This window comes from Papilio polytes, unplaced genomic scaffold, assembly GCF_000836215.1.
Source record: "Papilio polytes unplaced genomic scaffold, Ppol_1.0 DF821388.1, whole genome shotgun sequence".
NCBI classification, from domain to species: Eukaryota; Metazoa; Arthropoda; class Insecta; order Lepidoptera; family Papilionidae; genus Papilio; species Papilio polytes.
The window spans coordinates 186,344-323,704 of NW_013527816.1; the positions used below are offsets into that span (position 1 = coordinate 186,344).

At 32.9% G+C, this 137,361-nt stretch overlaps 13 protein-coding genes and 2 long non-coding RNA genes across 29 annotated transcripts in view; 7 read left to right on the forward strand and 8 right to left on the reverse strand.

The window, feature by feature from the left end:
- The window catches only part of LOC106109008 (ubiquitin carboxyl-terminal hydrolase isozyme L5), an 8,221-nt gene extending 1,960 nt beyond the window's left edge, over positions 1-6,261 (reverse strand). For 2 of the 4 annotated variants that reach the window (XM_013290397.1, XM_013290398.1), the window contains exons 1-7: positions 6,049-6,235; positions 3,858-3,960; positions 3,351-3,414; positions 2,642-2,747; positions 2,045-2,272; positions 453-610; positions 167-368 (exon numbers count right to left, since the gene is read on the reverse strand). In XM_013290397.1, the coding sequence (XP_013145851.1) occupies positions 167-368; positions 453-610; positions 2,045-2,272; positions 2,642-2,747; positions 3,351-3,414; positions 3,858-3,930 (831 nt within the window). In that variant the 5' untranslated portion in view covers positions 3,931-3,960; positions 6,049-6,235. Of the gene's footprint in view, positions 1-6; positions 369-452; positions 611-2,044; positions 2,273-2,641; positions 2,748-3,350; positions 3,415-3,857; positions 3,961-6,048 lie in introns of those variants that run through there. The other 2 variants (XM_013290396.1, XM_013290395.1) reach the window with 2 other exon arrangements.
- A 3,455-nt stretch (positions 6,262-9,716) lies between these two features.
- On the reverse strand, positions 9,717-10,927 carry LOC106109017. Its single transcript, XR_001225985.1, has 2 exons — positions 10,837-10,927; positions 9,717-10,491 (listed from the first exon to the last, which is right to left on the reverse strand). It is a non-coding gene; the product is annotated as an uncharacterized LOC106109017 (long non-coding RNA).
- Positions 10,174-18,079, forward strand: LOC106109014 (inverted formin-2-like). 2 transcript variants are annotated; one of them, XM_013290408.1, is made up of 10 exons: positions 10,174-10,266; positions 10,410-11,073; positions 11,507-11,585; positions 11,687-11,778; positions 12,384-12,465; positions 13,215-13,374; positions 13,621-13,683; positions 13,763-13,843; positions 14,006-14,138; positions 14,721-18,079. In XM_013290408.1, exons 2-10 carry the CDS (start codon positions 10,422-10,424, stop codon positions 15,026-15,028), a joined length of 1,650 nt encoding a protein of 549 aa, XP_013145862.1. In that variant the 5' UTR covers positions 10,174-10,266; positions 10,410-10,421; the 3' UTR covers positions 15,029-18,079. The 2 variants fall into 2 exon arrangements, with proteins under 2 accessions (XP_013145862.1, XP_013145863.1); XM_013290409.1 differs by having other exon boundaries at positions 10,193-10,285.
- LOC106109016 lies at positions 10,984-19,215 on the reverse strand. Its single transcript, XR_001225984.1, has 3 exons — positions 18,595-19,215; positions 18,183-18,277; positions 10,984-11,061 (listed from the first exon to the last, which is right to left on the reverse strand). It is a non-coding gene; the product is annotated as an uncharacterized LOC106109016 (long non-coding RNA).
- A 2,857-nt stretch (positions 19,216-22,072) lies between these two features.
- LOC106109000 (lysosomal acid phosphatase-like) lies at positions 22,073-25,416 on the reverse strand. 2 transcript variants are annotated; one of them, XM_013290385.1, is made up of 8 exons: positions 25,101-25,416; positions 24,914-25,004; positions 24,638-24,839; positions 24,117-24,272; positions 23,597-23,826; positions 22,817-22,986; positions 22,619-22,737; positions 22,073-22,329 (listed from the first exon to the last, which is right to left on the reverse strand). In XM_013290385.1, the coding sequence occupies exons 1-8, from the start codon at positions 25,326-25,328 to the stop codon at positions 22,248-22,250; spliced, it is 1,278 nt and encodes a 425-aa protein (XP_013145839.1). In that variant the 5' UTR covers positions 25,329-25,416; the 3' UTR covers positions 22,073-22,247. The 2 variants fall into 2 exon arrangements, with proteins under 2 accessions (XP_013145839.1, XP_013145838.1); XM_013290384.1 differs by having other exon boundaries at positions 24,914-25,007.
- A 2,938-nt stretch (positions 25,417-28,354) lies between these two features.
- Positions 28,355-31,968, forward strand: LOC106109019 (lysophospholipid acyltransferase 5). Its single transcript, XM_013290413.1, has 4 exons — positions 28,355-28,521; positions 28,940-29,667; positions 30,044-30,178; positions 30,938-31,968. Exons 2-4 carry the CDS (start codon positions 28,947-28,949, stop codon positions 31,534-31,536), a joined length of 1,455 nt encoding a protein of 484 aa, XP_013145867.1. The 5' UTR covers positions 28,355-28,521; positions 28,940-28,946; the 3' UTR covers positions 31,537-31,968.
- Positions 31,969-34,251: 2,283 nt separating this feature from the next.
- LOC106108994 (pancreas transcription factor 1 subunit alpha) lies at positions 34,252-41,600 on the reverse strand. Its single transcript, XM_013290376.1, has 4 exons — positions 41,425-41,600; positions 40,187-40,409; positions 39,858-39,948; positions 34,252-34,400 (listed from the first exon to the last, which is right to left on the reverse strand). The coding sequence occupies exons 1-4, from the start codon at positions 41,598-41,600 to the stop codon at positions 34,252-34,254; spliced, it is 639 nt and encodes a 212-aa protein (XP_013145830.1).
- LOC106108999 (enolase-like) lies at positions 35,478-37,115 on the reverse strand. Its single transcript, XM_013290383.1, has one exon. The coding sequence runs from the start codon at positions 37,057-37,059 to the stop codon at positions 35,758-35,760; it is 1,302 nt and encodes a 433-aa protein (XP_013145837.1). The 5' UTR covers positions 37,060-37,115; the 3' UTR covers positions 35,478-35,757.
- A 1,350-nt stretch (positions 41,601-42,950) lies between the features above and the next one.
- On the forward strand, positions 42,951-44,675 carry LOC106108997 (dephospho-CoA kinase). Its single transcript, XM_013290378.1, has 4 exons — positions 42,951-43,161; positions 43,305-43,596; positions 43,692-43,895; positions 44,160-44,675. The coding sequence occupies exons 1-4, from the start codon at positions 43,050-43,052 to the stop codon at positions 44,248-44,250; spliced, it is 699 nt and encodes a 232-aa protein (XP_013145832.1). The 5' UTR covers positions 42,951-43,049; the 3' UTR covers positions 44,251-44,675.
- A 3,748-nt stretch (positions 44,676-48,423) lies between these two features.
- Positions 48,424-62,605, forward strand: LOC106109010 (autophagy-related protein 9A). Its single transcript, XM_013290400.1, has 15 exons — positions 48,424-48,899; positions 49,646-49,916; positions 50,049-50,169; positions 50,763-50,887; positions 51,317-51,444; positions 51,535-51,719; positions 51,989-52,167; positions 52,829-52,960; positions 53,299-53,473; positions 54,059-54,205; positions 54,554-54,620; positions 55,471-55,637; positions 56,122-56,232; positions 57,136-57,351; positions 58,239-62,605. The coding sequence occupies exons 1-15, from the start codon at positions 48,731-48,733 to the stop codon at positions 58,344-58,346; spliced, it is 2,301 nt and encodes a 766-aa protein (XP_013145854.1). The 5' UTR covers positions 48,424-48,730; the 3' UTR covers positions 58,347-62,605.
- Positions 62,606-68,307: 5,702 nt separating this feature from the next.
- On the forward strand, positions 68,308-93,747 carry LOC106109013 (mucin-5AC-like). 3 transcript variants are annotated; one of them, XM_013290405.1, is made up of 11 exons: positions 68,308-68,417; positions 68,662-68,765; positions 84,865-85,827; positions 85,937-86,116; positions 86,200-86,861; positions 87,519-87,628; positions 89,323-89,429; positions 89,982-90,146; positions 90,444-90,630; positions 91,617-91,772; positions 92,155-93,747. In XM_013290405.1, exons 2-11 carry the CDS (start codon positions 68,746-68,748, stop codon positions 92,362-92,364), a joined length of 2,760 nt encoding a protein of 919 aa, XP_013145859.1. In that variant the 5' UTR covers positions 68,308-68,417; positions 68,662-68,745; the 3' UTR covers positions 92,365-93,747. The 3 variants fall into 3 exon arrangements, with proteins under 3 accessions (XP_013145859.1, XP_013145861.1, XP_013145860.1); XM_013290407.1 differs by having other exon boundaries at positions 85,949-86,116; XM_013290406.1 differs by lacking the exon at positions 68,308-68,417 and adding an exon at positions 68,424-68,515.
- A 1,366-nt stretch (positions 93,748-95,113) lies between these two features.
- On the forward strand, positions 95,114-100,501 carry LOC106109020 (D-3-phosphoglycerate dehydrogenase). The gene is made up of 8 exons (XM_013290414.1): positions 95,114-95,238; positions 95,898-96,038; positions 96,563-96,714; positions 97,963-98,182; positions 98,506-98,638; positions 99,342-99,457; positions 99,881-99,983; positions 100,193-100,501. Exons 2-8 carry the CDS (start codon positions 95,904-95,906, stop codon positions 100,315-100,317), a joined length of 984 nt encoding a protein of 327 aa, XP_013145868.1. The 5' UTR covers positions 95,114-95,238; positions 95,898-95,903; the 3' UTR covers positions 100,318-100,501.
- A 1,256-nt stretch (positions 100,502-101,757) lies between these two features.
- Positions 101,758-106,084, reverse strand: LOC106108998 (D-3-phosphoglycerate dehydrogenase-like). 4 transcript variants are annotated; one of them, XM_013290380.1, is made up of 9 exons: positions 106,016-106,084; positions 104,564-104,705; positions 104,309-104,460; positions 103,537-103,756; positions 103,054-103,182; positions 102,838-102,970; positions 102,635-102,750; positions 102,421-102,520; positions 101,758-101,950 (listed from the first exon to the last, which is right to left on the reverse strand). In XM_013290380.1, exons 1-9 carry the CDS (start codon positions 106,033-106,035, stop codon positions 101,829-101,831), a joined length of 1,134 nt encoding a protein of 377 aa, XP_013145834.1. In that variant the 5' UTR covers positions 106,036-106,084; the 3' UTR covers positions 101,758-101,828. The 4 variants fall into 4 exon arrangements, with proteins under 4 accessions (XP_013145834.1, XP_013145835.1, XP_013145833.1 ...); XM_013290381.1 differs by lacking the exon at positions 106,016-106,084 and adding an exon at positions 105,077-105,861; XM_013290379.1 differs by lacking the exon at positions 106,016-106,084 and adding an exon at positions 105,077-105,861 and having other exon boundaries at positions 104,564-104,718.
- A 3,503-nt stretch (positions 106,085-109,587) lies between these two features.
- Positions 109,588-119,825, reverse strand: LOC106109022. 2 transcript variants are annotated; one of them, XM_013290418.1, is made up of 6 exons: positions 119,664-119,825; positions 115,943-116,090; positions 111,503-111,683; positions 111,106-111,168; positions 110,268-110,369; positions 109,588-109,883 (listed from the first exon to the last, which is right to left on the reverse strand). In XM_013290418.1, exons 1-6 carry the CDS (start codon positions 119,678-119,680, stop codon positions 109,783-109,785), a joined length of 612 nt encoding a protein of 203 aa, XP_013145872.1. In that variant the 5' UTR covers positions 119,681-119,825; the 3' UTR covers positions 109,588-109,782. The 2 variants fall into 2 exon arrangements, with proteins under 2 accessions (XP_013145872.1, XP_013145873.1); XM_013290419.1 differs by lacking the exon at positions 111,106-111,168 and having other exon boundaries at positions 119,664-119,823.
- Positions 119,826-123,179: 3,354 nt separating this feature from the next.
- LOC106109011 overlaps positions 123,180-137,361 on the forward strand; it is a 40,772-nt gene continuing 26,590 nt past the window's right edge. The window contains exons 1-8 of one of the 4 annotated variants that reach the window (XM_013290404.1): positions 123,180-123,255; positions 125,997-127,029; positions 127,438-127,642; positions 130,497-130,610; positions 130,908-131,020; positions 131,364-131,474; positions 131,809-131,910; positions 132,016-132,144. In XM_013290404.1, coding sequence (XP_013145858.1) covers positions 126,208-127,029; positions 127,438-127,642; positions 130,497-130,610; positions 130,908-131,020; positions 131,364-131,474; positions 131,809-131,910; positions 132,016-132,144 — 1,596 coding nt within the window. In that variant the 5' untranslated portion in view covers positions 123,180-123,255; positions 125,997-126,207. Of the gene's footprint in view, positions 123,411-125,996; positions 127,030-127,437; positions 127,643-130,496; positions 130,611-130,907; positions 131,021-131,363; positions 131,475-131,808; positions 131,911-132,015; positions 132,145-137,361 lie in introns of all 4 variants that reach the window. The other 3 variants (XM_013290401.1, XM_013290402.1, XM_013290403.1) reach the window with 3 other exon arrangements.

Below are 137,361 nucleotides of genomic sequence, written 5' to 3' on the forward strand. Positions count from 1 at the left end.
CTACGCGCGTGCCCCCCCACTCGTCCTGTTATACTTTCATTTTCTTCGCACCCTTCTTCGAAGCGCGCTCCTTAGCCTTCTGGTAAACGCGCATCAACTTCTTCTCTTCAGCTAAAATCTTTAAAAGAGTAATTATAAACGGTAAATAATTATGTCTCCTTCTAACCATATCATCTTGATATTTAGCCATTTTCTCATCTTCGAGCTCAATCAACATCTTGAGATTCCGAATTTCATTTTCTACGTAATCGTTGTCCATCGGGATCAGCTGACTCGCTTCCAATAAATCATCTATCTGCCGTTCATATATCATCTTCCTGTCTGACACTACAGCCATCAAACTAAAGTGTATTTCACCTTCAGTATACCTACAAGAAATTACAATAAAGTTTTAGGGGACAAGTGACTTACAACATAGTATAGTTGATATGATAAGCATAAAAGAAACTAACGCATTGATCCGTTCCATTATCACTGGTCGCACCGCATCAAGCCAATCCTCATGGGTAGTTACCTCTCCATGGTCAATGGGACCCTCGCGTAAACCATCTAGCTCGTAAACTCTACCATCTATTGCCATATATCCAATAAAATGATAAGCATCCTCATCCTGAAAAAAAAAATACTTAACAATCTATTTACGACGAAAGATAAAATTTATAAAGACGCTACTTTGTGACGAATGATATCGAAAATCACAACATATTTTTGAATAAATCTCTCTTTAAAAAGCCCTACACTTACGATACTCCTTAGGCTATATATTTTCACGCTATTAAACTTAGGGGGTAAATGAATTGGAAAAAAGCTTCATGTGGGAAAGGGAGCATAAACTACAAGCTGACTGAAGGAAGTAAGGTTTCCATGATAACTATTATCCAATGTCAAAGGCCCACATTATCATATGGCATTTGCAATTGAAAGGACTTTTGTATGGGAGGTGGTTTTGACAAACTAACAGAACAGGTACCAAGGTTATTAGTAAATAAAATTATAAAGACAATTAAAACATAAAAAATCTAATTTTAGACACCGCCGTTGTTTTTTAATTGACACTCAAAGTTTTTTGATTCTGGTATCATTGTTTACTTGTGGGAAACACTGAAGAACTTGTTTTCATTGTCATAGGTATTTCGCTGTATTCTTCAATCAGATGTTGCTGCCTCTGTTCAACCTATTTGATAATTCAAACAATAATGGAGTAATTTTCGACCATATAACTGAGGTTGATAGCATATATTTACTCACCGCACCACAAAATAAATTGGTTGCGTTAAAAATGAGTAGCTTTAAATAAAATAATAAATATTAATATTCAAATGTTTACTACAATACAAACAAAATCTCGTCTAGGCATGACAGCTAATGTCGCTTTTTGACAGATAGCTCTAAATGACGGCTTCTGAAAAAATATATATGGCAGCAGCACAGTTCACAACTAGAATAAAAATAATCTTTTGCGAATTTCTTTATTATACAGGGTTATTGGTAACTAGATGTATCCCCATTAGGGAGTGATAGAGGGAATCATAGAAGGATGGATTGGTGCCTGGATCAATGGATGGATGTTTGAGAGTTTGTAGCGTGAATGGCTGAAGGGATCTTGATGAAATTTAGCATAGATATTGGCGACATAAATGCCTACTCGCTGTTACAAGTGCCGCCGTTGATGCGCCTCGCGGCAAGTGTAACCTTGGATCGCCGCGACCGCGCTGTCGCCGCGCGTCACCGATCGGCGGCAGCCTATAATGTTCCTTTGCAAGCGCGTCGCTAAGGACGCGGTCTTTCATTTAACAACCACTAAGAAAATCATGGCACGAGGCAGATTTATTGAGGTCGCGGCGAAATACTATAAATAGTCATCATTAAATACATTTAGGTCCAGTCTAATAAGAACAATAAGGGCGGTAATATCTTCGATCGAGAAAAACTATCTAATTTTACATAGAGCTTCTCACTACAGATGTAGAGGATAGTCTGGAAGAACACAGTCTTGCTGAGTCGTCATGGAGTCGCGGCCGAAAGCTAGTAATGTTATAAATACCTTGGAAAATGCATCTGGGTCAGCTTCAAAGAGTGGTAGTTGCACCATTGAATTGTGTGCAGTTCGTATAGTGTTGGAGTTACTTAATGTCAAGCCTCGCATTTGTGGATCAAAGCACATACTGAAATCCTTCAGCTGGGTCAATTCAGGCCCCAGGTCTACATCTGGATGGGTGCAATTTAGTAGAATACTGATGATAGCTTGAGTAGCACAGGCATTGTTTATAACCTAACAAAAGATAATTTTAAAATATAATGAAATTATAACAAAACATGTCAAGGAATAATTATGATTTTCATTCCATCAATAAAATGCACATCTCACTAATATTATAAATTAGAAAGTTTAGATGTATGGATGGATAGATGTATGTTTGTTAGAGTTTGTAGCCTAAATGGCTGAATGGATCTCGATAAAATTTGGCATAGACATAGAGGATAGTGGATGAACACATAGGCTTCTCACTTTTTTTCTAAGTCGCGGGCGAAAGCTAATATCTAAATAAAAATCCAATGTTATTTGTATTTGTCACCTTTATATTCCCAAAAAATTCTTAAACTATGAAGTATGAATTATTTACAAAAAACAAGAAAATACCTGTTTGGCGAAGTATATCTTATTAATCCTATCATCGGTGACAACTGGTTTAGGTGGAGCATTGTCTTGGACATATTTAAATAAGAAAATTAAGCCATGCACAGGTCTGAAAATAACATACACATAATTATAACAAGAACATTTCAAAATTGATAACAACAGTAATTAAAAACACATTGAGATAATAAGATTTATTAAGTTAATAAGTTAATACATTGAGACTTGAATGCCAACTAAAGAAGTTGAAAACTCTAGTTACGAGTGGTAAGTTGTAAATAAAAAATGAATATCTTAAACTTTCTTTTTTTTTATAATACAAGCTGGCAAACGAGCAAGCGGCCACCTGAATCCACAGAAATGGAAAACAACTGTTGCCTATAAACATCCGCAATTGCAGATGCGTTGCCTACCTTTGATCGACGGAGGAGAAGACGCAAATAAAGAGGATATTTTCCTTTCCTATGCATATACTCCACCGTCAAATCCACTTTTCCTTCCCATCCTTTCCTCTCAAGAAAGGGTGGAAAGGGAAAGGGACTAAAATTAGGCCTCCGGCACCACACTCATCAGACGAAACTCCAAATTGCTTCCACTTCACGCCTGTTTTCTGTGTGGTCATGGTATTACACTGGGCGAACCGGCCCATTCGTGTGAAGATGTTAAAGCTCTACTATTCTATACTATTAAAATAAAAGATTTTGACACTTACTTCAAATTTTCAAATATACCTCCATCAATAGTCCACAATTCTTCAACTTGGACTCCCTTTGTCCCTAAAAATATAAAGGTAATCACAATAATTTAAGTTTCAGATTCACAACTAGTTTTTAATTACTGTTTTTAAATATTCTTTTTCTATTATAAATCAGGAGTAAATGGCAACCTAAATTTGCCATAATAGCTAAACAACCGCTGCCAAGACATCTGCAAAAATAGATTCTTTGCCTTAAGCAACAGAAAAGGGGATGCTCAGGAGGAGATTCCCACTTCTATGCACCCCCACCTCCATCAACCTTTGCCTTTTCATCCCTTCCCTATAAAGTGAACTAAAATAACTCCTGAGTCGCACATGCAACAGATGAAACACAAAATTGCTTTCTCTTCATGCCGTTTTTGTGTGGTTGGGGCATTGCATCAAGCAAGAGAGCATTTTCCATTATTAAATATATTTTTGGTTTTATCTATTTATGATATATTATAAAAAATGGAAAGTTACCAAATGCTTTTATCAACTGTGTGAACACTCCTGGATCACTTTCAATCTGGCACCAATTACCAGCTTCCGGCATTTTCGCTGCTTTTGAATTACCCTAGTCAAACTGAAACAAGACAATAAATCATAATGTTATTGGTTGTTGCATATAAATCATCACTATATAAGGTGATTTTTAATAGACAGGATCAATGGGTTTGTGTAGTTAGAGGACTTCAATAGCTTTTTAAGTGCAAAGCATGTTTCCCGATTTTCTACACTTTTAAAGTTATTTAATTATTTGTACAAAATCGGAAATATCACATTTCCAACTGAAATTAGCTTGATTCCTAAATAATTTGTAAATAAGATAATGTGTAGTACTTTTTTTTAACAAGCCTAATAATTGGGCTTCATACCATTATCCCTTTTTTTGGTTATAATAGGGAATATGCATGTATTTTTTTTCTTTTTTTAAACGATTCTACTTGTTATAAAATAACCATAAAAAATTTTGACTCAAAAATATTCAACCATTGAGCTAAAAATCATATATCATATATAAATATAATATATGTATACTATAAATGCGAAAGTTATGATGACTGGATGGATGTTTGTTAGCGTTTGTAGCCTAAATAGCTGAACGGATCTCCATGAAATTTGGCACAAGTTTAGAGCATAGTCTGGAAGAACACACAGGCTACTTTTTATCCTGGGAATAGTTACGGTTCCCATGGGATTCATTAATTTAGTTTCTTAATGTTTACTCGATCATTCTGCAACGGTTCAACATATTTTATTGAAATTTGGCACAGATATAAAACAAAGTCTGGAGTAGTACACATGGGACAGGGTTCAACCCCGAGAAATGTCCGGTTCCCGAGGAATACATAGCTTTTTGTTATTTATCGAGTTCGTATGTTTTCTAATAGCACGCGGACGAAGTCGCGGGCAACAGCTAGTAATAAAATAAAATTACGATCATTTTCGTGCGACTAAAACGCGACTAGAGTTGGCATGAGACACGTGAGACGTCACGATCATATTTTATACATTTCATCTATCACATTCGCTCAGATGTCACTTCGACGTAAAAAACAACAAAGTATCTTATTGGTTCTCAGACATATGAAAAGTCAAAAATCTATTAATTTTTATTATTCCTGGTAGCAATAAGTGGTAATTAATATCTCTTTTCATTATTTTTTTATTTTAAAGTTAGTTTTGATATCGTGTTTACAGTAAACAAAACTCCAAGATTGAATTTCTATATAAACTAACTTAAAGGAGCTATGTATTGACAACATAACGACGCCATAGTAGATACGCTACTTGCTTCGACCAATAGCGTTGCGTCTTAGAACTAACGGAGGGATTTTAAAAAAAAACACTTTTTAATGATTAAATTTTGCCACTGAATCGCAATTCATTAAAAAAATCTATACAGGTATGTTTTTATAGTAATAACGAATGCTAAAAAAATAGTTTGATTCAATTTGGCGTCACATGCATATTGCCTATTCACACAAGAACAAATGTAAAAAAAAGACATTAATAATCTTCTTAAAAAAAAACCTTCTTTAACTTTGGGAAACTGTAATTTTTAACACATTTTTTCATACAAGTTTTCCAAAAGCCACGCCCATGTCTGTAAAACAAAACCAGAAAAACAATTCGTTTGTTGTTGGTTTGTTTTTCATGTAAAAAGAACGATTTGAAATAGTCGAGGGCAACTATCTCTTGTAATAAAAAACATATGAATGTAAACTACCGAATTTATATTTGGTTTGGTTTTAGCCGCCAACCGGTGTCTCCGACGCCAGCTAGGAACACGATATAAAACCTAAGATGCTATGCACATAAAATCCACTATTACTATACCAAGGTATATTAAAAAAGGACAATGCAAAATAAATACAATTTCCTTTCCTGGCAAAATAAAGAAAACTTGTAAATGTACTGGGAAATTTTTAATTTTTCTCTAAACGAAAAAAACATGGCGCCATTTTTTGGCGGTTTCTATTCTTCACAAAGAAAACTATTTTCAAGATAATTTGCTGATATCTTAATCGTTTACAAATTATCATAAATATGATCAGTTTTCATATAAAATACAACTGCGGCATTTATAGCCATAGCCAACAGTAAAATTCTCTTCAGTTAGCATGACGAGGCATTAAGAAATGAGAATTAGTATGCAAAGTTGACTTACTTGGTCAGAAGCTGTTCTCCGGAACGGAATACCGAAAATCTAATTCAGAAAGGTATACGTTAATAAATAGGAACTTATTAACAAAACATACTAAGATTTAGAACAATACCTTAAGATACTCAATTTCACTTTGTCTAATTTAGAATGATAATTTCGACAATTCTCAACTCCGAACACAGCAGTGTTGCCAATGAAAATTTTTACCTAGCCGTGTACCTCATGTAAAAAGCCGTGTGTGTATCAGTGTCTATGGTCAAAGATCATCGGTGGGCTGAGCACCAGTGAAAATAGAAAAACTTTTCAACATCAGCTACATGTCGCTATTTTACCGTTTTCAAAGTAAAAAAATGTGTTATCTTCCTTCTTTTGTCTTATGATAAATCATTTGTTTTTATTCCATTTTTCCCGATATAAATCATTGTAAATCACAATTTTGCATTTTTTAATTTATCATTCAAAAGAAAAAAAAAAATTAAAGAAAAACAAAGAACTGTCGTAGATCGTCAAAAGCCGTAGAATCGGCTGCGGCCCTTAGGGTTGCCGAGATTTTGTAATTTGATGGCTTGAACAACGAGAGTAGGGAATATGCGTATTTTTTTTAAATTTAACTTTTTTTTAAACGGTTCTAGTTATATTATATATACATAGTAATATTATAATTGCGAAAGTTTAGAAGGATGGATGGGTGTTTTTTTAGCGTTTGTAGCCTAAACGGCTGAATGGATCTCCATGATATTTGGCACAGGTTTAGAGCATAGTCTGGATAATAGTCTGGTTACGGTTCCCGTATCGTGTTACGTGTTACGATGTCACTTCGATGTAAAAAAAAACAACAAAGTATCTCTGGTTCTCATAAGTCAAAAATCGATTCATTTTTATTATTACTGGTACAAATAAGTGGTAGTTAATGACTATTTTCATTTATTTTTTACTTTAAAGTTAGTTTTGATAACGTGTTAACAGTAAAATACTTCAAGAGCGATTTTTTATATAAGCTAACGTAAATAAACATTGCATTGACAACACAGCGACGCCATATTAGATAATTTACTTGCTTCCACCAATAACGTTGCTTTTGAGAACTTAGCGAGGGAATTTAAAAAAAACTTTTTAATCTTTAATTTTCGCCACTAAATCACATTTTCTTAAAAAATCTTTACAGGTATGAGTAATAAAGAATGCTTTCAAAAAGTTTGCTCCAATTTGGCGTCATATGAATATTGCCTATTGCCGTAGCATTGGCAAACCTCTAGTGCTCTAACACAGTGTAGTATGTATTTGGGATTGGGATGTAGGTTTTTATCGGTTACGAATTAAACAAATTTATCAAGCATTGAGTGTTTCTCTTGGTTTTCTAAAGATAAATACTAATAAAAATATATTTAAAAGAACATTGAGATTGAGAAAATAAGGAGAAAAAGGTTAAAGTGGTATGGGCATATTATGAGAAGGAATCGCATGTAACAAGACGTTAGTTATGAATGTAGAGAGGGGTGTACTGGTAGAGGAAGACCTAGAAAGGATGGTCTTGTCACTTAATGCACTTACGTGCTCCTAACAAAATTGGCCACAAGAGCCGTACATAAAAAGCCATTAAATAGATTTTGAACAATTTGATAACTCCGACAACACAGAACAATGATTGTAACTCCATATTACCCAATGTAAATTTTTGTTGCTCATTAATAGATTCCAGCTGTGAAATGAATCTGGGAAAAAATTAACACTTGTAACGCGCCCGTACTGCGTTTCTCGTATCTCATCCTTTCTACCCGGAGATCATGCCACGTATTTGCTCCCTCCTCGGGACATCACGCCACCCGCGCTGCCGCGTTCCCGCTCCTCACCTCTTGCACCTCGCGCCCTGCTCGGGACATTCCCGCGTCGCGCCTCCCGTGGCCCTCGCGCCACATCGGCGCCACGGTCGGCGCAGCCGCACCCGATCCCGATAGTCAGTCGCACGCACCCCTTATGCTCTCGCGCTAGTCTTGGGCTTAATCGGACATCTGCAAGTGCGCACCGTACCAGTACAATTGGGAAAACGTACTAGTACACACTTTTAGTACCTTTAGTACTTCAGATTTGTGAGAACATGAATAGAATATAACGAGGGTTATAGATTACTGCACATCAAATTTTATACACTTTTGATTCTTATTACCGAAGGTTAATGCTTTAATTTAGCAAATATACAATCAAATCAAACAACGAAGAAGCGAACACCGATATCGTGTAGTACTGTCCTAAAAGTGCCAAATATCCGATTAACAGATGCCGTTCAGTAACGTTACTTTTAGTACAGTGCCGAATGTAAATATATAATAACATTACTTTTTAGTACATAGTTCGTGTACTACCCAAGACTATCTCGCGCATACACATATGCCCTCATAAAAACTTCCGGTGGCTCGTTTTACGCATTTTTGTAACTTTTTTGTGGATGTTATGTTAACATTAGTATTAAACACTGTAATAATGTAAACTAGGCATAGATGTAGAATTAATTTAGGCTTTTGGTTCAAGATTCTTATGCGGCGCCTTGGGTCACAGCGCACGTTTCGCCCTCCCCCATTCCCCCCACATTCAGGGTGTCCGGTAAAGACATGTACTGTACAATGGACAACTTTCAACGTTCGAAAACTCGAACATTAAAACGACTGTTACTCATATTGTTGTAACCGCCTGAACAATTGATTACTGTCAAGCTTTTTTTCTCAGATAGCGTAGTTTAAAAGATTTTTGGTCTCTGTTTAAATTTTAATCTGGCGAATCGTTTTAGCACAAAACGGTTTTTTTGAATAGATTTTTGAGTTCAATTGCGAGACTATGACAACGTGTAATTTTATTTTCAAAGGAGTTGTACCAAAGTGGGCCTTTTTTCGAAAGTCAATAAACAGGAAAATTTAATATAAATACAAAAGATGAGGAACGAAAATAGAAACAAGAAACGTTTTATATATTTTATTCTGAACCGCCATTTTGTTTTTTACTTAAAACTAGCTGTTCCCGTGCGACTTCATCCGCATGAAATTATGAAAGTTTTATTTTATTGTTTACATTTGTCAAATTATCAATTATAAATGTCAAAGTGACATGACATGATGACAACCTTGCTTCCTTGATGTTGGCAGCAACTTATGGTCTCTTTTCTACATTAGGATTTTTATCCAAAATATTTACCCCCTAAGTTTAATGGCGTTAAAATATAAAGCCTTAAGCGTGAACCAAGTGTATGGCATTTTATTAAACAAGGAATTATTCAAAAATATGCTGTAATTGCTGAGATCTTGGCAACAAAGTAGTGTGTGTTTACGTTTATTATAATAGTATAGATATAGATTGAAAGTGGACTTTTTGTTACAACAAAGAAATAACGATTTTAAAATTAAAACATAAGTTTGGATTGCTACTAATAATTTATAATGTATATGATAAGAAAATTCGAAAAACATTATTGTTATTTTCTAACAGAATAAAACAAGTAATGCTGTCATAAATTTTCTCTCCAGAAGTCGTCATTTAAAGCTGTCAAACAACAACATTAGCTGTCATGCCTTGAGATTTCGTTTTCGTTGATTTGAATATTTTTATTATATTATACAAAGCTACCCATTTTTAACGCAAACCAATTTATTTTTTATATCTTATGTTTTAATTATCTATACAATTTTATCTACCAATAAATTTGATACGAGTTCTGTTAGTTTACAAAACCACCTATCATACAAAATGTAGACACGTCCTTTATAAATGTGTATATTACATTGCTGGTAACCCTAAATGCTCAGAGGCGAAAGAGACAATGTTCTTGCGGGACTATATAATTAATCGCCTGATACATTTTTACTTAATTTTATTGATATAATTTTAAACACGTAAAACGCTTTACACATCCATGGTAATGTAGTGAACCAATTTCACTATGGGTGTTTAGTATATTATTACACAAAAATAGATCAATTTAACACGTGCATAAAATAACGTGCATTTTATTGTAATTGTATTATTCGCATGGCAACATTGAGGTGGAGTATTCGCCATCTTATTGTTTATTTCTATTTTTCTTAATCTCGGTGCATTTAGCAATAATCTAGTAGTAGAGACTGTTCTTGAACAAAGATGTTTTTGCGTACACTTATAATATTTAATTAGTTTGGATGGATTTACTGTTTCAGTGTGGTGTCAAGTGCTCTTATTCGTGACGAAGTAAAAGTCCAGGTTAAATCTTCTAAATAAAGTAACTAGTATTTTAAGTTGATATTTAGCGCGAAGTAATCATCTTAAATATAACATGAATTAGAATTTTGTTTACAGTGGGCGTTACTATCTTTCACCTCAAGTGTACCATTCTTTGTTTCCAGACATTTTGTTCCATGAACAACCGTAGTGATCAAAATGGCCGTCAGCCCCCGCTGCCCCCGCAGCCACGGCCTCCTACTCGAACTGAAACAGAAATTGTATCAAATGATGAACCAAAGCAAATATGTCGAAATTATGTATGGGGGACATGCAAGAAAAATACGAAATGCAAATTTCGTCACGAACTGGATTTTGAGGAAATGAAGAAAATTCTTAAATTCTGCCACGACTATCAAAACAAAACCGGCTGCACGAGGGGAGATTGTACATATCTTCATACGACTAGAGAAGAAGAAAACCTTTTTCTTGCAACAGGGGAAATACCTCGTGTGCTCGCACAACGTCATGCCGCAATGCACAAAGCTACGGCGGCAAACAATGGGGAGACAATACGACAGATAGCCGTGTTTATTAGTGAGTCTTTCGTACCGTCCCAACCAAGTGGCGTACCGGGGTCTATGTCTCCGATGCCCCATGGCGTGGCAGCCTGTGCAGCGATGCCGCCGCCGCCTCCGCCTCCTCCACCAGGTCGCGCGATGCCGGTGATGCCGGCTTTGCCGTTGGCAATCCAACGACCGCCGCCACCGCCGCCGCCTCCTCCGCCACCGCCACCACCTACTACAGCTTCCCCAAGTGAATCACGCCCAGCAGCCCCTGTTTACACAGGTAACATTTTATATAAGAGTTTTCCAACTATTTTTACCATGAATTAAAAAAAACATATAAATCTCGAAACTACCTAAGCAGAGACTTTTTATTTTAACACTTTCTTTTTATGTAAATGTTTAGAGTCTGTAAATTAAACAACATAGAAATTTCAGCTTTTTAAAATCATTTATCTTATACTAGATGCAGACAAATTATGTAAACTATAGTCAGCAAATAAATGTGAGGTAGAACTAATCTGTTGCCTAGTTTTTTCTAGTGATATATAGGGATTGTTACTTTCTATTGCACTGAAACTCTGTATTATTAGTAATTTAAGTTTGATGTATTAAATTTTTTGATCTTTACAATGAGTTTGCAACATCTTGAAATGTATGAGATTTTTTTTGTTATTTTACAATTATCTGTAGATCATATTTTAATAACTTTTTAGCAACACTCGGTCAACCTCCAGAAAGTACAACAGTGGTTTTTCCAATCAATCAACCACCTCCTCCTCTGCCTGTCGTCATGTATGTATGAATTTAAACATGTTTTTATAAGTAAAATAAACAAAAGATGTATACATTAATTTACTGTTGATAGTAAATACTAATACTAAATTTAATTAAAGGTTTGATGCAAGTAGACCTCCGCCACCATTACCGAACCAATTGAAGGCAAGTAGTGGTGCTGTAAAACATAAAGCATCAAATTTACCTGAAGGTGAGTTATGTAATATTGATAATAATTTAAAACAAATTAACAATTAAACTAAATGCTTAGCGTTACATAAAATCTATGTTTTGAGTGCAAAAACCAGAAAAAGAGATTTCAGCTTCAGCGAATAATAAAAAACAAAAAAATGACCATCCTGCCAGTCAAGTAACAAACAAATCAAGTATCCTCAAAGTTATCTCTTTAATTCTTCAAGCTTTTGTAAAAAAAATGTACTTTTTACATGTGTTTTTTGGTTGGCTTTGCAAGTCTTATGCGAAACTATCCCCCTCGTTATTATGCCAGCCATGCTATTTACATTAAAATCTAACCTTGCCAACAATATTAAAAAATATTGTCTGACTTAGTCGCTGAAGTTAATTCACATAATATTATAGAGGTTATTCCTTGACTTCTGGGTGAAATTATGAAATAGATCTAAATATAGATAGTTTTGATTTTACCATTTAAAAGAAATCTCTTTACCTACTTTTATGTTAAATTTGAAGTTTTGAAAAATCAAGCACTTATGTTTTGTTTGGATGTTTGCTTATATAATAATGTTATTTTACACCAATTTCTATCTGGCTCGGCGCTTGTTGATTTGTTCTCAGCTGGACCAAGCAAAATAAGGAAGCCAGGGGACAACATTGTAGCAGACGCGCATTGCGAAAACTGTGTTCAACGCGAGATCAGGTTTGGAAATACTGCAATTTGTCTTTCATATTGTCTGCATGAATTTTAATCTGAAAATATATATTAATTACAATCTTTAATTACAATGATTATTAAACATTATTATCAGTCGTGGCTTTTTACCAGTGGTTTCCATCCATTACAAATAATTGATTTATTTAGCGAGTAATGCAAAGCGCATTTTTATTTATTTAGAAAATACATCTAGCGAATTTTTAGTCTTCAATGTCTTCCACGTCTGTCTCTTAGGTTGCCTTAGCTTCACATTATGGCCAGCAATTTGGATAAAAAAAAAGTTTTCATTTCAAGATCCCCTGAGCGTGCATTTTAGGAAAATTCCATATAACATGCTGTGCGAAAAAATTAAACATTTACTTAATGTTTTCTCCATAAACATTTTAGTATTTCCGTTTCAACCTGTTCTTCATATATTGGGTTTCTACCCATATCATGATTAAGACTAAACATTTAAACTATATACTAAAGACATGGAAAGCTCTTATTTCCATATAGGGGATAGATTACATTTTATAAAATAATTGCGTAATTGCGTATTAAATTAATTAATTATTAACGTTTGCGCGGCGATTACGAATGTCTAAACTTTAACACACTTTTTGAAGTAATATACCCTGGATAGGGAAGCGATAACACGAATCAATACGGAATTTAAGTTTTTTGTCAATATTAAAAAAACACCAGCATGTTACCTGTAGCACAGTATATTTATGCTTTTTTTTATTTTGTAGGATTAAATTATATCTACAACAATGTGATAAGCTACAGTGTGAACAGGAATATCAAAAATTGATTTATGAAAAGACCCTGGAAGAGTACAAAACTGCAAAAGAGCTTCTGAGATCGGTAGTCAGCTCTGACATGTTTAGGATTTTGGAAGAGCATATTGAGGTTATTTCTGTTATCATAAATTTTAAATAATAATGACTATTTACTTATTTGTCTTTTAAAATTGATCTGAGTTTTTATTTTATTTATATCAATATAAAATGTTAATGCTTATTGATGACTTGTATATTAGAAACTATGGAAGGCCTATGTGCTACAGTGGGCAGATGATGATATTAGAAAAGCAATTTGATATTAATTTCCGGCTCCACACTGGGAGTAACTGATTAATATTTCTTTTGGTTGCAGGGTGTACCACAAATACAGTTACATGATATAATGTCTCAGTTAAACCCAACATCATTTGGTTCGGTAAATATGGATTTTAATTTATTAAAATCTGCTGAAAATACTGAAATTTTGATTTTTTTAATTTGTTACATTTTTTTAGAGTATGTCAACAGTACCGAAACAATTTTTGTTACAACTTATGGATTGTGTTTTAAGTAATCCGAGAAATGTACTAGATATGGTGAGTTTTTTATATAAATGTAATTATGCATAAGACTATTAAAAACTTAATCAGTAGTACAGATAATATATTTTGATTATGTATTTGTTTATCATACAATATAATATATGTAAATAGTTAATATAATATTTAAATAATTGTTAATCAATTCTAATATTTAAGGGTGCCAGTACATCAAGCAGTTTGGATGAAAGTTTTCTGCAAACTTTATCAGCATTGCCAAGAAGAACAAATACAATTGTAAATCATTCACCTACAGATGTTATACAAGCCTTTTTTGATCTGTTACAGAATTGTAAGTTATCAATTATTCAGGGTACAAACTTTAAGAGTTTTAATCATTAAATGACTAAAGAGAAACAGTAATTTGTTAGAGAGAGAAGTCAAATATTTATCAAGAAAGCAATTTGAAATACTATGAACCATTATAGTGTCATGTCCTAAGTAGCTTTAATGATAGTTGAAAGGATTCCTTTAAAGTTATAATAATGCATCTTATTAATGAGCTGGTGTACTAGTAATATAGTATACATTTCAGATGAAATTGGGTTTGGGATGATTAACACTGTTATAAATAAGACAAAAAGCATCAATAACTATTTAAATAAATTAAGATATATTATATTTATATGAAAATAAAATCTACCAAACGTAACATTTAGTAACTTGACACGAAAACATTATCAAATATATGGTAGTGACGTCACAATTTGCATGCTATTTTCGTTATTTATATAAAAAAGGATTTAATAGCAACATAAAGGATACAATTTTACTCCATAGCAAAGTGTGACGTCAATAACTCCAGATTAATATAAATCAGGTAATGTGAAATGTTAATACTAAGTATGTAATTAAAAGTAATATTTGATTGCAGCTAAAATAAGTCCGGATAAATCCGACTTGACAAATGAAATTAACAGATTGGCTGGAACGAACAGTACTGGTTTGAATGGTATCAACGGTTGCAATACTAGTCAAAAAGTGGAGAGTTCAAGTGCAACATCGATGACAGGATCTGTAACTTACAGTAGCTCTGGAATACTACCGAGAGGTTACCCTCCTGTTAGTGTTTCCATGTCCCCTTTAACTGGGACACAAATATCTGTCCCCCCACCACCTTTCCCTTCTTATCAACCTACCATCCCCCCTCCACCACCACCAACTGGGCCATACTATAACTAGATTTTTCCAGTCTCATCTAGTTAGTAGTTATGTGTGTATATATATGGTATATATGATGTTATGGGTGTGTTTCATTCATCATATATACACGGTGATTTTTAACGGACGGATCAACGGTTTTGTGGAGGTAGAGGACCTCAATAGCTATCATTTAAACGCAAAGTTTGTTGCACGATTTTCTGTAGTTTGAAAGTTATTCAATTTTGTGTAAAAAAAATCTAGTAGGATAAAAGTTGGTGTAAAAAAAATTTGTTACAGCTTCTCAAAGTTCAAGAAAGAAATTTTTTTTTAGGAAAATTTTTAATACTTTTTTTTTAATTAGTTCTCGTATGATTTTTCCAAAAAAGGAATAACGGTACGCAAGCCTAATTATTAGGGTTGTTAAATAAAAAAATGACCACTGTAAACACATTATTTTGGACGTACGTTCAAGTTTAAGGCAGAAATCTGATTATTCCGTTTTTTTTTCCAAAAAATTAAATATCTTTAAAACTATAGAAAATCGGGCAACACACTTTGCGTTTAAATGATAGCTATTGAGGTCCTCTACCTCCACAAAACGGTTGATCCACCGGTTAAGAATCACCCTGTATATATGATATGTAACTTAATTTAGGCAGTTAACTGTTTAAAATGAACACACTGGAATAGTTTACGTTGGAATAAGGGATTGTATCTAGATATAGGTGAAGTCAGTCATAAATCCCTCAAACTATATTAATTCCAACAAAGTACAGAATGAGTAAAATATATTTTTATTTAAGATATAACAAAGACTAGATCTTATATTTAAATGCAGATTGAGAATGTAACATACACCAAATAGAAGAAATAACATTGAAGCAATATTAAGGTGAATAATGAAGATTAAAATTTTGCTAATGCAAAAGGGAACTTGAAAGCGCTACATTATAATATTAAATAAAGACTTTGGTGAGTCGAAATGCAATGAGGGACTTTATATAGTTTGTAGTAATTTAGTAATGTAAGGTATTACAGTATGTGTGTGGTTAGTGGAAGGTGCATGTAGAAAGAAGTGATGTAATTATATTATTTTCTTGCTTAGCGATGAGAAGGTTGTGTGACGTATAGTTTCAGGTTTAAGAGTATTTTGCCTTTTTAGATTAATTTACTTAGAGTACGAAACTAGACTTTAAGATTACATGTGCTATGCCGGTGAGATAAGCGAATTATTTAACTTTGATTCATTACGTAACATGTGTTTTGTCATAATTTGTTTGTCAATGCAGCTGTTTTCGCTCATTTTGTAATATTAGAGTTTTAAAATATACGAAATAGTAAAGCTAGATCATTCCATAATAGTTTTTAAAGAAAAAGTTGTTAATAATATATCAGGTTAACTTTTTTACATGTATATGCTGCTATTGAAATCAAGTTAAATGTCTCATAGTGTTAGCTAGTTCATATTAGTGATACTGACAATGAATCAACATGCCTTTTTAACATAATGCAGTGATATTGATCAACTAATACATAAGCAATACTATCAGATGAAATTGGAACAGTAATGAAATTTTATTATTATTGATCAGTTATTTGACCTATTTTTTTGTTAAATCAACTCAGTAATAATTATCATACTTATTTATCATACTTTTTAAAATGTTATTAAAAAGCAATAAATTTTATTGAGCATGAGATATAGTTATTGAATGGTCTGTGCAAGGTAAAGCCAATTTAAAGTTGAGATTGGCTAATGATAAATAAGATAAGCAAATATATATGTATATTAGCAGCAATATATTACAGTTTATAGAGATCATTTACTAAATTGTCAAAATAGTGATAAGAAAGTCTTATTTATGGATGTTCATAAATTTTATTAAAATGTTCATTATTAATAGTTCAAAGTTTTTTTTTGGACTGTACACAAAACAATTTTAATGCAGTTGCAACGAAAAAAAATGTCCATGCTTAGTATCTCTGTCACTGAAGTACACGAAAATCCATAAATAAAAGAGGGTCTATCACGAATATTTGCGTGACAGTTGCGAGAATGTATTCTTTACATCATCAACAATGTATATATGAGTCTTGTTGGTATACTTTACGCCCAGTAGGAGCGCTGCTGAATCTAATACAAATTTTGTCAATCAAAATGCGAAATGTTCTCACAAATATTTGTAATAGACCTTGGGGCAACTGATATCTGTAGCAATAAGCAGAACTAAATTGCTACTGCTGAGCTAATAATAAATTATTTCAGTCCTCAATCTGTAGCGCTAAGATGTACTGCTAACTAACTTAGAAACTGCACATGCTATTATAATAAACATTTTTAGAAACTTTATGTGTCTTTTTAAACATTTGGCATCTGTAATTTGACTTTACAAAACACATGTTATTTTGTCTATTGTAATGTATTTTAAGAATTCAATACAACATTGTAAAGTGTACAACATATTCTAGAATTCTCTATACTTAATTATGTCACATGTAGTTAAAAAACTGAAAACAAATATTTGTTTAATATGAAATTATTTTTAATAGAATTGTAATAGTTATAAGGCCACTTTTACAGTTGAAATTTTTATAAAATATGCATTAGGTACATTTTTGATCATAAAATATTGCAATATTTATATTTTAGTAATGAAATATACCTAATACTAAATTTTAATATTTCTAGATATGTCCATAGTACCTGCTTAAGTATTTTATTTTAGATTTTGCCGTATTCATGTTGCGTATCATGTTTACAAACTGCAAGAAAAATTGATTTAACCCGAGTAGCTGCTGTTAATGAACTGATTTATTGTAATTATTCTGAGCTGCATATATTGCTATTGTTTTTTTTTTAATGTTTGTTATTAATTTTCTATAGTATGTTTATATTAATTTTTTTCCAAAATGTACTGCGATGGAGTATAACTCATTGAGTCTAACTTGTTGATGCCTTTTTACTCTCCATACTAGTTTTATACATTGTACCACTATCCTTTAACTCAGTATAAACTGTTTAAGATTTTACATGAAGAAATGTTCTTTTAAATTTGATATCAATAAATGGTAGTGAATTTTAGTATTTCAGTGCGTTTTTTTTTTTCAATACACCAGTTTTTCATACCTTTTGATGTGTTATGTGCTGGGTTTTGTATGTTATAAATATGAAAAAAAGAATAGTTCACATTACCTGAGTACAAAAGCTTAGCAAATTTGCAGCCGTGCCATTTGCTTCTTCCTCGGTGTGTGCTTAGCAAAATGTCAAGCTGTCAGCATCTGCAGCCGCTGTAAGATAATTGAATATCAATAACTAATATGAGATACCATAAAACAATTGATAAAATTACAGTACTCCCACATATATTAAAAAATTACACACATAATAAATTAAAGATTTCATAGAATTTTAACTGTTAAGAATATTGTACGGTACTTAAAGTTCCATTCCAAGTTTTATGTACTAAAGATCAATGACTCTCTAATATAAACAGTTTCTCAAAACAATATGAGATTTAATAGACCTATATTAGGCAGTTTTTACTGTTGCAAATAAAGCGTTTCTCTTGAGAAAGCAAAGTTTATGATTAACAAATAAGACTTACCTCATTCACTTCATTCATATTGAATATCCAATAGCATTTTCTCTCCCTACTTGCTGGCGTCCATATTTCTGTCTTCCTGCGATCAAGGCATCCTTCCAACTCCATGTTTTCCTTTTCGATATTACAAATGTGAACTTTTTACGGCGAATTTCAGTTGCGCGACTAATATGAAAGGTGTGTAATATTTCTAATTGGACTGATGTTAGTCTTTTTCCATTGATAATTTAATATCTTCTACGCCTAACGTTTTAGGCTATGCACATCTTTTGCTTTCAATCAAAACTTGCGGGCGTGCGTGGTAATGTTAACTCACTTAAACATCACAAATTATATTGGAATGGAGATATATCAATTATTTAAATAAGTTTTTAACAGGAACAACTCCTTAATAATATAATATTCAAATAATTAATTTTCGTTTAACGTTAGTAAAATATATATAATATACTCGTATGTATATGCGCGTTTGTTACATAGATTATTTATGTTCAAAGATGGCAGTCAGAATTTCAGTTTCAGAATGGTATATAAAACTAGTACATAAAATTTTGCTTAAGGAAATCCGATTTCAATGGGAATTTGTTCACAATTTTTTCCAAGAATTGTCTTTTGTTTTTGTTAAATATTTAATGCCACATAAGTCTTAGGTAATTAAGGAAATATGTATTTTCTTATATAACAATGTTGCAACTTATTTACAAAACATTTGTGGATAAGATGTTTTTGTTAAGAAATAAAAGTTTTTTTTGACTGAAATAATTTATGATATAAATAGGATTTGTTGCTTTTTAGTATTAGGAAAGTTTGGTATATATCCAAGTTATTACTTTTGGAGGTCATTACATTTCAATGGCAACTTTGACGTCACTTTCCTGATATCCAGGATAAAAAAATATCAGCGGTTTCAAAGCGGTGCGCACAGAGTATATAATGACGAAAATGCGAAGCTAAAGTATATTTGGAATAAGATAGATGTTACATAATAATTTCATGAAAATATACATAATATACAGGGCTTGTATTTATTATTAACCATGTTAGGTACTGTGCGTATTTGTTTTAGGTTAATTCTAAAAAGTAAAAATTATCGATTGTACAAAGAAGATATTTTGTGTAATAAAGCACCAAGTGTTTGTGTTCAGAATTAGGGATAATCCTAAAACCTCATTATAACATGTTTATTCAAGTTTACTCTAAGTTTAATATAAATGTTTGTCTTAATAATACAAGGTTTTCTAAAGTATCTATAAAATTATCGAGGCAAACGGTATCTATGTTTCTTTGAAAGTGTATGAAGTTGGCCCTTTTTTGTGTTTACTCAAGGATCGCGGACGCATCCTACTCCTAATTCATGGATGCGTGTGGCATGAATATTGATAGAATTCAGGATTAAGTAGGTCTGTCATTCTGCTATGGGCGGGAAAGATGAAATTGCGTTACTGAATCTTCAAACGTATTGCTCAGAATCTTACTTCGAGCAAATGCGGGATGTTATACACACCGCTATAAGGGATAATTGACGTCTCTTGTATAATTCTTTGAGTTGCAAGAGTAAAGCTGCGGTCCTTAGACAGATTTCGATGATGAAAAAATATCATAGTAATACTTCATTTGCTTCACGTATATTAAGATAATTCATCATCATATCATCGACTGTATGTATGTACATGTACTCTTTTTTAAGGAACGGTAGGAACGATAAGCGTTAAATTAGACAAGAAGATAAGAAGTCCATAAAGCTATTTGTAATCAAATAATGAAAAAAACCTTTGATCAAAAATCATGGTCGGAATTCTTATAACAGGCGAACACTGTTATTTAAATGTAAGCAATTTCATTAGGCTTCCGTATAGATATATTCTTCTAAATGCCATTTATGCTTGCCATATTATTTAGACTTCTAGTCATTGTCAAGGTCATTAAAAATCGTTAGGTGATGGACCGAAAAGATGTTATTGTAAATTAAAACATATTTGATTTTCTACTTTTTAATTTTATCAACCTAACATTAGAATATTGCCAGCTTTAATGATGGTTGTCAGCGGGACGTTGTCAATGTCATGCATACGCCTGCCTAAGACGTCACCCTCTTAGATAACTATAGTGGTGCATGCCAGTTACTGGCGCATTCTGCATACATATACCAGTAACAGGGAACAGTAACTTCTACGCCAGTTAACCAAACCGTATGGAATTTGTCCATTTCACGATTTGCACGATTTCGTGCCTGTCATATCCCCACTCCTTACGCCGTCCCTCAACTTCCACGCTCATACATGTCAAAATCAAATATCATCTTAACCACGTCAAGCCCGGCGACGACATCCAATCCAGCGTTTACAGGTGCCTTTAGCTGTCATGTGCAAGTTTATGATAATGTCATGGTAATGATGATCATAGATATTTACAATATAATTACTTTATTTCACACTAAAAATGATCACGGACTACGACCACGCTTTTTTTCATTAAGCATAAATGTTTCCAATCTACACAAAGGAAATGCTAGCATTTTGTTTATCGACGGTACTTACCCGCTACCTAGCGTACCTGCTCTTCGGCGTGATGTTCTTTATTTTTAAAAACATTTAACAGGTAATGTTTTAAGTTAATTATCTTATACCGTGAAGTAATATAAGATTATTAGCAAGTTTAAATGATATAAATGCATTTAATAAATTGAAAAAGCTTAGATTTCTTGCCTTTCTTTTAATTTCTTTGTCTATAGGCAGCGGTCGCTTCGTTATTTTGATGGATTAAGGTGGCAGCTTGCTCGTTTGCCGACTTCTGTTATAAAAAAAAATTGCAATGTTTCTTATAGTGGGTTTCAACTGATGTGACAGTTGTATATTGTAGTCTTTTTATCGAAGAGAATGAAAGGGATGACGATAATGTAATAAAACAATTGTTATGCTGTAGGACACCCTCTGCAGGGCGTATTTGTTTCTTATAGTCGATAGTTTTCGACCGCAACTGCGTCCGTGCGGAATTGAAAGTAACTTAGTGAGTAGCATTTGTGTTGTAAACTACGAGTATGTTCTACATGTGTACCAAATTTCATCGAGTTCCGTTCAGCAGTTTAGGTAACAAACTCTAACAAATATCCATTCACCCGTTAAGGTGAATGGATGTTTGTTAAGTTATTTCGCATGTGTAGTACTAGAGCCTGCCCACGACACCCTGTTCTGTCCCCACGTGGAGACAGATAAGAATAAAAAGTTTCTTCCGTCCCACCTTTTGCGACGAGGAGACGGGTGGAACTTATTTTATTTCGTAACTGTTCCATCTATCACCTTATTTGTGTTAGTGGGACTAAAAGGTGGAGTGGATGAAACTTCTTATTTTCACGTGGGGACAGAGCGGGGTGACGGTTGGAAATAATCCCCACATTTAAACTCCACTTGGATGAAGTTGCCGGACATATCTAGCTTATCATAATATTCATTTCTTAAAAATTTTACGAAATGAAACGATAGAACAAGTTTTAGTTATAGTTTAATAAAATTATGCAAAACTAAACACTACATACAGTTTAAATGTGACAAAGCAATCTATTAAAAAAGCAATCTATTGAGCACTTTAATAAAACAATGTAATCTTAGCCACTACTATAATAAAAGTTGATTACAAAATAAATTAAAACCCAAGACACTTCATTCGGGCGGTGATCCTGGCATAATAGGTGGATGAACAAACATTTCCACCATCATTACAACTCCTGTGAAATCTTCGTCACTGAAAGAAAAATGAAAAAATCAATGAACTATTTCAACAAAAAGTAACTAAAACAGGCATTGCTTGTTATGTTGTCTTCTTTAAGTCAACTGCCACTAGAAAAAGATAAATATATCTGTTTGTTTGTATTTCTAAAAATTTAATAGATCATAATCATTAGTTTGTCCATATAAGGGTGATGTAGTCCGCGTCAAAGTACATCATACAGATTTATCTCATGACGTTTGCTGAGTATGTAACTTGTTCCCTGTTGCAATAATTGCATTAATAATAATTTCCTAGAACTCACCTTACAAAATTACGACGAGAGTAGTAAATTAGACCATAAGCGCAATGAAAGCCCAGAGCCAATAAGAAGAGGCACAGTAATAATAAAAAGATTTGTAAATCAGTCAAAAAGTCTTCATCCTGAAACAACAAAAGATGGTTTTATTATAGATGCAATGATCACGATAAAGTGTTATTAAATAGAACATTTTTTACAAACCTCTTTGCAGTCGGCTTCCCAATCAACAGATATAAGATGACCATATATTTCAGTAAAAGTTGTAAAGTCACATAGGGTACCACAATTGGGTATGGCCATAGCATAGGGTTCAGTCATATCACTGGTGTTCTGATACAAAATTCTTACATAAAAGTTATTTGCATAGTTATCTGTAAAAATATAACATATAACAGACAATATTTCTTCAATGTCACTTAGTTTATATTTTCAGATGTAATTTTGTTAAAGAGAGATTAAAGTTTGTAATAAGGATATTTTAACGGAAAAGTATGTAATCCGTAGTTGAACATAATTCATGGGCATTGTAAATGATTATTAAAATCGCCTAGATATGTATGAAATAAATGATTTTAGATCAGTTTCCTAAGAAATATATACATTTACTAAATATCAAGTGGTACATTCAAGATGCCAATGGGTACGCGGTGATGGCATAAACGTTTTCGCGATTGTTATAGCGATACAAAGATGCAATTGAGTGTATCTTTAAAGGTTTTTTAAACTTTCAGTCGTCCGAATTTAAGTCTGGATTCCAAATGGGTCCGAAAGATATTCAGTGCCAGCAGTAAAGCCGGTGACTGTGATAAATCATTGAAACGATGGCGTAGCCAGCTGATGATCAAAGGGCTCGGAGGTAACGCGGAATAGCGGAGTGTCGTAGCAAATTAAATTTGGTGTGGGCGAGTTTTCTTTTTGTAGAACCCCTTTAAATCAGTTGTACGCGATGTACAATAATTTGCACAAATAATTTTTACTTGCCATATAAAAGTTCCATTAAAATTGTTGCAATAAATGGTGGACATTTTCCATCGAACAAATCCAAAGCAGTGAGAACATTTCCGATTGTATTATCACTGCCACTGTATACTGACAGAATAACGTCACTGGGCATGATCGTAATTGCACGTGACATGTTATTCACAATTTCTTTAATCAATGGGCCCACCAATAAACGGGCCATAGATGGGGTAGCCGATGGCAAAGCATAACTGGAAAATATGAAGTAATTGTTATCATTACTAAATAGAAATTCATTAATCTTTTGTTATTGCAAGTTGTTACAATCTGGATGAACAATTTAATATTTTTGGGCGAATAATAGAGGATTATGTAAATTTCAATATAAATAAATGAGGTTACAGTAAGTATGTCTATAAACGTTCAAAAAGGGAACTAACCATTATTTGGTAATCAAGGTAGACCTCTAATATGTATAGTTTGAATTCAATATGCAACGTTTTTATTTAATTACTAACATTAACACTAAAAAGCAGCTAACCTATGACATGCCGGTTCTTTAAGCTTTTGTGGAAATACTGCTTGGGTCCAGTTTGGCAAAGCCAAATTGTATAAATCCTCAATCAACAAAATGTTATAAATTTCATTGATATCGTAATAATTTTCAACAGTCCAATTTGTATGTTCTGACAAGTAACTGAAATTTATAAGTAACATTTATTAAATTGACTGACATTCGTTAAATTGAAATAAATCATTAATTTAATTAGTTAACTTAACAACTGGGTTTGGGTTCACTTAGTAGCTTATTATATTTTAACACAAGCTTGCTTTAAAAAGTGCATTGTAGTCAGACTAAGCGTGTACCAAATTTCAGAGAAATTGACTACGGGAAGTGGGTCTATGTTTGGTTACACGAATCTGTACAAAATGTATAAACAAAAAAATATAGTCGATTAGGAAGCTAACTATGGGAATTGAAAAATAACTAATAATCTAATAACTATACTGTGAAATTAAAAGTGTGCAAAGTCGATAAAGACTGGTTAAAAAAATACTTACTTCAGAAGTTCTTTATAGGAATTGAGTCCATCTTTATATGGCTCTGTATTTAAATATTCCTGCCTGAGTTTACCATATTTTGGACATACTCTTTTCATAGCCAAAATTTCATCTTCCTTTACTGGTATGGTTGTTATAAATATGGGTTGCTGGGAGAAATATGCGTTCGTAAAATTGTTGCTCACGTTTGGGAGACACATACCTGAAAGAATAAAACAGACAATATTAAAAAAGTGAAGAAACAAGGAAGAGCAAAGAATGATTTATTCATCTTACCAGCTAAGCTAGCTTGGGCCGACTTTATAAAAGCATCCTCGTCGATAGAGCGTGCGAAAATCGTTACAGGGGTACATCCATTTAAAGACTCCTTCTGAAAACAGAGAACATGTTAAAAGATAACAATTTATATTCAGGACGCAATAGAATACCGTTTAATTTCATCATTTCAAATGACCAGGCTTACAAGGTATCGTTCCCCAAACCATTGTCCTAAAGCGTGATGTTGTCTTTTGCCAATTTCAAAGAGTTCGCTGTATTTATACGGCCATGCTTCTTCATAACGTAATGGATCTGTAGGATACGGTTTAATCGAAGGGTTAAAGCCGGAGCTATATAGCACCGCTGAATACTTAATTGAAACTTGAGCTAAACTGCTGCTCACGTGTATGAAAAGATAAAATAGAAAATGCATTTTAACAAAATGACGATTTTAAGAATTTATTGCACAAGGACCACACACCTAAAGTGTCAATCTACAACTGGCGAAATCATCGATACGCTGCCTTGAATTGTAACCGCCCGCCTTCTAGAATTTTCCAATGCAGGCATAAATACAGGAAAGACTGACGCAGATAGAACACGTGATAAGTAAACAACTTTCAGGAATATAAAATGGAATTATTGAAATAGGTATTCCAGTCTGGCCAGGGGCGTATTTATCTTACGGACAAAAGCGCCATTGTTTGGCGCTAGCCGCACTTCGTCTGCCTATTTTTATTTTCTATGCCTGAAGTCCTTAATTAAATATCTGAATACCTAAATAGCTTAAATTACAGTCGCGTGGAATTAAAAAAACAAACAAAAGAAAGTAGCCTATATGTCCAGACTCCAGACTATGCTTTCTGTTTAGCCGTTTAGGCGGAAAACTCTAACAATTATCCACCGATCCATCCAAACTTCCGCGTTTATAATAAAAATAAAATTGTCATGTTAGTAAAGTCGACTTAAATTAACATAACTTTTACTAGTTATGAAACATACATTAAACTTACACTTTTCAGTTTTCACACACAGTGGTGTTCAGGTCAATGTTATCAATTTTCAGCCAGAGAAAATGTATATTAATGTAATTTACTATGTAAGCTTTGTATTCCTTTTACATTTTATATTGTCATAAAAAGAAATATTTTTTAAGTAACTATTGAGGCGACCTACATGGATAAGACGGCCCTGGACCGGCAGAGGTCACGATGACAGACATGAAATCAGATGTAAATATATACGCAGGGGATAAGCGGGGCCGCCGCCGAGTTGCTAGTACCTACGCAGTTCTGTCGTTATGATATTTGTCGCCAGTTTTAAATCTGAATCCTAAAAACTTGAGATTCTAGAAAATACCTGGCTTTTTGGCGCCTTCAGTCTGCTTGGCCAAGGTCTTTAGTCGTAGTCTTGTTTGAAAGGTGCGCGTTCACCAATTAGGTATTAAGAGTAACATCATCGACATACTAAATTTGTCAAATAAGCATTAATTTGACTGTCACTAAAGTTTACATTGTCTTCGTAAGGTGGACTGAATATTCGAAAATCTTTCAGTATCGAATCATTCAAAGAGCGTGCGCACACCTGAAACTAAACTATCGCATATCCGTTTAGTTTCGCTTTGATTCCTATGAGTGTATATGGAGATGCGCAGACTACTCGATTTTTAACTGTGCAACTAAACAGTTAAATTGGCTGTGAAACAATCGACAATCGCGCGACAGTTGTGCGATAGTTTAGTTTCAGGAGTTCGCACGCTCTAATGCTGGAAAGAATTTTGCTAAACCTGACTCCAGGCACAAAATATAAGTATACATCGTATTATTACTCTTATGGAGATATAAAATAATATGTGTTCAAACGAATTTATTTGTTTAAATTCAGGATACTCCTTACAACTTGAAATTCGGGTCGACACCAATTCACGTATTTTCTATTCATCATGCATGGATGACACAATTATATAATGTAACTCTAAAAGGCTGACTTCACTGATATCTTCGAACTTCTTCGCCGATATGTCCAGATAGCATCACGATGTTTTCTTTCACCGTAAGAACGTCGAGTAAATTATGTACATATAAAAGTTGAAAACCGAAAATCATATTGGTGCATGACGGGATTCGAACTCAGGACGTGTAGATTAAAAGTCAAGCTTATACCCCTGAGCCACCGATTCTCTTGTCTCCAAAAAATATACGACTTATGTCAAACGACAATTACCAAATATTTTATATTAAATAAAACTTCTTATTTATAGTATTTAAGTATGGTACAGTCGCCGAAATCCGCGGTGTTCCAATTACACAAAAAAGCCTTGTTCCTTACAACTAGACAACTCAAATAGTGAGTTGCGCAAACGACGCGACGGGATAAAATTAGAAAATGTTCAAACGATTATAGCTTATAAGTTAGACCACCACACGACTCCCCGATTGTATATATGTATGTATATTCAATAAGAAAATAATGTTTAGGTATAGGTATCTATGTACATAAATAAGCGATTATTACTCGTGCGCAGAGACTTTTCCGGTGCAAAAGAGCCAGCGGTCACCCGAATTCGTCGAAATAGCGAAGCTACCGATTCCCTAATCTGGGCAGGAAGCGACGCATATAAAGAGGATATTTTCTCTTCTTATGTGTCCTCTGCACCGTGAAATTCATTTCTCCTTCCCATTCTAAATAATGTAATGCCATACCGATGCCTATATAATAAAAGCTAAAAAAAGTCTTTGTTTTTTTTTTTCATGTAAAAACAAATAGTCGAGGGCAATAATTTTTCGTGAAAATTATATTTTTATAAAAACTATAGTCTAAAAAGAAAGATTTAGAACTTTTTTATTACAGTAACTATAACATGTTACATAAATAAAACAAAATTAAAATTGTTTTTTAAAGTAAATTGAATATGTACGATAGATCATATTTTCAGCATTTTTAAAGAAAAAATTAAAACGATACTTTATTTTTGAAACATTTATTGAATCCAATTGGTATATTGCAAATATTGATTGAATTCCAAATTCTATTATGAATTCCAAATGGTGAATATCAAATAGGCACATAATATCACGTGTCGTGTTGTATCGCTTGTCTATATATTTATGTCAGTATCAATGTCAATGAATAATATTGACAGTTGACATTAACATTCTGACTGACATCTCTTAAATTTGCCAGTTCTCAAGCATTCAAAAATAATTCACTATTCAAGTCAAAAAAAATCAAACCACGACCACGATAAATTCTTTAACATATTTAACTCTAACATGTATGGCCATACTGATAAAGAACGTAAGAAATTCCATACTGTTAAATAACAACAATAATGAAAAGCGTAAAACTGGTAAATAACTACTAGTTGGACATCAAAAAGTGACTAAATAAAAAATACATGAGGACATTGTCTTTTTTTGAATTGTGGTAATACTAGCAACACTGAAGAAGAAACTCGGTTCGAATCGGGTGTCGGCCATTGTCGGGAATCGGCCATTGCTATTGCTTTTACGAGCGGTTTCATATTTAGCATATTTCTTTGTTAACGCTATAGTAAGCAACAATGCTTGAGAATTGAGTATTAAAAATCGTAAATTGCTTGAATCAAATTGTTATTGATATTAGAGGTAAGTAGTGATTATCATAAATTTTAATTTAGAGTAATGAAACAATTATAAGTAGTTTATATGAATATAATACATTATTTAAGTATTTTTAAATAAGAATTTTAGATATCTTAGAATTCATTTCAGGATGTTACATTTAGAAATAGCTTTTATCTGCATTTTTGTTAATTGCTGATAAAAAGATTAGTGATGCCACGTTGTTATGTAAAATTGTCGTTCTAACAATTCTTTCTGCAACAATTTTACTGTTATTTTTAAGAAAGTTATGAGTGTACAAACAATAACGTGCTTATTGTTTCTCCGTTCTAGAAAAAAATGTTATCTTACCTATTTATAAATGTAGACATTCTAATCAATAATTGTACAGTATCATTTGACTCTATTGTCTAAATATTTATGTGCTGTTATTTTTTTCCAGGAACAAAATGTTTGGGCTTTGTCTCTCTATTTTAAGCTGGGTAGGGCTCAGCCCTGTCCCTTTTCTTGCTAATATCCTGAATACCACTGAGCCAGCTCTGAGACTATTGATATCAATTTTATTGGGTTATCCTTTGGGTATTATTTACCATAAGTATGTACGAAAATACCCTGAATATAGAAACTTGTATTTTGTTATTACTGGAGTAGACATTGCTTTGTACAATTTTGGAAAAGCTATAATACACAACACAGTACCAGCTCTGATGATGTACTTTACTACAAGTATGTTTGGACCGGATAAATTGAATGTGATTATCACATTTGTTTTCAACATGACATATCTTGTTGTTGGTTACATGATGACTGAATCAGAAAACTATGATATCACATGGACAATGCCTCACTGTGTGTTAACATTGAAGCTCATTGCCTTATCTTTCGATCTATGGGACGGACAAAAGCTTTTGAAAAGTGTAGAAATATCAGAAAATAGTAAAAAAACAGCACTCCGAGACAATCCTACATTAATGGAACTAATTGGGTTTGTGTACTTCCCAGCTTGCTTTCTTGTTGGACCTATATTCTCATTTAAGAGATATTCTGACTTTTTGTCGGAGAGATTCCCATTAGATAAGGAAATAGTGAATACAAAGCATATATATGAGAGCAAAGCTATGAAGAGGCTGTTACAAGGCATAGCATACTTAGCAGCATTTCAAGTTGGAGGTAAGTTTTTATTAAAGCTGTTAATTAAAACTAATTACCCAATAATTATTAATTTGCATATTATAAAAAAATTAAGAAGCTACGATCTACACGATAAAAAAGGTACCTTGGCTGTATTGAGTTTTTATTACACTATTAATACAGAAATAAACAAGAAACTAAAACTATGTAAATAGTGATAACATTACCATGTTATCCATGTATATGTGATTGTATGTGTGTGGTTGTCTTTGTGTGCAAACATGAAGTTCCACAGTACAAATAAATGTTAATACCTTTTGTGATCTCTATTTATAAAGAAAATGAAAAGAATATCTTTATACTAAAGCTTAGAAAGTTGACTTGGAATTAATACAATCTGATTGATTTCTTTCAGGGTCCGTCTTTAATGTGAAATACATGCTATCAGATGAGTTTTGGGAGACATCAATATTTTACAGACACTTTTACTGTGGATTGTGGGCCCACTTTGCACTGTACAAATATATCTCCTGTTGGCTGCTAACTGAAGGTAACTACATTTGTATTTAACAAATTACCTATACAAAGTATTTCCTAAATTAATTTGAATACAATGCAGTATTAACTATTACTACATGTGACTTGAGTGGACTACATTGTGTATCTTGTACTTGTTAGTCTAAATGACCAATTGACCTTTCGACCTGAGATAAACTTAGAATAGTTATATATGGAATAGAAAATGGGAATAATAAGACAAAATTGTATTCAAACTTCAGTTTTATAAGAAGTTAATTCGTTTGTGACATCTAATAGCATATAAAAGATTACTGTGCATTGTGAAGCAACTTTTGTAGGAAAAAAGGCTAAGGAAAAGATGAAGACATCTTTTAAATATGGGCAATGTTTTCGACTAATAAATAGAAACAAATAATATATTAAAGTTAACATGCTTCGGCCTATTTTCTTTAATACACTTAAATTTAGTATTGCTAGTTCAAAAACTAAGAAATTATAAAAATACATTCATCCTTCTAATATTCTTACTAGTGAACATTTCACAACAAATATTCATAAAGAAATAGTTATCTTATTGAAAAAATATTAATGTTCAAATTATCATTGTCATTATTGGTAATCAAGAATCGAATTATTGAATTTGTTACACAATGCAAGATTATTGAAACTTATCAATGATGTTTACACAATGTCTTTAGTTATATACAAACATGTGCTAGTTCTGTATTCATAGAAAAATAAGCATTAGTGGGAACAATTTATCTAATATTTTTTTATGTGACTTTGACAGCATCCTGCATCAGAATTGGTATTTCATATAATCGTGCGGATGAAACACCTGGCAAGTTATCAAATTGGGACGGCTGTAGTAACATCAAATTACTCTGCTTTGAAGGTGCAACGAAATTCCAGCATTACATTGACAGCTTCAATTGTAATACAAACCATTTTGCTGCAGAGTACATATATAAACGTCTCAAGTTCTTGGGCAACCGTAATCTGAGTCAACTGTTCACTCTGTTCTTCTTAGCTCTGTGGCATGGCACTCGATCAGGTTACTATGTTACCTTTTTCAATGAATTCATTATCATTTATATGGAAAAGGAATTTGAAAGTATTATAAGCAAAACTGCGATTTACCAAGAAATGTGGCAGAATAAATTTGCCAGTTATGTTTTATACATTATTCTGAAAACATATACAATTGTTTTTATGGGATGGAGCTTGGTTCCTTTCGATGTTAAAGTAATATCGAAATGGTGGTCTATATATTCCAGTCTCTATTTTTCTGGTTTCCTTATTTTCTTGCCGTGGGGTTTTGCTTATAAACCCCTACTGATATGGTCTCTAAAATATTTTAATGTTAGAAAAGTTACAAAAACTGAATAAACAATTATGTTAATGAAATACCAAAAATTAAATAAAATGTATAAATTATCTATATAATGTACAAGAGTTATTTTGCTCTATTTAATGTAATGTGATAATATTCAATGAATTTACTTTGAACTTGAAAAAATTATGGCTACTGAATATCTTTATTATTTGTTATATATTTTTTGTATTATTAAGACATTAGGCACGTTCGTATGTATGAGTTTCCTTTTTGGTAATAGTAGAAATTGTACCACATTTTATTAGAACATTTTTGTCTAATAATTAATGTGCTATATTAAATAATGTTGTTACTTATATTATCGTACAATTAAATGCAAGTTAATGAAGTCATTTTTGTAGTATTGCATAGTGTTTTAATAGTTAATTGTTTTTTTATTTTAATGTCATATTTATGAAAAAAAATATACGCGTGAAATTATACACACAATTAAATAAAATTCTTTAGCATAATAATCCTATCAGTCATTTTTAATGTATGTTTGAAAATTATAATTCATTTGATTATATAACATGAAAGTAAATTTTTAGCTTAGCACCAATGTGTACATAGTAATATGGTTTTAAAACGCTGAGGTAATTAATTGCCGTAAATGCAACCGTAAAATGTTAAAGTGCTGATCTATGTTATGTAATAAATAGTTGTTTGTAGATAAAAAATAGACACTTTTGTCTACTTTCATTATTGCTTTCAAACCATTTTACATGTATTAATAGCTTGTGGGTTTATGCATAGACACATTAATTGTATAATGTATATGATGTGTTGTTTCCAGCAAATTTTCTCTAATATTAAGATTATAGTTGTTAGTGAGGTGTATTTCACATTTACAGTAGTATTAGTAATAATTTTAAGTGACACTGTTGTTTTTAAAATAGTAAGTTTTATTCTATATTTTGCCTGTTCCCATAGATGAATTGAATATAAAATTTAATTACTTTCAAATCGGTTTTCGATTATGATTTTTTGTGAATTATTCGACTGATTACATAATAATGATGTTTGTAGGTATTTTGTTATGCCAAATAAAGCTGTATAAATCAAAAGTATTTATTATACTCGTTTTTTTTAATACCCGTTGGATAAAAGCATCTTTTTCCAAATACGAGGAAGAATCCAATTGTATAGATCTTTTTGTGTAGAAAAATGTTTTGATCTTTTCAAAACAAATTAATAACTTGAAAAAGTAACATCAAGTTCACTTTTTTATCACTCTTATAAATTCTTGAGTATATTGTGTAGATTGAAATCTTTTCAGTTAACAGAAAGCGACAGGAGAATGTGTATCACCAGGTTACATAACGTGTTTTTTTTTATTATATTAAGTAGTTTTCCATGCAAGGGCAGATGCAGGGCAGACCTTGTATTCAATAACTTTTTGTAGTCGTAGTTGTTATATAGACGTAAATATGTACAGTCGGGGAAACCGGCGGTGTTCTACTTTAAAAGCTATAATCGTTTGAACATTTTTAAACGAGACGCGGAACAAAAACCAATACAATGCAGATTATGAATGTATCTGTATGAAAAGTGTCGGTTAGTGATATACGGTCAGATTTTTTTTTATTATTTTCACTTTGTTTCAACCACTTACTGCTATTTAATTAGTTATTTGTAGCAAGAGGCGGAGTTTGTCTCGTTGCAATGATCGATACAATTTTTCTTAAAGTGGAACACCGCGGTTGTCCGCGACTGTACCTAGGAGTTTTATTGAACACGAACACTTAGATAACGTTTTTTTATGACACCTTAACTAAGTAAAACGGAAAAAGATTCAATTATTTTTATCAAATATGTTCCTATGTCGTTGTAGAAAACAGAGAGTTTGTCGCTGGTAACCTCTACGTTTAATAAGAGAATAATGTTTTTCGGTAGGTAATACCAATTACGATTAGGTAATATTAATGTCGCGGATGATAAATAAGAACTAAGCGTACATGTTATGTGTTTCAACCCACTGTTTGATTTCAAGTACCTGATATTCTAGACTTTTTTTTTCTAAAATATCATGACCGTACTGAAATATTTTATCAAAGTATAAAATCTGAAGCTTCAGACATTGTTCGGGGCGTAGCTCGATCAATATCCAGCGTTGTTGGATTGGCTGCAGATGTTAGTTCACACGCCAACCCCGCCTCTCGGCTCAAACACAAAAGTGCTTTGCTTCCACGAATAGTGTAACCTTGGATTTCCACTGCCGAAGCACTTGTACAAATTTAAATTTTACAGGAAGGATTACGATATGTTAATGCGTAAGGAATTACAGTACAGAATTACACTTATGTAATTTTGAAAACTGTCTAACCTAAAGAAGGCAGCGACGAAATACATGTTTTTATTGTATATATGTATTTTATTTTAATTATCGGATAAATCATTCGAATGATCTACCGAATACTGGTCATGTTTATGGTAATCTCATTATGGGTGTTTTTATATGGAAACGTTAACTTAAAAAATATTCTGGCAGTATTGCATTAATTAAATTGAATGAAGCAAAACTAATTGATATGATTATAATAATTTAAATATATTATAATTAGCTACATTGCATACACTGAATAATATATAATAATTTAACATAAAATCTACTTTTATATACAAGTAATGTTGTAGAGAAGTAATTAGGCTTGTTACACAATAACTTTAACAATTGAACAAAGACCCGAACCACAGATTTAGGTTTTAAAATTTGTTATGACTAAGATTTAATTCGATTCTTTCTTCTCAATAATGTTGTTCGACTTGCAGAACATCTTAGGATCTTCGGGCACCCAAATTTTAGCGTGCAGTGTTCCAGCCGTTGGTCTCTCTCCACGACGAGACCAAGACAATGAATGGGCTTGAAAATTGCTGCCTGTAAACAATCAAATCATATCAGTTTTGTCATCAATTTTGAATTATTTACTGATGACAATCCGAAGGGAAATGTAATTAAAAATAATTACATCTTTAAACCTAGTTCGGAGTAGATAATAGATTTTAATATGTTTATATATCTTATCTACGGATTAACTTATCAAGAACCTATTTATACTTAGTAGCAGATTGATCAAATACATCATAATTACGCATAATTTTATTTTCACTATTGTGGTAAATTGATTATAGGGAACCTGTAAATAATGTATAATTTCGTAGTTCAATTTATTGTTAGATTGCTTTAAAAAATTTAGAAAACAAACATCGATTTACGCCATTACGTTTTTCAGAAAAAAATAATGTTAGCAAAAGTAAATTAGTAGTAAGCATCCTGATATTTATAGTAAAATTAAATGGCTAATCCGTGATCGGTGAACTATCAATTAGAGACATACAATAGTCGACGTACGGCCCTCGCTGAGCACAAACACAATTCTTATTTATCTGCAATTATGCTGAAGAGAGCTTAAACAATTCTTTGTGGGGGCTCTTCTAACTAAACATTTCGCGATGTGGTACAATATCGGGGTGTTGTAGTGGGGAAAAAGCGGGGGACGAGCGCACGTGCGGTCCGTTATGTCCCCTTTCTATTATTTTTCAGGGCTGTCAAACATTTATCGATACTATAAAAGATTTTTAAATGCTGCTTAATTTTAGTAATGAACGTTACATATATTACTTTATTTTATGATAATGAAAAGTACATTCTTTAACAGACCTTACTGATCGAATGATGTGGTTTAAACATTCCCTGCTGTTATGCCGGGTATATGGAATTTTGTACATAAATGATTTTTCATCCTGATTATTTTGAATTAAAAATTAAAGATTTCTTTAAAAATCCAAGCACTCCTATGAAGTATGACAAAACGCAACGGGCGATAACTACTACATATACATTTATATGTTAAAATCGCTTATATCTCTTTTCGTCGAGCTTATGAAAAATTATACAACTTTTAATAAGACTGCTAACTGCAACACTTAGATAACAATATTAAAACAAACAATGTAAACAAAAAGTCATGCTTTAACGTATAATTTTTTATTTCTTGAAAAAACATATATCGATATTTTAAGTAGCCCACCCCTGCAGTATGACGAACATTAATACAAGTGCATTAATAACAGTTTAGAACTATATTCACAATGGACATATTGAACATTTCCGGTAATTACACCGCTTGTCATGCATTTAAGTGTAGCACAAATCATGAATATCTAAATACACCGTGAATACTCCATCGACTAATTTTTCCTTTAGTTTGTAAGAAAATAAAAGGAAAATCAAATTAAGGTGGACCGCGGTAATTCTTTCCAGCGTATTTCGCTAATGCACCTAGTTCCTCCTCAATCCTTAAAATCTGGTTGTATTTACCCATTCGTTCAGATCGGGCAGGAGCGCCACATTTTACCTGGCCAGCGGATAGCCCAACCACTAAATCAGCGAGGAATAGATCGTCCGTATCCCCCCATCTGTCACACACTACAGCACCGAATCCACTTGTTTTTATCAACTTAAATACCTCTATCAATTCCGTGAGTGTCGCTGATTGGTTGATTCGGATACCCAAGGTATTACCAGCACGTTTTTCAACGGCTAATCCTACTCTTCTAAGATTAGTCTGAGTTAAATCATTTCCAAATAATTGTGCTGGAGTGCGAGAAGTCAATGTCGACCAGGCAGCCCAATCATCGAAATCAAAAGCATCTTCAAAAGAGCAAACGGGAAACTCCTTCATACTCTCAAGATATAACTCGGCAAGCTTGTCAGAGGACATATAATCCTGGGGATTGGTATTCGGATTTTTAAACTCCAAGTCATAAGCGCCATCTTTAAATAGATCAGTAGCGGAGGCATTCAAAGCTATCTCTACTTTGCCAATGTAACCGCACTGTTTAATGGCATCCGTTAGAAAAATTAAAGCATCCCTGTTACTTCGCAATGGAATAGAAAAACCGCCATTCTCGCTAACGTATGATGCTTCCATTTTAAATTTTGATATTACAGTTTTTTTGACGTATTGATAAATCTCAGTACCGAGGCGCAACGCTTCGGAAAATGAAGAAGCACCTGTGGGCATGATGGAATATTCTTGAAAAGGCAGTTCATTAGAGGTTAGTACCCCACCAGTTAGTATCGTGAAATGCGGGACTGGCATTATTATGGAGGTTACTTCAGCCATGTCAGAAATATGCCTGTAAAGCGGCATTCCTTTTTTCGCTGCTCCAGCTTTGGCAACAACCATTGATACACACATAATAGCGTTGGCTCCGAGTCTTGATCTAGTTTCAGTACCATCAAGAGCGAGCATGAACTGGTCTATTTCTTTTTGCATTGTAACTTCATAGTTTTGCTTTATAAGTTCCGGTGCGATTATCGTATTAATATTTTTAACAGCATTGGTAACACCCATTCCGTGGTATTCAGCAGGGTTATTATCACGCAATTGTACCGCCTCAGCCAACTTTTTCACATCAGTATTTGGTACACCAACTCTGAAGAGACCAAGTTCGGTAACCATATCTACTTCTACAGTAGGAACTCCTGTTGAATCGAAGATTTGCCGAGCAAGTAGTATTTTAATCGGCATTTTGGAAAAAGGTAATAAAACCCAGGAAGCCCAAAACTAAATTAAACAATTGTCAATAAAATGTCATAGAGTTTTTTTTAATACAGCCAATGTATATTTTAGTAGCCAGTTTATAAAAAAAAATAACAAGTGTATTTATATTCGTCCTGGGTCGAATGTTTTAGGAGTGGGACATTGAATCCTATGCAACGGTAGAGTCAATAGTAGTGGGGTCCAATGGTACACGTGCGCGATAATCTTTATGTAAATCCCATATTATGTTTCGATAAGGTGTTTTTATTAATTGAAAAAGAGATTATGTGGCATTCACTGAGAGATGTGTTTTTTAACGCTCTTATTATAACTATTGTGATCATATTATTAGAAAAATATTAAAGTCTTGTTATTAAAGGTTGCCAATTTAGTTTTGTACTAACTAACCTGATTTGTGAACATTGCCTGTTTATAATCGGACATTATAAAATTATAAAACTCATAGCCAATTGTGGAGCTAACGATTTGGATTAGCAACTACATAAAATATGTAAAGAGTGAGTTAAAGATTTTTCTTAAAATGTAATTGCAAATTTGCATTTATGTCTTCATTCGTATAAAAAATTTCTATCGTCATATAACAGGGTGTGAAGCACTTAATAGTTTTCGAATTCACTCCTCCCTTCTGTTTACAAAGGGTGAGCACTTAATTTGCTACAGCGTGATTCGCAAACGCAAAGCTTAACAAATACACTTTGTTAATGCATTCCCGTAACGAAAAAAATCGCGCCCCGTATTAAATATCCACAAATGTGTAGGCTAGGTCTATATATTGTAAATGTAATAATTATGTTTTTACACAACTTACAAAAAAAAACATTTTTACTAAGATAACGGTTATATCATTTTATATTTTGATTGTCGATCGATTATATTGCAGTTATGGCTGATGTAGAAGAATAGAGATGTATGAATTTGCCAAATGTTTGTGTGCCAAATGCTTTACTAACCAATAGCTCATTAGAAGAATTTGATCTCTTTTTTTTTTTAAAGGTTTTAATACACATATTTTAACAGACGCTACAAAGGAAGAGGAAGACCAAAGAAAGTATGGATGGATTGTGTGAAAGAGGATATGCTTAAGAAAGGAGTGGATTCAGATATGACGGCTGATAGAGATGTATGGAAGAGCAGCACATACTGTGCCGACCGTCCATAAGGGATAAGGGCAAGTGGATGATGAGGGAGGTGTTCCAAGACTGCGCTAAAGGAAAGTCCTTAATCTCTACCTATAGTTTCACCTAGTCGAGGTTACGGGCGTGATTTAGTATAGAAAAATATTCTAAAGTCATCTAGTTATGTGAAACTAGTTAATTATTATATTAACAATTTTCAATACTATGTCATCTGTATTTTTTTTAATAATTAAGAGAGGGTTGGTATTGAAATTTAATGAGACGATTGTTTCGATTAGTGTGGATCCCACGGGACGAGGTGCGTCACGCGACGCGCCGTGGGAAAGGCGCAGGACCAACACCTGGACCAATCGATCGCAGATATCCGCACGTTAACGTTTTATCATACTATACCTATTGTGGGGCGGAGCGATGTTTCCAAGTTTGATGGTGATAAGAGAGAATTGTTTATTAATGTTTATATCCTTTTTAAAATAAAAGGAGCATGGGAGTAGTATAAGGAGGAAAATGATGATGATGATATATAATGTGAAATGTGGGTAGCTACAAAGGTAGAAGAAGGCCAGGGAAAGTAAGGATGGATTGTGTGTAAGAGAATATGCGAATGAAGAGGAAGTGAATTCAGATATAATGGCTGAGAGATATAATTCTTGCGAAATAGTGTGACATCCTGCATGCATGTAGTCAATACTAAATTTAAAACAGAAGAGTTTATAACGCGCTCATAATAATTATTATCATCTATACTATTATAATAACGCGTAAACACACACTTCTTTGTCAGCAATTACAGCATATTTTTGAATAATTCTTTTTTTAATGAAAAGCCCTATACTTACGTCATGCTTTAGGCTATATATAAAAACCCAAATGTGGGAAAGAGACCATAAGTTGTTGCCAACATCAAGAAAGAAAGATTACTCATGTCATTTTGACATTTGCTATTGATAATTTGACAAATGTGAACAAAAATAGATTTATAAATTCATACGGATGAATCCGCACGCGAACAGCTAGTGTTTTATAAAAAAACATCTTCGCATTTTATCAACTAAATTCGCATTTTACATGATCTTCTAAAACAATTGCTTATTGTATACTGTAACACTAGCAGAATAAATAGTATTTTTTTTAAGTGAAAATTAAAAACGGGAGTTGACCCGTTTTCAATTTTCGCTTAAAGTCTCACGATAGCTTAAACAATTTATTATTGTTTTTTGTAAAAAGATGATTCATTTAATTTTTTAATGTTATTGCAATTTGGGTAACATCGCGACAATATCGATCATCAAAAGGTGCACAAACAATTTGGGGGCGGCGGGTCGCGCCCTGGTACCAATTGACCCGGCGACCCCTGATGCACTGTATGAACTATGAACCGATGCTACCCAATTGAGAACACAAACAAGCCCGCAACCTAGTAGTACAGCCAGAAACCAGATTACTATTAGGAACGGTCCTGGCACTTGGTTTGGTTTAATCAGAGACAATTATGTTTTGTCGGTTAAATTATAGGTTGGATTCAGCAAACACTTTGTGAATTACTTTTGTAAAAAAGACGTAGCCTACTTTTTGTGTAGAAAGTTTAACTACGTTTGTATTTAAAACTGTATATGTTATGTAGCTCACCTCTGATGATCACCTTTTTCTGTTCTTCCTTATTCTGAACATTGCCGACCCCACACAGCATGGTGTCTGAAATACTGCGATCAGTTCGTACCTGCCAAAAGATACACATTAGTTTTCAACTGTGCATGTAAGGTTGACTTGATTTAAAAAAAAATAATACTAGGAAGAATATTATCAAGACCAAAAGATTCGTTCGTTCCTCCATCTCTATGATTAAACTTACAAATTTTATTAATGCATATTTTAAGTGTATAGGTAAAATAGGTAATTAACAGTTTAAAATTATACGACAGGTCAAAAAAGAAGGAAATAAACCTAAAATGTCTTACCAATTCTCCCAAGAAACTTATGTAGCCGATAGCAAGCTTTAGAGTGTCAACTTTGGAGAGGCGTTTCTCGTATGGTAGAGTGGGAATGTGAGCTCGGAGACCCTCGAAGGCGTCGTTTATAGACTGCATTCGTCTGCGCTCGCGGAGGTTAGCTGCCTGTCGCTGTTGTATTTGCTGCTGAGGACAGCGCGACCGACGCTTGTGGAGACGTCGACAGTCCAACCTACAAGCATCTCTATCGTTACCATCAAACATAAATATATTCCTGCGAATATAAACGCTATAGTTTTAGTAAATCGTCCTATGATCTACTACGATTCACGAGTATTTATAGTGCAGTTGTAATCATGATTACACCATGGTGTTTTTTTTTGCTCCTATTTAGTTCGTGAGTAAATATAATACAGGGTAACTACTTCATGCATAATTGCGATCCAATCCTTATATTAATCTATGCTCCAAGACAGAATAATTCACTTTTTTCGGGATTTTCAAGAAATAATGTTTCGCAAGCATTCATAGGCAGGTAGGTATGTAAATTCACAAGGTATTGTCCTAATGATCTGAAGAATTATCATCCTGTCATAGTCATATCAAGAGGACAGTCGAAGTAATTGTTAAATTTTAGTGCCAGATGGAGTTTTTATAGACATTTCGTCATTTAAAGACCTAACTCATTTGTTTTTTTTATATGAAGGCGTAAGAGAATTTATAATTTTTGTATTTGTTGCGTTAAAAATACCCTGATTTGTGAACCACAATTGACCGGTAAAAAGGTATTGCGATTTATCTATTACAATCTACTTTTTGGCACTAAGGAAACAATAATGCTTGGCAAAAAATATACACCAACATCACTTTAAAGAATAGAGTGTACTGTGTGGATTATAATTTAAAATAGAAGATGCGGTTAGATACTTAAGTAAGATGGAACAATCGGTAGAACTAAAATACACATTCGCTAAACATATACAATCTTAGTAAACACACTAATATTATTATATAACCGCGAAAGTTTAGATGGATGGATGTTTTTTAAAGTCTGTAGCCTAGACTGCTGAAGAGTTATCAATGTAATTTGGCACAGATGTTAATGATAGTCTGGAAGAACATATAAGCTAGTTACTTTTGATTTTTTAAATTCTACGCAGATGGAGTCATGGGGAGAAGTTAAATATAAAAACACGCATAAGCAAATAACCAAAAAAATATTCGATGTTGTAATAAATTTCACCAACCTTTTCCGTGGCGTGGATAGATTTTCCTGATCACTTGCGTAGAGGCTGCCATCGGACATCGAAGAGTCATCGTAAAGATAAATATCAGAGCTATTAGCTGATGCTGGCGAGCCTCCTAATGGCACAGGTACGCCCGTGTCCAGACCTGGGCACAAACCTATGTTGATACCATCCATGTTGAACATCCTGACAGCTCTCCGAAAGTGCTGAACTTGTTTACATATTACTATACGAATTTACAAGATAATGAGCTTTCCCAACCACAGTCTAACACGTAATGATGAAGAGGGTTGTTAGATAGCCGGCCCTCGCTACAGGGTGACCCCGCCTACTTGTCATTTCTCCGCCCACGGGTTTTCCTATCCATTCAAAGAACTAATACGGATATTTAAAATTTTAGCCACCCTTTAACTAACGAAAATATATTTATGTCAAAACAAAAACAAGCTTACCTCATTGAGTAATTCTGTTAAATTTGGTTTTTAACTAATTTCAATTGTAAGATTCAAAAAATTATTTTCATAATAATGAGTCCTATCCCACTGTTAGTATTAATAATTCGAAATAAAACTGTTTTTTAATTTAATCAGTAATTTTTATTAAATTTACATATACAAATCTACAACTAAACCAGTAGCGATGTAAAAAGATAATTACTAACTATTGGCTTATAGACAGTCGAGTATTTATTTAACACCCTCTACACGGCTATTACATCGCTAAATTATTTATCTAACTAATTTATTCTAGCGAATTTTACATTTTTAATAAGTTGTAAAAGCAAACGGGAAACAATACATCCTCGAATGTTGATTACCACGTCCTGAACATGTTATATTTACAACATTAAAAAAATGCATATAATTTAACTACATTTTCATGGAAAAGCTTTAGTTGTTGTGCTTCAATAGTCCATCGCGGTAATAAAGCGCCTCTCAATTTGGACCAAATGTAGATGAAAGTTTGTCGTGGACGAATTATTCTGAATATAGAGGAATATTTAAGCCTAGTACACATACTAAACTGAGTGAAATATTACATCAACCGTCTATGATTTCAAAATAAATTTTATTTTGAATAAATACTTTATAAAAGTTATCTAGCAGTTTACTACACAAAAGCGCTTGCTCTAACTTTTAAATTCGCCGCTGTTAAGCTGACAGCACGTAGAAGAGTAAGCGCGGGAAATCCATTAATTGCGTCCTTCCTTTTCCTTTTACTATGTTTGAAGTATCTGTTTTTTTTATTACGGAGTTATATTTAAAATAACTAAAGATATTAGATAAAATTAACCATCATGTATCATAATCATTCAATACATAGATTGATAACATGACTTCAAAAATACTTATTTAAAAAAATCTCTCTTTTAATGAATAGTGGGAATCAATCATAGTTATTTCGATGATCTTTCTGACATCAAGGTTGGAGAAAATTGAAAGTATGATCAACAAGATAATTTTTAATTCATAAACCTTGAACTAATAGCTGTCAGCTGTCAATGTCAATTATCGATTGGCATTTGACTGTCAAATCTTGATATGCAAGGCGAAGTTACAGTATTTTGATAAATTTATGTTTTAAGTATACTTTTTAGTACCTGAAATACAGTTATTACTGCGAGTATGTTTATTGTCGGGCTCACCGGAGGATTGGCGACGGGAAAAAGTACAGTGCTATCAATATTTCGTGATAACCATATAGCAGTAATTGACGCCGATGAAGTTGCTAGAAACGGTACATTAAAAATGTTGAATTTATTATACTAACAAACTTATATTTAACACTTTCATAAGCTCTTTCCTTATCGCCATCGCTGTACAATTTTATTTCAATATACATAACATCTTATAATATTTAACATCACATTGTAATTTTAGTATTAGAACCGGGAACGAAGGCATGGAAAGAATTAAGACATTATTTTGGCGATGAAGTCTTACACCCCGACGGTAAAGTGAACAGAGTCAGACTAGGCGAGATAGTATTTGACAATATAGAGAAGAGGCGGCAACTCAATGCAATAACACACCCTAGAATACAGAAAGCTATGATGAGTATGGCCATGATGTATTTCTTTTCTGGTCATAAATACATTGTAATGGAAGTTCCATTACTGTTTGAAACTGGAAAAATGTTGACATTTATGCATAAAATAATCACAGTGATCTGGTAAGTATTTTGTCAGCCTACACTTAGATTTCACTAATTATATAACAGATATTTGTATAAATTTTTACTACAATTGGTTCTATTGCATATTGCAGTGAAGATCATCAACAACTTGAAAGATTATGCAAACGTAATAATTTCTCAGAGGTGGTAGCAAGAAAGAGGATAAGCTGCCAGATGCCACTTGAACAGAAGATGGCAAGATCTCACTTTGTTATTGATAACTCCGGTAACATTGAAAATACAGTGAAACAAACTGTATCTATAATTAAAGTATTGCAAAGATCGAAATTCACTTGGTGAGTAAATATAATGCTTAATATTTATTTTATATAACACATTTAACTAAAGTGTAAGCCCTCGAAGAACTATATCAGCTAATAACAATTTCTTTCTAATTCTATAGAATGTAAAAAATTCTATAGAAGGTATAGAATTAGGGTAAGAGATAAATATTTTAGAAGTACAGTAAATGGAAATCAGTACTTTCTTTCTACCTTGACAAGTAGAATACCAACACCGCAAAACCGATGGCTTTTTTACATTATATGGTTTCTTTTCAGGTATTTCCGAGTTATTCTTCTAATTGGTTTTCTATCAGTGGCATTTGGTGTAGGGCATATAATAAGTAATTTAATTAATAAGGAAACATAAGTACTAATGTATTGTAATTGCATTTTGTACCAGTAATCTCATTAGACTTAATGCATTTAATTTATACCATATGAAAAATGTAAAAACATATAATAATATTATTTCTTTGTTAAAAAATTATGGGATAACCAATTATGTGCTTAACCAGTGAGTTAATCTTGATTATATCTTATATTATGGTAGCTTATTATTATTAGTTAAGGCACAGCTAAATTTAAATATACCTTTTCAAACAAATATATACTCTTCTTATTCTTAGTCAAAACATAGATGTAAAAAGTAGTCAACTTTAGGTTATAATCTTACAATGCCAGGTATTGCCATAATATTCACTTAATTCTTTGTGTTTTCTTTTCCATATGTTTGTTAAATTATTTTCAATTAATACTGTGCCCTTTTCTGATTGTTTTTTTTTATTGTTGTAGTTTTATTATAATAATAAAAGTCAGCAATTTTTTATGTTTGTGAACTGTGTAACTGTTTGTAATTTTTAATAATTGTCTATATATTTACTCCGGACAATTTTATTCTCTGACACAGCTTTGTCATCTCTATAGTGTATATCTCCAAACATTTTGCCGTAGAAGTCCGAGATAACAGACATACTGATTATGTGAAGATTAATTGGTTGCTAGGCTCTATAAGTGCATTATTACTAATGAAGATACAAGTTTTATAAGCAGAGGCTACTGTATGTTGGTGGGGTGAACCTGGCTTTGGCTTGGGTTTTTTTCTGGCTGGTTGCATTATTAGTAACATTCCAGTCATTGATATGATATTTATACTTCACAACCAAATTCATATACTATTTATTTTATAGCATTGTTTCATTGGAATGTGCATTTAGTACTGTTATTGTACAATAAGGAATACGCACAAACAAGTCAGTAGATAAGTTCGTTAAAGTAAGTGTATAATTATTGTATTTTGTTTTGATGACATACATAAATAACTTTTACATAGGTTTAAGAAATATTATCAATGTAATAGTAATGTAATGGTAGATTACAACTACATATAAAAAAAAAAACAAAATTGACAATTTTGATCATTAAGGGTGAGTTGCACCATATCGCCGGTTACCGTTAAAGTTAAAATTATTTGTCACGGTAATATTTGGAATAACCTTAAAATTTACTTACTATAAACCTTAACCAGCACATTCACGATGGTTACGTCTACGGATGTTCATGATATTCGCTACACCAGTTTTGCGCTGGTCAAAATGACGTCATATATGACACTAATCATAACCGCCCGATTTTGGGCGGTTATAATTAGCGTTACGGTTAGTGTCAGTTCGGTAGTGTCAACTGTCACAAGCTCTTATCTTCAAAAGTACAAATAATGGAAAAAGTAATGGAAAAAGAAAATCTCTACTATTATCCTATACGTAATCCAGAAGAATAAAGTCTTGCATGCTCGGGAATAATGGATTTCCAAGATGGAACTCGAAATTTGGCCAATCATTCAGTTTGGACAAATTTCGAGTGTCTAAGGCCATAGCAACAGCGCTTGTCCCTTTTCTCTTATTTAAAAAAAATGTCCTCCATAAAAGGACAATTTATAATATGCATTGAGAGGACAATTTATAATATGGCAAATAAATAAGATGCATTTATATTTGTATAATTTTATTGTTTCATTTTTGCTACATATTTGAGTAGTAAAGTAAATACAGTTTCAATAATGGCCCAAACTAGTTTATTTTCACAAGAGTTCGCCATTTTCTCCATCTCCGTGGGCAAAAAGTTTATGTCACTATAAAATACCATGCGTATGATACATAAATATATACGGCGAAACATGAATTTCCAAACATTTTAATTTACGTAAATGTCATTCTTGACACCAACTTGACACTTTAGTGACATTCAGGTTTAAATGTTTCCATTGTAAAAACGAAAAACACATAAAACCTCTGTGAGAATATGTTTTTGCACTTGTAACCCTATTAACTATAACTATAACTTTTACGATAACCGGCGATTTGATGCAACTCACCCTAAGTATACTGTATCAACAAATACGATTTTCATTTGATTAAGATATTATTAAGAATTAGCTTCTCCTATATCTCTTATTTGGCTTTAGCCAAGAAATTGTATGTATGTTGCCATAAAATTTTAAACATTGTTGATGTAAGTTTTTAATTCTTAAGTACATAGTTTTTCACTTCAATTCGTATGTTACTACGAGTTTTCACTACCGAAACATGTACGTAAACATTTTGTCAAACCTCTCGTTTTCTTTGAGACAAACATACGTTTTGTACAGATGTCTCGATAGTGGGAACAAATTTAGCTCATGGTTAAGTTTAAGTAGTCTTAGAGAATGACAAACAAAAACACATTAATTAAGGAATAAAGCCACATTCATTAAAGAAGTTTTTTTTATCTCTGCAGTTTTATTAATTTTCAAATTCACAGGTAAGTTAAAGTAGGGTTTCGTAAATAACTTCCATATCTCAGCGTATATAAATTTTTAGGAGCACGCGCACACCTTTGACAACTGTTTAGTCTCAGTTCGAATCCTATGAGCTTATATGGAGTTACGCACACTACTCGATTTTAATTCTGCAACTAAAGTTCAATTGGCTTCGAAACAATCAACAATCGCACAACTGTTGTGCGATATTTTAGCCTAAAGTGTGCGCCCGCTCTAATACTACAAACCATGGTGCAGTATCTTAGCTGACATAGTGCATTATAAAGTGAGATCACACATATTCAACTGTTTTTTTATTACATATTTTTTTCTATTATTTACTTCTACCTATGTTATGTATTTGCTTTTAACACTATATCGACGTACGATATGTCTAAGTTTAAATAAAGTATCATTTTTTGATTCTGTAGTTGTTTCAACTGTGGTTGTCTCGGCCGCCGTCGTAGTTGTAGCAGAAATTAGCGATTCATGACCTTGGTCTTTTTCAAATTTGTCACTTAATGGATCATAGCTGTACGAACCGAATATAGCACTAAAACAAATATTAATACAGTTTTAAATTGATATAGGTTCTTAATTAGCTTCTGTAAAAAAGACATAAAAATCACTCGTTAGAATGTTTTAAATATGGTATGCATGAATATCAATGTATGACAATGTGTACCTTTTAAAGCCTTCTTCTAAAACGAAACGTGGCAGCAGTTCTATACCATTGCCCGTAGCACTGAAGAAGAAACTAAAAAAATCTTGAAGTAAATTTATTTTAATAATTAAGGAAATTATAGTAACAGCCTTACTTTAAGATATGATATAAGCATTTACAAAGTAAAGGATTACAATTAATTTGCTTACTTGATGAAAAATCCATAAACATGTAAAAGTAAAAATGCGAACATTTTTAAAGCAACAGTTTTGATATTAAAAATGTTTTTCTGGCTTAGTTTTATTTTATGCGTAACAATAATTTTTATCGTCTCAGATTTTATTAGTTTTTCATGCAATCTTTACTCATACCTATTTTGAGTTCGTGTAATAAAACGAGTACAACAGGGTTTTGTTGTATCAATAACAGCATAGACCCCAAAAAGATGGTCACCCGTAATTTTGGTGAACATAAAAAAAAACTACGGTACGTAATAGGAATAGAAGTTGCCATCCAAAGGGGTTGTGAACAAGTCTGAGCATTGTTCGTAGTGCCCACAACGGTAGATTCGAGAAGGCAACAGAAGTTGCTGCTATACTGTTCTAAACTGCAACTTGGCCGAGGATGTGGCACGACAACAAATAACAGCGCCATGTAATAGCACTTTATCTATACCATATACATCTGTTTTATATATGTAGTCTGATTTACTTCGCAGTAAAGTAGCGATAATTGAGACTACTACGTCGGATAGTCAATTCCTCTTCTGTTATTATTTTATTTATTAATTCACCCCATTTCTTCCGAAAGAGATGATACTTTTTGTTCATATGCTCAGTTTTGAATTATACCGCCGCTATTGTAACAAAAATAATACTTATAATTATTAACATATTTTTAGAAGGAGAATAAATTGATCGTAATAAAATGAATGATATTAAAAATAACGAAAAATAATGCAACAGTTTATTTTTGAGAAAGCATTAAATTTTTGAAAGTTAAAACATAAAAGTCATTAGTTACCTATGCCGCGTAAAATGGAACGGGCTTTTGTTTGAGAAAATCACACAGCTGTCATTTTTCAGTGGTTTATTTTCGTCATTTCGTTTGTGCAGTGTATTCATCACTCTATTAGCCTTGCTAAATTCTTTGTATCCTTGAACTATTTTAGTTTTTGTTTATTCGAGATTTTTGATTCTCGTACCTATGTGTTCAATACATTTAATATTTGTTATAAATACCATTCAGTATACAAAAGAAAACTATAATCTTTTGAAAGTCTTATGATTCTGGGCCAAAGTCAATAACTTGTAGACAGCGTAAGTGGCCTCTGCGAAGAATAATTAGGCGTAGAAACCAAACGCAAGTATTGGAGGTTAAGACGAAATAATGACACAGTATAGACGGGATATAACGTATAGCGCTCTGAACAACGAATTAACTCCGCCGCTGGGAAGATCTGTGCAAGATGCCAATGCAGCTCCAACTATGATCACTTTGGACCACGAACATGATGATACCACCAATGTTATCATTCACAAAGTACCAAAAACTAAAGGTAATCTCTATTTAATTTTTCCTTTGTTTACGTACGCGATTAGAACTCTATTTATAAACAACGCAGAAAATACCACGCAATAAACTACAAATTTATATGAAAACAATAAATCCTTTGTTTAATATAAGCATAATAAAAACGTGTTTCAATGAAAAGTAAACTTAATTGATAAATACAATTAATGAATGTTTACATGATGTTACAAATAACATTTACAAAATTTAATACAATGATGATAACAATATGTTAAGAAATATTTTTTTATGCAAGTCATTTGTCATAATTACTTTATAACCAATAAAATAGAGAAACTGTTTAGAATAAAAGTTACCAATGTAAATTAATAACTTTTCATTATAATCTTAGCTTTTAAATATAAGTCTAAAGTAGTATCTGATACCTTTTTTTTAATACTCTCTTAGAGTGGGCTCTGAAATATGTCGCAATGGTACAACTGCTGTTCGATTGTCAATTGTTCCACAGCCAATTCAACTGTTTAGTTGCACAACTAAAAATTGAATAGTTTGTGTTCCTCCATATAAGCTCTCCATATAAGGACTCTTAATCTTAGCACATTCAACGCTACTTATTTAGCATGTTCATTTTCATACAAAATGGTTAGAGTCTCATCATTTATTTTAACACTAACATTAAAAGTCATTTATAGACAACAAGTGAAAACATAAATCCTCATTTGATATGAGTTTGGTCAAATTAATTGTATTCATAATTCTTTTTTGTTGTAGGTGGATGGACACATATTGAAGACCTTGATTCATTCTTCACAAGAATGTACAAATATTATGTTCGTGGTGGATTCTATCCTATGATTATGTCCGATCTATTTTATCTATTACAATTTATATTTATTGTATGGTTCTCGACTTTTTTAATCCACTGTGTTGACTATCCAAGGTTGTTCAGAAATGATGCAAATGCAAATCGAAGTGAGAAATTATCCATTAGTGATGTAGTTTACCCTACATCAGAATGTGTGAATAGAATATCATGGAAATGGTAAGTTTTATTGTTTTATTATGTAGAACTTGTACCAAAATTACATATTAGGCAAATTCAACCATGTTATCAGATCTGTTTGATGGTCTTTTATTAAGAAAAAAGTATGTAATAATGACTATTACTTTTCAGGTGGTGTGTGATCACATTATGTACAATTATTTGGTTTATGCGATTGTTTTTATCAATATACCATTTATATCACGCATATGATACGAAATTATTTTATAGTAGCGCTTTAAAATTAAATGAGGTAAGTGTTGAAAGTCTCGTTTCCTATTGCATCGACAATAATAATATGTAGTCTATAATTTTATGATATACTAAATGTTTGCTCGCGACTTTGCCCCCGTGTAATTAACCAATAATAAAATTATAGCCTATGTTACTCACAGATAAATTACCCTTCAAATGGTGAAAGAATTTTATGAAATTGGCCCAGTAGTTTTTACATGAATAAAATATATACATAAATACAAATGTTTTCTCTTTATTATATTAGTACAGATTGTATTGCTATGCATAAATACAAATAGAGATTTTTTTATACTTTGCATTAATGACATAGCTTGTTGCACATGTTTTTTTCTTTTGTGTTCTGATGATTAGATTGAATTTTATGGAAACATATTGTAGTGTAACAATTGTGTCCTATTATGCAATTAGTTCACATATACCATTCTTACATGTCTTTATCCTTGAGGATTTTTGTTGAAATGTAATAAAAATCCTTCAAATTCCTAACAATGTGAAAGTTTGATTTGTAATTCATATTAGTCATGAATACATTGAGTCAAATCAGTGCTCGCGTGGTATTATTTTCATGAATGTTTTTGTTATTTTCAGAATGATTTAGCATGGATAAATTGGTCAACAGTTCAAGATAGAGTAAGGGAAGCACAACCTGAACATCACATGTGTGTTCATAAACAAGAAATCAACGAATTAGATATATATCATAGAATACTCAGGTACATTCTGAATATATAAGAATAACATTGCTATATTAAAAATTTCTCCCTTTTATTATAAGTTAATTAAAGAATGATTCACAAATTTTAACTATAAAATTCTCTTTTGTGTATGATAATTCATTTTCTCTTTATCACAGTTCAATTTGGTTACAACATTTTTATTTATTTCGTTCACGTGGGATAAAAAAACAACAAAAGTATGTAGCCTATGTATTCATTCAGCCTATGTTCCACATCAATGCTAAATTTCATTGATATCTGTTCAGCCGTTTAGGCTACAAACTCTAACAAACATCCATCCATCTAAACTTTCGCATTTATAATATTAGTATGGTAATACTTAATAGTTTGTGCGTACAAATTAGTAAATTGCAATGTGATGTTACATTTTAAAAACTTTTTATTTATATTCCTCGTATTTTTTAGGTTTGATAATTATATGGTTGCAATGGTTAACAAGAATCTACTACCTCTGCAAATTCATGTGCCTTTTTGTGGTGATTTTCATTACTTGTCCAGAGGTTTGAAATGGAATTTGGAATTTCTGCTGTTCTGTGAGTTTGTTCTTTAATTTATTAAAAAATGTTTAGTATTCTAGATAATATAATGAATGTTGGTTATATTAAAATGATTTTGTTTTACAGCCAGTCCATGGAGCCCTTGGGAGAACTGCTGGCAACTTCGTGAATGTTATAAAGATCATTCCAAGAGAATGATGCTTGCAAGACAACTAAATAGACAGATATTGCTTCTGGCGTTTGTTAATTTCTTACTAGCACCACTAATTCAGGGCTGGCAGATACTTTACTTCTTCTTTAATTATGCGGAGGTATACTTTTATATTATTATAACATGCTTTTATATATTAACATTTATAAGTTTAATTTATTATAACTACAAGAAATCCACACTTAAAAATTGATTCAAAGCAAAAGCAATCACTCTATTTACTTTGACAATATAAAAATAAATAACTACCTCTTATTATAAGAGTTTCTACATGTCCTTTTTGATGACATTGTGCTATGTATACACTTCTAAATACAATCTGAACACTTTTTTATTTCATTTTTAATTAATATTGATTGTTATATCTAGTTGATAAAGCGTTCACCGGCTTCGCTGGGTTTGCGCACGTGGTCATTGTACGCTCGCGTCACTTTGCGCCATTTCAACGAGTTGGAACACGAATTACGCGACAGACTCAATAGAGCTCATAAACCAGCGACAAAATACCTCGCGAGTTTCTCCTCTCCTACCACTACTGTTATTGCCAAGTAAGTTTGTTTTACACATTTAGTAGGAATTTTTAACCCTTTATTAATGGTCAATTCAAGCATCTTCCATGTCTTATATTGTTATTATCTTACTGTATTCAAAACAATCATACTAATATTAGATGGATGGATGTTTGTTACTTTGTAGCCCTAACTGCTAAATGGATCTCCATGAAATTTAGCTTAAATGTATAGTCTTAAAGAACACATAGGTTAAGTACTTTTTTTTTAATTTTCACGCAGAGTTGCGGACAAAAGCTAGTATTAAAATAAAAGCAATTTTAGATACATGAATATCATTGTTTCAAAATAAATTTATCTCATTTGGCTTGTGTACAAGTTTTAATAATGTAGAATAGATACTTTGTATTGTAAAACAGAATATTCGTGCCAATTACTTCGTAATAGCACTCGCATGTTTTTTAATTATTTAAATGTAGCTGATATATGCGAGCACTAATTAATATCAGAATATGAATTCTTAAGAAATCATTGCAAGTATTTTGTACGATTGATTAAGAGGACAAGATTCGTTTCAAACATTTACTTGTCCTTTAAGTGATTAACCACTTTTTTATTTTCATACGACTCCTAGACAAAGAATTATTTAATCTCGGTCTTTCTCTATCTTTTTTTTTCATAATATTATTTTTTTTTCTAGAAACATCGTGTTTCTGTCGGCGAGTGTCCTCGGCGTGTTGGTCGTGCTCTCGGTGTACGATGAAGACGTCCTCACTGTTGAACACGTACTTACTATCATCACCATATTGGGATGCGTTTTGGCTGGAGCTAGGTATCTCTATCTATCTTCTATCTATACATATAATAAAATTGAAGTGTCTGTTTGTAAAATCAAAAGAAAAGTTTCAGTTTTCGGAAGGATGATTTCGACTTATATTTATGATGATTTTTGAATTGTATTTAAAAAAATTTTGTCTGTCTGTCTGTCTCTCCGCAAGTCGCGTTTGTTTCGGGTAGTCTCCGAAACGTCTGGACCGATTTCGACCGAACTTTGACTGACATAGACGGCTCTATAACTCGCTGTTTTAATAATTTTGATAGAGAATTATGTCTTAACTGCCGCAAGTTATAAATGATGTTTTCATGTTCATAATTAGTGTTGTTTTTCAGAGCTCTGATAGGTGAAGAGGAGCGTTTAGGAGGTGGATGTACTGGTCCTGCTCGTGGTGAGGAGTTGTTCGTCCAGGTGTTGGGACATGTGCACTATTTACCTGCAGCATGGCGCGGCCGAGCTCATACTAAAGATGTAGCAGCACATTTCCAACAACTCTTTCAATTCCGAGCTGTAAGTATTATTTATATAGGGAAATTAGCTATTGTAATTTGTCTCTTGGCCCCTAAATGCATGTTTTTTTAATACCATAAATTGAACATAGGTTAAGGGTAAATAAAAAAAAATGTTTTTTCAAAATAGTCTATTGTGTAACGAAGAAAACACTGATGTATAAATACATTATCATGTATTTAATGGTTAATAGAAATTATTTTCTACAGTGGGTCAGAGGTTTATGTACTGGATTTGTAATCTAAAAGTACTGGGTTGAAATTCTGCCCTGTACCAATTTTCGGTTTTTCAATTTCATATGTACATAATTTACCCAACATTCTTACGGTGAATATGTGTGATGCTTTTATATTTATTCAAATACACTTTTATTTATAATTCTAGTAGCTTTCCATTGCGTGGATTTAAAAAAAAAAAAAAAAGTATGTAACCTATATGATCTTCCAGATTATCCTCTATATCTGTACCAAATTTAATTGAAATCCGTTCAGCCGTTTAGGTAACTCTAACATCCATCCATTTAAACTTTCGCATTTATAATATTAGTATGATTTTGTTTATTTAATGTTATTTGTTTTATTTCAGGTGTATATTTTGTTCGAGCTACTAAGTCCTCTCCTGTCGCCGTTGGTGTTACTCTCGCTAAGATCGCGTGCCCTTGATATTGTTGACTTCTATCGAAATTTTACAATCAGTGTGCTGGGAATTGGTGATGTGTGCTCCTTTGCTCAGGTTATTTTTTTAATTTATTATAAACAACTAATATTAAAGAAGAAAGATTCGTATTTTTGTATGTATTGAAATGACTCAAAAACTACTGGGGTAATTTCAATAATCCTTTCACGTATCAAAAGCTACATTATCGATGATTTATAGACCATATTTTTTTAATTTCACGCGGACGAAGTCGCAAGCAATATCTAGTAATTTAAATATTCATTACTATAGAAGTTTAAACCATTATTTTTAAATGTATGAACGAGTCAAAATATTACTATACTATAGTAATAAAAATTCCATTATATTGTCTATTTTAACATATGAGAGTTAACCTTCAGTTAAAATTTTGTGTATTTTTAGCTTGACATCAGACGCCACGGTCATCCGGATTGGCAGGCAGCGGGAAAATACGGTGAAAAGATAACAAGTAAGTTCTCATCGGATCCTATTAATTTAAATATAACTTTAATGTATATATTTTGTCATAGATCTTGTGGTGACAGTTTTGACGCATTCTAATTAATATCTCTACAATATTTTAATGTTTCAATAAATAAATGTGCAACCTATTCTATACATCTCTTATCAGCAGTCATACTTAAATTCACTCTGTAAGGCTATACTTCGCTTTTGTTACCTTTTACCTTTGTAGTCACAATATTAACATTAATAATGAAGAATGTACATATTCAAGCGCATAAGCTTTACTAATTGCCTTATGACGTCACAAATTAACTGTAGGTAAAATTACTTTTGATTAGCGACATCTTTACTTGAATGTATGAATTATTTGAAAATGTATAGTGGTAAATTCATGATATTTCACTTTTTAATCAACGATAGCGATAATTTAATATTACATAGCTGAGACGGTGGTGACGCAAATTTTGTGTACTGTTAGGATGGTGTTCTGTGGGTCCTTTAAAAAAACACACACACACAATTCATCTCCTGCTATATTTGTTGTATAAAATAAAAAGGTTACAGAATTACTGTTAACGACTATCGGACTGCCAATAAACGGTCTATGCGTAGCCTTTTCTAAATATTGGAACCGACGCAGATTTTTGATTACCGTTTTATGCTGGTAACGACTTGTTCATAACAGTACGTTTCATCTTACCAATATTATAAATGCGAAAGTTTAGATGGCTGGATGTTTGTAAGAGTGATGAAATTTAGGATCGACCTATCGGATAGTCTGTAACAATACATAGGCTACTTACTTTTGTTTTTTTAATTCAAAAGCAAGTGTTAAAATAAAGTGTTATTTACAGCTGGCAATGCTCAATATAACCAGGGTGAGGGTGGTAAGACCGAATTGTCTCTGGTCGCATTCTCTTGCCGTCACCCCGGCTGGCAACCCGCCGAGCCAGCGCAGCGACAGTTCCTACGATCTCTACGTCAGAGTATGCATCATGCTATACCAACTAATAATGCTTTGGTAAGTTAAAGATATCAGGTTAAAATGAAAGGAACAAATTATTATTCAAAGATAACTTGTTGTATAGGACTCTGGTTGTACCAATTGTTGATAACTGTTGTTTTTCAGTAAGTTTTATCGACATGTACGTTATAATCTCTATATTTTAATGAAATTCTTCGTTTCTATGAGGCAAATTTATTGAAAATTGAACAAAACGTCAAATAATCAAAATATTGCTTCTGAGAGGTTGCATGGTTTTCATTTTAGTCTAACTAAAATGCCGTTAATTTTGATGTTTTTAAATTCATGATCTTTTATTTCAAAGTTATTATGCACCTTCTGTTTTCAAAGATAAATTTCTAATATAAAATTAAATTTTATTTATAAAGTATATTTGTATCCTAAAAAGACAATAGCGTGGAAAGATGATCACCATTGATGATCATGAAAAAAACATACGTTTTATGATTTTTAATACTAATGTTATTTATAAATGTTTCAGAACAAAACAATGCTTGGCTCCTACATCCAACAGAGTGTTTTCGGCACAAACACGCCGTTGCCCGCCGTTCTATCTTATTACCAGCAACAAAAACCAGCCTATAGGTTACCTGTGAGTACAATAATTAATTATTTAATAAACTATAAAAAAGTTCTTTTAAATAATGTCAAGTATTACTAATTTTAATTATTAAACATTTTATTATTTTACAAAAGTATTCATCTTCATCATTAACAGTGGTAGTGCCCGCTTTAACATTAGCAGTGCAGGGCCGGCACGCCCCCAGTAATACCACGACCACACAGAAGACAGGCGTGAAGTGGAAGCAATTCCGTGTTTCGTCTCTGATGAGTGTGGTGCCGGAGGCAAGTCCCTTGCTCCTTACCACTCTTTTCTTATAAGGAGAAGTTGGAAAGAGGAAGTGGATTTGACGGTGGGGGAGATGCATGGGAAGGGGAAATATCCTCTTTATGTGCGTCTCCTCCTCCGTCGTATAAGGGTAGGCAACGCATCTGCAATTGCGGATGTCTATGGGCAGCGGTCGCTTCGCCATTTTGGCGCTTTCAGGTGGCCGATTGCTCGTTTGTCACCTTATGTTATAAAAAAAATCTCTCTGTTTTCTTTGGAGATTGTAAGAAAAAGTGTTTGCATAAATGTTTCTACAATACCACTGTATAATTATATACTGACTAGCTGTTCCCGTGCGGCTTTATTCGCATGATTTCGTATTACACACACAATTTTACATAAAGTGTGTGTTTAAAATTTGCGCTTTATTGTACTAAGTACTAGCGTTAGCCCGCGACACCGTTTGCGTGGAATTAAAACAACAAAAGTAGCCTATGTGTTCTTTCAGACTATCTTCTACATTTGTACCAAATTTAATCAAGATCCGCTCAGCCATTTAGGTTACAAACTCTAACAAACATATATCAAAACTTTCTCATTTATAATGTTAGTAAGAAAGATATAGATTCAATCTTATGTTTTTTAATTGTCAATTAAATATTTCAGGATATGGATGAAACTAGTGATGAAGACGAGTGTACATCAACTTCTGTGTCAAGGAATGTGGGTTCCGGTGTATCCGGTATGGGTAACCCTGACTCCGGGGTCTCTATCCCGGGACCTCTGAGCCGGTATGACCCCAACGTACTATTAGAATCCCCGGACGAGGCAAGGGATATGTCAGTTAGCACGCTCCATTTATACGACTTGCATCTATCACAGGTAACTTTTACATATTTATAATGTATAGTTAAATTTTGCTTGTGTAATAAATTAACTGACAGATAAGTTACTAGTATATTAAACTAGTTGATAAGTTAAACTTAACTGATAGATAAATTACACTCCAAAAAGGGAATTTAGGGAACTGTATAGTTATACAGTACTTTAAGGGGCTGTCCCAAATTGTAAATTGCCTGATAACAATGCAACATGTAAAATATGTGATGGAAATATCGGATTTTGTAACCTTATCTGATAGTGACGTCATATTTAAGCTATCTGAGCCTCTATCTGTCAGCGGTGGGAGAGGCCCTAAATTTAAACACAGCATGCCTCTTTTCATTCGAATTATTATAACATAAATAAGAACACATAGGTACTTATTACGATTTTAATCTGCGCGGACATAGTCGCGGGGTAAAACTGATATATAAATAAAAAAAACATAATAAAAACACGCTTTTGTCGCATGAAAAGTATTGTATTCCTTCCGATAGAAGAGCCTTTGAGAGAAATAGTGTTTTTGAATGAATTTAACTATATTCAATTGATCAGAAATAGAGAGAGGATTTTCTAAGGGAATGGATTCAGAAATGATGGCTGATAGACATGCATGGAAGAACAACACTGTTCCTACTCTCTGTAGGGACAAGGGAAGTTTAATATCATAATATAAACATATCTGTTACTAGCTGTTGCTCGCGACTTCGCCTGCGTGAAATTAAAATATTAATAAAAAAATGTAGCCTATGTTATTCACTGATAATGTAGCTTTTTAGTGGTGAAATAATTTTTGAAAATTTCCCAGTACTTTTGGAGTTATTTAAATACATACAAAAACACTTTTTAATATTTGTATAGACGAATAACTTTTTTTCTATATATAGGCCGGCCAAAGTGTATCAGCGTGTTGTACGAAGAACTGCAGCGAACGCAATCGCAGCGAATCCCGTTGGGCGTCCGGGGAAGAAACTCCACTTCTACATCGTCCTTAACAACCCAAAGCCGACCCAAAAACCCAGCCCGTATGGATATAAACATGTAAAACCTTATTGTATCTACAACGTCAATTAATCTACCAACTATACATCATGTTTTACAAAACTGTCGTAGTTGTTTTTTTATCGTATCATAAATGACCAATGTCTTCCTTTAAACCCCTCTAAACTCATTTTTGATTTTTAAGCCAATTTTTAATTGATATTTTAATCTGAAATCAATCAAATAGATGTTATTTTTAATAGTTATTGTCTAAAATTATGATGCACTTATTCTTTTTCGCACACACTTTTTAGATGTTTTTACTTTTGTGTTTGGGAAAAAACTTAGGTTTACCATATGTAAAATACAGAATATTTTAATTGATGTCCGTATACAAATTTAGTAACGTTCAACTGGATGTTTGTAATCAAAGATTTGAATACATAAATGTTATGTTATTTATACTAAGGACAAAGAATACCGAAATGTATGGAATATCCATACTGTAATTAATTAATTGTATATATTTTCGACAAGTTCCTTTCTTTCATCTCCAAATTACAGTAATGGAAGTTTTTCAAATCTACATAAAGTGGTTATTATCATGATAAAATTTTCCTATTTGATTTTATCCTTTGTGATATTTTTAACTGATTGTAAGTTTATATTAATAACCCATTTTAATTTAGTTATTAGTTCATCTGTGATTTAATTTTACGTTTTTTAATAACATATGAATCGTTATTATTTACCCTGAATTATTTGTACATACCCATTACTAAAGCCAATAGCCCATTTTTTAAAATTTATAATTATCTTTTAAAATTAAAAGATGAATGTACATTTATAATACATTATGTATTTAAATCTTTGATTCAGATCGTAGGAGGTAATTATTGAACACGATCTGGAAAGAGATAGATAGTTGTAGAGCGCTATCTCTGTCGCAAAGTTCTATCACATTCATTACGGAAGTGTGCGACAGAGACAACATTATAACTGCGATGTCTGTCTAAATTTGATATGTTCAACGTTTGTTGTCGATTAACGAAGAATTCCACTGCTGTGACACTTGTATTATTGTAGTTTCTGCTTTATCAGTAAGAATGTATGTGTTAATAATATAAACGGCAGTGAAATTCTATCTTTTATAGTATTAAAGCATATTTGACAATATAAGTGATGTTGCGACTTCGTTTTTTGATGTTAGTGTAAGATTGATTGGTGTTATTACTATAAGGTCTTTCGTATTTATACGTGATGTGAATTCAGGTTTAGGCTAATTTTAAGGGTCGGCTGTGTCTTGGATCTAGTAAAATTTAGTTTTTTTATTACGTTCAAAGAAAAACAAATGGTGATGGAATGATTACTTGGAAAATTCATAGCCAGGACAGTGAGAAAAATAGATGTTGTTCGAAAGAAATTGCAACAGCTTTAGTACAAGTAAATTTTTAACTAAAATTTATTTGTCGAATAACTTGTATGAAACATGTAAAAGATTTGTTTATACATGTATTTTGGTAGTGAGGTAAAGGGCAAAGACGGTGCTTAATATTTTAAGGATTACGTGTGCAAGCCAGTAATGTTATATATGTTATAAATAAAAATATACTATATATATACAAAAATCTTTTTTACAAATAGATACATCGCTTGATTGTTCCCAAATTCGTAACTTTATATATGTATCGGGATATGTATCGTAACATCGGAAATACAGTTTTTCAAGCCTTTTTAAAATTATTTGTACTAATGTTGTCAATTTATTAAGAAAACAAAATCACCGTAATTGGTATTTCTATGTATATTTACTTTCAAACGCACATAATAAGCGTCGAATTATAAAGGCAGAAGGATACAAAATAAATTACAACTCGTCTATAATTTAATAGCTTTCATAATTAAATCGTGTATTGCAAAATATGTTTATTGAATGTCGAATTACACTTTAAATGTTACTTTGGCATAAGATTTACATATAAAATAGTCTTCAAATTAGAAGAATCATTTATGCGATGTTTTAAGTTATGCTGAAATACTAGTTATCTAAAACGGTCCAAGTTTTTTGAATAATCACAAAAATGATATAGTACACTTATAATTTGTGTCAAAAAACTGTCAAGTAATGTTTAAACTATATGTCAGTAAATGTTGACATATTATTTCATGTCTATTGCAATCGATTTTCCCTTTAGGTAAAAAACCACACATTGTCATCTTTATCGTTTAGTTAAAGAAAATACAGACAATTTTTCTGTACAGGTATATTGACACTAAATAGATAATAATATGGATGGGAAAAAATAATTGTTCAATTAATTTTATTGCGATTTTAAATTAATAAGTAAAGTGTAATTAAATTTTTAACAAGCTCGTATTTTACAAACGCATTACCATTTCGGCAATTCAATAATATAAATATTTATATATTTTTTTTATTCTTAGATACAGTAATTATTTGATGCTATAAAACACGATGAAAACATGTTTTCTGATGTGGAATTTATTAATTTTAGTCCTATCAGTGTTTGATATAAATACATACGATTATGCTTTGTCGATGTGACGAAACAAGATATTCTTGTTCAACTTGATCTTTTAAAGAATTAGGTCACAGTTCATCATGTTTTAGATTTTTACATAAAAATATAAAAACGTAAGGTCTTCGTAGGATCATTTCTATAGTGAGATCTTCACGAAACATAACAAATGTGACGCAAAAAAAATTAACAATATCAGATACATTTAAACTTATTGTTTACTTTTATCGTGAATAATAAAAAAAAAACATAAAAAATAGCTACTGCCGATAGAAATATCAATAAAGAAGGTTAGTTATCTGTGTGCCTCGATTACCTTTTAATACTGGAATTAAACGGTTTGTTAATGTTAAAAATCCATATAAACAATAATTTTAGCAGTTACGCGTACCATGTACATATACCATGTTGACAATATTTTTTAAAACTTTTCATGTAACAAATTAAGATATTTATATAAGGTTTTAATTTTAGAAATCATTTAAACAGGTTATAGTTAAATTTATAAGGCATGACGCTATTTTTTCTAGCGCTTTCGTGTAAAGTTGGCTAAGCAAGTACGATAATCATTGTACAATATATTCGGCTGAAATACAAAAGAAATCGAAGAAATCACGTATTAAAATTGAAATGTAAATTTTCAACAAGTAAATCAGATCAGTAACAGAGCAATAAATTTACATTATGTTGTACAATACATAATGCATAATATAAATTTGTAGCACTTTATAATAGTGATAAAAGGTTGTAGAAATGTCGAATAAACTCGTAATTTGGCAAAGATTAGTAAATAACACTGTTATTGATATTAAATACCACTAAAATCCAAATTCATTACAAATTTTGACGTCGAAGCGAAGTGTTTAACATTTGTCTAAAATTTGGCCAAAACTGCACTAAAACATATACACGCAGTTAAAATAATGTATAAATTTTTACAGTTGTCATTTGAACATTTTTAAAAATATAGTGTTAAGGATTTTACATTTGGCGTACATTGCAAGCATATTGCAAATCATATAGAATTTATTTTATATACATGTTTATGTGCGTATGGCGTGGTTTGAACTAGATCTTGGTAAAATTGTATGAAGTTATGTAATATAAGGGGATGACATTATTTTCTTAACTGTGACACCAGAGTGTACGAAGTAAACACTTATTTATGTGAATATTAAAACAGTCGGTTACACAAGAGTCGAGTAATTAGCCACAAGTGACTAAGGTAATCCAAATTTTAAACTATTCAAAATAATTTCACATAATCAATCCCAGTCCAATATTCTTAAATACCCAAAACTAGCGACGCTACTTTGTTGCACTAATCTTGTATTTTATCTAAAATTGTAGTTGACATTTGCAGGATAAAATTTATTGTAACATCATATGTGGTTAATGAAGTTAGTCTTCCATAAATTCAATAAACGACGAGCGACTTTTCCATTATACTAAACGTTTTTTACAAAATTAAAGAATTCAAAGTATTAAGAAAAATAAATTATCATTAATGTCGCAAACATAGAGTATGATTGTTATAGAATAATGCCTTAGAAAAACTAGTTCAAACCAATGCCGTAATTCAGTGCCTATGCAAAAACCATTGATAAAACACGTTAAGGACTAAGCTGCTAGATATTTTATGATACAAACAAAATAATTAATTCAATGTGATGTCCACTGCGGTATGTGATCATAAACATAATTAGAGAAAAACAAAAAGGCATCAAGACGAATTAAACTATGGCTACCATTTCAAATTTTGTATTAACAAACAAGCCAAAGTTTTGCTTGAAAGTGCGAAGAGTCATACGTTTGGAATAAACTATATGAAAAATGTATTTACACTTAAAGTGATGCAATATCGTGAAAATTTGTGACTTAATTCGAATTGTGCCTTTTTGTTTGTTTTCACTCATTATGTTAAAGTATATATAGATGATAGAGATACGAAGAAATCTGATAGCTTCATGGGAAAGATTTTTGTACGTTAAAAATAAAGAAAAAAAACACATACAATAATACAGAAGGCAAACATTAAAAGTTTAATTAGTCATTTACTCTTACTATATGCGATTTTTCTAAAATGTATCTTGATATTGAAAGAAATTGCCTAAAAACAAAGGAATCTTATTTGCAACTTAGATGATGCATTTTTATTGCAAGACACAAAGAAAGTTATGCGTCCGCCGACTAAATCGTGAGTTGTATGCTAATCTTTACAGCTCTAGAAAATCGTTTTAATGCTTTAAAATTTCCGACATCTCTTCCATTATTATAGTCATGTACTCCTAATATAAATTCTATTCACTTATAAATGCTTGATCTCAATGCGACACCAACTTTAATATTTTAAATTTCGATTTTATTCATAGTTATAATAATACGAATGCCAATATTTTTCTATATGAATTATGGAATATATATTTTTAAGATACAGTGTGATAGTAAGGCACTTTTTTACAATCATCTTGCATGTTGCTGAATACCTCAAACTGTCACAAAAAAAATTATATTTCATGTGAACGCGTATTATAAATGTGAGTTAATATTAACTTTTATGATGACTAAAATAATTCGCATGTAAACTTACCTAAGATGGGGTGAATAGAGAAATAACTTCGTAAATAAACAAAAAGCCAGAAGAGTTTTTACACCATGTTTTATTAAAATTATATTAATAATTGTCAAAACTTTTCTGGTTTTATTTCTATTCACCCCATTTTATTGTCTTGGGTATTTTTAATCCATTCTGTATATTTGATAAATTATATGTTATTTTTAGCATTTAGTGATTATTAGTTTAGCATGTATATGAAGTAATGTTTTAAATCTAGTATAGAAATTGTAACTTTTTGAGTAAAGCGATTTGTATCTGTCCGATTTAATGCTGCTTTCATATAATTGACGACGTTGGCTACAATTGAAAAAAAAAATCGTTTGCTTAGTGTACTACGATTAGGATTTTAGTAATAGTTCTTAGTGTTTTGACATTTTGTAAATTGCACGTATTTCATAATTATTTAGTAAATCTTAAAGGTATATTCTGGCATTCAATAATTAGATACCCATTTGCGATGTAGGTAATGATTGTTGTATACCACTGTATTATTCTGAATCAAACTCAATATCCAAACTAATTTAAAACTAAAATAGAAACTTTTTTTTTCTTATAGTTTCGATGTCATACGTTTTAATGGATTCGTATTTAAACAATGTACACATTTTAACAATTTACTTTTAATTATAAAGTTATTGGATTTATCTAAAAAGAACATATTAAAAGAAAGAAAATCGCAACCGATTCAGTGCTAAGATTTTTTTGGCTCAATGTTCGGAATTGGAAATACAATTGTGAGTGAATAAAACGATACAATATGTAAACCAACTTTACACTATGACAACGAATGATATATCTGTCTATCTAGCGACATTTCCGTCCTCTTCTTTCGCACTTAATGTTTGGCTGTCGTTATATATTAATATACTTTATTATACAATAAATATGTATTATTCAATGCAATATTAGATATAAAGTGACATTATTGTCATTTCATTGGAATTTTAAAATATTAGTGCGTGCTGTTTATTCTGTATTGTATACAAGACGACGTATAAAGTAATAATTTCGAGTTGTGAATTTTTTTTAAAGCAATCGTAATTGATGCAGCTGAAAATTCATTATAATTGTATAGTCACTACTAAAAGTCAATTCGCTTTTGACGAAAGTTGTTATAATTAAAAGGCAAAGAAGCTACATACTGTGTTACTTCTGTTTTAATATTTGGCTGTGTATTATTTAATTTTTATGTTCTAATTATTTTTAGGTTATATTTTTTGTATATATTTGACATCAAATTTAATTTCAGTTTTTAATAATTTCCATTAAAGAAATATGTTTTTGATTGTTTAAACATTTTTAGATGATTTCTTAAGGAATTACAGTACGTAAATTTTAAATACCGTTAAAAATGGCAACAAACAATATTGTGATTAAATAACTTAAGACATTTAAACATTTTACAATTTGTTTAACTTATCGTGTATAGAAATATTTGCATACGTCGTAAAAATATTGTGTTTACACTATAAATACCGAGGATTGATTTGTATAGCTTAAAAAATTATCAACTTGTGAGATTCCTTAGTGATGAGACAGGTTCGAAGATTTTTAACATTGTATTTCTTTAATTCATCGAACACTAAATATCATGAACCAGTTTGTAAAGGTAGCTTTTGATGCGATGAAACAATCGTAAAATATATTTACTGCAGTTATTGCATGGAAAACGTAAATGTAACCAACATTTTAATACTGTATAGAGTGGTTTTCTGTATTAGCAGTATATAGTACAGGGGTTGTCAACTTGGATTCCGATCTATGGACTTTGAGTTATTGTGATATGTGATATATAAGTATGGAGGTTAGAGTTCTATCGATATCGACGACAGCAATTGATCCAAATGTTGACCACCCTTGGAGATCTTATCACGTGCCTCTAAAAACATACTGTTTAATTACATGCATGGTAATCAAATAGACACAAAGCGTACATTTCGGTATATTTCAATAGCTTTAAATTAGATTAGTGTTTTGTGCTAAATATATAGTGAAATTTTAAATATCTGCCATATTTTTTATTGAAGTATTTACTGAAAGCGTAGTAATGGGATAATAATGCGCAATGTGAAACGAAATATAAGTACAAAGGAAAACGTTATATGTATATCATTATTATCTATTGATAGTCAAGAATAGCGTTAATTTTGCCGTCAAAGAAGGGTGTCGTCGCTACGTGAGACGTCATTCGTTTGTCCATCCCTTTTATATCTCACTTGCTCAAAATATATCTGCATACTTTTAACAACATTAGAATATGTGCTATTTAAAAAATTATGCAAACGAAATTCAGGACATCTTAAACACCATGTACTGGTTTAAGATAGTTTTGGTCATACGTTGGTTTGCAGTATTAACGTTTGCGATATTTTGCAGCAAGTGAGGTAACATAGAATGCTAGAATACCCAATGAGCGAAAATTGAAATTTATCTATTTAATATATAATAGCAACAGTTATGTATATGAATAGTTATATAATCAGCTATTTCTTGAATCATAGATAATTAAAATAGGTGATAACCGCAAAGCTTCGGTCAACCTTACCCTACTTTATTTAGCATTGTAATTACTTATCGAGTTCTTCTTGTGTAAATGTAGATTAAGATTTTACAAAATGTATCCAACATATTTGACACATTTTAAATTCGACACGAGACGAACTCACGATACTTTTTAACATTTGAATCTTTGCTTTTTATAGTTTTAAGGCGTATGAACGTAACCCTAGTTAGTAAATAACTTAATCTTTACATAATGTTCTCCTGTATTGTATGTTGTGATTCACTATATTGGTATTGTGACGTTTTTGTGTTGACCGAGCTACGGGCTCTCGGATCGCTTCAACCAAATTTGTAAATATTTAGCTCAATTTATCAATAAGTACGTGTAAGTGTATTGTGATATGAGTATATTTTTTTTTGTTTTCCTGAATTTGCAATAAGTTTAGCTAGTTTTTTTTCTAAATGGACATCAAGTACACGTAATACAAAATTTCATTATTTTGATATAAGGGAATAACTTTTATGAAGATGTCACTATGGATATGCTACAATCATTATAAACATTGTCAATAAATTAAAAAAAATTATAATGATGTTTTATTTCGCTCAATCATACCCATATATTTTTTTCGTACTCTTAAATATTTGTTAAATATCAAAAGTAGTAAAGAAGGCAAAGGAGACCAATTTAATGCCAGGGTCCAAATAGCGTCTTTACGCAATATTAACTGGGATTATAGAAATTTTTTAAATGATACAGTTACTATGTATCTCCAGTACAACAATGGATCTTGCTGAAATTCGGCATAGATATAGTACATAGGCTGGTAGAGCAGCTGGGGTTATTAAGGTTTTTTTTTTAATTCCACGAGGACGGAAACTCAAGTATTACCTCGTAAAGAATAATGAGACATTGATATGGCCATCCGTAACTAGTCAAAGTAGTTGTAAACCTAATAGTACCCTTAGAAAAGGTGTATGATAAGGCTAGACGGGATGATTAAATCGGTAGTCAAATGAATGAGTAAAATCCCTGGTTACAAATTAATCTGAGATCTATGCTGTATAAGGAGGGCGGTGGGCACATAAATACCCCAACAACTCAAGTAAGTTCTAACAGGAATTCAGTTATATTATTTCCTGTTTCGCTGACTATTCTATTAAATTATTAAGTTGTAAGGGCTTTCATTTCTTTAATACTGCGCAATTTTTTATTCAATTAATGATTGCAAACACGTATCGTTGTTTTAATAAGACTGTTTTTTATGGTTTGTTATTCGTGACACATGCGACGTCCTGGGAAAATTTGAGTGTAATTGTATATAAAAATAAGACACGACAAAACGATGTGGGTGCGACATAAGTTCGCTATATGTTTTTTTTCAATCATTAAAATTCAGAGACTACTGCGAAGAAGAGCAAGAACTGGACAGTGGCGAGTGAGTCGTACGTCCTTGACTTTTTGATGCATTGCCTAGAGTGGACCGCGCTACCAGTCGACACACATCATTATATATTCATCAGCATTTTTGACGCGTAATGTATATTTGCCCTCACTTCCTCATCATCTAATATAGGCATTTGAACTTTTCGGGAACCACTTATTACTTACTGGGTCATTATTGTATTGAATTTTGAAAATAAGTTATTTTAAGATTATATTTGTGTTCATATAATACAGTCAAATTGTCGACTGCTGTAATATACGATCTACTAAGTTAATCCTCTATGTTAAGCGACTCTTAGCTCACTCTTACTAAATTTTAAATTCAATATTTCTAAGTACGATTCATAATTTTTCAATAAGCCACTAGGAGCACCGTTGAGTTTTGTAATCTTATATGATCGTATCTGATGCTAAATATCAAATATCTATGCAATCATATATGCTAACAACTGATGAGTAATAAATTACAATTGCGATGAATATAGAAAACATGTTTGATCATTAAACATTTTTGAAAAAATATATTACGCAGTGAGCGTGTCACGCGTTTATGTCTTTTGTTCTAACGCATTGCCTAAGCTTTCTGTCTGTTACAAGCGTTTATCGTCTTACAAATTAATGTTTCTTTGTATCTCTTTATACATTTTATTAGGGTTCTTCAATGTTGCCCTATTTCAATGTAACCGTATCCTGAAATGATCGATGGTAAAAGAGTTACGTGAAAACACAGGTGCAGGGTAAAAAGTCAGCGAGGGCGCGGGCGCGGAATGGTTGGTACGTGTCAAGTTCCGAGGTGGACAAAGTGTCCAAGGGTGAGCTGGTGCCGGAGGGAGGCGGCGGCGGCGGCCGTGGCGGTGGCGGCGGCGCGCGGGCACAGCCTCTGCGGCTATAAGTAGGAGGTGCGCGCGCCGCGGCGAGGTTAGTCGCCGTTCGGCAGCGCGTCGCCTGCGGTGTTATTCTTCCCCGCCGTCCCCCGCCGGTGCGTTCCACTACCCCCTCGAAGTCCCTGCACGCACTCGCCTTTCTCACACGATCACCGGCGATCCTCGTTTGCGCAACCTAGTTCAAAACCGAAAGGTCGCCACTATTGGCATTTAGCGCTCTTTGACATTAACGTTGCATTTGAATGTGTGATGTAGCTTCCTCATCGAGCTTCAACTGTCTGTCGCAACTGTGTGTCGTTTGGGAAAGGCGCGTGTGCTGACGTGAGGTTTCTGTTGCAGTCAGCAGCCCGCAGCCCGCAGCCCCAGAGAGCCGGGCCGTGCGTACGCCATCGCACACACCAACTCAACATAGCCACCGCCAACATGCTCGCCAGGACACCACTGTAAGTTTTATATCCATCAGTATTACGTACTAATTGTTAAAATATAGCTGTCAATAACGTTAATAGTGTGTGATTACTTTCTAAATCAAAGCTGATCAGTACGGGTCTGCTTGAAACCAGTCAGTGTGTTGTCACTTTCATCGGCTGTTTGCATAGGTGAATCTTGCGCAGACTCCGGGCTTTATGTAATACTGCACGAAAGATGGCTTGGTTCGTCTTTTACCGATACCGCGAAAATTTGATCTGATTTCTCGTGTGGAAATCAGGTGTTTGTTGCCCAACGGCAGCTGACTGACATCACGAATGAGGGCGCGTATTTCTCAATGAAGGCTGCGAAACATTGCTTTAAAATATGCAAGACTCAGCGCGGTCGCATATTGTTCCCACAACGAACTTAGTTCAAATCACAGCTTCCCCGTTACACTGTTATATTTAAAAGTTCCGTAGATAATTGTAGTCATTGTCAAGTACGAAGTAATGAAAACAGATCTCATATTTTCTTCGGTACGAATTGTAAATGTAGTAAGGTTTTGTAAGTTACGAGAAATATTAAATTACGCTTTGTAGTAGAATTTAATAAAAAATGTACAATGTTCGCAAATATACAAGGAGGGCTGGGCGTTGTTTTTTCAGACTTCACTTTCAAAGCTCAATTTGGTCATGGATGAGAGTACCGGTTTAGCGTTAAGTTTAGAAGTCATGACATATTGTTGCAACATTTTTCTGTGAGTCGCGTCTCAAGCTTAACATGCATGCAACTCCTCGGTAATTTATAGTCAATGTCAGTCATATTTCCATAAACATAAAGGTATAAAATTACTATTGCCGAGGCTGATGACTCAAACCGGATTTATAAATGAAATGCCCTTTTGACATGGTTGAGCTTTTAATGTCTGTTAATTGAGTTACGGTGAAGATAAAATGACTGTGCAACATTGAAAAGACAAGTTCGCTACATATATTTATATTCAGTTATAGTCATACACGAGCCGCTTTTGTCAAACTCTCTCTGTTAGGTTTGCGTCACAAGGCGCTAAATGGCTTTTCGAAAACACAATAGGGGCATCGTGTTTGTTTTCTTGCACTGAAATGCCAAGTCCAGCAGCGGATATGTGCTGATGACTAGATACGATGACACAATAGTCTCAACTTTTATTAATTTAGGAAAGTTCACACATCTTATGACTTATTTCGGTTATAAATTTAGATGCCACTCGTAATTATCTAACTTTGTTTTAACGTTATGGATCTGATGGTCACTTTAATTGTCAACTATTTACATATGTCGGTACGAAGTCATTTATTAAATTTATTCTTGTTAGTTTTGAAAATAAACCTCCGCTAATCGCTTGTATTTTCTTATTACTGGCATGTTGGTTATACAAATACAATATAGCTTTATCGATATCAAGAAACATTTGTAATAACATTCTAGATACAGCTAAAACAAAACATTTAATAAACTTTAAAATAATAGTTTTTCAAGTTTTGATGGTATCATTAATTTACCATATTTTTGTTCAAGCGGCTATTTTACTGAAAAGTAGTCAGTAATAATTAATATAAACCAAGTGTTCGCATAACTTTTCCATTTATTAGAACAAAGCGCGATTATTCAACCGTACAATGCTTAATTACGTCACCTCAAAATTCCGGCCTACGTCTATATGATTACATATATTTTTACTTTCGCTATCAAAATGGTAATGTAAACACGGCTTAAATTTTGTCACTACTGATGCGTAATTCGCTTTAGGTGGTATTTGAATACAAATCAGATTTGGAATTTCTCCGCGTTACAGATTCGGCTATGTAACGCCAATAAAGTGTTGTACTTGAAAAGAAAGTAACCGTCGATAGATATTTACACCACGTTCATACGTTTACTGAACACATTTCGTAACTAATGATTCGAATTTATAAACGCGTGTGAAAGCATTCGAGAATTACACGCAGTGTGACGTTTACCGCCTATTACATTTTTTATTCTTAACTTTACATCACACGTTTCAGTGTAGCTATTGTTAGTTCTCTCTTTTATACTTTTATTAGTAACAACTATTGAATTTTACAGTTTAGGCAGTATGAAGTATTCATAATATAAATTAAATTACTGAAATTCTTAGACAAAATATTTTATGCTAATCTTAAGTTTACCTTGATTTTAAGTTTCTTGATGTAAATTCTTATTTGAAATCATTTTACAAATGCGATCAAAGAATTTTAATTAGAATTAAAGATTGATTGTATAAAAGCTTCGGCAATTCCTATCGACATTATCTATTCGCGAATAAATAACATTTTATATATTAACATAATTAACTCCAATCCATTAAAAGTAAAATGATAATTAAAAAAACTATTACAGCTACTTAAAAAAAACCAGAGCCATATTACGTAGCTGACAGAAGGGTTTTTCGCGCAACTTTGACAAAAATAACATTATTTTCATTATCATCTGCTGTGATTAACACGTGCACAAGTAAATTTTAATTCTACAGTTAGAATTAAAGGTGTGTGGCGGGCTTTATATAAGTTTTTCAATTGAAGGCTTGATTGAATTCTAATATAAATACTCAATATTGATTAAATGTTCTGTTCAATCCATTCTGTTGGTTTGTAGTTGTCTCGTGTCCGTGCCGTCGTCGTCGCGTGCCAGTCGCGTGTCGGTCGCGCGTTGCGACGTCACCGGCGCGACTCGTCTTCGACTCCATTCGACCTTCACTTTCGCTTTTTACGTGTTCCGGCGTATCTCAGCGCGTGTGCCTTGTCACGATGTCCGCTACTATTATTTTTTTAATTACAAACCAGTTAGATTAAAATTAAGAAGCAACGGAACTTATAAATAGCGGTATTTAGGCAAGTCATAGTTTTTATGAAACTTAGTTTTCGTCGTAAATAATTATCGGTTTCACTGTCCTTCACAAATATCTTCGCAAGTGGGGACTGTAATTATAAACTGAATGTCGGATTTCCAAAGGAAGACAACATCATTAAATACGACTTTTGAGACAGAGCAGAAAGTTTATCCTTATTACATCTGTTTTTCTAAATAATTGAGACGTTTGAATTGTTTTCTGTAGTAAGCTAACTGTCGCACTTAGAGTATGTTACACGTTACGTAGTCGCATGTGCATCGTTTTGTTTAGATTCGATCGATTTCGTAAGATTACGAAATTCATTAAAAATATTAATGGTAAATGACGTGATAGGTCGGCATTTGAAATTGTAATTAGCCGTATTATTGATAGAAGTTAACTAATTGATTGTATTTATTTTTATTTTTAAATTTGCTCAAATAAATAGTCTTTTTAAATCAATATTAACACGCGAGCCCACGGAATTAGTAACATCAAAAAACATCTTCATCTTACGTTACTTTTGCTATAATTTTACACAGGATCAAATTACAAACATTTACGAAGGTATGGTCAACATCTAATAATAGCAACTCAATGCATGCCTGTATAACAGAGAAACAGGTAGAGATTTTGGCTTTCCATTAGGTTCTAGCATACTCTGGTTTCTTTTTCGCGTACTGTAGTACGTATGAATGCTTGTCGGTTTCAGCTTCAATTATTATTAAGTATATAAAATTCACATAAAACCTTATTTCCAAAAAACGTTTCGATATCCAAAGAAAAAACTGATAACGTCGTCGATTGTTGCAGGCTACCAACATCCTTGACATTAGTTAAAATATACCAAATGTTACAACCTTGATTCAACGTGACAATTTCTGAAATTAGAGCTTTATGTTAATAGGGCTACGTAATATTTTTGGTTACCTTTCGTGATTTCTTTGGAAGTCATATATTTGCGTTTACTTTCACCTCAGATGTTTCTATAGAAATGAGAAATCACCTTTACACCTTCGACCATTAGTATCGTAACCATGATATGTCACTTTCGATAAATGAAAATAGTCATTAACAATAATCTCAAATCTGGTAAACATATAATTAAATGGTATAATTTCTAACTCAATCATAATTTTACTTATGTTATGAATGAGAAAGTTTGTACGTTTAGATGGATGTTTCTTGGTGTCCTTAACGGCTAAACGGATCACTATGAAATTCGGCATAGATATAGAGCATATACGGGTACGCGTTATACCAGACTGTAATCTATCTCTGTTCCAAATGCATCCATCTGTTCAGCTGTTTTGATGTGACTTGATAGTATAATTAGTAGTAATATGAAGTGAGATTGAATTATATTATATGCAGCATAAAGGGTACGCTTATCTGAGTGGTCGAGTTTGATGCTTTGCACTTTCTACATGTTGATATGTCAAGGACAGCTAGCGTGTATCGGCGACAGCGCGACGGGTCACGACCCATCGGAGCTAATCCCACCACTGTTGCGTAACCACCAAAAACTCGTCGTACACCAACTTTGACATAATTAAGCTTGTTTATCCGCGATCGAAACCAGCCTCTTGGAACCTGCTCTACAACTATTTTTATTGCTTGCCCACCGTTATAACATTGATACAATCTCATACCATAGTTCCAGCTCGTTCGAGCTTGAAGCGGTAAATTATCAAAGTTATTTTCTAAGCACGTGCTTTTTTATCTCACTTTAAGTGTACTTTAACAACATTTTACTAACGATTGTTACAACTGGTAGACCTTAGTATTATAAAAAAACATTTCTGATGATCTCTCTAGTTACTATTCCAGTACACTATTTATTCCATAATGTAAGAATACAAAATAAATTATTGGAATGTGGTAAGTTGTAATTCTATGCAACTTTATCGACGCCAAGGCAAGAATGTGGCTAGGTCGTGACCTAAATGTTTAATTTGTCTTACATTTGCTTGATGAAACATTGATTTAAATCCTACGTTTATATTTAAACGATTATAACCTAAATAGGAAACAAACAAAAACCATTTCTTCGATCATATTACCACTTAACTATAGGTGGGATCGTGGTCAAGCGCTGATTTTTAAAATAATAGAAAAAAACAGATTTCGGCTGCAACGATTTATAGTTATGTTACACCGTAAATAAAATATTTTTATATAAACCTAAGTTTATAACGTAATAGAGAAAGGCGCTGCCACTTTCAATGTAAAAATATAATTATGATTTCGTCTTCCTTGTCCATTGTTTACAGGCAACGTATAATAATTATAAACGTAATTTCTTGTGAAATAACTTTTGTTAAAATAATAAATCCAATTGTAGACACATTGTCAAGTTTTAGAAATTATCAATATTGTTTAGAAATCCTTCGTATTTTAGTAAAAAAAAATTGGCGAAAGTGTAACTAATGAACCGTCGACTAATGTTATTAATAGTAATCGTAATATACGCTTGTCATGCAATACAAGTTGGTCAGCTAACTTTTAACATTCAATTGGAATGACCTCTCGGTGTATATGAATAATCAAGTTGTTCTCTATTAGGCAAATTTATCTGATCGCTTGATGTTTTATTAAATCACTAATCACGTTGCCCCGCCGATTTAATTTGATGATTTTGATGCGGAGACTATACGAATACCACATTAACTATTCATAGACGAACAAGGCGCCGATTTTAGGCATTCGGCATTTAGCATATCTATCTATGAGTCTGTTTGGTTACCCTAATTAAAAACGAAGAAGTAATAGAGATACTGATAAAATTAACTATAATGAATTGAAATGCTTTAAGATTACATCTATCTATCTATATCTATACATATAATAAAATTGGAGTGTCTGTTTGTAACATCAAAAGAAAAATGCCACATTTCGGGAAGATTATTGATGATATTTGCGATGATGATAACGAAAAACGCATTTAAATTTTTTGTATGTCTGTCTGTTCGCAAGCCGCGTTTGTTCCGGGTATTCTCCGAAAGGGCTATGCCAATTTAGACCGGACTTTCACTGAAGGGTAGCATATTATAGACTAATTTATTATTTTAATAATTCCGTGGACGAAGTCGCGGGCAACATATAGTTTTAAATATGTTCAAAGCTTAAATAAGAAGTCAATAGATATAATAGAATGCGAACAGAATAGATATTTGAAATACAGGCAAACAATGTTTGCGCAAACTGCATTATATCATCGGGTTTCGTAAGATCATTTCGCGCATCTCTCGAGGAGAAAAAGCTAAGGTGTGTCATAAGTATTTGACATTGGATTAAATCTGTTGCGTCACTGACATTAAGCGAACTGGGTCCGGGTACGATCCCTGATTCATTTATGGCAGAAACAGAAAACTCGGTTATATATTTTTACCATATTATGATTATAATGTTATCACTTTCGGTTTCGACCAGTTTCACTTTCCTGCCGATGACCTTTTGCGGAATGCGATGAGATAACGAATGAATAAAACATAAACCATTTGTTTTGTTTGTTGCGTTAACACTGGGTCTATGATATTTGTTTGCGTGTTTGTTTTTTTCACATTTCAGGAAATTTAGATTACTATTTTCTAAATCGGATAGACAATATATGTTAGTTTGTTGTTTGCCTGATAATGAGTAAGAAAATGCGTATACAAGTCGAATCAAATAAAGCGCTGCCGCCGCGCCTCGGTGATTGGTTGAGTGGAATTGACCTTGGCTCTTTCCACGTCCATGGTCTGCTTAGCACGTGACGAAAGCTCTTCGTATATTGTATTTTAAACAAAAGTTGAATAAATGCAATCCGAAAATCACGTAACCAAAACAGAAAAATCGAGACATTGTTTCAATTAATTTAAATGCAAAATTGTTTAAAATGGGGTTAGTTATATTTTAGATAATGTTTAATCTATCCTTTACTTTTATTTATTTTGGTTTACGCATAATAACTATATCTGAAATTACAATTTTTCACGTTACATGTATATTGCGATCAGATAAAATTCTATTGAAATAAATGATTTTTTAAATATATATTTTCTACTGGAATGAGTTTTTACAAAGAACTAAAAAACTTTTTCTAGAGTAATCTTTATCCTCTGATACTAGAATATGGTTTTTGGAAATAGAATTGATCGATGTTTTAACAAAGAACGTTGTGTGTTAAGAAAACACATGGAGGTTGCACACGATACGAACGCACGAGCAGTTCCTGTTTACGAGACATGTTTTATGAGGTAAAAGTTGATTTTCTACTTGGAGAAGCGTACGTATTTAGCAACCACGAAACCTTGACATGAATGGATACGGGAGCATAGAGAAATTTTATCCAACATCTGTTAAATTATTAGGGAATACAGCCCGATTGATGCTTAAAACGAAGCACATTCTTACAAAATACGCTGAGACACTAATGTACGGTGAAGTACTACTAACAGACCAATTAAAGATATTAAAAAGAAATAAAAAACGAGTAAACAAATGAAAATGTTGGAAAAGATTATTTTTTCTCAATATTATTTACAATAATTTATTGTATAAAGTTGTTTTGTTGTTTACAGTTTAGAAGAATAACACGAACTTAATTGATCAGAGCTTACCCAATAGCATAATAGCTGTATATACGGTGGTAATCGATTACTTTTGCTTTAGCAATAATCGAAAAATCGAAACGGCTGGTGAGGAGTTTTGACGTCACCACTTGAAAGCGGTGGGGTCATCATTTATTGCATGTCCGTGAGATTTCTCGTGCTTTGTTCATCGGAGAGTGCGCAAGAATTGCATTCCACGCATACTCATAGCATAATACACGCTATTTTGAAATTATTTATGGAACAATTTAATAGTTACTTTAGAAAAAACAAGCGTATGATTGTTTTACCGAGTTCACGGGTGATATTGGTTCTAGATATGAAGGTATTATAGTATACGTACATACCATAAGATTAGTAGAGAGATAAAAGTCAACATATAAAAACAATATGTACGAGTATGTCCGTGTGTCCGCGTCAGGCGTAGACCGGCTCAGTGCGTGCTGCGGATGCTTGATGCGCTTTATAATTCCAATCATGCGCAACTTCGACTCCCTACGACAGCAATATATGTCTTGGTTTACGTATTTATAAATTCATCATTAAATATACACATTAATGTGTATTCTGTCTTATACATTTTTTTTTATTACTTTATAGTAGCAGTTTTATTTGTCAAATTTCTTTTCACTACTGATAAATATAATAAATTTTCAATGAGATTTACTATTTGATTCGAGAGTCATCTTGTTATCACATGCCTTTGCTGAATCAGAATGATGCCTAACCTCCTAAGGGTGCTATAGCCTCAGTGTTTGTAAAACACCGCTGTAATCAAGGTGCGCTCTGTTATAATTTACCTATTTAATAGTGACATTAAGTGGACATTTGAAAATATAGTACGTCCTTGACTACACACATATGACTCAGATGAAATCCGCAAGCAAATAATGTCGTCACAATATTGGCGAGGTCGCCTACTTTATACATATCCTTATATTGTATGAGACCCTTGTTAATATTAGAAACTTGGATCTCATCTTCACAGAACAATAAAACTCACATACCTTTAGTTCTGTACTTTACATTTATCTTATTAGGGTTTGAACCAATCGATGTACTTATAAAGTGTCCGTCATAAAAATCGTACATACCTACATCGATATATGATCAAATGATTTGATAAAAAAAAAATCTGCGAAATAATAATCGATGAATGATATCGGCTGATAATATTAAATTAATTTATACGATTTTCTAGAAACAAAATTTACTTACGGAAATTCCCGAAGTGAGACAATCCGAATAATTTTAAGTTAAGGAAAAATACATTAAAAATAAAGATTAACTTTAAAAATAATTTCTTGGAATTTCTGTGTTTTTTTCCTCATGTATACTAAATTATCATTGTTAGATATTTGTGTTCTTAAATTTATAATAATATCGATGGCATTTTAGTTAATATAAACAACGTAGAAAGCGCGATACAATACATTACACAATTCCGAGAAATGCAATAGCAATAATAATAAATTTAAGGCATGTTCCAACCATGTGCATGAGGTGAAAGCTGTAGGTTGCGGGTAAAATATTAATTCTAAAATAAGTATTATTGCGCACGTTCACAGTATCCAGTGTGTAGTAAGTTTTATTCCGAAATACTGGCATTTAAAGTATAGATTTATCGGCAACAAAAATTGCCTGTACTACCAACTTCTTTGCACAATACTCTGTTACAAAATTTACGTATGACTTCGCAAAAATAATTGATTGTTAATTTCACTTAACGTTACAATTTATATACAACATTAATTTTTATTATACGAACCGTCCTACAAAAATACATAACATTAGTTAAAGTAAAATGTAATCGACACAAGTTTTACGTAAGACATTATAACGTTGACCTACCAAAATTCTTAATTTCGGCACCTTGATAGTCTACTTATTATGAATTGCTTAAAAAATTTACTTAAATTATAAACAAGTAAAAGATTTGTTTGCATCGCCTTCGCACATTTTAATAAGCCCTAAAGGTTGTCACGGTTACGTTTCGGAGGAATATGAATCGATTGAATTCATTCCAGTTAATCCAAAAGTTAGTCCCAACTAAAATACACCTATACTTGCACAGACTAAAACCTCAATCTGTGGCCCACACACATATTGTCATGTCTACATGAACAATTCACCTGTACCCTAAAAAACCCTATGACCCTTTGGCAGTTGCGCTACATTTGTATCGAAACGTTTATTCTTCTAACATGGAACAATTAATCCGTTAGTGGTGAAAAACCATAGACATTCGCTTTCAGTGCACGTTGTAAGTATTAATTGTTACGTGACGACCATAAGGAATATAGCAAGGTTGATGAACCCGATTACCGTTCAAACCTTACAATTTGAAGTGTTTGATTTATGGTACATGCTAACCGATCGCCAATTTATTGACGCCATGATTTATTGCACTTCAAGTCATTGTTGATAAGGGTTAACACCTTTGATATTTAATATATTTTTTTGATATCGATATTTTTAAACATAATTTATTGACCGTCAGTGGTCTTCGGTCATCGACATAACAATCCATCAATAAGTGTTACAACTTATATTTTAAAATATTTTATTCAATTATGTTTAGACGAGAATGTACGGAAAAGCAATTTATTTCAGAGCAACGGTTAAGGACCGACCCTTGAAATGGTCTAAGAGATCAATTATAAACGCAATTGAAGCGCAAATGATATGGACAGAGACTGGTACTTTATTTTTACGAAGATTTTGTAACATTTGCGGTAATTATGATTTTAATCCGTATTGTGTGTTTTGTAGATATTTGTCTAGTTATTTTTGTTTGCGAATTGAATGCGAGTGAAAGAGATAAACAGCATGGCAATCGGTAGTTGGTTACGGTTACATATTGGCCACCGTACGTTCACCGGTGACCTCGGAGCGTACGACAGGCAAACCAGACCTTGTGTCAGGATACTGCCTTACAGCAAATGTTTACTGTCGCCAATGCCTCACCTCGGCGCCGATCGTGTCAATGAATGCTGCAGGAAGTTTCCTATTATTGGAAGTGGCAAGCTTCTTTTAATAATAAAACCATTTTAAAGGTTAACCAAGTTCATAATGTTTTTTGCTACTTTGTCCTTTGCCAATATTGCTGTCGGTTATGGAAGTGGTTTAGGTATCGACAGTTTATAAATTCCAAACAACATTTTAATACAAAATTTGCAAGGCATGAGTGTAATAGGGTCCGGTAAATGCCTTTAGTTACTTTAAGGATTTGTTTGATCGGGCTGTCGGCCGAGACTCTCAATAACGTTTTGTTTTTTCTCACCTTGAAACAGCTTGGTTGATCTGAATTACCAATATAATGATTATAGTAATGGACTTTCTAATATTACCATTTATTGCGTGAATCGGGTTATTTAACTGGTATTTGACATTGATACGTAGGTTTAAATAATGAAACGCAGTCTCAAACATTATAGTGATAACAAAATACTTTTAATAGTTAACTTTTTGTTTGCTTCTAAACATGGATAATAATTCTTAGTAAGGGTGCCTGTTTTACTGTAAACAGTATTTCATATGTACTTTTGAATTTGTAGAATGATAATGACTACAATAAATGTCGTAAATAGTTAACACTGTATGTGCATCCGTGTATTACAATGACGTTTCATTCTTTATCGGAAAAAGGAACTAAAACCGACCATTTTGTTTAATTATCATTTAACTACACTCAGGGAAATGCTATACAATGCTACAGTGAATGTCACTTTTATTATGCAATAACTGATAATGTTTTCATAGTAGGTACCTTGTGAAATAACTCGCACTGATCGACATTGTTGAACATTGGTCAAGCCTTAAACTATAACAGGATATAGTGGATCTCATTCTATTTAATCTGCCAAAATGACTATACAAAGATTCTCTTGGAATCAAAAAAAATATACATATATCTTGTAGCAGCATGTTGTATTCCTTTCGCTATTTATAACAATTTTATAATTTGAAATAACTGTGTTAAATAGATAAAAAGTAGTCTTATACGCTTTATGAGCACCTAATTGCCTTTATTATAGTTGTTCTGATGTAACATTGTGTATTCAGTGACACCTTGACATGGTAATACGAGTCCGTGCCTCAATAACATGATGGAATGGTACACTGAGCAATGATATGCAGCCGTGCACTACTTCTAATATTTTAACTTTTGAAAGTTAAATGAATGAAACAAGTCCCTTGATACTACAATAGAGCAAGGTTACAATTAGTACGATAGCTACCTTTGACTTACAAAATCATATCAAAGTTGAGAATTGAAGTGAAATATATTTTATATAAAATAATTAAGTTTTTAGAATTTCCTTAGTTTAATAAAATGCGGTTTACCAACTTATAAAAAAAGACGTAATGGCTTGTGACGTTCATCGTATGAAATGCGGATATTATGTGGTTCTTATAACTGCCTCTAGACGTTATTTTCTGATTTATTTTCGAATTAATCAGAAAATGAGTGATAAAATAACTACTGTCATTTTAAAACAATATCACTATCAGTTTGGGATATTATCAGTGATCGTTAAGGGATTCTAAATACAGTGTATGATTTCAAGCCGTGTCACAGTTATGAACTAAATATCTTTGATGGTGTTAGGTACATACTATATCTTGAACGTGTGTTGATAAATTGTTAAAATTAATTGTATGTTCATTGGGTCAGGAACGGTGGAGGGAAATATTAGTTATTCATATATATGACATTTTAATTTAGAGATTTAGAGATCATGCCCGTGTGCATTGCTAGCCAACTACCGTTGGGTTACTTCAAGTGTTAAGTTGCATATTATTAAATATGTAAATACGACATAATGCTAACATGAAGGTGTGGGAAATGTTGAGTAGTCCTTGACCTACTCATTGTACAGGTGGAATTGGACTCCCACGTATAACAATCGCCGTTTCTGTCCAAAATTACGCTTTGGCAACTATCGACGCACGAGCTTTCTGCGGAAACCTGTTTTCCACCGGTTTTCTGTTACTTTTTGCTTAAATGTCAACTCTGCATTTTTAACAAGACTATTTTATTTTATACCGATTATAAATGACTCTTTATTAGATGATTATGCATGGACAGACAAAACCTGCTGTCGTTGGGTAATTTCGATAACACTATGTCCTGTTACATTTTATACCGTCATGCTTTTGATATTTTTCCATTTAGTTTATTCTACAACAATCGGCTATTTGGTATTTCACGATTGCGAATACGCATTCTGTAGCGCGATAAAGTGATCATTACATTACATTTGCTCATACCTTTAGACAAAAATAGACCGTGAGATACAACGAAAAATATTTTCGTAACGCAACTTCATTGCTCTCGCTTGCTAATACTTAATTATACTACGAGGAATTTTTATTAATCAACGGATAAAAAACTTTAGAGATTGATTGTGGTACGGTGAGCAAAACAACCAGCGACCTAATATTGCAAATAAAGTAGACGGTGGAATAATCTACACAAGTTTATGAGAGGTTGTTACAGTAAATGTAAACTATTGATTTTGTTAATTGGAGCTGCAGAGATTCAAAATAAATAAACATTATCAAGGCATGCTTTTATACTTAATTTCAACCATAAGAGATTACGCACATGACATTATTTTCATACTAGCTTTTTCCCGCGACTTCGTCCGAGTGGAGTTAAAAAAACAATAGCAAGTAGCCTATGTCTTTTTCCAGACTATGTTCTACATCTATGCCAAATTTCAACAAGATCCGTTCAGCTGTTCAGGCTACAAACGCTAACAAACGTTCATCCATCCATCTAAACTTTCGCATTTAGAATATTAGTAGGAAGTATGACTAGTATGATAAGTTTGGGCGATAAATGAACCAGGTTTCTTTATGTTAATCCGATTTTAAAATTGTTATGCGAATTTGACTTTTTTAATAGTTTGAATCTATACATTATGTTGTTTATGTCATAAACTTTAATAACAGAGTTATTGCGTGATTTGTGTTGTGTAATACATTGCTTGTGATGTTAGGTGTATAGAAGGTCATCCCTCCTTATAAGTTTTGAGATACAGCAATGTATATAATCAATTTCTATTGTTAACTGTGACCTCAATGCTCATACGTTACTAACATTTACTTGACATTATCTTGTAGGTGTTCGGTGCACGGTGAAGTAAACATTCATACTGTCATTTTGTAACAATTAGATGGTTTTGCTACTTTAGAAATGGACTAGACAAATATGACCAAACAAACTATGAAGTGTCACAAAAGTTCATGTTCTCACTCTAACCACAATGTTATTATGTATGAATGTTTAACCACAATACTTATATAAACTTCTGTTACAAAATTATTACGTAAGGTAATTTAAGGATGTCCTGGGTCTTAAAGTGCGTGCATCCGCTTCACATATTTATGTGAATATGTAGGTATAATGCTTGCAACATTTGTTTTTTAAAGACACGTTTGTCAGCGTGTTCTTTCATTTAAAACAAATCTCACTTATTTTTTACCTTACTGATTTATATATTTTATAAATGGAGTTATTAAGATTTTTTAAATATGTTTTTAAATGTTAAAAGATTGTGTTTTTCGAACCTTGGATTGGTTTCCGGGCGAGGCATATTTAATGACTTATCGGAAGTCACATGTAGTATCAAATATCTTTTGGTAGTGTATTATATCGATAAAGATTAACCTTATTCGTATGGAATTTTAATTATTTTAAAAACATTCTTTATCAAATTTTGAAATCATTGTAAATTAAGCGCTGTAAGGTCAAAGTCTTCATATTTTGTGAAGATGTTCACATAGATATATTTTGCGAGAGAATAACTTCCTTATTAGTCGGCCGAGAGTCAGTGCGCCACGTGTACTGTTTGGTTGAATAGCCAGGTTGTCGAACCTCGGTGTAATCGAGTCACGCAAATCGGAGTTACGACATGCACGAACCATCGTCTGGAGACATTAGGCGTGGAGATGACAAAGTTACGATATAATGTTGATGTCGGATGTTTGCTACTCTGTTTTAACTTCGGCTCCGTTTTAATAGCTTTGTTTTTTGTTTGCAGTGCAATAATTATACATGAACGTAGTAACAAGTCTGCAATTCCACTTCGAAGTAAATTTGATCTAATTTCTTTGTTTTCAATTGTTTATTAAAATACTTTATTTATGCCTTATTTATTTTGTCAACAAAGCAAATAACATCAATGCGTGCTGCATGCATTTGTTGTTCTCGGTATTGGTTATCTTCGTATTGCCTTTTATTGCAACCGGTTGACTTACAGCTTTAAGTTTAATATAACCTAAGGTCACTTTGGAAGAACCCAGACATAACCAGTATAGTGAGATCTTCCTTTCGTTCAATTATACTTTTAACGTTGACGAATAAACAAACGAAGTGTTGGCTCCTAATAAAATGGTCTGTAGTCTGTTTAAGTAGATACCTACGCTCACCTAGCCTTGCTCTCAGTGCGACCTTACGTCTAGTGAAATTGAACTAGTACGATAGTACCAGTTCTGTTTGTGCTCGTGTATGGAATTGAGGCTAACTTATTCAGTTGCAGCGTCCATTTTCCCTAACCACAATACTTCTAATAATTATCACGTAATATATTCGATCTTACCTCATACCATATTAAATTTCAATTTATATTTAGCATTATGCAGGCTATACACGTTAGGATTTATATGACGGATATAGGCCTACGTGCATAAACCACACTCAATCTCTACAAACAAAACTGTACATCGAAATTAGATCTTCCCTTCAAGGTCGTAGTCGTTATGTTGAATCCAACGTGTATGGCTTGCTTTAGTGATGGACGTATTACTCACACTATTTGGTTACGTAGCAACCAGCTGCTGTACCTGACAACCCCCGACTGATTTCCGCATCTCATGGCAACATAAGCAAGAAATATCCCGGAAGTCAACTCCTTCCGACTTTAGTAATTGGATTCATTTCTTATGATATAAACGTAAACTTACGTTAAAAAAATCTTGAAGTTATTGATAGGAATACGTTGTTACACTTTAAAAACTTTAAGTTTTATATACTTACTTAAAAATACATGGTAAATCTGCAGATATAAGTAAATAATCGTAAAAATAAATCTAGAATTAAGTATCAGAAATGAAAAGTAAAACTAAGTATTTTTACTACATTGTTCATATAGATATAAATGGTAAATATAGAACACATTTACCAGGCGAAAGTGATCGTCAGTACTGCTCTATCCACTTACACTTTCATTATATTTGCGCACGTTCCTAATCCTCGCGCTTTGACTATCTCTAATATCACACTATTTAGAAATCACGTTACATTTTCTTACATTTTACTTAGGCTTTTTGAAATTGAAGCATCTGTAATTATTATAACTGATTTAAAAAACACGCAATAGAAGTATAATGGTTCAATATCTTGTCTATCATATTGCTATTAACTTGCGCAAGTAAAACTTACTATCATGAGACATTCCTATAGATGAGTCATAGCTTTTTGCTTTGAGTAACAATGAGCACGCTCACCGTTCTTACGCCCCGCTGCAACAGTCAGATGTCGTCTAGATGACTCATTGAATATTAACACGTACTATATCGTAGGCAAATGTCATACTAAATTAACTGACAAAATATGCAATAAAGATATCTTTGTTTTAGGTTCATTTTCATCTGCATCTACACGGTTTGTGCGGATGTAGACATCATCACGGAGCCACGTCCAGGGGAAGAATATGTATTAGTTAGTTCTGGCCAACAGACACCACTGAGAAATTTTGAGACATCACACAAAATACCCGAGAAACACCCACATCATCGGATTTTAAAACAAGATGAAAACAATGAAAAAATTGTCAAGAAATTACATAGTGGAAAAATTAAACACCCGACTGAAGGTATAGTATCCATTGAAGAGGACAAAAAGGCTCTTCTTAAAAAGGGTCAAAAGATTAAGGCGTCCGAATCGATAGAAGTCGATATACCTGTCTCGAAATTAGAGGATATAAAAATTAAGGAGAGCGCAAAGAATGTAGAAACGAATCCAAACTTGGCAGTTGCTTTAGAAGCAATGTCTGAATCCGGTAAACTAAGTAACAAGGCTAGCACGACTACTCAAAAACCAGTTCTAACGACAGAAGCAATCGGCACTACTAAGGCCTACGACTACATTCCTATCAATTTCGATACCATAGATGATATTAATAGTGGTTTACTATCCTCTAACATTAAACTTGAAACCGCTGGTACCGAACAAAAACAACATTCTAGGATACAGATTAAGAAAGGTCCTAATGGACAAGATTATGAATACGAGTACATTTACTATTACTATGACGAAGACGAAGATAGCAGTAAGAAAGAAACTAAAGCTACAACAACCACGGAAAAGATCCCAGAACCTACAGTTAATTCCCATGATGGGCCAGCAAAAGTAGAATCTGAAAATCAAATAAACAAAGAAAGTAAAAGAAGCAAATACAGTACCATTGATAGGTCAAGTGCCACTACTGCGGCTACAGCAGAAGTACAAAATGAAGTTTTGCCTGCTGCGACTAGAGGCCGTTCTCGTGGTCGCTCAAACTTTTCACCCGTACCAGTGGAGGAAGAAATTGAAGATGAAAGGTACTTTTTATCACTCATATTTAAAATATGTTTTCTTTTTGTTTTTTCTTTATTTTTTATAAAATGTTAATTACCATCTGGATTTTAAAATTACCTTTAATTTAAAAAGGCTTCCATCTAGTACTCGTTTCCCGCCCCGTGGCCGTAACTTGGGTGGTTCAGCATCCACTACAACTCATATTCCGGAAGCAACGTCGGAAATCACGAGACAACGAGGTCGTCCACAAAGCGATAGCGTTGCTGACGAATCAATTGGACAAACTAGAAGTAGAGCACGTGCCCATATCAGGTAAAGTTGTTGTGTAATGTTACCTTACTTTGTAAGACATTTCGATTTATATTCCTTAATTTTCTCCACCATGTTTCTTTCAGACGACCAAGTTCGGAACTTGTAGATCTCGATAGCTTTAAGACTCACTCTGGAGACATTCCATCTCAATATAAAGAACCTCCAACGAGATATTCTTCTGAAAGTAAAACTACATCCGAAGTTTCTGAAGAGGAATCAGTTCCTAGTGAACCATCGCATGCTAAGGATACTGTAAGAGAAGGACACAGTCTTAACGGAAATATTAGATTCCAAGAGATTACGGATGAAGCGAAATTACCTTCAGATTATAAGCAAACTACCACATATGAACAAGATACGACCGAGTACACGACAATGACCGCAATGGAGAAGGTTGCCCTCGACCTTTACGCATATTTAGCTGGAGAAAACTTGAACAACGAAATAAGTTCAACTAATGATGTACTAACTTTCGATGGGTCGACTACTGTAGGGGACGATGGGTGGACAACGGAAGCAATAACTACTACAGAAGAGGACACGACTACTAGCACTACTACAACGACAACTACAACTACAACAACGACCACCACAACACCAGCCCCAACAACTACAACTACCACAACTGCCGCGCCTGCAACTCGTCCATCGAGGTTTAAGGGGCGTCCAGGGGCTCGTGGCCGCGCTTCTATCTCGACAAGCCTTGCCACAGAGGCGCCACAGGAAACCTCCACGAGAGCAAGAGGTAAATTTAAAATATTTGGTTTACTTTTATAACTTGTGACAATTCAAATGAACCATGTATCATTATAATCAAAGATTTACCTCTTATAATTTGGGTAAAATGTATAAATTTAAGAGATAACTTGAAGACGATCACAAATTATAAGATTTCATTTAATTTTTCAAATCCTGTTTACACATAGGCTGTGAAGAGAAAGTTGTCGTCACATAAGCTACAAAACAGGCTCTTCTCACGGCCATTTTACTAGCTAAGCTTTCAATAATTATCTCCATGACTTTTATCTATATTTAGTATGTACGATATTTAAAGTGTGCGCGAAAGCGAAATATCAATGTTTCTTATATTGCTTTGCGATTGTGTTATGTATTGTTATGAAATATCATATTACAGCAATTTATTACATTCTCTATACAACACTTAATCACTGCGTGTTGTTAGTTTCTTTCATGACGTGACATCCATCAGTAATTCCTAAATAGAAATATATTGCAATTTTTACGATTTTTTTATAGACATCTATTATAATATAATTAATAGTAGTAATCTTTATCTTTACATAGTATTTAAGCTACGCCCCAAATGTTAGTATTAAAATGTGTTGTAGCGTTATTACTTAGAACACGTGTAATCTTGCTATATACAAGTGTTTCCCGACAGGTCGATTCGGTAAACCGAATGGTGGAAGGAAAACTACCGCGGCTGCGCCTTCCACAGCCGCAGAAAGTGCCTCCGCCGCACCCGTAGACAAGCCCGCAGCACAACCTAAGGTTTGCATCTAACATTTTAATATTTTTACTCCAATGCGAATGTCATGCAATATCCTATGCGTCAGCGATTGTTTGCAATGCGAATTACCATTCTTTTTAATTTGTGTGTAACCAATGCATGTCAATTGCATCATAAATAAACGGGTATTGTGAAATTATGTGTAAAAAAATTACACAATCAATGTAAACTGGGAAATTTAAGATAATGAATGATGATTTATTTACAGCGGTAACATCCGAATACAAAAACTAATTATTTTTAATCACAATAGTTAACAACCGCATTAATGCTATTATTTTCTAATTTTACTAACGCATTCATATCTAATGATATTAATTTGGAATTTCTGTAATTAATAATAGCTTTCAGCTTTCCTTGACTTTAGTAAAATGTTATATTGCTCTTAAACGTTAATCGAAGTCCCTTTCGAAACACTATTCGTATCGTATTCCTTTACTTCCTCAAAAAGAAGTTATTTTCCTATGAAGTAACGATATTATGTAATTTTTTACTATCTTATAGTTAACTTATAACTGCATCAACTTTTTTGTTTTGTCCACTTCTAATGTACAGGAGTTTAAGTCGCCACTTATCCAGCCTTTATTTAAATTTCTTATACGTCCATCTTGGATAATAATGAGAGTAGGGTTCAACAGTAAGAGTCAGACATCCTACATAAATTATTGAAACCATAAGCCTGTGTAAGTAAATGAATGATGTGAGCCAGGACCCTCCTTAAGTCTGTCATTTCTATCTGACCTTTTGTAATTCAGTCGTGACGTCATAATTATGAATATTAAATTTGATACAAGTTTTCGTTGTAAATTTAGTATAGCTTGCGTATTTTAAGGTTTTTATAGGTTCAGAATGGCTTTTGAATACATTTTAATAACACATTCCATTAATAGTCCAGTGACTATGTGACCTATTTACAAACTAACGGTCGAAGGTTCAATGCCGTTGGTTTTTAACCTTTGAATTTCCGTTACATGAATTACTGTTAAACTAAACGTTTCTGACAATACATTCTTTGTCCCTAATAGCACAATAATATGTAATAATAAAAAGTCAATATTGGCTTTTCTTTTCGGATGGATTAAAAATGTGAATCATTTCATCATCTTCCCTTTCTTATCCTAATCTCGAAGGGTCTGCGCCCTAGGAGAAATGTCATATTATTTTCCTTAAGCTTTAATAAATTTGATACGATTTTAAAACAAATCAAAACCTGTCTTGGTTGCGTACGGAACCGTAATCGATAGCGAGCATCAGTAATGCATCAGTAATGACGTTACACGAAGATGACTCGTGCCGATAACCGCTTTCTTTAATGCACGAACTCACGATTGAATTACACAAGTTAAATTTTTCTTTACGCTCATCCGTTTAAATTAATCGCTCATAATTTATTCCGCCGCCAATCGCCACATGCTGAGCCAATGTTTGTATCATTAATATAAGAAAAATCTTGCCTTCATCATTTTACAAAGGAAGGTACAAATCTTTAGTCCCAAAAAGTAACAGTAGGGTACCTATGTAACATAAATACTTTTTAAACACTTTTATAAATTCTACAAAACAGCAATCGAATTCATGATTATATCTGCACCTTTAACTTAAGAAACCGCTAGGCTGCGAGTAATCACTTTTATACAAGTGTTCAGTTAATTTTTAATTATTTCCTTTGTTACAGGCGTTCGGTCGTCGTGGACTGTTCGCAGGCCGAACTCGACCCAGCTCGACAACTGCAGCACCTGCACAAGACACTGCAAACGCGGCCACCGAAGCATCAGTGCCTAGGTATGTTTACACACATATTTATTTTCTTTGATATCTTGACTACAATCAAAGTACGTCGTATATTTAAACATCAAATACTGGAAATGGAGTAACTTTTGCGTAAAGTCTTGTAAATATAACGAAGGTGTACTTTTATGAAAAAAGCACACATATATTTAGAGGTGGCGCTAATTTACGACAGAGTATTGATGAATGGCCAGTAACCATAACATTTTTCAGCGCCCCAAAGAAATAAGAAGTTGCTTACGCTATCCGGAACGTCATTAATTACCCAAATCAAATAGGCAACTTAATCGGTCTATTAATATCAATATTAAACGTGTAATTAAAGTATATAGTGGGCAGGTCGATAAAACTTGCTTTACAGTAATCAGAGCATGCCTCGGTTAGGTAACAATGCTCGCGCACACAATGAAGACACGTACTATATGTTTACTTAACTCTTGATTTTTTTTAAAAGATAAAAATCGTTTGTGTACATTACACTTCAAATGTGTAAGTAATTACCGCTCGTTGTGGCAATAAGGATAATCTTCTATTTATAATCAACAGACCGCGCCTACGTCCCGGTTTGCGTCGGGGATTAACGACAACCGCTGCAACTACTGTCGCGCCCTCCTCGGCTGCGTCTGCTGCCTCGGGTGAGGAGACAACAGCACCCAGCGCTGGTTCAGGAGAAGTTGCCGAAACAACAGCTGCACCGGTCAGAACTATTGGGTAAAGACAAGATTATAATACTAATAGTCATTATACAGTTTTATGATAATTTCCTCCATGACGTAATCTTCAATGGCGCACCTTGCTATCTCCTAGAATGTGATCAGAGATAACTGACAAATCTGAATTTGAATTTGGCGGTCCAGTCCCTCGCACAGTACAGCCTTTATGACTATAAATTTATATTTATAGTACACCCCCTTGACAAGTTTTATTTATTTGGCGTAGTACATATAATTTTTAATAGTACATATGTTACAACTATACATATTTAAAACTTTCCATTGTATATTTCAGTCGCAGACCAGGTCAGATTCGTCCAGTGCCTTCACTGCGACCTGGGCCCAGGCTGAACCTGCGACCAAACGCGCGCGCAAGGCCAGGTTTAGTCAGCGCAGCGCCAACCGAAACCTCCGAGACTCCCGCCGCTGAAACCTCAGCAGCAGAATCATCAGTAACTCCTGCCTCGGAAGCCGATAGTGAGGTAAGGAATAATTGACGGCACATTTATTCGTAAACAAGGCTCAAATATAACTTATTCTAGGCGTACAACAATCATACAACTAAAACGGTCGTTCATTATATGAAGACGATAATTTATTTTAAATGACGGATTTTTTTAACATTAACTCTAACCTCTGAAAAAATATTCTTGATTTGAGGACATTGTTATTTCATTGTTATCAAAGTCACTTTTTTGAAGTAACTATACAATATGAGTGATATGTAAACGGTGAAAATAACAACAACAAATTGAGTCAAACGATCAAACACATTTGAAGACTATTATGGTATTTCTATATACATTCGCAATCTTTATCGCATTTATCTATTTATCATGTCACGATTCGTTGGTAACATTATCAACACTCTTTATAATATTTGAAATTTTATCATAAAAATTACATAATGTACTTACTAAATAAAATAAACATTTGAATTGCTATAGTTAATACTCGCCTAATCAATTAGCGTTAGCTGATGGTAACAAATCTCATTTACTGTAGATTTTTGTATCGTGCGTACAATATGCAAAAGTAATTTTTCTCGTGCCATTTTTTAAATATCATTTAATTTATTTATGCTGCAATTACTTAATCATTTTGTAATGAGGGTCATATTTTTATGACACTTAATGGAAGTGATTTAAAACTTTTTAATTTTCTTATTATGACGGTTTTTAAATTTAAATTACAGCTTTAATTATGAATAAGAAAAAAAAAACAATTTATATTTTATTATTAATAGATAATGGGCGGCAAATCGGGTAGTCACACTTCGTCTACATCTAACATTGTTGTCATGACAACATGCCACATAATGAGTTAATTTTTTTGTTCAAGTAAAGAAAATGCAGATAAATTAAAAAAATCGTATCAAATATTCAGATAATTATAGATTCAAACATAGTACTTGAGTATACCAAAAACTTATCACACTGAAGTATTAATTTATGTTAATCTTCACCAGGGAACTCCAGTTACTCCAGCTCCTGAACAACCGCGTGGAGGTCTGAAGATTAGGAACCGTCTACAGGTTTCGCCGTCGCCCAAGCCACGTGTTGCCGTAACGCCACCAGCTCGTCGTGTCAACCCATTGTTAAAGAGAAAGCAGCCGACCACGGAGGTAAGTACCAAATATAATAACGATATACGTCAATCTTCAGGAATACAAAAATGTCTTTTGAAAATTTCCGCGTACTCATTTGTATAATCATAACGAAAGATTTCGTACACGTTTGTAATCTTTATTATTTTTCTAGTATGAACAGTACGCGTTATCTATGGAATATTTCTTATCTAAGACATTCAGGTGTTTATGTTGCAAATGATATCGTCTTAAAACCGATTTGACTTTGACCCTAACAGCGGAATTCCTCTGCTGGGATTTATATTTAAACTAAGAGTTCAATATGCGTTATGTTACAAGTTTTACGATAGTAGATTTCTACGCTGTAGCTCTTGAATAATCTGTTGTGATAACAGACATGTTAAAACATTATTTCCAGGCCACAACTGAGGCGGTTAAGAAGTTGTCAACGGAAACAACAGAGGAGAGTACGAGTGAGGAGAAGAATGAGACAGAAACGGAGGCTCAGCCAGCGGAAACGACACCTGCGCCTCCACTGCGAGGTCTCGACGCTCTGATAGCCCGCCGCAGAGCTGCCGGCATTGGCCGTGTAGCCAGGCCCGCCAGAGGAACGCGCCAACACAATTAAATTGTTTATAATGTGGAACTCTTGACAAGTACTTCACAGTCATATAAAGTAATAAAGCGACTGAACGATTAACTTCAGGAAATAAGTAAAAAAACCATTCCTAATAATAATTTTCTTCACCAATCTGATTATTTTAGCAGTTCCTCGAAAATAGAGTTAATCGATCGGCAACTTAATCAGTTTCATATTACCTTACTAAATACTCTCTCATAATAGTAAAATAGATCAAGCGTCACGTGTAGGGCTACATACACATTCATGTCTAATATATGCTCTGTGTAGTACATCAAGGTTATTCTACGTATTTTTAATTTTGGTATAATGACATGCTTTTAAAGCACTGGTAAAGTGAACAATAACTGTATTGCCAACATCTTAAATTCCAACAACGATTTGTTTGATTTTAAAACACCTATAAAAATAGGCATGTGTTCTGTTTTCAATTTTTTAAAACTAATTTAAAACTTGTTTTTGCATTAACAGTGCCAAAAATATAACGTAGCAAAGACGTGTCATTTTACTTTAGTCAATTCACTTCCCCAAACTGTTTAGAATTTAGGATAACTTTATTTTTTTAATTTCAATAACATCTCCAATTATAGTAATGTACCAATATTTGTATGTAATTATTTAGGTTTATGTATTTTAGGTGTCTAACATTTGCATACCTTATGTTTCCACGATTCCTTTATTGAATCCAGCCTTTTATATATACGGATACTTCTTAGCGTTTATTTTATGAGTTATGTACATATTAGAATTAATGATTGTTATTGTACGTGGCCACGGGTGGCGATCAAATGGCGACACTTTATGTTCAAATGAATTGCCAATATCATAACTCCATTTGTCTCAAAGTGGTCTTGTACGCCAAAGCAATCAAATTATTACTACATTACTTATATAATGTATGTATTTTAAGTACAGCCAACGATATTCACATTTCGTATAAGTTACACATTTAATTATACATATATTACTCTATTAGAATATTATACATCCTCCATACAATTCAACTATAATTGAATTGTTGAATATTGTTTTAAATTTTATATCCATGAATTATTTGTCTAAATTTGAAAACATACTTTTTTAAACTGAACAAGGATTCTTAGATCAATTTAGAATTATAGATATCGTTAGTTCATTACAGTTTTGGAATTAAAAGACAAAAATTATACAAAAATATCCTAATTTATTACAGTTAAGTCATGAACCTTTCTTAGGGATTAAGCTAAGAAATCGTTTATCAATAGTTACGAAAATTGAGCATCAAATTATTATTTGTATCCTGAAGCACTGATAGTTAGTGCCATCGTGATATGTTTTGTATCTTTCGTAAGTGTGATAATAAACTTAATAATAAGAAAATAATGTACACAATTTATTAGTTTTATTTCTTGTACCTTTCTCTCACTTAACACACATTAACCACTTTTACTTGAATCGCTTAGTTATAAATATAATAAATGAATTGAGGTCAAGCGAAACAGAAAATAGTATCGACGTTCACAGTCGAATACCTTGAACTATGTTTACGACAGCGTTCATAAATTTTTAATAAATACCACTTAAATCGTATAATGTGTTTGTTTTATATTTCAAATGAAATATCGATCTGAAATGCAATAATAAATTGTGCTCCAATTTAACGACTTATCAAATTGTTTTCTCTTATTGGTGTTATTTAGCTTGTTGCGAAAGAATTGCAATATTGTTCATAGAACAAGCAAGAATGATGCCCTCTTACAAATAATGTCGGTTACATGCGTCAATATAAACAACTTGTTATCTTATTCCAACGCTGTCCGTCGCTACTGGTTATTGCCAGCTTTTTACCTTAAAGATTTCATCATGCTACCGCAAATTGGTGTCCCTACAAAACGGCTCAGACTCGTTTACCTCGTATTTAACTTATGTAATTTGTTACTGTTATTTCACTGAAAACACCTTTGTCTTAACGTAGGCAAGAGCAAAACAAAGTAATGAAATCTATGCGACAATTGGCATTTTTTTGAAGCCAAATAATCCACTCACGCATGGTAATAATATTTTTTTAATGGATTGTTAATGTTTTTTTTTTAAACCTGTAGATATTAGAAAGAGATGGGTGGATTGCGTGGAAGGTAGCATGATCAATAAGGGAGTGATAACTGAGACGTATGAGAGAATTATGTGGAGAACAAAAACCTGTTGCGCCGACCCTACGGGATCGGGGTAAGGAAGAATATGATGATATCAACAATGTAATTAAAAAAAATTATACTTTTTAAATGGTTTCATAAGGATGGTTTCTTTACCATAAAATCTGTATAATGTCTACATAAATTCTTGAAAAAGTCCATGTTTTTTTTTTTTACATTTTCAATACTCTTAATCAAATTCGATATCCAATTTTCAAACCAAAAGGGTGTCCCAAAAGCTGTGTATGTTAAATTTACTGTTACATATGTGGTGAAGAATACTATGACCAAATAATTATTTATGGAGTCTTTAAAACCTTCATTAAAATTCAGGATAAATTGCTAATATTTCAGAAAATAATAGGGCGATGTCTTCTTTACAGTGTTTAGCACAGAACGAATTTTTCATAATTTTTGTTAACTCGAAATCTATTTTAAAAGCTCGTTATTTAGAATTACGATGGTCACTAAAATGTACCGGATTTATCTAGTATAATATGGTTACCCTACTTAATGTAGATGTGTGCGATTGTGATAACTTGCGCACCAACCGACCAAACCGCTCCACACAATTAGTTCATCGCCGACCGTCGCCCGAAGACCAACGAGCTAACGACCGGCTTCTCCGAGTGATTGCATCAAGTATCGGGTCGACGCCGTCTTGTCATCATATTGAACTCTTATTTTAATTGTAAGTTATCTTATTTCTACTCTATATGCTTTCGTTTTGCGATCTGTTGTTGTAGATATTATTTACGAGCACAAACGATGTGAAGCATTTCATTGATTGAGACATTATTTGCGTTTTACTTTGAATTTAATGGAATCAATAAAACGCGAAGCTGTGCGTGCTATGTCTGAATAAATATCTCTGAATACAGGATGTTTTCATCTGCTAGCTATTAATGTATTATGTTAAATTATTAATGTTAACTTGCTACGCGTTTACAAAAATATGAAATATAGCTATATATATAATATATGCTCAACGTACATCTTACTTCTTACTTTTTAGTAATATTATAAATGCGAAAGTTCAGATGGATGGATTTTTTTTAGAGTTTGTAGCCTAAACTGCTGTACGGATTTTATAAAACTTGGCACAGATGTAGAGCAGTCTGGAAGAACACATAGGCTACACTATTGTTTTTTTTTGAAATTCCACGCGGACCGAGTCACGGGCGAAAGTTAGTATATAAGAAATTATCAAGTCTCAATCGGCATAATGCTGCTTATCATATTATTTTAAGTTTGTAAATAAATTTTATGAATGTGCATTTATGTTTTATAGTTCCATGTTGTCATTTTTAAGACATTGCCTTTTTATTAATTTTTTTAATAATCTTTCAGATCAAAATGGCACTGAATATTGGATCAGTTCTCATACTTGATGGAGTGGGCAAAAATTGTTCCGAAATTCTGGCACAAAATGGCATTTATTCAACTAATACCGTGAAAATAACTGAAGAAGAACTTCTAAGGACTGTGTCTGTAAGTATCGTTTATATAAACACATCATAATGACGTTGTTTGATCGAGTTACTCGTAAATTAAACGTGTGTTTTGTTTGTTTTTTTAATTAGAATGTAGTTGAATCTAGAATAGATAAGACTTTTTAATAATTAAAACGAGGGACCTTTTTATAAATGCTTATTTATTTTATTAATTAGCTAGCGAACCGTTTTTGTGCAGGGTTATCACTAGGCCATTCTTAATAATATTGTAAATTCGAAAGTTTGGATGGATGGATGTTTGTTAGAATTTGTAGCCTAAACGTCTGAACGGATCTCGAAGAGATTTAGCATAGATGTAGAGGATATAATGAAAGAACACGAAGGCCACTTACTTTTTTTTGTTTTTAATTTCACGCGGATGGAGTCGCGGGCTAGCTAGTAATGGAAATAAAAATCCATTGACTGCATAACATAACTTGAATTAGATTATACATAATTCGGTGTAGCTACGAGTATTTTTTTTCAGTTTTACATGTACATTTACGGTTTTGCGTTTCGTAGGTTTATGATGCCTTGGTGGTGCGTTCCGCTACTCAAGTGACAAAAGAGGTCTTAGAAGCTGGGAAAGAATTAAAGGTGGTTGCTCGCGCCGGCGCCGGCGTAGATAATATTGACGTGGAGGCCGCCGCCGCCAAAGGAATCTGCGTTATCAAGTAGGTATTGGTTACTATGCTAACCATTATTTGATGTTATTTTAGCTCTACATCTTTTACGTTACGCGTTTTGTATAACCGTGAGTTTATACAGCCGTAACATCCGTGGAATGTTATGTTTTAAATATAATTCTTTTTGAAAAAGAAAATATAAAATAGGTAGTATACAGGTATGTTCCTATTATTGTTAATAATACTTTTGGAAAAATATGTTTATGTCTTATTTATTAAAACTTCTCTTCAGAAACTAATTAGGAATGTTCGATAATCCTCAGGATTCTTATAAATCATTAGATTACGGACTTAAATTACTCATTAACAAGTGAATCTGTAATTAAACTAATTAGATACAATGTTAATTTACACTTGTATCTAATTGACACAAAAATGTTTTGATTCTCAAAATAGAATTAAGCATTCAATTGTTTTTTTTTTTTTTATAAAATTGTTTGATAATTTAAAAACACTCGCCTTAAATTGTAATACAAAACAATAAATAAAACCTTTTTCGATTCTCTACCTCCTTTAGCGACCTACTACTCTACTAATAGTTACTCAAGCTTTTTATAATTCACCGGAGCTTATTTTATCATTTACTGCAATAAAAAATCATCACATTTAATAATTTAAAAAAAAAACAATAATATAAAGGATACAAAATATAATATAAAGGAAAAAAAAATACAGAAAAATGTGATAAATCAAAAGAAAGAAAAAAGTCACACATCACAGTAAGGGAATATAAATGAATACGAAAAAAAAATTAAAACATACTTAGGTATATATTTGATACAAAGAGGTCATCAGTTTACATAGTACACACTAAAGTACGTAACGATCCCTAGTATTGTCGGGCGTATCGTCTACGCAATATTGTACACCTACGTTACGTCGTAGACACCCAATATCTATTGATTAACCGTCTATTGTTTCCGACTGAGTGCCATTCGTACTCTGAACTACTCGTAAATATGACACGTCCTGGTTCATAAAGGTTAATGAAGTTTACGATTCATATGTAGTAGTTTGTTTTTTATAATTATACCAATATAAAATTCACAAGATTGAGGTGTTAGTATATAAATTAACGACTGGAGGGATCCCGATGAAATAGTAAAGATAGTTTAGAATAGCACATACTTACTTTTGTTTTATTTACACGTATAAAGTTGACCACGACTACTTAGATTATTGATAAAACTCATATTGACATTAGAGATGAATATGCATTATTTATTGGTTTTTCAGTGCTCCAGGGGCAAATGCTTTAAGTGCTTGTGAGATGACATGTGGGTTGATAATGTCTGTAACAAGACATATAGTGCCTGCTGTAGCCGCGCTGCGTGATGGCCGTTGGGAGCGATCTAAGTACACCGGTACTGAAGTTAATGGCAGGACTCTAGCTATCCTTGGTCTCGGCAGGGTCGGCAGGGAAGTTGCTACGCGCATGCACGCTTTTGGAATGAAGGTATTCATTTATTAATAGATTCCTAACTGTATAGTAGTTTATTGTGAACACGTCTTGAGTAGAAAACAGTATCTTGTATACTACAGTACAGTATAAAAATGTAAAACTTAGCTTTCTCAAATAAATTTAAATATGTTTGTCTGCATATTGTCAATGAGATCAAATTTATAAATCAATAAAATTGTACTTCTTTCATACTTTTACAGGTCATTTAATTCCTTTAAAATAACAAAGCTTTGTATTCACGTATAATAACATCATTAAAGATTTAACAACATTCATTTTTATGGATATTTTTTAGTAAATAATGATATAATTTTCAGATAATCGGATACGATCCATTTGTAACCGCGGAGCAGTGTGAATCATTCCATTGCACTAAGATGGAGCTGGAGGAAATCTGGCCGTTGGCTGAATACATCACCCTTCATACACCGCTCATTGAATCTACGCGCAGTGAGTATCATTACATCTCAACTTTTCGTTCATCACAAAAGTGATATTTATATGAACACCGACAGGATACGAAATGCTAAAGTAACTAAGTAACGAAATGTAAAGGCTAAAGTAGTGATTTCATAACCGTAAGTTAACCAACATAATCAGGAATTCAGTACACGTTAAGAAATATTGGATTCCAATGATCACTTCAATGTGTATCTTTAATAAACATAGTACTTACTCGTACTATCTAGAAGGTACTCCACTAGCAATTGTAATTATTACACGTCATAAGGGACGATGGTAAGTTTAGAATTAACGTTTTTAATTTGTTAATACTATTTTCAGCTTGATAATTAGAATGTACACAGAACAATTTTCTATAATCAACATGATAAGAACGTGTTGCTACTCAGTACTGATAAGTAAATAGATTTATCGTTAAGATGTTGAACAAAATATCGGAATAATACTGACAACTTCGATGTTATCGGTCACCCAATTTTATACAGGAATAAAAATAAGTAATACATTTTCTCTAATAATATTAAAAGTAATTATTAGTGGAGTATCTTTTTGATTTTTCAACATTTAGAATATTATATCCTATCCGAATGTTTTGTACAAATGTTTATTCCTAATACTTATTTAAAGTGAGAGACACGTACTTTATGTATTAGAATGAGTTTTAAATTCAATGAACTGTTATCGTTCACAGACTTCATCAATGCTGATGTTTTTAAACGTTGCAAAAAAGGCGTTAAGATGATAAATGTCGGCCGTGGCGGGCTTATCAACGAGCAAGACCTTTTAGATGCACTCAACTCTGGACAGGTACTTTACGCCCATCCATTCTTATATTTTACACACTCTTCGGTTTTGTTCATCTATATGTGTCTGTTTGTAATATCAAAAGAAAAATTTCTATATTTTGGGAAGATTATTTGCTAACTGAAAATGACAATTGCATTTAAAAATGTTTTGTCTGTCTGTCCGCAAGCCACATCTGTTCCGAGACTTTCTATGGAGGGTAGCTGAAATGGATAGGCTACTTTTTTTTAATTTTGCGCTGTCACAATGGCGTAACGGGTGGTCCAAATTTGCGCTAACGAAGTTTGCGGGCGACACCTCTTACATTACTAATACTCGAAACTCGAGCGTTTTTAATTTATAATTTTACGCTGGCCTTAATCAGATCTGAACAATTTCAGCACCGAATGATAATACACATGTAAATGTATGTGAATTGTGTTTCAGGTTGGCAGTGCGGCGATCGATGTATTTGAACAGGAACCTCCGACTGATCCTCTGACGTGGAAGATCATCAAGCATCCGTCTGTTATAGCAACACCGCATCTCGGTGAGATATATTTCTTTCATTAGACACATCGACAAGGATATCTGAGACGATGAGAAAGAGTCAAACTAAATTATGTCACTTCACTGGCGCCCTCCTGTGGACATTAGAAACCTGTCCCGAGGTCTTTTTCGTACATCTTGATAGATAATCTCATTATGATTTTGTATTGATGTTTGCAGTTGCAGTTAATGATAACATGATTTTCACAGGTGCGTCAACCAAAGAAGCCCAAGTGCGCGTGGGACAAGAGATAGCGGAACAGCTTGTTAATCTGGCGAAGCCAGGCACATACTCGACGCCCCTCGCTGAAGTCACCAAGATCATAAAGAAGTAATCCCAGCTGTATCTTACACTCCATTTTCATATTCTACATATTATAATGATCTTTTATAATGTTTATATTAGCTTCTAGTTTTATATTGCTCTTATATCGTTATATTGCTCGAGTAATTTTTGTATTTAAAAATGCATTGTAATCGATAGCATTTATTTTAAGTAATACATTTTTGTTTATGAAATTGTTGTTTTTAATGACCATTTTCATCCTTTAATTTTAATAATTATTTAAAACGTTAAGGGTGAGTTGCACCATATCGCCGGTTACCGTTAAAGTTAAAATTATTTGTAACAGTAATATTTGGAATAACCTTAAAATTTACTAAGGATGAGTTACATTAACTAACTATAAACCTTAACCAGCACATTCCCGATGGTTACGTCTTCGGATGTTCATGATATTTGCTACACCAGTTTTGCGCTGGTCAAAATGACGTCATATTTGACACTAATCATAACCGCCCGATTTTGGGCGGTTATAGTTAGCGTTACGGTTAGTGTCAGTTCGGTAGTGTCAACTGTCACAAGCTCTTATCTTCAAAAGCACAAATAATGGAAAAAGTAATGGAAAACGAAAATCTCTACTATTATCCTATACGTAATCCAGAAGAATAAAGTCTTGCGTGCTCGGAAATAATGGATTTCCAAGATGGAACTCGAAATTTGGCCAAACATTCAGTTTGGACAAATTTCGAGTGTCTAAGGCCATAGCAACAGCGCTTGTCCCTTTTCTCTTATTTAAAAAAATGTCCTCCATAAAAGGACAATTTATAATATGCATTGACAGGACAATTTATAATATGGAAAATAAATAAGATGCATTTATATTTGTATAATTTTATTGCTTCATTTTTGCTACATATTTGAGTAGTAAAGTAAATACAGTTTCAATAATGGCCCAAACTAGTTTATTTTCACAAGAGTTTGCCATTTTCTCCATCTTCGTGGGCAAAAAGTTTATTTCACTATAAAATACCATGCGTATGATACATAAATATAATCGGCGAAACATGTATTTCCAAACATTTTAATTTACGTAAATGTCATACTTGACACCAACTTGACACTTTAGTGACATTCAGGTTTAAATGTTTCCATTGTAAAAACGAAAAACACATAAAACCTCTGTGAGAATATGTTTTTGCACTTGTAACCCTATTATAACTTTTACGATAACCAGCGATTTGATGCAACTCACCCTTAATGAGAGAAGTCAATCAACAAAGCTAGAGCAAAAATGCTCGCACTACGATATTTGAAAACAAAATTTCGTGTTCCTGTAATATTGTTTAGTATCCTTTATGACTATACGATACATTTTTATGCACTATTACCTTTTATGCATACAATACTATACAAACATATACTTTGTGAAATGATAGAAATAAAAAAATTACTGCATATTACTTAGTTTAATTAAAAAAATTTCAAAACGGTTACAAAGATCAAGCAAAAAACAGACACAAGTTTAAAAGCGAAAAACAAATGAAAAAGTCGTAAAAAGCGTTGTTAGTCGTAGATTTTATTAATTTCAGACAGCATAGTGGAGTATGTCCCTGGCTTCACTAAGTTAATGATCTGCTCCGCTATTTCCTTCGCCGCATGCACAGACACGTCCGCCGTAGATGTAGCTGTGGAATATATTTACTAATAGGAACAACATACAGGGACAGTTACAGGCTACAACTGTCTTAAGACTTGCTGTCAACTTCTTGAAGCTGCCCGTGTACGGCGAAATATTTACAAACATTGCTAATTGTTTACGTTTAAAAAGTGTGAATAATCGATTATATAAAAATTTAATCTTCGAATCATCATTCATGAGGTTTATTCTAAACTAGATTTCGCCCGTGACTCCGTCCGCTTGGAATTAAAGAAAAAAAAACAAAAGTGAGTAGCCTATGTGTTCTTCCAGACCAACCTCTACATTTATACCAAATTTTACGGAAATCCGTTCAGCCGTTTAGGCTACAAACTCTAACATCCATTGATGATATTATTGAATTTAAATCGTAAAACCCTTTTATTATGTAACTGCATGTTTTAGGACGAAAGTATGTCACAGATGACCTTTCTATTGTATTTATTACAATTTGCTAACCGATATGCGGCGTTGCTATCACTAGTGGGTGGTCAATGAGTGTTAAAGTCACCGGATCGCTTTGTTGCCCCTCCAAAACATCGATAGCTGCTCCGCCCACCTACAACATTGTAAAATAATCATATTTATTATTGAAAATATTTGTAAACATATTATTTAGCCCCTCGGTCGTCGCTTATCACTCGTTGTAGTCTATTCTTATAAATGATAATACCTGTCCGGAGTTAAGAGCATCCAAGAGGTCACTCTCGTTGATAAGACCACCGCGACCCACGTTTATTATCTTCACCCCAGTCTTGCAGCGACGGAGAATATCCGCATTTATGAAGTCTATAAATACAATTACAGATCAGAAATGTTACATTTATTTATTTGTATTATAGATACACACATACTACTGAGTTGCTAATCACTTACTGCGATTAGGTTCCAGGAGCGCCGAATGGATGTTTAGCCATTGATGGAATTCAGGTCGTTCTTCCGGGGTCATTTTTGATAAGAAGAACTGTTTACATTGTTCTTCGGTTGCAAACGGATCGTAGCCAATTATCTGGAATTTGAATTTTTAAAACCCATTAAAGTGTTGACATAAATTCTGCGATCATTTTAAGTAAATCAAATCTATATAAGTACCGAGTAGAGTACGTAATCACCGAGCAACACGATGTAATCTGCGATAGGCCAAATTTCATTCAGGTCCTTTATCATAGTGCAGAACCCGTTGTGGTGCGTCACCGCTAACAGCGGGTCAAATCCCACGACCTAGAGATATACGAAAATTAACAAGACGCAATATAATTTATGTTAACCCTGTAAATTGTATAAAACCAATGCCTCACTTGTAATAGACCACATTAAAACTCTAATGTTTATTGTTCTATGAATAATCATAACCAAATCACTGAAATAGAATGCTTAGTCAAAAGCCATGCATCCGCAATACATTTTTTGCATGACATTAGATCACTAAATTGGCAATCTGCTGCCAGTTTATCTCCTACAGTTATTAAGAAAAGTACAAAAAATTAGCTACATGGCGAGGATTCATAAATATAGTTGAGATTATGTAGTAAATATTACGGTATCATTCGATATTTCAATATTTAAACCTCTTACCTTCATACCAAAAGCGGTCATCCGACTAGCGACTTTCTTACCAACTCTGCCACAACCGATGATAGCAACGGTACGGCCTTTGACATCATTGCCTATGAATGATCCATAGTTCCAAATACCTTTAGAAAACGCATTCCTGGCTGGTCGCATTTGTTTCGCCACAGCCAATAACAATCCGCATATCAACTCACAAGCACTAATTACAGTCGAGTTTGGAGCGCTGAAAGTACGAGTAGATTATAACCATACTAGCTTTTGCTCGCGACTTCATTCGCGTAGAATTAAAAAAAAGCAAAAGCGAGTAGCTTATGTGTACTTCCGGACTATCCTATACGTCTATGCCAATTTATATCAAGATCTGTTCAGCCGTTTAGGCTTCAAATTCTAACAAACATCCATCCATCTAAACTTTCGCATTTATAATATTTTTAAGAATTTAGATTAAAATTTGTTAACACATTCCTATAGTTTATATTTTATAAATGCCAATTCGTATACCCTAAAAAGTAGATTAGGCGAGTGAAAAATGTACAAGAATGGAAAATATCGTCTTACTGTATGTCACTTCTTATATCCGTTTACAGTATTCAACGTATATGCAACTTTCTAGTTGTTGCAGATGCCTATGGGTAGCGATCACATAGCAGGTACTGAAACCAGGTGGCCGGACACTCGCTTGCCAACTTAGAAACTAAGAGTGACTTTTTATACGTAATATATACTCACAAATTCTCTTCTTAACCTAGCTATATATGAATGTGGTTATACTCACTTGATAACACTTATGCCCCTGTTGCTGGCTGCCTCTACGTCGATTTTGCCACAACCAGGGCTCGCGAGGGCTACTACTTTTAAACGAAATGCAGCGGCGAGAATTTCTCTTGTAACTTCAGCGTCGGGACGCACTACTATTGCGTCATAAGTCTGGAATTTATAAACTTTTTTTAAGGTATTTGCCATAAAAAGTGATGACTGTATTGATTCTACGACATCATTAAAGAATTATTAAACAGACAATAACACTTACATATAAATCATTTAACAAATCCTTCCTTAAGATGTTTGGTCTTCTAATTGTTTGGATACCATGCAAATTAAGAATGTTTGTACAGATTTCTCCTATGCCATCCATCACAAGCACCAACTTGATATCCACAACCATGTTAAACCTGAAAACGTATTCTATAAGAAAGCTTTTAAACAAGCCATTAAAATCTGGGAAGCTTTCAAAGGAGAAATTTAAATGCTATAAATGAAAGTAAATGTTGCGTTATGTTTTGAAGTAATGCATTAATCTATTTTTAATCAAATGTTTAAAAAAAATTACTCGATACACGTACAACGTTTTTTTTTCACGGATTAAAATGTTTATTCTACCGATGGCAGCATCTTTACCCCCAAATAAAAGACATACTAACGATAGTTTGGGATGTATGTACTATAGTAAATATTAAAGTTAATGAAAACTTACAATAAAAAACTTCAGCAACAAAACAACAGCACCTACTTCCGTAAGTTCTAATTGCGAACTAATAATTACCTTGTTGATCAGTAGGTAACATGGCATATGAATTGTCCCACGGGTTCTTAGTAGAATAGATAAAATTATTTCCAGCGTTGCAAATGCTCGGTACATAAGTGATATCTCAAGTTTCAAGCAACGAAGCTCCTTTATTCAAAGTGTCTTATGACCGTAGGAAAGTAATAAAGGTATAGATCTCACACTGTTTTACGAAAATGTACTAATAAGAATAATAGCTTATACTACATATGATTTCTAATTTAATGTTTATTAATTGGGTTAATACTTGTTACAAGTCTTTTAAAATCTTCAAAAACTTGACGATCCCATTCTTAGAATAACAGCGTGAAGGATAAAGGTTCCAGTGCTTTTCAAACCTGTCTTTGCTTAAGTTCCCATCAGCATTGCATAAGGTACCTAAACATCCTTAGCAACTGTTGTTTTTTCATGAAATTTTCTCTGGTAATCACAAAAACAAGTTTTGGATGTTTTATATTCCCACAAGAGGTAATAATAATAAAAGTAACTTTTAAAGAGAATGATTGCTCATAATAGCTTACATCCACTATTCCAAAATAAACCGCTTGTTGTCTATTTTTATTATTAGTTAACACATCCTTTGATGACTAATTCATGCCTAGTGATAAAAATAGTGATAAAAACTCCGGTGTTTATATACTAGGTACATTTTGCTTAATTGCAATAGAATAAATAAAAACCTAACACCTAAGTACTCGGGGGTTAAAAAAAGAGATTGTAGGTACATCTCATGTATCTAAACTATTGTAGAATGGCTTAGATTTTATTAAAAAATGAATAAACGCTACCTACGGAATAATTTAACACCCACAAAGAAAAATACAAATACAGGTAAAGAATATGACTTTAATTTTTTTTTCACGCTTATTTAGAACAACGCAATGTAATGTTTGGATTTTGCTTGTTTGCTTTCCCTTCCGTTGCAAGGTTCGCATCATCTCAGATTCGATTCGCCATCTCCACGTTAAACAATGTTGCAACTTGACTATCTTGAATATCAACTTCATAGACAATAACCAAATAGGCAATGGACTCTGTGGTTATGTTGCAAGAAAATGGCATGATTGTTTGTGAAATTCAGAAAATATTAAATTGATTTCTTCGAATAAAAATCTTACACTGATAGATAACTTCTTTATCATTAAATCCGATTTACGAAAGTACTCTGAAGAGTACCTAAAGTTAGGAGAGTTTCACAAGATCTCTAATACAAAATTTATAGCAAAAATTGTAACAAAGCAAATAACTTGTGTTATCAGTTGCACTTTATTTGACTCATAGATAAAGATAAGTTATTGCGCATTCATACAATAAATTAGGTACAACGCCATCTTTTGTTGTCAATAAATATATAAGTTACTTGATTATTACATTTCCTTTAAATATTAACAATTTATTTCGTTTAATAACAGATGGCATATAAAAGTATAGTATTTTTCCAGCAAATCAGTATGTCCCATGTAACCGATTAGAACATGTTTGGTTCCTTTACAAGTGTAAAAAAGTTATAGCTATAGCATAGCTTTAACTAAACTATCGCACAACTATTTAGTTTCTTAGTAAAAGTATTTTAGGCCTTACCATAAACAACATATGTAGTGGTTCAAGTACACAAATATATACCGTGACTATCGCCCGGCGTGCATTTTTTACAAATTATGGTTATTGAAAAATGATGCGTGGGCTTGCGAAATGCAACCTTAATTAATAAACAATAAAGTACTTATACCGAAAGCAGTGTACTGATACGGCGAAATATCAATCAGCGCCGGTTAGAATTAAGACACTTTAAATAAATAGTATTAGTGATTTTTTTATTTAATTACGAGTAGATTTCTTTAACATCATCAAATCATTGTGCCAAAGAATAATCTTATCTCTGTTAAAAAGACAAGCATTCATTTTGATTTATATAAATAGAAAATAACATGATAGTATGTGCATCATTTATATACAGGAAGAACATACAAGTGCGCACACCCGGATGTATCTACGTAAGGCTGAATGCCGCCTTTCATCGCATAGTTAACTAAGGTTAGCAACTAACATCTATATGCATCTTACGAGCATCTAATTACATTTTTTACTTAACTATAATGCTCTTATTGTAATAGTATTCAAATACTGTTAGTGGATCGTGGACTACCTTTTCTACATCACGTGTATAACAATATTTATTAGTTTTGCTAATTTATATTATCATACTCGTCATTTGAGGTAAAGCCAATGAACAATTCACGTATATTATTTTCAAGATTTATTAAGGACTAGCTGTTCCTGTGCGGCTTCATTTGAATTAAATAATAAAAAAAATATTTTATTGTTTACATTTGTCAAATTCTCAATTGCAAATGTCAGAAACGGTTAACCATAATAACCTTGCTTCCTTAATGTTGGCAGCTTGCAGTTTATGGTCCCTTTCCCACATGTAGGTTTTTTTCGAACACACTAAATTTTTTAGTAAGAGCACTGCTTTTTAGTAAAAAAGAATTTTTCAAAAATATACTGTGATTGCTGACATCCTAGGCCACAAAGTAGTGTAAGTTTACGCTTTATTTTATTAGATGTATTTAATGAGTAAAACAGACTGGTTTTAGAAGCACTATTTATTGTAAGTTTGATTTAGAAGGAAATATCATAGCACGATAATGTAGAATACGCTTGTGTAATTAGCGCAATGAATGAATTCTAAGTGTACGTTGTATAATTAAAAAAGTAACATTTCATGCTAAGTAGTAGACACTTAATATGGTAATTCTGTTAATTATGAAATTTTATACAATTTATGCTGAGACATGTTAGTATTATGGAATGGACTAGTTTTATATTTCAAAGAAGTAATTTGCATGCCAGTAAATTATTCGATCAGGGGTAATACTTGTTACTTGATATTCGTGTATTATTTATTTAATAACTGAATTGTTTAACTGTTGGACATTTAAGCAGTAACTAGTTATACAACCTTGGCATTTTCAATTTGTCGTAAATAGAATCATCCGAATAAAAATGTAGTTATCAAAAGTTTTATCCCGTTCTAAATGTCGGTAAATGGACTTTCCGAGTTTGAGAGTTTCTACGGCCCTTCGTATTATACATCGACAATAAACATTTTTTATACATTACAAGCCGTATGAAACTGTGGAAGGGTTGGTAGCGATAGCGAAACATTAAACTAAAAGTATCAAAACCTTGATTGTATAAACTCCCAAGCCGGGGGCAGCAACTATTGAGCCCTTTGACGAATTCTTTGCAATTTTCCTGAAATGTCTGTTAGGGTTTAATTAATCTTACTATCTTACTTCTTACTAATATTATAAATGCGGAAGTTTAGATGGATGGATGGATGAATGGATACATATTTGTTAGAGTTTGTAGCTTAAACGGCTGAACGGATCTCGATGAAATTTGGCATAGATGTAGAGGATAGTCTGGAAGGACACATAGGCTATTTACTTTTGTATTTTTTATTCCACTCGGACGGAGCGTCGGGCAAAAGCTAGTTAAAAATATAGAGATAAAATTGAAAAGCTACAACCCTAGATCTTTCAGATAGAAGTTGCGGAGTCAACTAAAAGGAGTGATTAGAAATTCTAGGGCATTAGAGAGCAAGAGGAGATATTTTTTCGCCTTTCCTGAGATCACTTGTTCAATTTTAAAGAGACAAGCTAAGTAAATGTAAATAATGTATACGTAATCTCAAACTGAATTAAATTAATGTATGACATGTCAAAACAGGCTACTCCGGTTCATTGCGCTGTGCTGAAAACCGTTTATCGTAATAACAAGTAGCCCGCAAGGTCCTCGCGTGCTCTTGTTGCTCCCCGAGTAGACCTTGACATCTTATTCGTAACGCCTTATTATCAAAACACCTTTCATATTCAAGAATATCATTTCATACTCCAAATGTGATACAATTCAGTCCCTATTTAATTTTTAAACTCGTCACAAATATAAAAATCACAATTTATAAGTAAAACTTATGTATTTAAATTTAGGAATCCTCGATGTGTACTTTGGTTTGTATTATTCATACAAATCGGTAGAATATATTTTAATACTTCCGTAGATGCGCGTACGCTAGGAAATACTCAGCATGTGAACTTGGTAAAGCCCATTATGCCTACGCCACACCCCTCGAGGTGACCCACGTTCTTACAAAGTGAACGTCATAACGTCACCAGTGAACGTTTCAAGAATGTACTTGGGTTGTACAGAGGTCTGCGACTCTGCCACTTTTAATATAATACTATCATGAGTTTTTGTACAAATTTATCCTTATTATCAGCTCACTATACATCCCAACTAAGGGGACAGAACCTAACCTATGTTAGGGGTTATTTACAGTGTGTTTAAATGCCTTTATGTAATTTTTATAGATAAATTAACTATATCATATTTATAAAAGATAGTAAATGCTGATAGTCAGGATTTTGCTAAAGCATAAATAATTGCAAAGCATAAATGATTGGAAAATCATAAAAAAAAACGCATTAAATATTACTACATTTATTTAAAAATACTTATGACATATTTTATAATATAGTAAAGATAAAATCAATCGGCCTTGGCGAGTAACGACCAAATATCTAGTTGGTATGATCACATATGACTGGGAAATGGTACGGGATGGGGATGGGAATACAAGATTTGAAGGTATTAATAGGTATAGCTTATATTATGTTTAATTAATTCCCCCTTCCCCTGGAGAACGTCCTGCCAGTTCTCGCGGGAGGGGCCGCGTCATTCTGTTCCTCCGCTTCAGCCTCTTGGAACGATCTTGATGACGCTGCGGAATTATATTCACATTAAATTTAACACTTATTTTAAAATCAAGATTAATTGTCACATTCATGATTATAAAATTCTGGCTGAGGGAGCTTTGGTATACTAAATCTAAGGACAACCACATTACTAAGAGAAAGTGATATCTTCGTACTCTTACTGAGATGCAGCACTATAAATGACATTTCGATGAAGTTCAAACAAAACAGTGCAATCCTTTATACCGATAGAATAAGTCAATTTAAATAGATAAACTTGGCTCAAGACGAATTCCAGAACCTTTCGCTCTGCCAATGGGAACCTAAAGGCAAATACATTGACCTTAAAACGACGTCAACTTATTACTCGTCTACAGTAGTTACAATATACTTATGAAGTCTAGACTTACGTCGTCCAAAACGACTTCTGCTCGGCTTAGATGGTGCAGGAGCCGCGGGTGGAGCATCTTCAACATTCGTTTCCCTTGTTGCTGTGTTGAAGCGTTTCTTATCTAAAATAAGAGGCAAGAGTTTTTTTTCTTAGACAACTTTCGGAGAAAAGGTTAGTGTGGCCACTGTTTATCTAATGCATTATAAGGCGTATGTGCCTTATCTACACGGTTTCTACGATGAGGGTCTAACTTTGTTAACTGCCAGACAGCTCTGTGACTATAGATTTTGTTTGTTGGGTTTATAAGAAGAGAGATAGATTAAGAAAAAGTGAGATAGAGAGAAGAGAGGATGTGTTTTAATGAGATACAACTAAGTATACCCAGATGTGTTAAATATTTAGCCATGGTCATGTCACAAATGAAATGTTACGCACATATTTATCAGTTGAACATTCCCAATAAATGGTTATGTTCTGTCGCTGGATCTTGCTATTAACTTTGCGGTTTTACGCACACGCCTATGAAACTCAAGGTTGAATCGGTTTCATATAAAACCACTTAATACAATCGCCGTTACGAAAAGCGAATTATCAATTATGTACATTAATAGAAATATCAAAGTTTATCTATTTTTGAAGGACCATTATCATTTTGTACTTAGTGCAATACATAACTTTCTTCCTTACTACTAAGACATGTCTCTTAGGTATATCGAACCTTACAAATCATCTTTCACACATTCCATCCATATCAGATCGATTATTTCTTAAAAATTTACTTTTTCTTACTTCTATCTTCTGTAAATTTTATCCAATTTCACTAAACTCTACATCTTTAATAAAGAATCATAACTTACTGTAACTAGATTTGGCCACGGCCTCGCCATCTACATTGGACGAAGATTGCCCATTGATTTTGGCTGATGAAGAAAGGAAATGATTATTTGTGATGTATTACCAATGCATGAAATAAACTACTCTTGTATTATCGATAATGAACATCGCATGTTAAAAAATGTAATTAATGTAAACTATATGATAAATAAATCGTGTATTACGTACGATACAGTACGACAGAGGAAACACTAAGATAAGAAAAGGAAAATAGAAAGTGATGACATATAAGTCTAGGAGATTTGGGTATACTTGTTGTTTAAATGTATAGTAAGTAGCCGCTTGAGTGAGCACTGGTTGAAGTAATCATGTTCCCCATGTGCCAAAACAAATGACAGACACTATAATATTTTAGTTCACCTTCTGCGACTTGCGCACGCCGTCTTTTCAACGCTTCGAGCAGGTCTGTATTGCTGCGGAATGGTCGGACTCCGCCTGAGACAAGCTTCTTGCCTTCAGTGGACGAAGGCGGTGCTTCCGTCGAGGGCTCCTGTGCATCTCCGTCTGCGTATTCAGCGTCGTCCTCATATTCAACATCATCCTAAAAATAAGCATATAAATAAATTATACATAGGTGACCTTTCGAAGTACCGATCAACGATCATTTTTTCTAATAGAGTAGTTAGTGGTAATATTTTGTAGATCAAACGGTCAAATTCCGATGTTCCGCCTACAGAGATACATCAACTCGAATTCAGTAATTTTGGTTTTAATTAATGGTGAATATTATAATCGTGAATAAACATTAAAGTTAGTATAAAATAAAAACCTGATCGTCATTGACCTTTAAATAATACAGCAATACTGGCACGAAATAAAGGTTAAAGTAATTAAAAGTCTACCAGAAACTCAATCTCGACGTGACATTATGCAACGTTTCTAAGAAAACCCCAAGTTCTTGATTCCACGTGACCAAACCGGATGCTAAAGATAAAAGGTAAATTTAAATTACTGAAATTGGATTTATTCAGTTTGACAAACTCTTCAACATATTTAATTTAACCTCTATAGATAAGATATTTTGCAGGTAAATCCAATACACTTTCACGAATCGACAAAACTCGAGGTCTGCAATAGACCTTTAGCTCGTCTTGGAGGAAGATATCAAATAGGTGGCAAACGACCAAGCAAGTCGCAAGCGTTAAGTGACAATGTAAAATAATGATGCTCATTACAAAATATTTCTATATAACACCAATTTTCGTAAAACATTTAATAAATTCCAAGATAAATGATACATTGTTATGTCACATTACATAATACACTGTCGTGAAGACGACATCAAAAGGTTATTACGGGAATCATTTATACAAATTAAGCGCACTACAAAACAGACGATATGGTTGTGAAGAAATCGTAAGTATCATATTGCAGTACTGGCTATAAATTATCCTTACTCTGTCGCAATGTACTCCTCATACCGGTTCGCTTTCGGTTACATACACAAAGCACTCATGCGCTAAAATGAATAAAAAAAGTACAATTCTTCACTTTCGCGAGTTCACGACTGGTTCATCCCTTAAGTCATTTAAAACTATATTATCGGTCTTTTATTTTTAGATATGAAACGGCTTAGAATTAATACATTAATCGTTTTGATGTAAACGCACAAGGAAGCGAATCCCAGTTCAATAAAGTTAGGAAACGCAACTGGCCTCAAGAGTACAAGAAAAGACGAAACATTTACTTCAACACTAATACCGGTGTACTACTTCCTTCAGATTATTTCACGACATAGTAAAGTTGTGTATGTGAAATCTTTTCAAGGCTAAATTGGCCTTCATGCATAAACATTCTCGTGCACATTCCAGTACCAGTTGCTATATTTTCTTCACGTAACCAGTTCAGTCTTAATTTATACGTAATTCTTACGATTGCCGGTAGAAATGCCATTTAAGAAAGGGAGCTCGTGTAGAGGTCATCGGCGAAGGTAACTCGATCATCCGCCTCAAGTCCCACTTACCTTGAACCACATGATACCAAGAGACTCATCTTATCAATTAACATTTTTCCCGGATTTCTGGAGTTCCTATGCGACCAATATAAGCTTTGAAAGTAGTTTCATTGACTTTCTGATGACACGTTCTAATATACTTCAAAATTATATTAGACGGTAAAAGTTCAGTTTTCTTTAAATATTCTACGCCTTGTGAAATTTAGTAAAAATGGTTCTGTACACGAAATATTTAATAATAATCTGTGTAAACATCACACTACGGCGTAACATATTACGATATAATTAGTAGTGAAGAAATTTAGCAACAAGCGGTGTCGCTATTGACCCAAAAGCGCATACAACTCGTAATTAAGATTTTTCGATTAGTTGTAACGGTTACTTCAATTATTTTCAAAATATCACGTTTATACATCATTGATTAGAATAAAAACATCTTAATATGAAACACATTATCCTAAAATGATGATACAGTTTAATCGACATAAAAAATGTTCAATTCCATTACTATAATTTTCAAGTAAAGTATACCAGAAACATTCTTACAAATAACATTTTATTTAAAAAACAGTATCGTCCTTGTCAAACCGGAATACCATAAGCGTACTAGAAAGGTGATTTTATCATTTCCTACTTCGTTTGAGCATTAATAAAATTGAAGTATTTAAGGAAACGTTGACAAACTTATAGATTTTTTTAAAACGTACATTTTAGAGTTAAATTCGCTGTCACAATGCTGGAAATGCAAAAAAATCCCAAACATTTTTTTTACTTTAAAAGCTTTTTTGTCTCTCTCAGTAAAATAAGTCATCAAAATCTGTGCAGTGGTTTTACGAAACAAAGAATACAAATATACGAACATTGCTTTTTCTTCATATTTATATAGAAAATATTATTAACAACTCTTGTTAATATTGTGCATTGCGACATTAGTTAAATTGCATAATTTTTTTGTCATTGCGTATATCTAAAAGTGGTTTTAAAAATATTTATTTATTGACAGAGTTAATCAATCCACTTATAGTTATCAACTTTTTATTGCTAAATAAGATACTGGTCGCAACAACTTCAATTCAAACATTCCAAATTAGATTTCTGCTTGCATGACTAGTTCGTATTCTCATCGTTTGTGGTTAGAGGTTAAGAAATATTATTCCAAAGTGTTACTTAAATAGCTGATAAACAATGGACATTTCACAGATATCTGCCCAATCTGAGATTCACTCCGAACAAAGGTCGAGTGCTTATGCAACTTGCATATTATGTGTGACAAAAAAACAAAGCACATGTAAATGTTTAGTCTCGAGATGCGAGGTAATAGGAAAGTCCTCGGCCGTGTAAGAATGCGGAATCTTTAAACAGTCACGATCTCTCGGCGCAGTTTACGGTATCGTTTTTTTTATAAACTTATCTTTCAATTCGCCTAAGCAAAGCAGTAACAAACATCAATAGAATAAAAAATATAGCGGCTATATATTGTGACATTTAGTTATCGACAAAAATGTATAGATGTTAATAATCATGAAAAGCCCATTAGTACCTACCTAATATTTATAAATATACTAGCTGTTGCTTGCAACTTCGCCCGCGTGAAAGTAAAGTAAAAAAGACATAGCTTATGTTACTCACTGATAACGTAGCTTTCTAATGGTGGAATAATTTTTGCCCAGTAGTATTTGAGTTATTCCAATACATACAAAAATGCAAATGTTTCCTCTTTACAGTATAGCGAGGTATGGACATGTTATGCGACGAGACGATGGGGACATAAACCTGAAAGTGTTAAGAATGAATGTTGATAGCTACAAAGGAAGAGGTAGACCGAAGAAAGTATGGATGGATTGTGTGAAAGAGGATATGCTTAAGATAGGAGTGGATTCAGATATGACGGCTGATAGAGATGTATGGAAGAGCAGCAAATACTGTGCCGACCCTCCATAACGGATAAGGGCAAGTTGATGAAAATTAATATTAGTATAGACGAGTATTGTCATTCGAATTTTACTCCAACGGCATCTTTAGTTTTATAAATCGTAGTTAATCCGTAATTATAAAAATTCTATGATCTCTAAATATTTTAATTACAACAATGATTAAGTTAAGTGGTAATGTGGTCGAAGGATGGTACGCGCTATTTAAATATCCATTCACCCATCTATAATGGTATTGCCGAATGTTTAATTTATATTGCATACGAAATACAGGCGGATGTATAAGACCGATAAGGTATGGTCATAGGCCTGCTCTTGAAACCAGTTCTAATGGCGGTTGTAGTATTGCAATAATATCAGTGTCCTACTCTTGGACCGAATTGTATCAGAATTCGAAACTAGAACGTAATCGTGAAACTTAAAGGCCGCAATCGTTGGAAGGTGGAGCGCACATGTACGTGGAATAATTGTCTCTCTATCACAATGTGTATCACATTTAACATGCAAGGCTATGTGCCCCAGTTACTTTCTGTACATAATGTATATCTGCTTTCTTTTAGCTCCAAAATTCTTAGTAATCTCTGTTTCACAAAGATGTAGTGGGAATATTGCTAAAGGAAATAGATAAATTTCTAGGGTCATGAACATAAAATGCTTAAACACTATTACTGGACAAAAGCAGTCTCAGTTAGATTTGAAGAAAGTGGTTCACGATAAATCTGAACATTCGGGCAAATAATGGATTTGAATCGTACGTTGATTGTACATTAAAGACGTGTGCAACAATTAAATTGCCGATTTCATTGTTTTTGTAATCATTTCTCGGACTTTCTGTAGGGCAAAACTGAGTAACAATGTTATATCTGAATGTTTCGGCTGTGGAAATGTACGGTTAGAGTAATTCGATCATATTACCTGTGGCGCAGGTGTGGTGGTTGTGGTAGCTTTGCCCTTGGTGAGTAAGCCACGCTTGAGCAGACCGCGTGAGGGCGCCGCCCGTGCTTCGCTATCGTCCTGGGCCCGTGCAGATGCCTGCCACGCCAAACACGTCAAAAGAACGATGCTGAAATTGAAAAAAGATATTGTTTAATAACTAGAAATCTAAACCCATGAAATGTATAAAAAATATTTTGAACTTATTACAACTACCTATACGTTTAAGTGTTTTATTATAATCTTGACTGAAAAGTATTATCGGCCTACCTTTACAATTCCCTATTTCGTCTTATTCGTAATATATTTCATAATCTAAGCATTTACTTCTATTGTGTTTGTGTTTACATAACGAAAATATTAAACATAATGTCAAGTACTTATGTGTTAACATATTTACGTAGCATCAAATTAAACAGCCAGACAAACGCGAATAATATTAATCGGCTGAATGATTTTGAGTACACGTTTTAAGTTTTTGCGAGCTTTGTCCTTGCACGTCCAACCTTTATATATTGACGCAGTCACATACCTACCGGCCGAAGTAACATTACAACGAAATCACGATAAATGGTAAAACAAGTAACTTAAAAGTCAATATGTTAAAGCACTATTCACGTCATGTACATGATTACGACGTAAAAAGAACTTTTATTAAACCCAAGCAGTAATAAAAAAGGTTAGTTAAATGTCAAAGTTTACATTGCATATGCAAGTTACATAATTTTTTTTTTCAATTTTATCATCCACAAAGAAACATTTCATTTAAAACTACTTCCTGATTTTTTTATGTCTTATTGCTATTGAATGTAGGCCAAATAGTTCAATGGCGTTTAATGTCATTTGAGAGTGGCATGCCGAGGTTGGGCGAATGCCGTGTACGGAGGTGGACTGGTTCAACTCTACGACATTCAACGGCCGGTAATAAGATATACAAGTGTCAGAAACAAGTGCGATCATTTCTACAACTGACGATAAGTATCAACGCCTCGCGGGTCATTGATAGTTGAGTAATAGATCAACTCCAGGGTCAGGTCGAATAAATGATTATCAGATTCCGCATCCGCTTCCGATCGTACTTTATAATCTCATCAAACTTTCTATATTTTATATAATATGTCACAAAGTCACGAAACATTTTTACATAAAATATGTTCAATCTATACATGTACATATTGTACGCTAGTGCGAGTGCGCGCTTCTAGCAATTCATTCTTGATAGATGTATGTTTAGTAATTTGTGGTAGATGTAGACATAGATTACTGCTAGTTTATTTTGTCACGTTTGAATATGTCTACTTCAGTATGCAGCTCAGATCACTTGAATGTATTTCTGTCTCAAGTCACGTCAGAAAAAGTGCAGCTTTCTACGCGAGTATCCAATAATCTCTGTACGCTTGGGAGCTTTTATTTATTTAATTTACTTTAAGGCCATAGGAATAATAACTAGAAGGAGCAAGAAGTAAAGATGGCCTTGTGACAAAATGCGGTAGCCTGTCGTAGTGATTGTACAGCCCTTGGACTGTGACGAGCAGGCAAGGCGAAGCAATCAATTGAATTCCTTAAAATTATCAAGTAGCTCCATTTAAAGCACGACAGGCATCAAGTTGGTGACGGTCTTAACAATTACTGCTTGTGAAATTAAATATCACATTTAATTAAAGCATGAGAAGTGTTCTAACCTATCTTCCCACAAAACAAAGGTTACAATTAAAGTTAGGCAAACAACTAAAATTGCACAAACATATCTAATCTTGCTTAAATAAATTTTATTGCGTATAAAAATTTTAACATTATATAACTTTGAATTAGGTGCGAAAGAAACTTTGAAATATAGAATGTATGCAAGTCCCTGCATCGTACATACATCGGCAAATGTCAATAGTATAGTTGCACAACAGTGTTTTATTGCCAAATGGCTATGTTCGTAAAGTTTGAGTTGAGTAAGTATTATTGAACATCTTTATCCAGTTACGCTTGCGAATTACATACCCCTCGTCTCCTTGTTCATATTTAAATAACGGTACATCATTTCAAAACTGTTTTTAACGTAATAAAAGTAGGTCCTATCTTTATAAGTAGTTGAGTTCTATCAAATTATGTTGTCTATGATAATTAAAATTTGTTTAAACGCTTTTATTCAAACGCTACGAATTAAGAATTAAATCGATCAGTCAACATTCCGAGGTAATCTAAATAAAGCTCCAAGTAATATTTAAATTAATTCAAGATATTTTATTGATTGAGGCTACTACTAAATGTTACATATTACGTACAGTTGGTTCAAGTGCTAATGAAAATATAAAGACCTCTAAATCTGTCTTAAGAATGTGGATCTAAACAATTTTAACACATCGTAGTTTTGTTAATCGAACATTTTAAGAAATAATCCACCGAAGATTTTACATATCCATTTTTGTTCTGTTAAGAGAACTTGTTTAGACATAGTAGCACTATTAAATGTTTTGAATACATTTAATTGTACTTTTGATTTGTTTTTTAACAATGTTAATTACTTAGGGTTAATTAGAATTTTGAAGCATTCGATTAGATTGTATTGATTGAATACAGGTATTTTGAATAAACAATTGCAAAGACATGGTTTTTTATATACTTATTGCAACGACTTAATAGATTGTATCTATCTTATTATGCCTATAAAATGTACACTTTGATCTTATCAAAGTGTTTACGTAACATGGTTTATATTAACTAATTGAAAGCTCAGAGTTTGCTCGTAACTGTGACTGTTCATCCTACATAACGACGATTGCCTAATCGTAGGTCGCGGATCTAACTTTCAACATGGGACGGAGTAAGTGAGGAAACCTGTTCGCGGTTTCGCTCAATTAGTTTGAAAATTAATTGGTACAGTGCACTAGGTCAGCCTGTGACTGGATATAATGAGGTTTATAAGTCATTAATTGTGAAAGAAAAATGTATCGTCCTGCGATTTACCCGATTGCAATTGTCTTCTTAAATGTACCTAATTAATATTGAAAATGACTGATTTTAAACATCGAACATTATTCGAGAGACTGCTGTATTTAAATAACTCGTTAATCAGGATTTTAAACTGGCATAAAACAGCCAATATTAGGTAATTAAATCGTAAGTTATTTAATGCAAATAATGAATATTTCCATTTAGATATTTTTCCGGTAACTGTTAATAATTTGTTACCATGAAATCCATATTCAAAATATTAATTTTTATCACTTTTTTTTATTAATTTGCATTATAATATTACGCACGACCAATCGTGACATTTTGAAAGGTTATAACAATAAGACATAAATCACCATCCGTACATACAGTGTTCCTCGTCACAACACCTTTGTGACGCCAACACCAATCGTAGCCTTATTAGAAAGGCAAAACACTTTTTAAGAACACTACTTTGTTCGAATTGCACGTCTCTACAAATAGGCTTTGTTTCCTAAATGTATTGTTGAATACTTTAGAAATCAATCACTATTTTTTTTTTACGAATGATAGTTACAAAGTCGCGGGGCGAAAAGTTAAAATAAAGACTGAGTTAAACACCTTACACACAAAGTTAGCAAACACCGGCACCTTCTGGATAGTTAATTGCAATATTATGACATCGCAATCGCAGTCGCTCAGCTGAGACTTGTGCAGATGTAGCTGCAGATTATAGAAAGCTTATAGATGGGTGAGATAAGTGATGTACGGTACTTACAAGGGGAGTATCCTCATGTTGGTGTTGGGGCCGCGTGTGTCGCAAGAGGCACTGCCGTTGGTCCTTTCTCCGCGGAGCGGTTGCGTGCAGGTCTACAGTGTACGGAGGCCACGCTTGATCTGCCGTTCCAACGCGAGCACTTTGGGTACACTCCAAGTTTCGGTGTCGCTGCACTGGTCCGCCCGCCACCCCGGCATCATTTACCTGATTTATATGCGTAGAGGCGCACACGACACCACACATACCGATCATTGTCCACATAGCGCCGTTTGGTAATTTGTTACCTCCCAAATAGACTAAATCCTGTTCTCTGTACACTGATGCTAACAATAACATGCTAGTTTGTTAAGAGTTTTAAAATTTTTTTGCGGCAATTGAAGTCTATTACACAATTTTTGGTTACCTTTATGTTTATAAAATTTTTAAAACGGTAACGCGGATTCTTATTTTTTATTTCGTATTTTTGTTAATTTCACATACAAAGTTTTGTATTTTAATTATAGGTAGTTGCTAAATATAAAGGGAATATTAAACACAAGACTAGACTCTTTTTAAGATGAAATATTTAAACAGGTACAAGTTCTGTAATTTGGCCATTCGATTTAAACTAAAGTTGAAACTCACACAGTGAGGCTAGTCACTTTCATTGAGGTCAAAGGTGAGGATGACCCGGCAGAAGATGTGAAGTAATATCTAATCGAGCCGTCCAACCGGTGATAATGCATAAAGTATACTTGAAATTTGCCATTTTCTAACAGGTGATTGTTCATCATTTAACATGCGAATTGAAAGGTTGCATTTTTTTAACTTTAAAGGTCTTATAGCATGTTAATTTTTACCTTAAAAAAATCATTTATCTAGTAACTAGTAGTATTTATCTAGTAATGAGATTGATTTCTGAATTTCTCAGTATATTGTTTCTGACTTCTGGTGTTTAATCTAGATTTTTAATGAAAATCAAGAAAAATGTACGAACATTGACAGAATGTATCTTGTATTTGCGTAAACAAGTATTCGATACTTTTTAATTAAAATATCTATAAATTGTATAAGGCACAAACTCCAAGTAAGCACTACACGGACTAGATTCAGCTTTTATTCATATCTACAATAGAAATTCGGTCAACACAGACGACGATTCAATACTCACAATTTACTTTTCACGCTGTTAATGCCTTACGAACAAAATACTTTCGCTTTTGTTGCCTTATGTAGCAACTTGCTATGTTCGAAATCAATTGCAAGGTCTGTTAAAAAAACGCATCATCGTTATCGGTACAAAAGGTGATCAATGGCGTAGGTTTCGATAAATTAAGTGTGACTTTTAAACTTATGACAAGAAATAATTATTGATGTCAAATTAAAATTAATTATATCGTAGCGTTGGACTATTGCAGTTATCTACATAAATCTCGAAAATGTTTTTATGTGTTGTTGTTTCAATTAAGAAAGCCAATTAATTTTTAAACAAGACCTACGGATATTTATAAATGTAAACTAGTACCATCTTGTTTCATATCTTCTTTATTCGTTCATAACACAATATATCCATTTTATTACATAAGCATGTATCTACACTTCTTCCTTCACAACACAACTTGCACTCTTTGTTTCGCGCCTAAATCTCTGTTTTCTTTTTATCGCCTTTTTAATTTGATTTGACTTGGTGGAGTGTCGGTTGCCAGAGTGAACTTAAAATTAATTAACAAAACAAAACAATAATCATACTCGTACAAATCTCATCCATATTAATTACGTTACTATTTTGAATTAATTTTATTTCATGTAGGAATTTTGTTTCCTAATAAATAATGTAATAAATGCTGCGCCTATTTTATAAGCGCCATCTGACGATCGATAGTGACTGACCAGGTAAAACATTAACATTAAAACATTAACAATAATGTTGAACAACTCTTAATTCAGCAAACAATGGGTTGATATAATTTTTTTCATCAAATATGCAAAGTAAACATTAATTATTATGGCTTATCAACAAAATACAATGATAATGTTTTGTGCCAAACAGCCATGCCTCGACAATCAAGTTGAGGATAGAGAAAAATATCGGTTGTTAGAAGTGAACAGACTTACGAGGCAATACATTGTGAACGTAAAATAATTTTGTAATGATAGGTTGCAGAATCATCATATGGCAAAATAAACACTAACATTGAAAATATTACGACGCGTTTTGATGCCAATCAAACTTTGACACAATAGTTCTATTGTTAACGCTTACGCAAAGTAGCACAATTATTACATTTTTACCGCTAATTAGCGTAGTAATAGACTTTAGATTCCCAAAACTCTGTAATACGAAAAAATTTAAAGACAACTATCGTTAATCAAGTTGGGAATATAATTTTGTATGTATTTACATTGCTATATCATTTTTCTTAATCAACGAAGTCTCTGGTTGATTTTTTCCCGTTAATAACACATTCTATCCTTTACTTTTCTGTGAGCCAGTTTGCGGAGACAATATGGGACTCTTCTTATATTTTTAATAATTTACAATAGAGAATCATGCCGAGTTTTTATAAAATGTACTTTAATCAATTATTGTTAGTTACACATTCACACCTTTTACACCTCTTCCAATTTGTGTGTATACTCATTACTTATAAATACACATATTTTATATGTAGTATGCCTGTAAGGTAAAATTAAAAAAAAACCCTCAAACTGAATAGTCGTCGTGGGGAATAGAAGACCACGACCGTCCATTATTACTACAAGAAAATATTCTATATTAATATATATTTTTTAATGTTTTAAAATAACTCATTAATTGTAATGTATTTTTTTGTTTTCTTTGTGTAGACATTAAAAGAATTGTAATGAAGTATATGGGAAGGAATTGTCTCCTGTGACACAGGGCAACCTACTACAGGAGCCAAGACTTTCATGAAATGTATGCAAGAGTCAATAAATGAATTATTATTATTATTACTATACACAAAATAGTTAGACACATAAATACATTACAATAAAAATAGAAAAAAAAACAAATACAGAAGAAACCAAAGTTAACAAGATAAATAATATAAAAATAAGCCAGTGGAATAAATGTCTTGGAGGAGGCATTTGCTTACTAGCAGATAGCTGTTAAGAAAAAAAATGTGTAAATTTGTATAGCTAGGTCATATGTTCTTTGTAAGCTATCCTGAATAAAAGGACATTTCATATCATTATTTCATTCATGCGTAAGTGCAAGAGTCTGAGAGAGCGTGAAGGCATATATACTCATACGCCATCTTTTGATTAAGGCAAGTAAATAAAAGAACTGAACCAGGCGTGCGTCTATTTCAGTAAATAGATAAAAATACTGTTGCCATTACATTAACTTATTTATGTATTGTTTTTTTTTTAAATGTTTTGATTTCATTTTATTAAACATTGTTTTTTTTTTGGCGATAGTTTAATTATCGATTTGAATATAACACAAAATCGTAGTGTATTAAAAATTTGATCATATTTTTTCCCTTGGCAATACTAACCTATCAGTTGTCAGTAAAATGTCAGTGTCGTCGTTTCCTACAATTATCTGGTCTATTGTATGCGGAAAGTGGGAACATTTTGCCTTGTGGTAACTAGCAAATTGTTTCATATTCATGGAATTTACAAAAAGTTTACTACTAGCTTATGTTAATTTATGAATAATGATGGTGAAAAAATGTGTGTGACAAATTATGAGATGTCATTGTGTTGACTTTAATGGTGATGTGATGTGATGTGTTTACGGTTTGTTCTACAAATAATTTCGTCACGTCTCTTTCGATTTTCCCTATACTTTAGTCTCGTTGAGGCAGGTCCTAATACTTTTATTTAAATATATAATCAAAGTAATACATAAAAACACTTTTTATACACTTTTAGTAGAAAGTTTATTATTAGTTAGCTGGAATATCAGTAAATTAATAAAATCAGTGATAGAAGTTTAAAAAGTAGATGATAGTATATTCATATGTGATTAATAATATTTTTTAGTTAAAAATAAACTTTTATCTAAAGTTAGTCACTAATTAATTAATTCTAATGATAAACAAACTTTTCCTTCAGATAATTTATTTAATAAAAAATCATAATACAGTTTTTTTAAGAAATATGACCGTGTTTCAACTGCATTGACACTTAGATTGAAAGAAATTATAAAAAAAAAACCAGAACAATTCATATCTAAATAAGTGTGGCCGCAGCCAAAACCCATATTTAAGCATGCAATGGTGACAAATGTTAATTAACAACTCTTATTAAAAGGCCTATTATTAAATTGTTTAGTGCATATAGATTTATTTCATAGATAGTTGGTGATAACAAAGGCATAAACCAATGTGATATATGTAATATTCTATAAAAGAAGATTAATTCATGTATTCTTCTTTACATGTTATTCTTTAAACAACTATGAAATAGTTTTATTTAATCAAATATGTCTTAATGTTTTACAGTCATATACTAAGTAAACAACAGATATACTAGTTTTCATTAATTAAAAATTACTTTTTTGTGTTATAATGTGGCAAAATGTGCAAGAGACTCGCAATTGCAACTGTGTTTCCTCCCTTTAATCAATGGAATAGAAGATGCACATAATCAGGATATTATCCTTTATTGTGCGTCTCCTCTGCCGTCAAGTTAACCTCAATCAATTATATTTGACGGTTGATAGAGATGTATGGAAGAGCAGCACATACTGTGCCGACCCTCCATAAGGGATAAGCCAAGATGAAGATGATGACTTATATTTGTACACAAAATATTTTGATTATTTAAATAACCAAATGTATCCAGTCAATTGGCAGTCATGATGGTGTGGTACAAAGCAATAAATAACATGCCCGTGGTAATTGTGATGACATAACACATAAATATTTAGGACAAAGTATTTGACAATGTTGTGTTGGACAATACAGAATAGACCTCTCTCACATATCTAATTGTTGACTTTTAAAATACCAGTAATATTAAAAAAGAGATTATAAACTTTTAATAAGAAAATTTTAATTGACTTTTTCCAGGTTAGATGAAATAAGATTTGCATTTATGGCTTTTTAAGTTTCTAGTAAATATCAATGTACGCACAGATTTAAAACTTCAGAGTAAGTTGCATACATAAATAAATATGTAATTCTGCTGTACTTATCTAGAGATCTTCCCTTTGAAATGAGTTTAATCACTATTACAAACTTGAATTTCTTATCAGCAACTGTTTGATTAAACTGGACAGGCTGAGATAACCAAGTTCTTTTGCATTGAATTCAATATTATCTTTGCTAACTATTTATCATATCAATCTCCTTGATTTTCCAAGTTAATATGATTTTAAATATCCATCAGAGTATTTACAAATGTCTATGAAAACAGCTTTCTCTGTATATTACCAACACAACAATCTTATTTTAAAAAGTTTAATTCCAACTATTATTACCGTACCATTATATAATAATTAGGTTATTAGGTTAAAATTCTCCTTATCTTTGTTACAATTAAAGAATATTTAACTAAAATTTTAATGACAAGAACACTTGATTTTTGCTGTTGACCTACATCATATTGAATTAATTTTTAAGTTACGTTCGTATCCTTATCTAAAAATTAATACACGTGTTGACTCACTGAAATATCTTATAGTATATGTTGATTTTTTGTATATTTTATTTATTCTTATCATAAGTCAACAAATATTTCTTAATATAACGTAAAAAAAATAGTTAATCTGCTAAATGTGTTCCGTAGTTTTTGCCTATCGTAATCTATAGAACGCGTGCTTTAACAGATCATCCGAAACTGAGTAAGAATGCAAGGTACAATTATGGAATTGAGTAAATACAGATTATAGTTGGCATAGACTTAGCCTTAGATAAGTCTGGCCTTGCTCATGCACGTTTGCATTGGCCGGCCATTTATCTTTAAACGCTTTGCGTCTGATCAGAATTAATGAAATATTAATTGCAATTCAAATCTGTGACTGTTGTAACATCTAATGTTTTAATGATCGACCTGTATGTTTGTACCCTTGGATAATATACCCAACGAGAATACAATACCCGGTTAAAATCAATAGATTTGCTCAACTAGATATATGTTTATGAACGTAAGACTTTCTTATCACAGTACTAAAAGTAAAAACAATTATAGAGTCAGTAGTTCCATTAACTGCATGCGGCAGCACAAGAGCCGGCTAGAACGGTGATAGACGGCAACTAGACAGTATACATTGTAGCGGTACAGGACCAATTTTATTCCTTTTCTAACATCCACCATTTACGCCCAAGGAAAGGATAAGCGAAAGAGATATGACATAATTTATATAAAATGCATTTTCAGATCAGTGAAATGTACATTGGTATGTGGTCGCGTATTACTCACAGTGAAATGTCGACCAATCGGTGACGGAAGCCACGAAGTTTGTCTAGATATTACTTAAGAGCAAATAAAAACAATAACATGTGACTATTTTTGGTTAATTTGTATGTAAAGTGACTTAGTTTCGTTCCGTAATTTAATTATATAAAATTATTGTTTCGAATGCTGTCCAATGGATTCCGAATCAGAACGGAGCTCGAATACCCAGGTAAAAAATGAGAAGACGAAAAAAATGGAGACAGAAAGTACAGACATGACTTTGGACCAAGTATGCAAACAAGTCAGCAAACTGGAGGTAGATGACGGAAGCAATGGCTCCGGAAGTTCGACGGATAGCGAAGATTTGGTTAACGCTATTAATTATAATACAATAACTTCTTTAGCTGCACTTAAAGATATTATTCAAGGAGAGAATGACACCCCTGAAACTGACAGTTTCTTCCAGCATTATTTCATGAACCATTGCAACAATCTTTCGAGTCGTAACAGTAATTCGCCGTTCCCGTTTGTGGAGAGGCGACGCCTATCACAATGCCGTGAAGAAGACGAAGATGATGAGAAAAAGAAAGATACAGCAGACGTGTTGGGTAAAGCTTGGCTGGCTCATAAGAGTACAGACCTCACAGAAAATGATACACGGACAAGTAAAAAGCAATCCCAGGATGAAGATTCTTCAACAGATGAACGGGAATCTTCTAAGCGCACTGTAATTGGACCAAAACACAAATTCTTAGTGACTACAGCCGAAGCAGCTGTACCTCCGCCACAAGTGGAAAAAGTTATTCGATCACAAGTTCATAACGCTCACACGGTACACTTTGGTACAAAAGGAGTTGAAGAGCAAAGACGAAGTGTTCGATCAATTTTTGCTGACGAGAATCTTCACCGAGATAAAAATTATTTTGACAGTAGTTTAATAGAAATAAGATCTACGGTGGACGGTATACCATCTAGCTCAGAAGACATTTGGGTGATGCGAAAGGAAGAATTAAAGGTATGATCATGACGATTGTTAATAACAATTGTCTATATAGTTATTGGCTGTATGCCGCGACTGTCCGTTCGGAATAAAAAAAATGTTTAGAAGCATATATGTTCTACTAGCCTTTTAGGAGATACCTTCTAAATCCAAACATATAACTTTCTCGTTTATAATGCGAGGAATGTTGAATTAAAAATCATACTTCTACCGGTAATCTTTATTGTTTTTATCGGTAAAGACTTCAGTTTAAGGTCAAAAATCTTTTGAAATCCCTGTAATTTTCAGATGAATCTTGTGATTTAAATGTTTATCTTTATTTAAATACCATTTATACATTATGATACAATACGTTACAGCAATAATTTTAAATAAAACCTATGAGATACAGATATTTATCAGTGACGTTTATTAAATTTTCAGAAAGAAATTGGCAAGTCCAAATCTAAAGTAGTCGATCCGCTCAAACAATCTGTAGAAGATAAGCTAGACAAGAAAGAAATAAAGAGGAACCGTTCTGGCACTTGGGGATCGCAGGTTTCATACAAGGAAATCGAACCTGTGAAGAAAACAAACCTTAAAAAAGAAAAAGAAAGAAGAAGCAGCGATGAGAGGCGACAAAAACGAGGTGAATATCTTTTTTTATGTTACGCTACGTTTGCTTGAAATTTTAGTGAGCTATTTCAAATAGTTTCTTATTACTAAAACAGGGTAGAAAAATGCTGGATCCTCATTTAGATTAGTGGAAACGAACCCATTTTGTGAAAGCTATCATTTGATCTCTGATTGAAGTGAGATTTTAAAAACAATGAGAATAGATTTTCATCGCCCGCCGTAACGTTTGGTCAGAATGAGCCCACGTACTATTTGAGTTGCCGTATATCTGGCGCCCCGCCAACACTTAGCCAGATAGAGTACCTGATAAAAGAATGTTACGTAAAGCAGGTTATAAAGTATATCTCTATGTTATCTATTCAATTAATCGTTGAGTTCTAATGAACAGAACCATAGGAAGACATCCTCAAAGTGTTTTTAACGACATAATTTAAGTAAGATTTTTTTTATTTAAACTTACGCCATTCTATTGTAAGCTGTACCTAAGCTAATAACTGCTCGTTAGTAGTCTTTTCTTATTGAACGAGGGGTAGTGGACGTAAGGTAATAGCTATTCCTTTGTCTGTAAACAAACTAAATATGTTAAATATGAACCTGAATGCAGAAACAATAGGGAGTAGTTTATTTAAACTCATTCTATTTTATAATCTGTACCTTACATCTATTTCATTTATTATGCGAACGATCACGTAATTTATAGCTGCACAAATCAGGTATGTTCTGTGAGGTCATGGTACTTTCCCAGTCTATTCGACTGATTCAATCCGCAAACTAACATCATCGCTGTTGAACTTTATGAATTGTTTAACTGGGTTTCCACTGTCGAAATATTGTATTGTCATCTCTCCAATTTCTTCTTAACAAAGCGAAATAATAATGTGGTTGAATACAAATACAAGCAGTTGAAGTTCATGGTAACAAGCTATTTTAAATGCCATTAGACAAGTTTAACTTTACAATATGTAAGACGATTGTGAGTGTTTTGTTTACACATAATTATATACGTTGTATTAAAACAGCGAACACTCGCTGTAAACATAAACTTATTAAAGCAATTATAATCGGTAAAGTACTTTGATCAAAGTCACTGTGTTGCAATAATAAACGTTCAAGTGTTTTTATCACCCTACTATTATATTTCTTATGAGTGAATAACACATGTCGATACATACAGTTTTTGCACAACATGAAGAAAATTAAAGCGAAATAGCAAAATAAATAAATGTATTTGAACGTTAGTCAAATATGCTTCTCAGAAAACACATAAGGATTAACTAATTTATGTAATTAATACAAATAACGTCAGTTAACTTTTGTCGTAATCCTGTAAGAACTAATGTTCGTTAATGTCGATAAACTTATCAGTGATCGTTGTTATGACGAACGCTATCGGAATTTGTTGTGGTGTTGAGCGTAACAAATGCATAATGCATGCCGTTTCAATGCGCTAATATTACGCGAAAATAGCGGTATTAGCGTTAGAGTTATTTTGGTAAATGGCTATTTGTTTATTGCGAACGTTCTCGCCTTTTTTACGAGACTTCGTGATCTGACCGTGACATAGCAACTCTATTTAATTGTCTATTATTAAAGGGACATATGGAGACCGTGTGCCGTAGTCTTTAATTGGTCGCTAAGGGATATCTTTTTATAAAAAAATAGTATATGAAATCTACAAGAATTATAAGATTTAAATGCGTTGCTAGTACAATGAACAAACACGTTTATGTCGTGTGCTAACTTAAAGAGACCTACTTAATGATTTATAGTAGTAATCAGTAGAAATTGGAAATATTATAGAAATTACTATACTCAGGGCCTTGGGTTAGTAAGAACGAGTGGACAAGTTGGTCAAATCCTGCATACGCAGTACATAAAACGAATTGGTATTCTGTACAGCAACTGAACATTGATTACCGAAATAATCCGTACATCAGAGCTTTTTATATACAAAGTAAAAGCGGATATAACAAAATGGATAGTAATACAACCGACCGAGATATGCTAGGGAGCGTAACGTATACACGCAGTTATAATTACGCACTGCAATGTCATTGATTAACTCTAACCATAAAGCGTAGCCTACAAACGGTATCGACGGGTACCAACAATAAAATAGCAATAATACAATAAAATCCCTGTGTCTAAAAGGCTAAGGTCTAAGATGCTTTGACGATCTACGATTCCGCTGGTGATGCTCACGTCCATCTGCGTTTTGCGACATTTTGTTTCAAGAGATATTAAATCCCAATAATTGCTATAGGTGAAGAAACAAGCCATGATTTCATACCAACCATTGAGTCATTAAGAAAATACGTAGGTAATAAAAGAGGCTTTTTAATGAAATTCTTCTTTCTTTGCCCGAAGCTTAGGTTGCGTGTTTTTGTTACGTGATATTGTAAGCGTATGTTTAGGTAAATGCTGGCAAACAATAAGATTTGTTATTTACAATATATTAGATATACTTTCAAATTGTATACGTTATTTGTAGTATTATGTGTAACCTATGTTTAACTCCGTCTAACTAATAGTGGTCTCTGAGAAAATATTTGATTTTATTCGTTTTAATAAAATTCATTTAATTCTCTTTCTGTCCTAGTTGTATGAATAAATCCTACTAATGTTATCAATGCGAAAGTTTAGATTGATGAATGGATGGATGTTTGTTAGAGCTTGTAGTCTAAACGGCTGAACGAACCTCCATGAAATTTGGCAGAGAATAGTCCGGAAGACCATATAGACTATTAGCTTTTGAATTTTTTAATTCCACGTGGTCGAAGTCGCGGGCGAAATCTAGTATAAACTAAATTAAATGTATCATATGTTTAGTAAGTAATGACATATGGCAATAACATGTCCCTTTTTAGACCATCGCCTGGACGCAGCGATTACTCGCAGCTCACAATCAGTTGGCGAACGCAAGCGTCGAGGGTCTGCTGATGATGGACAGGCTGATCAACTATACCAACAGACTATACACGGTAATGTATCAATTATCAATTGTATTAAAATTAAAATCCAAATTTCCGTAATCGAACAGCATGTATGGATGTATGGAGATTGAAGCGGTTATATGATGCTAGTCAGTACAATATCTACTATAATTCATAGAGCCGATTTTACGGTTTGTGGACAATCCTAATATTGACTACAATTTTTTTTTAATAAAAAGTTATTTTGTAAATTTCAATATTTAGGTACTTCGAATACACGAAAACTGTCAATACACAGCTGATTAACATTACGATGTTAAGATCTTATTTTATTGTTTTATGCAGGGACAAGTGGGGTGAGCAGACGTCCAGCCCTATTTGATATTTTCAAATCACGTCCTCGGGGAGATGCAAAGCGTCATATGTCTATAATGCAGCAATTCAAGTCAACTGTTCAGGTTTGTTTATTTTAAATACTAGCTTTTACCTGCGACTCTGTCCGCGTGGTATTAAAAAATAATAAAAGTAAGAAGCCTATGTGTTTTTCCAGACTATGTACTACGTTTATGCCAAATTTCATTGAGATCCGTTCAGCCGTTTAGTCTATAAAATCTAACAAACATCCATCTAAACTTCCTTTTAGTATGATTACAGTGAAAACCATTTTATTTAATGTGAAGTAAACTAAATACTTTGATATTTAGTTATCTTGTTGATTTTTTCTTAGCTTAATTTAAAATCATAGATTCATCTTGACCGTTATCTCAGGTTTCATGAGAAAACATCTTTTTTTTTTTTTAGAATATGACGAAATCTAGTGGCAGCACTAAAGAAGGTCAGAAAACAGAGACAGGAGAACAAGGCGCGTTGCCAGGGTCTACATCGCCCCATCCGCAAGGTGTGGACACTGCGGTAAGGCAAATACACTAGTTTTCATAATTGTAAATTTCACTTTATAGTTTAACCAGTAATATAAAAAACCCTCGTCATGTTACTGAAAACAGTAAGGAAACTGGTAACGCTCTCTTGAATTTTTAGATTATTGGTTAAGTTACATCTTAGCTAGGACAGTTCATTTTTCATAGGGAAAAATTTACAGTGTCTTTAAATGTGATTATTCAACTGTGGGAGGCTTTTACTTGTAATCTGGTCCATATATTGTAATAACATTAATGTATGGATTTAAATAAAGCTAAAAAAAAATGTGATAAAACTCTTTTTACAATTAAGTTTTTTTTTATTATAGACTGGTGGTAGCCAGAAAAATGAAAAAACAGTCTCCGACAGCAGCGAATTGGGAGGCGGGTCTAACTCTACTGCTACATCTCCACAGGGTAGTGACGCTATGGTAAGATATAAATACTTTGCACTAAATTATTTTTTTAATTCTAGTTTCATAAAATTTGTTTTGTGGAAACGGAGATTATTATTAAAAATATTTTTTTTCTTGCAGTACGCCCATACATTACGTCCGGAAATGTTGTATAGACGACAAAGTCCAATTGCAAGAGTACTCGATATGTTTAGAGGAATGACATCTGCAAATCCTCAGCCGGAACAAGTTAATCAGAAACGTCGAATGGTAAGTATTGATTTTGTTTGTTTGCGATAGATGGCGTTGTTATAAATTGTATAATTCCAAGTTACCCAACTAGATGGCGCTGTTTTACATATGCTTGAAAGTGGACAATTTAAATTTTTAAAACAGTTTTATTTTTGAAGCTTTCTATGTGATATTCAACATGAAAAAACATCGTCACAATATTACCAACCAAATATTTCTCAGTATTAGATACCGATAATATGTAATGATATTGTAATGTATCAATCAATCAATGTATGTATTCAAATAATATATTGTTGTCTTTGTTCTATCAAAGATAATCTGAGAAATGACAAGCCAATATAATCGTAATGGCTGTCATAGTTATTCACACTTTGTTAATGTTAGCTGTAATATAGTATGTACCGATTATACTAGGTTTTGTAATGGTTGCCTCGAAAGGATTCTGCATATGTGAAGGCAATGATATCCAATGGACACATTGGTTTGACCTCTAAATCCGAGAAAACAGAAACATTTTGCTTTACATGTTTTGATGACAGAAGCATTAATTAAAGTAACTTTCAACAAACAAACACACAATTATTATGTATGAGATATACATAAGTAAATAATTTTTATATTGAAAATATTTGGATAGATTTATCTTTCAAAGGAAGATTCTATAATCTTATCTGTGTATTGTACGGATAACTATGATTGGAGAAACATTATGTTTTTCTATGATAGAGAACTCGTAATATTCCCTTATATACCGGATACCGATCAAAACGAAACTTACACACTACAAACTAAAATCACACTTATAAAAAAAAATGTTTATATCCTAGCGTCTCACTAACATTTTCATTAGGTACTAAACACATCGATACGGAAATAAAACTAAACTAACGACTAATAATTTGTGTTGTGTATTGAAAGGTAAAGATGAAATTTAGACATTATAATTAGTAAACTAGCAAACACGTTCTACATTTTTTTCTTTGTATTTAATTTAACAGAGTTACCTTCTTCACCACATCTCTCTATTTCAAGTTTATTACAAAATCATTAAAAATTTCATAAGTAGACCATATTCGAAAGGATTAAAAATTACTATAAAAATCTTTCAGAAAAATTTCACATCTAAATTTGTGTCGCCCGTTAAAATCATTGGATCATTTCGCTACAGGTAAAAATAATCACAAATCTTACTACAATGATATACAAAGGATAGTTTTACACGGATGGAAGACCAATCAGCCGCCGTTAAACTACGTGAAACACGACGTAATAACGCTTGATAAATCGAGGCTAAATGAATACGGAAAACATAACGTTAGCGACCGTACATTGTGCACTTTGTTGTGTACTAATCATTCCGCGCGGTATTCCATTCTGTGAACAACACTTCTTTGAAAGACAATACGTTGCCTACTGAAACGGTGATATTTCAGAAAAATTTGTTCAGAAAATTGATGCTGTAGAAATTGCGCACGATTGCACGACGACTCCCGGGACCGGTTACACTTCCGTAACGAAATACCAGCATCTTCGGAAATTGTTCACTCACCTTAACCGTTGCATAACAAACTAGTATCTCGTGACAATAACGTTATCGCTCAGTACTTCAAGAGATGCCTTCGAGGTATAACCTCGGCTATTCAACGCGACTTTGCGAAACATTCTCCCACTTTAAGTGTTATAGTCGCTCCCGCGGTATGTTTTGTTAGTGCGGTGTCAGTGAATACGTCGATATGTCAAATTATTTTCGTTGGATTAAAGGGAAGAGGGACGAAGATGTTTTTTATTCGGAAAAGCCTAGAAGTCGCTCTCTTGATCCGAGATCTTTGGAATTATCTGGTATCAGGTTGGTTGCTCAGAATCATCAACAACAAGAAGAGGTATGAATATTGAATTGAAGTAATTTGACTTGTTTGTGTGAATTTGTTTAGTCACTTAAGGATGTATTGGTAAGAAAATGTGTAAATTAGGAATCGCCACTAGTATACACGATTACGCAAACAAACATTTGTAAATATTCCTGGAAAATTAATTACCTCAGAATCTTATAATGCTTACGTTTAATCCACAGACAATTTCTTTCTCATTATTCTTTTACATTAATTAATTCTAAATTAGTCGTATTGCTTAAGAAAAAATATCCAATGAATAATTTTGTTTCCATTGTTGTTTTTTCCATAAATGTGTTTGTTTCCTTCTCGTTGGCGGCAAATGTCTTCTTTGCTACGTAGGATATTATAACTTTACTGAGGTCTACGTATATTTTGTACAAGGTCAATTTAATTATCAAATTAAAGTTTCGAAAAATTGTAATGAAATGTATCTGTTACTATTTATTTATAGTAATTTTAAACAACATAATTGTTTTACTATTTATACAACTAATTACATTTTAAACCTGTACCATATTTGTTGATTAATTTAATAGCTTGTACCGAGTTATCACTATGATAACGTAATATGTTTGTCTGTAATTGCGTTACAATACACAATGTTAACGTTTTTCGTAGTCACCAAAAAGCAAATAATTTAATTTTATTATGTATTAAGTATGAAGTAATTTAAAATATAGGACATTAGCAAAAATTCTGCTATAAAATATAACGAAAGTCCCCATTTCTTTGGTAAATGCCACCAACCAAACGAATACCACATACCACCTACTTGTATATCGTAAAAATTGCATACGTTTATCTTAAATTTGACGACTCTATTTAATTAATGATAGACTACTCCGTACACCGTAGTAAAGGTTTATCTTCCCTAGTTATCGTGATTGATGAGCGACTTGATCATTGTGACCTAACACGTTTGGTTTCCTCTTCCGAAATAGCTAAATAAAATATGTAGCCAGCCCTTTAGTATCAAGGAAAAATAAGTTGAGGACATCTTTCTATGTTCCTAATGTAAATATACTGATAATGATTTGCTTTGCATCGGTTTATTTTATCGGCATATAGCAAGGTATTGGCTTCATACAAATTGTTAAAATACTACGTGGTACTGACGGCCGAATAAGCGACGGAAGGACAAACTTTGATAGGGTTGTACTTGATCGCATTAACTATGTATATTAATAGGATTAGGTAACATCATCATCTCTTCTACCTTGTCCTACTCTATCATCCATCATCTCAGTCATCACTCCCTTTTTGATCATGTCACCTTTCGCGCAATCCATCCATCTCTTTCTAAGTCTACCTCTACCGGTGTACCCTTCCACACTCATAATTAACGTTCTTCTTTTAACATGCGATTCATCCCTCCTCATAAAATCCAATCATAACCTAGAATTAGACATTTCTTTGTTGTCTGTTTTATGTGAAATGTTCAATATTAGGAAGTGAACTATGATTTAATTACGTAACACTGTGTTTTACACAAGACAATGGATTTAGTGACTACTTAACGAATTGTAAGCTATGGTTATTTATCAATGCACCTATGTACGGTAATAAATACAAAAATCTTTGTGGTAAATTAGCGTAAAGGCTTCCTTGCTTCTAGTCTCTGGATGTTCAATGTAAAAACGCCTATACAAAATCATATTCTGTTGTTTTAGAGAAAATAATAAAGGAACAGCAATATATTATTATTGGTAATGGTTGGTTTTCTTTTTTCTCGTTTGTATTTTTTTTTTGTTCAAGTGTATTGTGTTGTATTGTGTTGCAATGTGTTACGGAACTGATTAAATGTGTATTATTATTATATTTTTGTACAGTTGCGAGAAGACTCAGATATAAAGTAGAACAACTTTTAAAAGCTACGAATCTCTCATATATCATCTTTTATTATAAGTATGTTCATAAAAATTTGTAGTTGTTCTTTAAGATTTACCTTGATTGTAAACAATGTTTGTATGCAAGTTCTAGCTTCTTTGAAGGTATTATTCAATTAAGCGGTATGATTGTGAAGTAATATGTTTTTCCTGTTATTAATATGTGTACAAATGCTTTAATTGCGTCAGATATACATGCACATTTTATAAATACATGTTTGTCAAGAGAGACGAATCCAGACACATGGTTACAGTAAGAATTTATGTTAATAAATAGCTTTTCAGTGTTGTCTGCAGGGCTGACACTGCACACGACAAGCCTTTGTCACTCGACATGCTTGAACAACAAAATCTTAATAGGCTTTGCATTGTCTGAATAAAACATAATTTCATTAATATTAAGTTACTATCTTTCAAAACAAAAGTTAGTACCCTATGTACCTATACCCTACATCTAGGCCTAATTTAATCGAGATCCATTCAGTAGTCTAGGCTACAAACTGTAACAAACATCCCTCATCCAGATTTCCGTCTTTATGCATTTGTAATATAATGTTAGTACAATAATTTTAATTACATTCCTAATATATTTCGTGTGTGAAAATTTTCACATAGTTACCAACCTATTTATCGAAAAATTTCAAAATTCGTTTCTTTAGTTATTTTCGTGAATTTAAATATTTGTCAATTCAAATTTACATATGAATGATAGCTTAAGAATCTTGCAACGAAGAGCCCCTGTTTCTATGACCCTGCAGGTCAAGGATACCTTTGTACCAGACGTAGTCAAATTCGTGTAATAAAAACGTGTAGTTTCATTTTCAGCTTTAATAAAAAAACATAGTTTTATATGTAACCCTTTCTGTTGTATTGTTATACGTTATAATTGGTTTCATCGACTTAATACTTTAAGTCTAGGAACTACTGCTTTTACCTTTATAGTTGTTTTAATTATATTTAGGTATCTATTGATAAACGCTCGTAATGCAATATTCTATGGTTGGCCTGACCTAAGTATATTTCCCGATAACTATATTAGGACCTTGTGCCTCGTGTCAATTTCCTCTATTCAGCGTTGTACGTAAAGTGCTTTCATTGCATCAACTATATTAACTACAAACATTTACGTCTACCCTGGAAAGGGGAATGTTTAATTATATTTATATTGAAACTTAATTTTTCTTTGATAAACATCTCGAATATTATTTTTCTTTGATACTGAATGAGAAATTGTTCGTTAGGAGCTAGCTTAGACTGGGAATAGACGTGACTCAGTGAAAAGACATACTGCGCAGTACCATGAAAGAAATATTAGCGATTAGCCACGGCATTGCAAGGGTGAATATTAGGCCAACATTTTTTGACCGACTTCCCAAAAGAAGGAGGTATTCAATTCGACCGTATATTTTTTTTTTTTATTTTTTTTTTATGTGTGTTACGGCATAACTCCGCCG

Excerpts from the sequence above, each read along its gene's own strand:
- LOC106109014 (XM_013290408.1), top strand. The coding sequence starts at position 10,422 with ATGAACAACCGTAGTGATCAAAATGGCCGTCAGCCCCCGCTGCCCCCG. Across the intron at positions 11,779-12,383 it reads AGCATCAAATTTACCTGAAG|CTGGACCAAGCAAAATAAGG; the intron begins GTGAGTTATGTA and ends ATTTGTTCTCAG. Across the intron at positions 12,466-13,214 it reads TGTGTTCAACGCGAGATCAG|GATTAAATTATATCTACAAC; the intron begins GTTTGGAAATAC and ends TTTATTTTGTAG.
- LOC106109000 (XM_013290384.1), bottom strand. The coding sequence starts at position 25,328 with ATGCATTTTCTATTTTATCTTTTCATACACGTGAGCAGCAGTTTAGCT. Across the intron at positions 25,008-25,100 it reads GGTTTGGGGAACGATACCTT|AAGGAGTCTTTAAATGGATG; the intron begins GTAAGCCTGGTC and ends CTCTGTTTTCAG. Across the intron at positions 22,330-22,618 it reads TCTCGTCGTAATTTTGTAAG|TGACGAAGATTTCACAGGAG; the intron begins GTGAGTTCTAGG and ends TTTTTCTTTCAG.
- LOC106109019 (XM_013290413.1), top strand. The coding sequence starts at position 28,947 with ATGTTTGGGCTTTGTCTCTCTATTTTAAGCTGGGTAGGGCTCAGCCCT. Across the intron at positions 29,668-30,043 it reads AGCAGCATTTCAAGTTGGAG|GGTCCGTCTTTAATGTGAAA; the intron begins GTAAGTTTTTAT and ends GATTTCTTTCAG. Across the intron at positions 30,179-30,937 it reads CTGTTGGCTGCTAACTGAAG|CATCCTGCATCAGAATTGGT; the intron begins GTAACTACATTT and ends TGACTTTGACAG.
- LOC106108999 (XM_013290383.1), bottom strand. The coding sequence starts at position 37,059 with ATGCCGATTAAAATACTACTTGCTCGGCAAATCTTCGATTCAACAGGA.
- LOC106108994 (XM_013290376.1), bottom strand. The coding sequence starts at position 41,600 with ATGGATGGTATCAACATAGGTTTGTGCCCAGGTCTGGACACGGGCGTA. Across the intron at positions 39,949-40,186 it reads TAAGTTTCTTGGGAGAATTG|GTACGAACTGATCGCAGTAT; the intron begins GTAAGACATTTT and ends ATCTTTTGGCAG. Across the intron at positions 34,401-39,857 it reads GAAAAAGGTGATCATCAGAG|GCAGCAATTTTCAAGCCCAT; the intron begins GTGAGCTACATA and ends GATTGTTTACAG.
- LOC106108997 (XM_013290378.1), top strand. The coding sequence starts at position 43,050 with ATGTTTATTGTCGGGCTCACCGGAGGATTGGCGACGGGAAAAAGTACA. Across the intron at positions 43,162-43,304 it reads CGATGAAGTTGCTAGAAACG|TATTAGAACCGGGAACGAAG; the intron begins GTACATTAAAAA and ends TTGTAATTTTAG. Across the intron at positions 43,597-43,691 it reads AAAATAATCACAGTGATCTG|TGAAGATCATCAACAACTTG; the intron begins GTAAGTATTTTG and ends TGCATATTGCAG.
- LOC106109010 (XM_013290400.1), top strand. The coding sequence starts at position 48,731 with ATGACACAGTATAGACGGGATATAACGTATAGCGCTCTGAACAACGAA. Across the intron at positions 50,170-50,762 it reads GCGCTTTAAAATTAAATGAG|AATGATTTAGCATGGATAAA; the intron begins GTAAGTGTTGAA and ends TGTTATTTTCAG. Across the intron at positions 54,621-55,470 it reads ATACGGTGAAAAGATAACAA|CTGGCAATGCTCAATATAAC; the intron begins GTAAGTTCTCAT and ends TGTTATTTACAG.
- LOC106109013 (XM_013290405.1), top strand. The coding sequence starts at position 68,746 with ATGCTCGCCAGGACACCACT. Across the intron at positions 68,766-84,864 it reads ATGCTCGCCAGGACACCACT|GTTCATTTTCATCTGCATCT; the intron begins GTAAGTTTTATA and ends TCTTTGTTTTAG. Across the intron at positions 87,629-89,322 it reads AGCCCGCAGCACAACCTAAG|GCGTTCGGTCGTCGTGGACT; the intron begins GTTTGCATCTAA and ends CCTTTGTTACAG.
- LOC106109020 (XM_013290414.1), top strand. The coding sequence starts at position 95,904 with ATGGCACTGAATATTGGATCAGTTCTCATACTTGATGGAGTGGGCAAA. Across the intron at positions 96,715-97,962 it reads AAAGGAATCTGCGTTATCAA|TGCTCCAGGGGCAAATGCTT; the intron begins GTAGGTATTGGT and ends TTGGTTTTTCAG. Across the intron at positions 98,639-99,341 it reads GCTCATTGAATCTACGCGCA|ACTTCATCAATGCTGATGTT; the intron begins GTGAGTATCATT and ends TATCGTTCACAG.
- LOC106108998 (XM_013290379.1), bottom strand. The coding sequence starts at position 105,098 with ATGTTACCTACTGATCAACAAG. Across the intron at positions 104,461-104,563 it reads ATTTGTTAAATGATTTATAT|ACTTATGACGCAATAGTAGT; the intron begins GTAAGTGTTATT and ends TATAAATTCCAG. Across the intron at positions 103,757-104,308 it reads AGGGGCATAAGTGTTATCAA|CGCTCCAAACTCGACTGTAA; the intron begins GTGAGTATAACC and ends TCGTACTTTCAG.
- LOC106109022 (XM_013290418.1), bottom strand. Across the intron at positions 110,370-111,105 it reads CGTGGCCAAATCTAGTTACA|ATAAGAAACGCTTCAACACA; the intron begins GTAAGTTATGAT and ends CTCTTATTTTAG. Across the intron at positions 109,884-110,267 it reads CAGAAGTCGTTTTGGACGAC|CGTCATCAAGATCGTTCCAA; the intron begins GTAAGTCTAGAC and ends ATAATTCCGCAG.